General features: G+C 44.0%; 2 protein-coding genes across 3 annotated transcripts in view; one reads left to right on the top strand and one right to left on the bottom strand.

Moving 5' to 3' along the window:
• Nucleotides 1-76,441: 76,441 nt before the first annotated feature.
• CLIC5 (chloride intracellular channel 5) lies at nucleotides 76,442-135,647 on the bottom strand. 2 transcript variants are annotated; one of them, XM_065730436.1, is made up of 6 exons: nucleotides 134,107-135,647; nucleotides 99,963-100,072; nucleotides 99,509-99,634; nucleotides 98,034-98,140; nucleotides 79,812-79,993; nucleotides 76,442-77,293 (listed from the first exon to the last, which is right to left on the bottom strand). In XM_065730436.1, the coding sequence occupies exons 1-6, from the start codon at nucleotides 134,581-134,583 to the stop codon at nucleotides 77,126-77,128; spliced, it is 1,170 nt and encodes a 389-aa protein (XP_065586508.1). In that variant the 5' UTR covers nucleotides 134,584-135,647; the 3' UTR covers nucleotides 76,442-77,125. The 2 variants fall into 2 exon arrangements, with proteins under 2 accessions (XP_065586508.1, XP_065586509.1); XM_065730437.1 differs by lacking the exon at nucleotides 134,107-135,647 and adding an exon at nucleotides 121,822-121,938.
• A 5,580-nt stretch (nucleotides 135,648-141,227) lies between these two features.
• The window catches only part of ENPP4 (ectonucleotide pyrophosphatase/phosphodiesterase 4), a 3,597-nt gene continuing 645 nt past the window's right edge, over nucleotides 141,228-144,179 (top strand). The window contains exons 1-2 of the mRNA XM_065730434.1: nucleotides 141,228-142,078; nucleotides 142,848-143,018. Of these exons, the coding sequence (XP_065586506.1) occupies nucleotides 141,262-142,078; nucleotides 142,848-143,018 (988 nt within the window). The 5' untranslated portion in view covers nucleotides 141,228-141,261. The remainder of the gene's footprint in view (nucleotides 142,079-142,847; nucleotides 143,019-144,179) is intronic.

Raw genomic sequence — 144,179 nt, 5'->3', positions numbered from 1 at the left:
TCCATTTAGTGTGAATGATGTTGTGGGAGATTGTATCAAAGGGCCTACTGAAATCCAGACATCTGGATTTCACCAAATGTCATGAAATTTCACCAGATTTTAACCATTCTGGTTGGCCTGTATCATCTCTGTCTCTTCCATGTGCCTTAGCACAGCTTCCAGGAGGATCTGCTCCATGATCTTTCCTGGCACAGAGGTGAGGCTAACAGGTCAGTAGCATCCTGGATCATCCTTTCTACCCTTCTTAAAACTGGATGCAACATTGCCTTTTTTTTAATAGTCACCAGAGACTTTGCCTGACTGCCATGACTTTTCAAACAACATCAACAGTTCCTTGGTGACTATGTCAGACAATTCCCTCAGGACTCTCAGATGCAATGCTGTAAAATCAAATCAGTGGTGTGGTGTAAAAGAATCTAGCCCATATGCAGTACTCCTTTAACAACCACTGCACTCGATGCAGCTCAGATTCTGACAAGTGGTATCTTATACATGGACTCATTACAACCATGATGTGACAAACCAATATCCACTTCTCTGGCGATCTTGTTAAGAGCAGTGAAACTTGGCATGTATCTGTTTTCATTTTCGGCCTGGCTTATCTAGTTTTGAATGTTAGCAAGCCCAGAAGGAAAGAAAAATATGTAGTTAGTGTAAGTATTAACTAACCAAACTAGAAATATACATATGTGCATGCACACACAAACATAAAGCACAAATGTCCTTCAAACCACCATGTTAGTGCAACAGATAAGATTCACCACCCACTCCAACCTCTGGACATGAATAAAACCATGGGAGAACTGATGCTGAGCCAGGAGTGAGCTCTGTGCTGCGCTCTGTGCACAGACCTGGGTTGCAGCAAGAACAGTAATACCATTGCACAGAGAAGTTTTACTTGGGCAATGAGGAGCACTGCAGCATGGCTTTGTTGTGTTTACCAGTGCAATTTTCAAACAGACTTCAAAACAATGGGATGAGCTTCTGGTCAAAGGAACTGATTTCTGATAGATTTATTTCTCTCCCCTTACCAGGGGAGGAGCTGCAGAGGGAGCCAGTAACAAAGCGCTGAGGTCTGCAAGGTTTTCCCGAGATCGGGTAACAAATGTAGGAAATCGTGCAGGAGAAGACTATAAATCAGGACCCAAAGTGATGCACTGTCCACGGCAGCAGCTCTGAACCCTCAGCAAGACTTTTTTTGAGCAAGTTTTTGGAATTTTGGTGGGCTCTGACCTGCAGTTTTCACTTCCAAAATAACTTGACTTTGCTAAAGTGGTAATTTCATTTTCATGATAATGCTAAACTCAAGCCACATGTGCTTTAATTTAAAGCAGGACCTCGGCAGTGGGCTCTGCCAAGAAACAGTAGAGAAACATGCTTATTCTACTAGTTTGCTTGAGGCGTTCAGCATTTTTGAATGCCTAGGCAGAAATATAGTTTTTAAATAAGCCAATCCCAGAGAGAGAGAGGGAGAGAGAGAGAGCAGAAGAAAGAGGGAGGGAGGGAGAGTTGGAAGAAGGTTGCAGTACTTTTTTGCAGTAAGCTTTTGTTGCATTCACTGGCTAAATCTGAACCGATGAACTAGCAACAGAACAGATGTTATTTATGGCCTTCACTGGCTATTCTTTTTTGACAGTGAAGGTGTTGCCCAGACCCCTTCTCATTTTCAGATGCAAACTGGCACGTTAGATTTTGCTGTGGTACAGGATATTAGACTGCTTTACGTGTGCCCTTAGTTGCACAGCTCTTTCTTCTAATTAAAGCCAAGGGAGAGACAAACTTACAGTCCTTCTGGTGGTGCTTGTAGGATTTTTTTTAACTCTCCTGGGAGGCCCAGGAAAGCAACCTTGTCTTTTTACTTAGTGTAAGGAAAATAAGGGCATGGTAAAGCATGAGAGAAAATGAGAGGAATGAGTGGACAGAGAGGGAAGAGATTTTTCCACCTCCTTCAGAAAACTGGAGTCTCACGCTCTCGGTTTTTGGGAGAGCTTTGATTCGGGTGAAAAATCACCTTCTTCCACTAACCCAAGTGCCTGCTGACTGCTTATATCTGCCATTACAAGATCAAGATTCTCATCTGTACCACTGAAGAAGGAATGTGTTACTTTCAATGTGGAGCAAATTATACAGCCCTTGAAAGTCAGAAGTCATAGGATCAAATCCCGATTTTTCAGTGACTTCTGCTGGACCTGCAGAGGCCTGATGCTTTGCTCTAATTTCACATGTTCATATAACAGATGCAGGCTCCTGATAGAGGCATCAGTATTTCCAAAAAATATCATTGGTTGTCTGCAAGTATTGAAGATGTGTTTCATTCCATAGGCTTGTGGTCTGTTACATTAGAGGTGCTCTTGATTTATGACTCATGTAGATTCTTCTCATCTGAATTTACAGTTTAATTGTATTGGGGCCAACAACATCCACTTCTCTGTTGCACCCATACAACTGCAGCTTCACCAACTTCTGTCTATACCACCACAGTGGCTTGGCACTAATAAGATTCCACACAAAGAAATTGCATACAGAAACTTATGTTATTAGCTATTGATCAAATGTCCTCATTTTAACCTATCCCATTCTGGTCACGTGTGCCTGACACTTTCCCCCACATCATACACTTATGTGGGGCATTAATGCTTCAAGTCAGGGTTTCTTCCTCTACTTTCTTCATCCCTGTCCTCCCGTGGCCCCAGTGATGAATTCCTGAGCCTTACCTTAGCATCACCATCCCAAAACTCTACAGTGCTCTCCAGACTGGGACCCTGCCATTCCCAGCCAGGAAATCTTCCCTGTGTGCCAGCTTCACACTGCAGCATCAATTTTCTGTTTCTATTGTGTCAGCTGATGTCAAAGGCTGGGAATGGGATCAGCATGGAGGATTCATCTGGGCTGAAGCAAACGCTGTGACAGACTCCAGATGATTGCTGTGATGGAAATAATTTTCTCATGTCCACAAATAAGATTTGAGTTCTGATCTTAAAGAAAATAGAAGGTGTTTCACCAAAGAATTTCTAATTTTGAAAGGCTGAGAGTTGCCTTCCCAACAATTCTTCCCTGGCCTTGGAATGGGCAGCCCTAAGACTGGTTGTTTTACAGCAAAATATCCTCAGTAAGAAATATTTAGAAAAAAAAAAAAGAACCACAATGCCTCAAGACAGACATGATTCAATGATTTCCCAAAACTGGGATTTTAAATAAATATCACATTACATCTTTCTGGTTTTGTTTTGTTTTGTTTTCACAAGCCACCAGTAACATACATGTAGCAGCTTCCAGGAAGGATGTGCAGGTAGTGAATTATCCATCAGAAATGACCAGGGGCTGAAAGCTCCAAGCTTCCCTCTCTCCTTGAATTCCCTGGCTGGCAAACATACATGCCGCCCACACACTGTTTTAGAAGAATATTATTAAGGTTGCAAATCAATTTTTGACTCAAATATGAACCTTAAATCATTCCCCTTGTGTGTATGAATTATATAAGACTTTAATTAAAGGAACACCTAGCACATTTTCCTCCACCTCATTCAGAGCGGATGGTGATCTCCTAATTCAATACTTCGTCCTCTGCTTATTATCCAAAGTGTGACCCCAGGTCTTATTTATGGTACAAATCTCATTCTGCAGATGGAATTATTAATTTCCTTGTGGCTTCCTTTGTGGGGCTCACCACTGCAGGATCTGAGAGCTTCACATGCATTCACTCCTTGCCCTTTGCAGAGCAGTGAGTAGGGGTGTGACCATACCCATTGGTCTGTCAAGGAACCGAGGAACAGGGAGACTATGACACCAAACATGAGATTTGGGAGGACACAATATGAAATTAATGACCTGAGTTTGCACACCAAGTTCAGTCAAAGTCAAGAATGATCGTTTCTGTAAATGAGAGTGTGCTATCTTATCAGATTCCTAGAAAATGAGAAATGTTAATGCCTTGTGGGAAAAGTTTGGTTTCAGTGACAGCTTAACAGTCAGCAAGAAAAAACAGAACCCAATTCAAAGGATTTAATCAAGAGATCATTCTCTCTTTTCCTGCAGCCTTCGTTCTCCATCCTTTTCTTGTGCTTTCCAGGCTTTGAAAGCAATACTGAAAAGAATACCCCTTTGTTCAAAGCATGAGCTCCCAAGGCAGAGCCTCACTGAGCAGAATGAGGCAGAGGTTGGTGGGAGACACAGGAAGACAAGAAGCTGCCGAGGCCTTCAAATTGGCACGAGCACCACTTAGGCACAAGAACAGAAAGAAACACAAAGCACTCTCAAATCCAGCGATTCCTAACCTTTGTGTATTCTTACAGTTAACAGTTTTCCTTTTCCTGGATATTTAAGAAGATTGCTTGGAAAAGTGGACATTACTGGAAGAGGGGTGATCCTGGCAGCCATGCATCAGCAGCACTGGAGCTTCTGCACGGCCCTCACAGTTCTGCCATGTGAGCTGAAGGCATCGCTGGGCATAGCCTAGCACCTCGAACTGTGTGAACTGAGGTTTTTCAAAGCCTGAAACTTTGCCAACCCTGGGCAGGTTCTCACAGGGAACGCAAAAGTCTCATCCCACCCGCAGCAGCCAGCTGGCTGTAAAGTGGGGAGCTGCCATTAGAAATCAAAGGAAACGACCCCAGAATTCTACATTAGAAACTAACTTAGCCTTCTTGGAAGTGACAAACAGTTTCACACTTTCTTTTTTAATTTTAAAATAAAATTGGTGGTGAACTAGTAACAAAAATGGAAGATTTCAGTCCTAACACAGCATCTTGGAAAAGTCACAACTGAGAATTAGCGCGTTTTAATAGCATTTGCTGGGCAATGTTGAAAGGTATTGTGACAAAGGATGTTTATACATTCTTTCACTGGGAGCCATGATATAATCTTAGAGATACAGCAGAAGTAGTTACCTTTTGCCCGTGCTTTGTTACAGTTCACTTGAAGCAATACAGGTGAATCACAAAGTGTAATCCATTATCAGGTGGTTTAGTATCTCTGCTTGTCTTGGTAGTAGTCTGACTGCTGTGGTTAACATAGTGAGAGGAATATATGCAATATAAAACCTCAGATAATTACTACATCTATTCCCACTCTGAGATGAGACCTTAAGTCAACCATTTCCATTATGGTATCTAGATAATTGGCCTAATTTTCAGAGGTGTGGAAAGCTTACAGATCCCTCACATTTAACTAGCACAACTGGAAGATCACACCTCTCAGCTACACAAATAGGAAATGAGTTGCTGAACTGGAAACCCTGTGACTGGAAAAGTTGACCTTGGTCCTGAGGTGTTTGCTATCTAGTTTCAGCTGTACAAAAGCCAATGGGAAATGAGTACTGCAGAGAGGTGCAGCTTGTTGCTCACATACTGTTGCTTGGCCAGATAGCTCCCCATGAAACCAGGAGTAAACTTATGGTTTCTAACTGCCACTGGGATTCCTTCTAATGAGCTTTCCCACATGTCACCTGCCAGTGATCTTCACAGAGCTGGAAGGATCAGTCCATGCACCCCAGGATGTGCACCTCCCCATCCCCATGAGCTGCCTGCCAAAATCACCATACCCGTGACACCTGCCATACACAAAGCAAGCGCAGCAGGGAGATGAGGGGTGGAGGAGTGCTCGGAGGCATTCACAGGTGGAGAAGGTTAACATCTCCCTGTGGGGTCCAATTACTCCTTTCTGAATGCAGCACTTCCCCCTTCTGAGGGCTGGGGCACTGCTGCTGATGGCTGTGGGGTGGCTTTCCTCCTGAGTCCCAGTATGACAGTCACGTGCAAATGTTTAGTAGGAGATTTCTACTTGACCACTTGTGTATTAATTTCATTTGTTTTCTTCTCTCTCAGCCAAATTATTATTTGAAGTGTAAACCATGGTGCTGGCTGTAGCACTTCAAATCAGTGTTTGAAAGGGCTCAGGCTTGTTTTTATTGAAATCTCTTGATATTTTTGACAGAAATGGCGATTTGCTACAAAAATCCTTCTTTAGTATTTCAGTAAAAAGTAACTTTTAAAATCCAGATTAAACACTTCAAGTGTTCTGAGTATTTCCCCTAAGATACGCTTTGCCAACATGCTTTAAATTTGAGCAGTTAGTGTTAGTTTTTTCCCCACATTTTCGACTTGTCAGTGAAACAAAAACAACACCCTGATTTTACTCAGTGCTAGCTGGAAGATCAGTTAGACAGCTGCTCTGTCAACAATATGCATAGAATTCAGCCCCTAGGGTGTTATATCTGTGTTTCTCAAACCCTGTTTTATCATATCTTGCTATATCATTTGGAAAAGCTGTAGGTAGACCATTTAATTAATCAAGTTTACTAGATTTTTGCCCACTGGAACTGGAATAAACAAAACAAAAAAAAGTGCTAATGTCTAAACCAGAAAGGCTGCACATCTCTCTGATGATTTAAGAAAGCCAAGAAGTATGTTTGTGTTTTTTTTTTTTAAAGCAAGAACAATGAAGAGCTGACACTGCAAAAAGCCTGATAAATGAAACGATATTGTTTTCTTTTCAGTGCTTTCCACCATTGCCCACTCCAGGAAAGGAAATCTTGATTTCAGTGAATGCAACAACTCCCAGTCAAGCTCAATGATTTATTTCTTCTCCGTTGTTAAATCCCCTCAATCTGGATGCCACGTTTAATGAAGAGCCTTACCCAGACGCATGAGATAACTCATGAGAAGACTCATTTGTAATAGTTAAAAGCAGACATATGCTAGTGGTGGGATATTAAAGAAATCTGAGCATCGAACAACTCGTTTTTCACTCATCTCTATTGGATGTGCCAGTGTACACTTTTGCAAAGTGATGAAGTAAAAAAAGAACACTGCTATTTCAATACATGGTCCTAAGCAACCAATAAAATGGGCTATGTTCCCTCCCCTGAAACACTTGCAAGTTTAGCTCTGTGAAGGTTAAATAATTGGTTTAACCTGATCCCTCTATGACTCTCCCTTACCTTGTGGGAAAACTCCTGTAAGCTTATTGTAAACATAATTATGCTGTGTGGGCTTTTCATTAATCTAACAAAAAACCGCAAGATGACATGCATCAGACTTTTTTTTCCTGTTCTGGAACTTGCCTCCACTCGCAGTTGCTTATTTCTATAGTCTGAGCTTTTTTTTTTCTTTTTTTTCTTTTTCCCAAATGCACCGTGAACTAAATCTTCCTTATTTTTTAAAATTTGAAGAATTAAACTGAAGATATCCTGGGGTTAATAATATGGAATTTAAGGCAGACTCATTTCTTTAGCCATTGCATATGGACGTGAAGTCTCTTCACCTCCCTGTTCTTGTGCTTTGGTAGCAAGTCAAGTAGCGAAATATACCCTGAGGATGTGAAATACAAAGACTGGAAGACGCTTTCAATAATGATGCTCAGCCAAAGGACATAGTAATCACTGCCTTGGTGTCAGCACAACCACCTGAACTACGTATAGTTTGCAGGTTGTCGAGGCACAGATCCCTTACTGCCTATGCTACACTGATTCCCTGAGACCCAAAATGACCAATTTGGGAAGAAATAGATGATCTAAAGTCAGCTGATGTTATCCTGCAGGAAAGCAATGGGACATCTGGGAGCCATTGGCCTCTTCTTCTACTAAGGACTTCTGAGGGTACCTCCTGCTCTGTGAAGCATGTGATAAGTATCTGGTGTTTCTTCGGGGATTTTGGGTCAAGAGATTTGGAAACCAGTTGCTCATTGTGCTGGGTCTGTGGTGGGTAACATGCACTTCACTGCCATTTATAATGTGTTCATTAAATGAAGGTCAAATCCAATGCTATCCCAGTTTCCACAAATCTGCAGCCTTGCTGAACTGTCCTCATTCTCCTGGGAACTGCACAGCAGTTTCCTGACACCTGAATCTCCCCCATGACCCAACTGTACTTGTTTTAGGGCCACTGAATTGGGAACAAGGCTGGAAATCACTTTGAAATAGGAGAACAATTTCCCCTCACTATTTTCATCTATTAGGAAAAGAAGATGATAACCCTGGCGTAGTTGCCTAAAAGGATTTCTGGGGACACAGAAGAATATCACTGGAAAAGTGCTTTAAAAATTCTTATTAAAATCTCTGAAATAATGAGTTTAGGATATTTTCTCTCCAAAATGAAGGTGCAGCCAGGGCCGAACATGTGTAACGAAACTGATTTGTTTACAGAGCCATTTGCTGAGGGCAGACCTGCACTTGCATCATTTGATGAAGCTGTTCTGATCCAAATGCTGCAAGCAGATCACCCTGCATTTTCACAGGGAATTTTGGATCTGCATAGGCACAGCACTGCACTGGCAAAACCACACAGCTTTCCACCCCGAGATGCTGAGATCTGTCTGCAGGTAGCCCCACAGGTGGTGCTCCTTGGACATGGCCCCTGTGTTGGCAGTGCTTGGTGGGTTGCACAGTCCAGGTCAGCTGCTGGACTCACTAGCTGAGAATAGTAAGCATCTGAAAAATAATAGTATTAATCCTTTGCATGGGGGCTGCAGGTTGGTCTACAAATGGTTTTGAAGCAAGTTCTGTATTGTCTTCTTTGGGAAAATAGGGACAAAAAATGAGAGGCTTTGATCTGCTTACACTTTCATGTCAAGTTGGGTAGATTGGAGGGCAGGAGGCAAGAGAACATAGCAGTTCTGGGACTTGTGCCCCAAATCAGGCTGCTTAGATCTCCCATCTCTTATCAAAACCCAGAGTTAGGTTACTCTATGGTCCAGATTTGATAAGTGAGAATTATTGTGCTGCAAAACATCACACGATTAAAAATTGCTCTTGTGGATTGTTGTTTTTGTTTTTTTTGTTTTTTGTTTTTTAATAAGAAATAATGCCAAGTCAAATAGAAGTTTATTTTTTTTCCTGGCACAGCAACAGACCTTTGGATTAGGGAGAAGCAGAGATGTTTTATCTTGTCTTGAGTAAGCTTTTGATACTGTTTTAAACAGTGTTCTAATGAGTAAGGCAGTGTAATAATACATGAGAGGAAAAAACTGCTGAGAAACTACTGTGTACCATCTCAAGAAATATGTCATAAGCAGAGTTTTTCAGTAGCTCTTCTGTGGTATTATTCAATGTCCTTATGAATGAATTGGTGATAGAGGAAGCAGAGAGATTATTAAATGCACAGAGTATAAATTATGTGGGCATGCAAAAGTGAAGAATGAAAGTTTGCTCAGGGAGCAGAATGGAAATAAATTAGTTTTCACAAAATAAAGAAATGCCTGGGAAAAGCCAAAATGCTATTTGACAAGGACAGCAGTGAACGTTGTTAATAAAAGATGGCACATAATCCTTCTACTCTTCCTGGTTTCACTAAATTTAAATAAAATTACTCTGTTAATTCAAGAAATATGTGAGTCAGTGGCAGAAGATACACAAGAACTTTGACAAGAATGGTAAGAAACCTAGAAAAGTATCATCTTCAATGAAATTTTATGGAGTTGGGATGATTTCAATTTTTCTTTAGAGAAGATGGCAGGGAGATGTAATTATGGTCTTCAGATATTTCAAATTAGCAGCAAAGAGGAAAGGAGTAAACTATCCTCAAGCCAAGTGCAGGTAAAATAAAAAGTAATAGGTTTAAACTGAAGCAAGAAAGATTTAGGATAGCCTGTGGGGAAAAATGTAAACATAAATGTAATTAAGCACTGAGATGGATTGCTTAGCAAGGCCTGTCAGCCTCTGTCAGAGGAGATACTTAAGAACAGGTAAAACATGAACTCATTTTCCACAGTAGTCCTCCTTAGTTGTTAATTCCATATTCTCTGCTTTGTTGCACTTTTCTTCTAAATGTCCTCAATTCAAAGATCTCTTTTATTCAGAATTTCCTATAGCTGTGTTATAAAATCCTTATTTTTGGTGTAGTAATATATCAGATAATGCACAAAATATCAAACAGTGTAGCTGAAGCTGGTCTTTGTTTCTTAAAATGCCCACTATCCTGAATGACAATTTTGTGTGAAGATTAAAGACTTCTGTATTTCTTTCCATTTGAAGGTGTTTTTTCCATTAAAAAAAGCCCAGTTGCAGAAAAATGGGCTGGCCTTATCTTCCTGACAGCACTGTTGGTGTATTAGGATCAATTATTGTGTCCTTCAGTTTCTCTTCTTAAAAACGTGTCTTAGCAGTAGTACAGCAGAGAATTATCAAAATATGTAAAACATGTTACTTTTATAGAGCAACATGTCAATGCAGTTAGTGCCGAAGACAGAAGACCTAGGCCACTGGCCAAGACAAAGCCATTGTTTGTCTGTAGGCAAAGTACTGTAGGATTCTTGTAGACCTTGGCAGAAGCACAGAATGAAAAAGGCAATGCATTTTTATAATATTAAACAGGATGTTACGTCAGTTCTGGGTACGTCTCTGCCTTAGCTTGGTATCGGCAGCTACCCCTGCTCCTTGGATGAACTGAAAACGCTCCTTCTCCATAAGATCTCAAGTTCACAGCCTAAGTGAAATTCCTGTTTTCCTGAGGGTTGATTGCATATTTGAATGACTGATTACTCTGCAAACAAAAAGAGATGTCACAGAAAATCCTTCTCTGGACAGTTACAAAGAGTGACTCCAAGAAGCAGAGGGAATGCCAAATATAGTGCTCTGCAGATCTTTTCTGTGGTTTCCTTACATTTTGGATGCAGTATTGCTAGACTGTGCTCAGTGTTTATTTTGAAGCTAATTAACTTTGACTGTTCATTATGTATCTAAAAAGGAAAGTGTCTAATTTCCACTTTTTAATATTCCAATCTCATAGTTTTCTTAGTATATCACTAGTGAAAGCACTTTAACTAGAAAGACCATGGCACATCATATAATAATAATAATAGTAATAAAGTCAAGGGTGATATTTTCCCCACATTTTTCCATATACTGTTTCGAATTGATGATCCTCCTCTTTGGGATGAATGCCACCAGACAGCAGGATAAACCAAAATCTTCCTTGGCTGTTCTGACAGCGCGCTGCAGGAATCCCCTATATCCTTCAAGACAGAGCAGGAAATATTGAAACAACTAAAAAAAAAATACATTATTCAGATAATTCTATCTCAAAAAAACCTTACCTTGAGTAGATCCCAACAACACAAAGATGTTCAACCTTCTAAATTTCTCGTAAGGATCACTTAGATGCCCCAATTCTTCTGCTTTTTGATTGTTCAATGTATACATTTTCCATTGACTTTACCAGTTATTAGATTAGATTCTGTAAGAACATATACAGCTCTGTACGAGTTAAAACATTAAACCAATGTCCTTTGGTTCAGACCATCTCATCAAACCCTAAGGTCAGCAGTGGTAAAGTATGTAGGCTTCGTAATTCAGTAAACAGATTGTATCTCTTTTACTGATGATATAGGAGGAATTGAAGGACAATATTTCTATACAGCACTTCCTTTAGGAGGGATTTACCTGAACATGGGTATTTGTAGCTACCTATATAACACTTGCACAGACTAAACCCTAACCAGAGGCTGGGACATTGTTCACAGCAGTGATCACTGTGAAGGTTCCTGCTTCTCCAGAACAGATTTAGATGAATTGAAATCTAGAGGAACTGAAAGCTGCTCTCTAACACCTATGCTAATCATGCAAGCTTTTGTCATAGAAATAATTTTTTCCGTAGAGCTGAATCTGTTTAAGATGTAGAAAGCCCTGTAATTTATGAATAGATAGTACTTTGATTATTTTAATACTTGACAGATACAAGAAGACTTGAGAAGGAAAATGATATTCAACAGAAGTCATGGATGAAACCTGCTATAATTTTAAATGAGGAATATCATGAGAGACCCATTGCCTTTAGCTTTTATATTGCTATTAGCTTTTATATTTTATATATTGCCTCTTCAAAAGCTGTGAAACTTTTGATGTAAATTAAAAAACTTCCTCACCAAGTGTAAGAAGTAAAAGATCATTTTGAAAGCCACCTCTGCTGTAAGTCCTGCAAAAATTATATATTTGAACTGGGTAAAAGCACGGGACCAGGGACAAGCTGTAGGAGCTTTGGTTCTGCAAAGTCATGTGTTGATCTCTGTAACAATGCAGACTTGGAACACTTTATGCTGGAGAACCTCTTCTTGTTGCAATATAAATGCTCAGAAAATTAGCTGTCATTTATAATATGAACTCAGAAGAGTTTTCTAGTTTAAAAAAATTGTTGCCTTCCACTAACATATTGATTTATGAAGAACAGAACTGTTGAATACTCACTTACAACTGACAGTAAAGTCATCTAAATCATGCTTAAGGATGCTCATTCTGTTTGCCCCCAGCTCCTTCAAACCAAGATCCTTCCTGGCTATTCATCCTTTCTCCAAAACAATGCCTCCTTGAATTCTTATGCTGACATCATCTGAGGAATTCAGGATGTTCTTACAGAAATCCACGGATTAATCTTCACAATCACCCTAGGAAGTGGAGAAATATTATAACTCTGACTTGGCAGAGTGGGAAATTGAGGCATAGCAAAGCTTTTTGGCCTAAACAAACACACACACTCTCTTAGTTGTGTAGAACCTTAGCAAACAGAATCAAGATTTTCTTCATGTTCTTTCTTTCCTTTTCCTTTTCCTTTTCCTTTTCCTTTTCCTTTTCCTTTTCCTTTTCCTTTTCCTTTTCCTTTTCCTTTTCCTTTTCCTTTTCCTTTTCCTTTTCCTTTTCCTTTTCCTTTTCCTTTTCCTTTTCCTTTTCCTTTCCTTTTCCCTTTCCCTTCCCTTCCCCTCCCCTCCCATCTCCTCTTCTTTCCTTTTTCTTTCTTTTCTTTTCTTTTCTTTTCTTTTCTTTTCTTTTCTTTTCTTTTCTTTTCTTTTCTTTTCTTTTCTTTTCTTTTCTTTTCTTTTCTTTTCTTTTCTTTTCTTTTCTTTTCTTTTCTTTTCTTTTCTTTTCTTTTCTTTTCTTTTCTTTTCTTTTCTTTTCTTTTCTTTTCTTTTCTTTTCTTTTCTTTTCTTTTCTTTTCTTTTCTTTTCTTTTCTTTTCTTTTCTTTTCTTTTCTTTTCTTTTCTTTTCTTTTCTTTTCTTTTCTTTTCTTTTCTTTTCTTTTCTTTTCTTTTCTTTTCTTTTCTTTTCTTTTCTTTTCTTTTCTTTTCTTTTCTTTTCTTTTCCTTTTCTTTTCTTTTCTTTTCTTTTCCTTTTCTTTTCCTTTTCTTTTCTTTTCTTTTCTTTTCTTTTCTTTTCTTTTCTTTTCTTTTCTTTTCTTTTCTTTTCTTTTCTTTTCTTTTCTTTTCTTTTCTTTTCTTTTCTTTTCTTTTCTTTTCTTTTCTTTTCTTTTCTTTTCTTTTCTTTTCTTTTCTTTTCTTTTCTTTTCTTTTCTTTTCTTTCTTTTCTTTCTTTTCTTTTTTTCTTTTTCTATGTTCATACTTCATGTTCTAGCAGTACTACAAGGCTTTCCCTCCCCTGTGCAATACATTCTCTCTTCCATCATACATCTGTCCTTGAAAATCATACTTAGTGGAAATGAATGACAATCCTTAGTTTCAATATTTCCTTTGAGTCATTCCACAAATAGGCTTTTTTTCAAGAGTAAATAATTCAATTTTGAATCAACCTCTTTTTGTACACAAGTTATTCTTCCCATGCTCAATATTTGCAGTCAGATGCTTTGTGCTTTCCAGTTGAAACATATATCTAAGTAATTTAGGATCTGGTATCTGTTTTCTGTGCATTAGTGAGGGAAAAGCTTCCAAACATTCTTAAAAGCTTTCTTATATTTTCATCGCAGCCTGTTCAATGAGAAATCAGATTCTTACACACAGAGGATAAGCATAGCAAATTTCTAGTCTTACTAGTGTCTTCACTGCACACCTGTGTCATTTGTTCAGTTTATCCCATGTTTTCATTGTCTTTAAGGAGCCTAAATCAGGTAGGAATAGAGATTTTTTTTACATATTTTCAGCAGCATAAGTAGCAGAGAATTGCCTGACTCTTGGAGAGATCACGTGAGGAAGTAACCTGACTGCTCAAAGCCTTTAGAATCTTTAAAACCTCTTCCCAGTGTCCCAAAGTGCAATAAACCAACCTACTTCACACCTACTGGACAAAGTGCAATCAAATAGGCAGCAGTATTTGCTGCAAACTCACAGCTGAGTTCTCTAAGGAGCAGCTGTATGGAGGCAAACCTCTAAATAGACAACAAAGGCAAATTTAATGGGTTCAGCATTTGCTGTTTACTGTGATCACATTGTATTGGAAACTGGAATTCAAAATGAAGTTCTTGCCATCCTAGAGGCAATGCCTGTGAATTAGCATAATTCAGTTCGTCTGAATTAAGAAGAATAGAGTTCATGATTTAATACTCATTTGAAAGGAGTGCAAAGTGAAACAACGCAGCAAAGACAGATATACAAAAATCTACCTCCAGCATCTGGGTCTTAAAAAAAGAAAGAAATCTAGCTCAGAAGGAGAACAAGCAGAAGGAATTTGTTCTACCTTACACCTGAGGTTAACTATTGTTGTGGTGTTTGTATCTCTGAGGAGAACTCAAAGGTCCAAGCAAGGTTGTTACGGGTCTGGGTGGGTCCTGCTGGAGCCTGTTGCTGGCAGGTTATGTGCTCAGTGCCAGAGCTGGGACGTGGAGGAGGTACCACAGTGACTGAGGCACAGGCACAGTGCAGGATGAATCCAAGGCCACATCTTTCCCCACTGACAAGTGGAGGTGACATCAAAGTCTTGATGAGTGTTCAATGGGGGACTGGACTTGATGATCTCTTGAGGTCTCTTCCAACCGCTGCAATTCTGCACGATTCTTTGAAGTCTTGGTTGATCAGCCCAAGTTTCATCTGGCTCGTGTTCAACAGCTGTATTTTCCAGCAAAATACTGTCTCCTCAAAAACAGAAGCACATTACAAATGTGTCTCCTTTTTCATGACACATGCATGAAGGTTGCTTTTGTCTGTCCAGTGTCTCAGCTGAGTTGTGCAAAACCTGTGTTGAAATCTGTGCTCTGCTCAGTTCACAGCCATGATTTGAGCCTGCAATTTGCTGTTCCTCAGGAGAGCTTCCTAACTACTTGCATTTCTTGCACAATAGTGACTTTTTATATCTTTTTCACAATAGGTAATGGTTCCTGTGTGGAAATCAGTCCTCCAGCAGCCTACACAGAAAGTAAATAACACAATATTGAAGGATTTTATAAAAACATCTCCATGAACTGCAATATGGGCAGGTTCTAGTTGCTTCTCTAAGGTCCAGAAGGGAATTGAAATTTGCAGATGAAACAGCAGCACCACAGCTGGGATTCCCCTGCAGTCAGAGCACATAGGTGCAGTGTATGGATCTCATCAAAGACAGACACAATCAGCAGCCCCTTTGGTTTGTGTTCATTCATGCCCTGCCAGTTCTGTTCACTTTGATGATAAAATTCCTTCTTGCTGCAATTTTAAGGAAATGGGGAGAAAAGGCACAAAGTACTTCAGAAAATTTCACTAAGGCTTTTAGAACAATTTTCTGTTAAGGAGTTGAATATTTGAGTCCAAAGGAGATTTGCGGTGTTTCAACCAATACTAAAGGGGGAACTAAAGCAACCTGTCACTGAAAGTAAAATGTTGACTCAGGTTGACAGGTGAGCCAAAACTCATAACAGGCCTTGGGAAGAACAACAAAGGTCTCTTGCATCTGCTTCCTATCTGAAGGTAGAGGATATTAGCATTTTTCTCTACTTTTGATTAAGAAAAGAGAAGGGAGGAGTTAATACCAAAAAGATGAGTTTGAATTAAAAGATCTTGAATCTATTTGTATTTGCAGCATCTCTCACAGAGTAAAAGACACAGTGGTAAACTAACAATGTTTTACACAAAATCACAACTGTCATTCTTGAAATATTTATTAAGCCAACTTGTAAGAAATGAAAGCATTTGCTGAGGAAATGCTCTGAATACTGCTCCATTAATATTAACTGTTTGCAACAGTTAAATTAATAATGATCAAATTGGTGGACCAAATATAGTAAAGACAGAAGACTGTAATTTCTGTTAATTACAGGCAGTTCATTGTGTTGAGGAGATAACCTAGCAATATTAAACATCGAAACACCTGTGATGAGTCACAAGTTGGAGACCCTTGCAAGTAATGTGTTGTTTCTCTCCAAGTGAGACAACTAACCTTCTAGGAAAATGTTCCTGTAAGATGCCTGGTGGAAAAAAATAAAAAATAAAAGCAATTTCCACCAAATTTTAAGGCTTGGGATATCCAGCATGTCTACTGAACCCTGGTGTGAGCCATACAAAGAATTCATCACCAACCAGCGATAGCAGTGCTTCAGTCTCTGAGCTTTCCTTTCCCAAACTCCATTGGAGGTGACTGAGACTCATTTCCAAAGCCTTCAGCAGGATGTTTAATCTAATAAGTTTTGTTGTGTGGGAACTTCCGTAGACCAATGATACGATAACATCTGCCACTTAACCACAAAACGATTCAGATTAATAAATTGAGCTGCCAACTGCTATCAGAGGGAGAAATCGATGTATCAAAAACAAAAATGAAACAAAAAGAAAAAAAAAAGACAAAAAACCAAACCTTACGCTACGGAAAAAGGTTTGAGGATCATTCTGAACCAGAGACAGAGGGACCTCATGTAAGACTTCACAGAGTTGTTGGTTGGCATTACACAGTCTGTGCGGGTAATCTGAATGGTACCTCCTGGCACCAGAAAGTACTGAACTGGGGAGAGTGGGGGGGCAATTTCTGTTCTGAGTGTGTCTCTTAAAACAGCATTTCAGGAAACATCTAGACGTTGTACTGAGGGTTGTGGTTTAGTGGAGAAATATTGGTGATAGGTGGACTGGATGATCTTGGATGTGTTTTCCAGCCTTGGTGATTCCATGATTCTTGTGTCTGCTTTCACATTGTGAGTGGAAGGTTTTCACTTTTGCTCCTATTAGTGAGCATTTCGCTGTTCTAATCAAGATCCTACAAACATTGTCTTTGGGAATGGGCTAAAAATATTCATAAGATTCTGCAGGAGGAGACATTAATCAGAGCAACCCTTTTCAAAAGGACTGCATTTAATTAAATTAATTATGTTTCTTTGTATTTAATTAATTCCATGCTTCAGGGCTTTCAGTGGATGTGTTCAGAGGCCAGGAAGGTTTTTTTCCCACCTTTGATGAATAACTTGGCTGCTGATATTTGGTGTTTATTTTTTCCCAGCTTTTCTCAGAGTCATCAGAGATTGGCGGCAGTCTGACATGGGACATGAGGTCAGGTGTGCTGCTGCTTCCCACTCAATTTCTTCTTGCTCCTCTGCTCAGGTTTACAGTTGCAGGGCTGGGAAATTTTCCTTGTTAGTAGATTAGCAGTAATTTTGTGCTTTACCTTAACTCTTCAGGAACCATCAGTAGCCACTGTCCTGCAATTACACGTGCCAAAACCATTGGGGGTGACTTCAGCCTCATCCGGGCTCATCCCTTAAGACACAATAGATTTCAGCTTGCCCTGTTTTATTGAACAACAGATCTGAATTTTCTCTGTATGCTGGGAAAAATGGCTGATAATATTTGAATCCGTGCACAGAAGGGACTTCTGAGGGACGTCCTAGTCTTAGCATCTGTTACATCTCTACATGAAGAGGAGTAGATGAGCTGATGTGGGTGATGTCTTCCTGCACAACACCCCTGAGATGGCTCAGCACAAAGTCAGAACTTGAAAATACTTTATTCTTGCATTTCTTGGTAATAAAACCTTTAATAAAAGGCAGACCAAACTAGTGACAGCCAGCCACAGGTTTTAAGGGAGGTCTTACATAGACCATTAAAAATAGAGGCTAACACTTATGCAGTTGTAGGTATGTATTACAGTTTGTACGTGAGAAAATAGCAAAAACAAACAAACCTAAACAATCAGACAACAATAAAAGTGTGAATTTACCAAGTGCTTTGCCTGGCTCTCGTGCTCACTGCAGATCCCAGCTGTGGGACTGAGGTTGGAGGCAGGAATGTAAGACAGAACCTCCTGGTTGCAGACCAAACCTTTTCCTCTGTCCAAGTGATGAGACTGCAATTAAGTGAAAGAGAACTGAGCATCCCAACAACATGAAGAGGGATTTGTGGTGAAGATAATAAACTACCGTTGAGACAAAGTGCTTTGATTAGAAGGTACACAAAATCTAATTTTTTTCAGAGGACCTCAAACCCAGGCAATGAAGCACAGCACAAAATAACCTGAAGTAAAGCGCCTTATTGACAACGAGGTTTAAGTGTTTGCTTTCTACATCATTTTTTCTGATGCTTAACTATCACAGCGACCAATCCTCCACAAATCCCCAGAGGAAAAGTTAACTCCCAGGACCACCTTGAGTGTGAAGAACAAAGAGTTTGATGTGCAGAAAATCTTATAATACTTCTAGGGCTGTACAGGATGAGGCTTGGAGGCAATGAAGTCCAGAGCTGGGATCCTTAGGCTGAGCAAGTCATGTGCCTACTGCTGCCCCAATTTTTTTCCTGAAAATCCTCCTCCTTTCAGGTACTCCTGAAATGCTCTTTGGTTTGTCTCACCAAATACGCTGTCTTTTGAAATTGGGCTACGACTGCCAATGCTAGGCCAGGGCTAACTGTGGGGTACTGCATTCTGGGCCTTGACATAGGGGCTGTGTCTCTTCCTTTGCCAGAAACACTGATCAGGGGAGCAGGTAAAACTGTTGATGTCAGTCTGTCATATCAGGTATGATGTGCTGCTTTGGTGTTCCCTATCCAAAACAGACATATCTGGAACCACTTCTGCTCAGCACACCGAAAATACTGAGTGTCAAAAGCACAGAGGCGTAGCTCAAAACCAAAAACATCAGTTTTCTGGTCAAGCAGATTTTCTGTAATAAAGTTAAGGACAAAGATTTTTTTTTTTTTTGTGTCCAGGCTGAGAGTCAGAATTAAATTCTTCCCAAATTAATAAACATCACAAAACTCATCATTATTTGCTCCCACGCAAAATGTCTACCTCTGAGCTACCTCCTCTAACACAGAACAAACACAAACACTAAAGAAAACTCCTTAGGAACACAAGATCCCCTATTGCAAATGCTTATCAGCTGGGAAAAGTATGAGAAAGACCAGACAGCAGATGACAAATGCCAGTCATGCTTTTGAGTCAGCTACTGGAAGGCAGTGCTGTGTAGCAGTGGGGAATCCAACATCAGATCATACCAATGCACGCTCTGGCTGCCCATCATCAGACAGACTGCATAGAGAGCTAGGGAGAAGTTTGCCTTAGCAGCATACAGCCTCTTACCCACAGCTTCAGCATCTGCTGCTCTCAGACTGCAGGTTTGCTTTCTGTGTTTAACTTTTTTTTCCAGTACATTTTAAAGGAAAAAAAAATATATATATATAAATTCCTTCCTTTTAACAATGCTGTCTCCTTTTTTTAGATTTGCAGCTGAGGAAGGGTGTGTTCAAGGAAAAGAATGCCAGCTTCTTAGGAAAGCTTTTATTTCAAAAATTAAAAGAAGAAGAAGAAAAGGAAAAGAAAAAAAAGAAGCCCAAAACAGCGAGTCAGAAACTAAACAGTAATGTCAGTCAATCTAAAAAAAAAAAAAGATCATCAGATCTTAAGTAAAAGCTACAGATAGAATGAGCCAGACGCCAAACTGATTTTATTATGCCTCCACTTTAGCATAAATAGGCAACTGTCAAAATACAGCATCTTGTCATTTGACAAAGTGAAATTCCACTAAATTGAATCAAGTTGAACAGAGAGACGACTGTAGCTGAGACAGGCTCTCCCTCCCCTCCTGACATTATGGGTTTGCTTGGCAGAGCGCTCAGGTTTCAAATGAAAGAAATGTGTTGGAATAGAGCAAGTGATGAAAAAAATGTCCTCAACAGGAACTTCATTAATTAAAACCCAAGAGGCTGACAAGCCTTGAGCGAATGGCTTGCAGTGCTGGGGTGAGGGGTACGTACTGCTCAGAGCTACAAGCCAGGTTTATCCACCACCCGTATTATCAGGACTAGTGGAAGTTTATTCCGTAATTTAAACAGTATTCACTGTTGGAAAAGAAATGAAAAGAAACACAACATCAATAAAGCTGAACACATTGCACTTCTGTTAACCTTAGGGCAGCATACAGCTCTCATCATTTATAAAAAACGGAGGCTATCAGGCTGAGGGAGTTACCTTGGTGCCCATCGCCAGTGTATCTCAAACAGAGCAGCACCAGACTGCATTCACAGCACTTCTCCTGGGCTTGGCAACTTCTGGCATTTGAAAATCCACCTTGGATAGGACAGAGTCTTGCATGGTTTGTTCATTACTTTTGGGACTCTCTTAACTTTCTGAAGCTAGTTTTGACTTTAGGCTGGCCAAAAAGTAATGTCACTAGATGGGAATCAGTTAGGGGGGCTTTAAGGATCTTGCTTGCAATAGTGGAAAAAGATTGTAAATAACAGTTTTCTGAATAAAATAATATAAAATTATTTGAGTTGGAAGAGCTAGGAAGGTAGGAGTAAAGGCCACCACTCCCTGCAATGAACAGGGACACCTACAGCTACACCAGTGCAGTGCTCCATCCCCTGCACTGGGTGTCTCTGAGATCTCAATCAAATTTCTCTTATCTTCTGTAGGACCTAAAAAGGTTTCATCCTCAGGTCCAATTTTTAGCATTGTTCTGCACTCTCTTTAAGATGAACTTCTGAAGCATCATCAAAACACGACTGAAGATATAATAAGTATTTCACTCATTAATGACATAAAGGAGGGTAGGAGGTGGGGAGCAATGACCAAACAAGATGAGACAGAAGTCATCACATAAGATCAATAAAACAGGTGTTTGGGGTTGAAATGGCTAGGGTTGTATCCTGATGGAACCTGAAGCAAGAAGGTAAAAGAGGGAGTGGGAGAAAGTCACAATCCTGGGCATTGCATAGCTGCATGAACCACAGCATATGCCTCCCTCTGCAACCCTCATCATTTGTCATCTAATTTCAGCATGTGGTGATAACGAATTTGTTCTGTGATAATGAAGGAGGGACAACCACATTTTCAGTCAGGAAATCACTTCTGATTGGGATGAATGAAATAGAAGTTTTTCCCTGAAGAGAGAGAAGGGAGAGGGCAGGAGTTATGGCTGCCACCTGAGTGCCCCTTTGCAACAAAGAAAAATAGATGATGAACAGGCCGTGGTATGAATCTGCTGTTCCCCTGATCATGTGTGGGATTCACACGAGCTGCAGGAAGAAGAAAAAGTTCTAAAGTAAAATCAAAGCTGAAAAGGAAATTGTAAAACAAACCAGTCTGTTGCCTTTCTGTTTCAACTTTGGTTTTAAATTGGGGTATTTCACACGTAGGAGTGAGAGTATTTTCAAACAAAAAACCTCAACATCTGGAAATTTCATCTTTCATCATAGACGAGACAGACCTTCCTTCCTTTCCTTCTGCTGGTCAGTCCCAGCCAAAAGCCAGAGTCCAACATGCATGCTCAATAATGTAGAGTCCCACAGAGAAAAGCATTACACATGCAGCTTTGCTAAACAAATGGTAGTAATCAGGCTACTGAAATCAAGGGAGTAAAAGAAACAGAGCTTGACCCATTTGCTGGAGGAAAAGGAGAATGTACCCAGAGCTTGTAAAAACAAGAAGGAAAAATGCAATGAGAAAAATTTATTTCTCTAAACAGAAATTGCTGACTTGTAGCAAGCTCCCTCCAGGCCAGAGGAAATGCCCAGATGTCTCTCTCTGGGCAATAGCACTTTTCCAGACATACTAATATCATAGGCCTTTACCATCATGAACGACCATTCAGAAAGGCTTGGTACAAGAGAGCTGGTCACTCAGGCCATAGGTGAGTTTGGATACAAATCCAGATCCTGACTTACAGTCTATGCTTATCTCCAGTGGGAACAAAAGCCCTGAATATTGCAAACAGAAATTTGTCAAATTCATTAGTTATTATCACAAAATGCAACGAAAGCAGTAAAATATTCATCTGAGAATATTATCAAAGGATAGTGTACATGCCCAAAGAATGTCTTAGCCAACACAATATTAAGTTGTTCTCAAACAAAAAATATTGGATCCTATAGCCAGGATACTGTGGATACTTTGATCACAGTATTAAATGTTTTTTTCACAACTTTTCTAGCCTTAAATTCATTGAATCAATTGATTTGGTAGTACCCCCATTCCAGCTCTGAGTAGCTGCAAAGCCACTTGTTGAATGCACAGGCAGTACATGGTGACAGTGCTCTTGCAGAGTAGCTGCATTATGGAGTTAAAACTAGAAATGAGTTGCTTGAGTCCACTTTAAAAGATGATGTAGGTTTATGTATAACTTGTGTACATGATGCCATAAATGAGTTGCAAAGGGTTTCATCTGCTCCAGGAGAAGCTGTTGATGCTGTCAACCTGTGCAGATCTTTTCTCCTCACCGAAATATGCAGAGCAAGCTAACAGTGTGAGTCCTGCCAAAAGAGAAATGAAGATCTTCCCAGTCTCTCACACTGAGCCTTTGAATTCAGGGTGTCTTCAGAGAAATAATATTGAGCAACGTGAGGAGTCTGCCTTTTACTTATTCCCAGGCTCCTCTGAGGAGTAGCTGGCAGAAAAGATGGAAGGGAAACAGCAGAGAAAGGTGAAAGATAAAAGGGAAATGCTCAGCTTATTTAGCTGACTAAAGTTCACCATCTGTGTAGAGCTGTGATGAGAGCCAAGGAATTTGCATGTTACAGTGAACCATTTATGAAATACACAAATACATATATAAATATATTTATACTACATTTTCTTGTAGTTGGCAATTTTTTACTAGTAAAATACTGTAATTACACTAATGTTCATAGCTTTACATAACATGTGCCATAAGGAATCAATAAATTTCCAAAAATTCTTGACATTTTGCAGGCAGCTTTTTCAGGATCGGATATAACATATTCTTCAGCATTCACTTGAAGCTTGCATTTCACTTCAAAAATTGAAGTGTTTTGGGGGGTTTTTGGAATTATTTTTTTTATAGGACCGTGCAATGAGTATTAGTATTGTCTCAGGAAGAATGCCCATCATATATGAAATATTTGCAATTTATTATTCAAAGTTACCACTTCAATACAGCCAAATATTTCTGAAGAAGGAAGGATGAAGTCCTCTGGAATGCCAAGACATGTTGGCAATCTCATGGGTTTTAGTGAAGAAACTGGCTTCCCTATGTGGTTTTCCATATGAAAAAGGCTCTGAATTTGAAGCTCAGGAGACAAGAAACTGGAGGCTCAGCTGCTGCACTGCTGCTGTCGTCTTGCTTAGATTTGCACAGGATGAAGATCTGGACCCATACGGTCACTTCATAGCAGTGTGTGAAACACAGGTAGGAATGAGAATCTAAAAAATCTAGGAAAGAGTCTACAAGACAGCAGTAAAACTTACAGGAGAATGAGAGAATAGCTAGAAAACCTGGCCTTGGAGAAAAAAACCCGAAAGGACGGACTTTCAAAGTTAATGAACTTGCAACAAATCCTGGAAGTATCTTCCATATATTTCTATATATTTTCTGCATATTTCTATTTGTGAACCATGCCCATGAAACTTTTTCTTACTTTTGAAAACACGTGTGAATGCCTCTCCCCCTGACCCCTCGCAGGGATGGCACCCAGGAATCCATGAAAGGTGTCCTTTGGACTCCTCTGAATTTGGGATCAGCCTTATCTCAGGCCTTCAGACAGCTCCCAACCTGTCAGCCAGCAGTTTGGGGCTCTCTGCAGCCAACTGCCTCACAGCTCCTGGATGAGGCATTGGCTGCTCCCTGGCTGCTGTGTACAAAATAACTGGGGTTTAGGCATCAACATGCAGATTCTCTGCTCCGTGGAACAGTGTCTCTCCAGCTAAATTACAAGAACTGTACCTTGCCTTTAACTAGGATTTCAACAAGGCTACAAGCTGTGAATGCAGACTCGTTGTCTATATAGCTCCAAGAAATGGCAACTGCTCATCTTTAGGGCCATTAATCTAATGATAACAAAACATATACTTTCCTAAAGAGGGCTGTGTAGATAGCATAGCTGAAATTGCATTTGCGTGAGCAAACAATGCTTGGGCACTGAAACCCAGGCTCTGCCTCAGGAGTAACATTTGAAGACCAGCCACTGATGCTCTGGTTATGATAAGCATCCATCCCATCCCTGCTGCCCAAAAAGAAAAGAAGAATAAAGAAATAAATCATACACTACTTTTATGATGTAGCAAAAAACATTGGCTTCTGATGCTTCAGTCACATCTTGGACCAAACACAAATGTTATGAGGCATAAAATTATCCAGTCAAGGCATTCATTGGAAACGCACAAATATAAATACACACAGAGTGATACACGCCTCATGTGGATAAGACAATCAAACAGATTTTATATTGTGACAATAATCATTTGTGTAAATATTTCATTCATAGAGGAATTTTTGTTCTCTTCTGTTTATTTATTTATTTTTTCAATGTCATTCAAAATATTTTAGCAAGAATTAAAAAATTAAAGTAAAATCTCTGGGGATCTCTTTTCCAGTGCCATAAACTTCAAGCAAATTGAAGAATTTTCAAGGAGAATGCATGCCTTCATCTGCTCCCAGTATTCATAGCTGCATTCGTTGCACAGATAACTGTTTAAAGCAGGGATAGTCCAAATGTGTCATGTGAACATATGCTCCAAACTGGGTAAATTTTGGATGCTGTCATTTAAAAACCTGTCTATGACTGACTGGTGAGTTTCCTGAAACATTTCCAAATGATTCTTTTGCAAATATATATATATATTTATAGGTACTTAAGAAGTAATAATGAATTTGGAATAAATTAAAGGGAAATGTGAGGATCCAGAAGAAACAGTACAACTTACTGGCTATATTTTTAATGAATTATTAAACAGCTGTCTGTACGTAGCACAAATAACTTACATAAATGATTTTTCCTAGAAAAGAAGTCTCAGAACTACTTAAACTACAACTAATCCTCAAGCTGCTCAAACTTATATCTCCATGAGAACAATTCAGTTATCTGATTGGTTTCTGGTTGTTATTTTATTTCATTTTATTTTGTCAGATTGTGCAGACCACCAGGTACAGTCAATGACTACTGAAGGAAAAACTGTGACTTTGGGTGTCATGTATGTGTACTCATCTAATGATCAGGCTATTAACACTCTTAACCCCACAATCAATAGGCAGTTTCTCCAATGGCAAACTTCTATTTGAGGTGAACGAATATTAAATCAAATCTCCAATTAGCTCTGATCACGATCAGCCCATGTAATGAAGCCAAACTTCAACATACTTAAAAAAAAAAGTTGAATGAATCATTGCAATAAAAAAGAATAAGGGCAGTTTTCGTTTGCTGGCTACTTGTTGACTGAAGATCATGAAATCTCAGGCACCAAGTGAACTCTGAGCCTGCCAGGAAAAATGAAGAGTTCAGGCACATTCAGGAGTTCTTAATAACTTCTTGAACCTGAACTTTTGTTGGCTCTGGACTTCAGACTTTCTCTGGATTTGTAATTGGAGCTGTTTTCTGTGTTGAGATGTCTCGGGAACAAATGACAAACACGATGGGAGGGGTTGCTCTGCCCATCCTTGTAACCCCACTCCCTACAGGAGGGGTGTTGACCTCTAAGTAAAACAATTTGCTGTTTGTGTGTAACCAGGTTGCTCATTCATCATGCTGCTTAGTTAAAATGTGCGCATATATGCAATCTGCAGTGGAACACATGAGAGAAATGGAGGAGGAGGGATTGCTATGTCTGCCTGCTTTCTCAGAAAGCCTCCAGCCCAGCTAATAGAAAGTGTCCAGATTAGAACACCACAGCTCTTCCTGATTCATTGCCTTGGAGAGGTAAGAGCAGCTTTGGCATATGCTCCTGTTATTGTGTGCCAGCATATGGAAGAAGCCACACACAGAAGCCTAGGGCGAAAATAAAGAATCCACCACAGTAATTGCTTCTCGTTAGTGTAACTCAAATCTACAGTCTGCACAAGGTTAAATTGGTGGTACAAAACCCAAATAGGGTTTGTCATGTTGGTCCCACATAAGCACTATTGTTCTGTGGTTGGGTTTGCTCAATCTCCCCTTGCAGGTGCCTGTCCCTCTGCAGGTGGCCGAGTGTGGTGGGAGCACTCCGGTGCCAATCCTGCAGGAGCCGTCAGCGTGTCCGTGGGTATTTTTTGTTGTTGTTCTGATTTTGGGGTTGGTTTTGTTTATTTGGTTTGGTGGCATTTTCTTGGTAAATCTCAGTCTCTCCACCAGAATTTTGCATGCTCCCAAAACATTGTGGCCACATTCCAAGGAAGAGGCCAGCTGCTCCGGACGTGACAGCTGCCAGATCTGCCTACAGCAGGGACAGTCTCACTGCCAGAGCACACCTCAAAGTGTTTTAGTGGGGCTTGGGCTCTTCCAGGGCACCACAAGCCCTGCACTGCCTGGGCCTTGCCACAAAAGCAGATTTCTCAAGTGCTGCTGATGCTTTCAAAACTCCTTTACGTGCAATTCACTTGGGGAGCTCTTCAGCACTAGGTAGAATTGAAACCAACGTTATACCAATATCCAAAATACAGCTGCTGAAGCATATTGCTGAAATATTCAGAATTACCATAGCTAGCTTAAAAATAAGTGCACTGGGACAGCCACGCTGAATTTGCATTCATAACAGGCAAATGTCTGCTGTCTACGCTCATTAACAAATGTCCTTAAAAGGCACTGAAATGGTTAAAATGAGCTACCGCTGCCTCTGAAACTGTGCATAACGAAGTAAAAATGTTGTTTTCCTTTTCTGTATCAGCTTGTGTCCTGGTGAACCGCCATAAATTGTCTGGCAATACTGATTCCAAGCAGTACAGTTAAGCTCATCTCAGATAAGGAAGGCTCGTTGTTTGCAAAGATGTCATGGTTATAGTCACAGCAGTAATGTATCCTGAGATGTAGGGATCTCAGCCCGCTCGTGTGAATCCTCGTGACTGCTACAGTGGGAAAACATCAGAGTGAAAGACGGGTCAGAAGACATTGAGTTAGGAGTTAGGGATCTGCAGTCTCCTCAGCTGACCTTTGGAAATCATTGCATCAAACTCTGAGGTGAAACAAAAGCTCAGCTCAAGCCACTTGGGCACAACCTGCAGTGTGCTTCTCACATTTTATAGTATTTGCAGTAACTACATGGGGTATTCCCTTTATAGGCTTTAAGCAGATTCTAATGACAACTGGCATCCCATTTCAGTACTTAATAATAAGGCAGTTGGGATACAAATACAACCTGGGAGTGAAAGCAATATTTGAAAGCAATTAGTTTGCTAATGATGAAGACAAGAATTTCACAGATCATTTTAATTAGAAGCATATGGTAAAAAGTGAAATACAAATAATAATGACAATTGTGCTCCCACAAAATTATAAGAAGTGAGTTCCTCTTCTTTAAAGGAAGCAGTTTAAAGAAATTTGTTCACTTGATATATTCTTTTGCTTGAAACCATTAAATTTTCAGTTATACCTATTTAAGACTGTAGTCCATTTTTTCGTGAAAGAAAGGAAAGAAGAAAATCAGTTAGACAAAGCTTACTCTGACTGTGGAGTCTAGATCACTACTGCTTCCTATTCATTCTAGAGCAAATCACAAACACAGAATCATAGAATCATAGAATTGCTCAGGTTGGAAAAGACCATAAAGATCATCAAGTTCAACCGCAAGCAAACCATACTGCCCTAACTCTAACTACCCACTGCTAAATCATGGCCCTGAGCACCACATCCAGTTTTTAAACACATCCAGGGATGGTGACTCAACCACCTCCCTGCAGAGCCTATTCCAGTGCTTAACAATCCCTTCTATAAAGAAGAGTTTCCTGATATCCAACCTGAACCTCCTCTGACAAAAGATTTCATTCAAAATCCTTTCATGGACCTCAAAGATAACTCAAGTCTCATGTGTAGTGCTTTTTACTAAGGTGTATCTCCGAGTTGAACAGATTCAATTTCATAAGACAAGGCCTATGTTCTCTCTAGCATCTCCGACCACTCTCTGGTTGTGACTTGTGCCAACATGCCCCCTTCCCGCCCTCGCCTCTTGTCCTTTCCCCATGCCAGGTTCCCACATGTGGGGTGACCCCTAGCTGCTTCTTAGTTCACACTGCTGGGCACAGAGATTCATGGTAAAACAGGATGGGGCTGATTTCTCTCTTACCCAGTGCATTTTCCTCAAAGTTTGCTGATTTCCTAGTTTTTTTGTGGGTTTTTTTTTTCTATTTACAGATAACTCTACATCTTATTTTCACTCAGTCTCATATTTCATTGTTTCACCCCTTTCTTCTGCCTTTCTTCTTGAACTTTTACCATAGCAGATCTCACCAGCACAACAAAATCTGCTCCATTTCTTCAGTACCATTTCTCTCACCCCCTCCTCTATCCCACATCACTCTCATTCCATCCCCTTCATACAGCTAGGACCATTTTTGTTCCTCTTCTAAAGCTGATGACACTTCCCCACACGATGTGTTCCCTCATTCTTCTGATTATTTTTCACACTTTCTTTTCACGCTTACAGTGGTTTTCTCGTTCATACCACACCTTAAACCATTTTTCTCCCTTTGCACCACCAAAGTCATGGGTCAAACGAAGGGTGATGGCACACTCTGGCTGATGGTTGTCCCACTGAGGAGAGCTGCCTCCTTCCCTTCCCACCATGACCTGTGGCCCCTGCCTTACACCTACTGCTTTGGTACCAGATCTTTTTATCATCACATGGAGAGCCACCGGGACCCATGGACACACCAGGGTGGCCCATGTGGAAGATGATAGGCCTTGGCAGACACAGGGTAAGCCAGCATAAGTTGCAGCTTTATTAACACAGGGACTGTATTTATACGTTGCCTTGTTGGGGACTTGACCCTAGAGTTCAAGTCTCCTAGGGGCTAAGATACTATGACTAATAGTAACACTAATCCCATGAATATCAACAAGGGAATGTTTTTGATTACGATGCAGATGCTGGTGCTCACACACAGGGCTTTAAAATCTGCTTGCATTGTAATTTAAAAGAAGTAGTTGTGCTGTGGAAGGCCCTTTGACCCATCTACTGTTGCCCCCAAACTGATGTGAAATCCATCCCCCGCAGAAGAGCAGTGCAATGAGTCAATTAAACCCGCAAGACCTACAAAGGGTGAGTTATGCTCAAAGAGCACCTACACGTTATAAAAGTATATTGCTGCACAAAAGTACCTAACTGTGTAACAGTCTCTTTGAACACAATATAAATGCTACTGTGGACCACAGGGGTTAATCCATTACAACAAGGCAATTAGATTTAGTGACTGTTTGGAAGATAAAAGCAGCAAGTCATAATCAATCCTGAGAACCCAGACATGATAAATTTCTATAATTTCCTCTTACTTCATAGATCTGAGTATGACAAAGCGAGTTAGGGTGGAGTGGTTACAGTCCCATGTCAGAAATGCAAGAGGAATTTTATTTTTATTAAACAAGTTACTTGCGAAAAAGGAGTCTTTCTCTCTCTCCCTTTCTGGAAATCCCATTCCAGATGGTGATATGTTTAGCCCTCAAACCTTTTGTAGATGCCTCTTGTCAAGCTCTGACAGTCAGCTTCTAGAGAGAGATGGGAAACAATCTTGTTCCTGATTTTTCTACAGTTGGGTGACTTTGAATTGAAGGAGTCATTCCTCGTTTTCTGGCTAGATCATGCCCGTAAAGTTATGTTCTGCATACAGCTTGTTTCATCTATGGTGGCAAGTGGAAAAACATTTTCAGTCTTGTCTTCAGGTGCTATGTAGTGTTATACACAGCCATATGGCTCCTGAGCCATATTTCAGTAGTGGACAAAAGGACTTCAGCATCTGAGTGACAAACCCCCAGCAAGGCTGACCACAGAGCCAAAACCTTGGGCCAGTAAGAGAGAATCACCAAAAGGAAAGCCACCACATAATCTGTGCACACAGTGATGCTCTCTTCAGCAGTGTGACAAAGCATTTAATGGGGCTGGAAGAAAATCGTGTCTCTTTGACAACGTCCTCCAGAAACCTGTGTGTTGGCACAAATTAGACACTGATCTCACTGTGTGGTGCTACACATACACAGTAAAAGATCTTGAAAGCATACATATGTCATGGGAGGAGAGATAATGACCTTACGTTGTGCCAGAGGAGGTTCAGGATGGCTATTAGGAAAAATTTCTTCTCAGAAGGAGTGGTGATGCTTTGGAACATGTTACCTAGAGAGGTAGTGGGGTCCCCATCCCTGGAGGTGTCCCAGAACAATAGAGATGTGGCACTGAGGGACACGGTCAGTGATAGGATAGGTTGGGGATCTGAGATGTCTTCCAAACTTAATGGTTCTATGATTCTACAATTCTATGATACTATGATCAAGGCAATGCCTTCTATATGCTGATCTCTCCTCAGACTTTCCCTGGAGACTAGCTTAGGGAAATGGCAATCCCAGCTGCAAGGTACTGTCCCTCTGCACAGCACTGTGCATCCCTCTTGGCATGTGTTAGCTGGAGCCCCATAGTAGCTGGGGACAGAGATGACACACAGTGAAGCTTGTCTCACCTGGTTTTGGCTTTGCACAGATTGGCAACTAAAAATGCAGGCCATCAGTGAGAACCTCTCTGCACCTGGGAGGAAAAGATCAGAGAAAGATTAGGATCATGAATAGAGAGAGATCATCAAGGGCTAGAATATCCCTTTATGGGTTAAACAAGGGAATTAATGCCCTTCAAATGCTGCTAAACACATAGAGTTTGTTTAGAAAACATACTTAACATTTAGAGAGCTGAAGTTAGGTGAGATGAATCACAGTCATTACATCTGCAGCAAGGTAGATGTAAGACAAGTTCAGGTACTTGGAATGGTCTGGTACCCCCACCAGCTCACTAGCATTGTGCTCTGTCTTCGCATAACCAGAAGAAAGGCTTAAAGTGAGTAGGCTTGAGCAGCATCCAGGCATCGACCCCCTCACAGAGGTGTAAAATCTGAAACACTGCATAGGACTTCTCAGGACTAAACTTCAGATTTCACTGTCTGGTCAACTCTACGTTTTCCTAGAAGAATTTGACAAGTTGTCTTCTTCGATAAGCCCGCAGCTCAGCATTGCAGTAGAGCACTAACCAAAGTGGTGACACAACTCTTGGAGTAAATGGTCTGCAGCAGGCCCCACTCTGCTCTCTTTCTGCCCATCACATCCACTGAGGTGTGTCTTCTGGTGGCACTTGGGCCAGGAGAGCTGGGCTGGGGACAGCTCGCTGGCTGGGTATTAATTCAGCACCTTGAGGGACACGTTATCCCCTGTGTGCACATTATCTGTGGTGATGTGAACAGCTGACTTCAGTGCAGGCATTCCTCCTCTGCCTGCAATTTATTGGGGCTTTCAGCATTTTTTCTTATTAGTATAAGAATATGCGAGGAGGAAGAACATGGTAGCAATTAAGTGCAGCCATGAATTTTATGAACAGTTTGCTGGAAACCACATTAATGACTTCATCAAGGCTCTGTGCACACATCAGCCCAGCAGTATTTACTTTTTAAAATAAATTTAGTGTGCAGGAAAGATGCCCAGCTGACAGCCCCGAGGCCTGAAGCCCTCTCCTAACCACAGAGAAGATACAGTGAAAGCAGTGGTGGGATGTACTTCCCCACATTGCCATGCACATAGAGCCTGTTTCAGAGGGGTCACCTCTAAACTGGCAGAACTCAATAGCACATCCTTCACTGCTTATCTGGATCTGGTAGAGGTTCCAGTTCACGCCAGTATTAATAGTGTCTTTAGTGCTGCAGTAACCAGAGACTGACTCTCTTCCAAACTGCAGCAGAAAAAATGAAATTACAGCTCCCAGAGACTCACCATCATTTTGATGACATTTGGAAGAAATTGCCCATAAATATCTCTACATTTATTCTACTGTCATGTCTTTGATTCCTTTCTTAAATCTCTCTTCTCTCATGTTTTCTTTCTAAAGATGATCAAGTTAAAGAAAAAAGGTTTTTTTTTAAATATCTCAATCTCAATCCAATTCCCTGTAGAAAAGCAAGAGCTCAGTGTCTTCTGCTCCATGGTATCTGTTGACTCACTCTCACCCGCCTGGTGGCTCACGGTCAGCTCTAACCACCTGGATGATTTATGGCAGCCCTCAGCCACCAGACACCTCCTGCTGCACCAGGACACCTAAGAGGTGGGCAGTGCCAGACTGCTCTGATGAATAGCTGGCATTTGAATGCAGGAAGGTTAGATGGCTCTGGCACGGACCTTTGGCTTTTTAATGGAAGAAGCCACTTTTAATGGAATCTATGCAGAAAACACAGTGAGGTCCAGGTCTCCAGCAACAACAACAACAACAGTCTCAGACAACCCCAACCACAAAATTCATATCCAATTCAGGATTTGAACAGCCATAAATTTTGCTCCTTGTTATGAAATCCAGGTCAGATTCTCATTGCAAATGATTTCTAGGGCCAGTTTCATAACTGGACTCAGGCCATTCTCTGCTAGGAACTGTATCGCTGCACACTGAAATCTGTAAGATTCTCAAATGAAAAGTGCTGAAAAAAAGTTAATCGACAAGCCTTGCAGCAAAAAGCCATTACCTGTGCACTCTATTAATAGCACTTATGGCTGCCAAGCCCTAATTTGTCACACTTCTATATTCCAGTGGTGGTGAAATTTAGCGCACACAGTTTTTGCATGGCTATCATTTTATGTGAAGCCATTATAGATAAAAGGCAAAAACAAGTTCTCCTTTCTCTTTCCTCATGCCACTGACCACAGCCTTTCAAGCTTGACAAAGAGAATGGCAAAGAGTCTATTTCAAAGCTAGAAGGAAAGAACATTTTAACTGTCTGAATGCTGAGCCTTGAAATTCACCACTTTATATAAGATTAGCAAGTATACTTGAGAACTTCAACTACTTGATTTCTGAGCACACTTAGCCTTCTGCTTAAGTAGACTTTGCTGCATTTCAGTTTGTGTTCCCTGCCTTTTCTTCTTTCACTGGGATCTATGGAGATGAGCCTTGCTCCATCTTCTTTTCCACTCCAGTCAAGCATTTCTACACAGTGATAAGATCCTCCTGAGCCTCCTCTCTACTAGACCACACCGCCCCAGGTCTCCACATCCCATCCATGTCCAGCACTGGTCCCAGAACTCCAGTTGTGACTCATCAGTTCTGAGCAGAGGGGAAGGATCACCTCGACTGACCTCCTAGAACATTTCTCCTGAGGCAGCCAGGATTTCCACAAGGGAGCATTCTTGATTATAGTCAGTTTCATGCCCACCACCCTTGGACCCTCTTCTGCAAAGATACTTTCAAGACAGTCAATACTGGATGGATGTCATGCCACTGATCACAGCATTTCAAGCCCAACATACTCCTACCTGTAGTTCTCATATTCTTTTCTCACCTGGATTCTCTATCATATGCTCCTTTAAACATTTACACATACATGCAAGTGGCTGGCATTAAAACTGTATAGAGTTCCAGTCATTCCAGTGCTACTCATGTGTGTGAACCTGTACAGGATCCAGACATTGAGGATAACCTCCTCGGATCTAAACAAGAAATGTACATCTAACCTCAGAACGCTGAGCATCCCACAAACATAGCTGAGAATTACGGTCTTCAGGAAACTTTATGGGGAGAAAGATCAGGAATGGAAACTATGAATATTTCAGAGCGCCCTTGTTGTTTTTCTTAATGTAAATTTCACTGAGGCCAATCTCTTCAGTCCATGCTTTTTTTAAACATTTCCATACCTCTCAAAGTATCTATGGTATGTTAATAGCCAGCTTTTATGCAGCGCAAGCAAAACTACACCATCCAGAGTTATCAGAGTTCCTGCTTTGCAAAAGCTGTCACCTCACCAAGGTTTTGCACTTAGTTTTATTGAGAAACAAGGTTTCTTTCTGCATCTTTTCTGAATTAAGAAAGGAAGGGCAAAGGTGGGCAATGAAACGTGCTGTGAAACGTAGTTATACATGAGGAACCATGCATGTAATGTGTATTTTCATAGTGTTCCCAGCAGCAGCTGAACTTCCACTTCATAAGAGCTTTCACATTTCTTTTTTTTTTTTTTTTTCCTATGGAAGGGAAGATTTCCAGCACTTCAGTGTTAAGTTTCCATATCATGCTTTTGCTGGAAATGTCCGCTTTCCATACAGTACCTCTGAGTCATGCCTCAATGGGAACGCTGACTATAATCTCCTCTTGACATTAAGATGTTGCTGAGCGACTGGAGGATATTTCAAGCGCAGGAATTCATGTTCAGCCACATGTTTGGGCTGACAACCAGTCAAACCTTGCTAGAGCAATATTTTTCTATGTCGTTAGTTTTTATACCAAACAAGGTCTGTAGTAACTGGATGCCTCGATTGAGCAAAACTGTTTACAAGAAATAAATCATTCCTGGCATTAAGAAAACACAAGGCCTGTGATTCGCAAGCACAGCATCATTCAGATCTTTATTTCTCATAAACCTAACCCCTAAGCATGTGTATTCTCATACACTGTGACTTACGCTTTGAGTTGTGGTCAATGCATTTCCACAACCCCTTATTATCCGCCTTACCTAATCCTGTAGCCATATTTAGCTGCAAATGTATAAGCCATCATATCACCACTCAAAAAATATATATATATACAAAAGGGAAAAAAAAGGGTAAAAAGATTCATCTGAAGACCTGACTCAAGGTAGGCATTTTATTTGCTTAACACTAAACCTTAATTCTAATGCAAATCTCGCAGTGATGCCTGAGGACCAAATTTTGGCTCTGAGAGTTGCATTTGGCTTGTGCAAACTATGGGTGAGCTGGAGTTTCAGGTCCTCTTTCTGCTGACCTGCAGAGGATATGAGCCATTACAGCTTCTAGCCTGGCTTTCCGCTCTGCAGGTCCCAGAGTTGCACCATGATGTGTCAGGTAAGCAGAGGCACGTCCACTGCTTGGTTTGTCAGCCCGTGGGGCTGCGGATGAGCAGGGGAGATATGCAGTCCCTCGTGGCTAGGTTTTTCAGATACATATCAGAACATAAGGTGGTCTTTCCATTGCCTTTATGGAGCAGCAGCCAGCTTTTCAAGCCCTAGAAAGCATCTGCCAAAAGCAGAGTGCACCAAGCAAACCACCTGGAAGCAAAAAAGGAAATGGGCCCCAGCACCTTGCTTGCTTCCCTCTCTGGTGCAGGAACATTTAAGAAGAGTGGCGGACCAGAACTGGCTGTCTGCTTCAAAGCCACAAGATGACATCTCTGCTCTGTCCATTTTTGCATCAAAATGTCCAAACTACAGCAGCTGAATACAACTGCAAGACCATGCACATCCCCCTCCCATGTATGGAAGGATCAGACCCTTCTGGAGATGCTTCACAGAACCAGATTTTTTTTTCCTAGCTGCAAGTTTCTTATCTCAAATAAAATTGATATTCAGCTCTCTGCATGATGTATGTAGAAGTTAGTTCCTCTTTTATTACATGAGGAAAACAGAGCTTGCATTTTGATGTTTGTAATCTCATCTCTCCAGACAGCTATCTCGTGGCACCAGAGCCTACTTCTTCCTCTCTTTCTGTACAACATGTAGCTTAAGAAGATCTTGATTTTTGACTCAGACACCTCATTTCCTCACCATAGTAAAAAACAAAAGTTATTTTGAGAGCTTAATTAAGTTCCCACGCTACAGTATTTCACATTTTTTCTCATTTAGGTAGCAGCAAATGGTGCCAGAAGCAGATAGTTACTGCTCAAATATGAAGTGTCTTTCTTAAATTGTATTTGTTATTTGGTCCTCTGACTCATACACACTGCCTCTGTATTGATGCGAGTTACCAAACATCTCAGAGGTCCTCAGTCCATTTTACTTACCACAGAGTTGCCTGTTGTAATCAACAGAGATTTTTTCCTAGCTTTTAATTGAAAGAATTATGAAAACTCTCTTTCTGCAGACAAAAAAAAAACATTTATCAGCCAACTTGAAAAACATACGGGCAGAAATTTTAGTCACTACAGGGATAGTGACCATCCAGATTTTAACTGGGATACATCTGACACAAAACCTACATTCTCTACAAATTTGGTCACTTAGGTAACTTTTATCCATTTGCCAATCTTGCCCTCCTGGAAATTGCTATTTAAAGATTCAAGTTACTAGAGATGTCAAGGGATCCTACTCATAGAATCACAGCCAGGTTGGGTTGGAAGAGACCCTAAAAACCCCCTGCGCCCCCCTGTCATAATCTGGGTGCCCTCAGCTCAGGCTGCCCAGAGCCCATCCACAGCCTTGGATGGGGCACCACAGCTCTGGGCAGCAGTGCCAGGGTCTCACTGCCCTCTGAATAAAGGATTTCCACCTAACATCTAATCGTAATCTGTCTTCTTTTACTTCAAAGCCATTTCATGCTGTTCTATCACTTACAGACTGTAAAAAGTGGCTCTCCTCCTGCTTATGAGCTCCCTCATTACTGCAAGGACACAGCGAGATCTCCCCACAGCCTTCCCTTCTCCAAACTGAACACCCCCATCTCCCTCAGCCCTTCTCCACAGAGAGGTGCTCCAGCCCTCTGAGCATCCTCCTGGCCCTCCTCTGGCCCCAGTCCCACAGCCCCACATCCCTCCTGTGCTGGGGGCCCCAGGCCTGGACACAGCACTAGCAGCCTTACATGAGGCAGAGCAAAACCCCCCTCTACCTGCTGCCACACCTCTGTTGATGCAGCCCAGGGTGCAGTTATCCTTCAAGGGCACGCTGCTGGCTCACGTGCAGCTTCTCACCCACCAGGAACCCCAGAACATCTACATTTAACAAAAAAATTACATTGGGTCAGGCCCGTTTTCCTGGTGCTGGGCAAACGGCACAAATCATGTCCATTTCTTCTCTCTCATTCTCAAAGACCCCCAAAAGCCCTGCTTTGCTTATCAGGAATACCACACTGTAGCAGGACACTCCAAACCAGGTGAGGTCATGGGCATCCGTGATGACCATTCTGGAGAACACTTCTGATTATAGAGCCCTATGCCAGGCTACTAATGACTTCATTTTCTCATTTTAATAAATGCATTTTATGGATGGAATTTCAAGACAGAGCTTCATATTAGATCCACAAAGCTGTGCTTATACGTTTTACAAAATGCTGTTTAAAAGAATTGGCCATTTGATCTAATATCTGTGGTTTGGTGCATCTGACAGGCTGAGTTTGCATGCAAATTTTCAGCAGTATTTGATTTTATTAGATTTGGGGAACTTGTGCTTGGTTTGACTATTAAATAAAATAGATCCCTTAAGAAAACCATCCTTAAGGAGAGTCGTATTTTTTATACTTCATATGGACCATCCCTTATTCTGAATCTGTGCAAAGAGATGAACAATTCACTACTGAGACAATGGTGAAGAAGGCTATTCCAGACCCATAAGTACTGGAGCCAGGTTCCCCTCATAGGGCTGTTTTTCAGCTTGGTGGGCAGGTTTCAAGGCTTGGTGATGAGTACAGAAGTTATATCTCATGGGACTCATGATGGAAAACTGTACCTATCAAGTGCTTTAAGGTGCCTTTGAAGTCTCAGCTGTGAATAATCATAACATTTCCACAAAATTGACATAACTTCTATGGTGATTATACTACGTTCACCTTAACTGTGGATCCAGAAGTACAAAGCTGTGGCAGCAAGTGGCAAGCGTGCTCATGAAATTGGATAACTCACAGTGTAATTTGTAAAATTGGAGTGTATGTTTGGTCACTGGATGAAATTGGAACAGCTTAACTTTGTGTCATCAGTTCTAATAATGTTAATAACATTTTCTCCTAGATGGCCATTTTTACCAATAATCTTCAAAGTGTTTTACAAAGCTGACAAGTATAATTAAATCTAGTATATAGGATAACGGTCTGAGGCACAGTAAAGCAAAATATCATAGAGGTGGAAGAGACCCTTAAAACCCATCAGTCCCACTCCCTGCAATACAAAGGGACACCCACAGTTCCAACCTGTCCCCTGGTTATGGGTACCACCAGCAATGGGGCACCGACCACCCCTCTGGAAAGGCAACCTGTGCCCAGCACTTCTTATCGTAAATACATATATAACTGTAAACAGATATTTTTTTCTTAAATCTAAATCTCCTTTTAATTTGAAACCATTTCCCCTTGTCCTGTCACAGCAGTCCCTGCTAAAGAACCTGCCTCCTTTCTTATTCTACCCTCATTTAGATAAAGAAGGTCACTATTAAGTCTCCTTTAGCCTTCTTTCCCCAGGCTGAATGATCCTCAGCCTCACCTCATAGGAAAGGCTTTGCATGCCTTGGATCATTTTTGCAATGCTCCTCTGGATACAATTTCTCTCCTGTACTGAGGACCCCACATCTGAATCCATGCTCCAGATGAAGCCTCACCAGTACAGAGTAGAGGGGCAGGATCACCTCCCTCACCCTGCTGGCCATAATGCTTTGGATGCAGCCCAGAATACGGTTGGCTTTAGGGCTGCAAGTGCACATAGCTGGTTCACATCTAGCTTCCCATCCACCAGAACCTCCAGGTGCTTTTTCAGCAGGGCTGTGCTCTATCTTTTCACCCTGCAGCCTGTATTGTTAGTGAGGGTTGCCTCAACCCAGGTGCAAGACCTTGTATTTGGGTTTGTTGAACCTCATGAGGTTCACTTGAGCCCACTGCTCAGCCTATCCAAGACTCTCAGTGGCATCCCATCCCTTGGGCACGTCAACTACACCATACAGCTTTTGTGTCACCTGCAGACCTCTGAGGGTACACTCAAGTCCACTGCTGGTGTCACTGATGAAGATGTTGAAGAGCACTAGTTCTAGTACTGACCCCTGAGGGACACCACCTAACCACAGATCTCCATTCATACATTGAGCTGTTGACCATCTCTCTCTACATATGGCCCTGTAAGCAGCTCACATCTGTTGAACAGTCCACACATCTGTGGGGTGAATAACTCCCAAGGATGGCACTCCGCAAAGAAATAGTATAGATGATGGTATATTTTGAGCAGTTCTATATAGATAGGGTACAAATAATACAAAAGAGAAGATGGCTCACCTTCAGGATGACAAGGCTCGCAGGGGACTCCACGTGGGAGGGATCTCCAAGAAGAGATCCTTCCCTGGTGGTGGTCAGCCCTTAAATGGGGTTTGGGAGAGGTGCAGCCAGGCTCCCCCCCTTCCAATCACACAGGTATATCACCTCCACCTGTGCCCCCATGGCTGACTCGGTGCTCACCTCAGGTGACCAATCAGTGGTTCAGGCCGTGATTCAGCAGCTCCCATACAACATCAAACTATATCTTACCCATTTAGAGAGAAGAATATTATGAGTGACTGTATCAAAGGCCTTGCTGAAGTCTAGATGATGTCTTTGCTCTTTCCTTGTCCATTGACACCATTACATCTTCATATAAAGCCACTAGGTCAGTCAGACAGTCCTATCCTGTCCTATCACACTCAGCCAACACCAAGACGTTAGGTGTCAGGACTCAGTCAGAGTTTTGCACATCACTGTGTACACCAGTCTACTTTCTCTGTTGTTAGGTTCCTGATTACCTTAAATCCACATTCTGGAACAACAGATTCTGAATGCTTGCCTTTTTCTACCACAAATTCCTTTTTATACACACTTGATCACTATTTATTAAAGACATCCTGATTACTACAAGAATATTTTGCCTTTATTTAAGTATTTTTTTTATTTCTAAAGTTCTCAAAGAAAGCCATTTCCAGGTGATGCAGAGGAAGAGACAGCTGGGTGTAGCAATATCACTTGTAAGAGGTCAGTTTGTCTTTACTAAACTACCCATTGTCTAAGGAACTGTTGTTCTTTAGAGATACTCAAATAAGAGAACCCAACTCATTTGCAAAAATAAAAATAAAAATAAAAAGGGGGGGAACCCAAAACAACCTTTGACAAATAAATTAACAAAAGCAATTAGCAGGTATTAACCACTCAACCAATTCCACTGTTCCCCTCACATGGCTGTAAGTAGAAGCAGAGCCAGATATACTGCATTTAAACATTCAAAGTCTCCCTCCTCCCTTTCCCAACATGGAGACATACAAAACATTTCCAAAGCAAATTATAATAGAACCAACCACAGGAACGTCCTGCCATTTCACGGTGGCTTATGCCCAGCCAGTCTCATTGTTTTCCCTATGGAGTACAGCAGAAGAGTCCCAGCATGTTGCACTTCAACCTCAACCCTGTCAGCCCTTTCTGGCCTCAGGAATCTCAGGGTAATTTATGGCCAGCTGCCTCTGCCTCTGTGGCCATCTAGGTAATTAGCAGTGTAATGGAGGGGTCTTGCTGAAGGGTGACAGCTGTGAACTTTGGATTACCCTTGCTTGCTGACACATGAATCTCTTGGCATGCTTGCTACCCAATTTCTGAGTGGGAATGTCCTCCATCTTAGAAATGCACTACTTCTGGAAATCCAGGTGGACTATGCTGTCATTTCTTCTTCCTTTTTGACAGTCTGATTTTCTCTAGAGCCTTTAAGACCGTTCTCTTGGTATCATTAAAAGTGGCTTCCACCTCAAAATGTCTCATCTTTAACAATATCCTTCATTCAGCTCACCTGCACTGCACACCTGTTGGGGATTAGCAGAGATCAGAAAGGAAAGGCAAGAGCCAAAGAAGGTCTGAAATTGTCCTCACAATGCCTCTAGGTCCCTGAGAAATCCAATTCTCTGCTTTGCCTTCTGCCTAACCTTACAGATGCCTTCAAAACACTGCGAGCTATTTTCCCTAAATTTGCTCAGACTCCTAGCTCCTGCCACTGTTATGTGGATCCTAACCCACAATGCTCCTTTTTCATCTTCTTTTAAGTGCTTTAGGGTTAGGTATATAGCATACACCTATAAGTATATTCTACTTCCCAGGAATATGCCTACCAGAGAAGATCAAGGAAGCTGTAGCCTTCCTTTTACACCACTCGTGCTCCCTTTATCAGCACAACGAAGCTGGCAGGAGCATAAACCCTCAACTGGAGGAGAACTGTGTGAGCCTGTAGATCTGTACTGTTATTTACAGGACATTCTCCTATAGCATATTCATGGTTTTCATAGGCTTGCTTGCAGTAAAGTGAGCTGCTTCTTCCTCCCACTGTGACACTCTTTACATCTCTTCATAACTTGTCAGTTTAACCAAATTTTACAAACATTGTTCGCTTGTTCCCAAAACTGAGCCCAAGTAAAAAAAATCCATTATTGTACCATATAAAACACAACAAGACCTGAATAGGTGTTTCATTAAAAGTTTCTACTATCCCTCTTCTCTGGAGCAGAGATTTGGAATCCAGTAAGGGGCTTACCCTAATGCCAGAGACATGCCTTTTCCTGCGAAAAACCTGCAAAATTACCCAGTGAAATTATCCTATGAAATGAGCTTTTGGGAACTCTCAGGTCACACACACTCCACAGAGACTTTTACTTTTTTTTTGTTTTACTTTTTTTTTTTTTCCAAGTTTAACAGCTTTGGAGTTTCCTCCAATCCTGAGCCAAAAAAGTTTCCAGCTAATTTGCTGCTCTTGGCTGTCGAAGGTGTGTTTGGTAATGCTGGAAGATGGGAGACACGCTTCTGGTGTGCTCCCATTGCTCCTCCTGCTGGAGCTGGGCTGTATGAGGGAGGCTGGGCAGGTGGGAGGTGGGTGAGAGCAAGGCAAGGCAAAAGCCAGCCCCTTGAGCGTGGGTCAGACCAGGTCATTGCCATGGGGTCATGCATTAATGGTTTCCCCACCGTTACAAGAGTTGTCAATTGAAATAGTTTTTAAATGAAAAATGAACATTCTGCACTGTCTTTGCAGCTGAAAGGAAAGAAATAACAAGACCAGGGATATAAAAGCAAGTATCGAAAGTGGGAATCACAGCCAGATACACCTCCTGTTTCCCCTGGGTCTGTTCTCACATAATTACAGATGGTTTGAGCAGAAGGGACCCCTGAAGGCCACCAGTGGCAGCCCTTGGCTTGGCTGTGGCTGTCTGCAGGGACGGGGCACCACCACCTCTGGGCACCCTGTGCAGTGCCTCAGTGCCTCATGGTGCACAGCTCCTTCCTCACATCCAGCCTGCAGCTCCCCTCCTTCAGTCTGAAGCCACGTCCCCTCGTCCCGTCACACAGACCCTGCTCAAGAGTCCGTCCCCTTCTTCCCTACAGCCCCTTGAGGTGCTGAAGGCAGCTCTCAGCCTTCTCCTCTCCATCTGCACAGCCCCAGCACTCAGCCTGTCCTCACACGGAGCTCTTCCATCTCTGGGACCATTTTTGTGCCCCTCCTCTGGACAGGTACCACATCCCCACATGAGTCAATGTACTGCCACAACAACAGATCCTGGCTCCGTACATTTTTCATTCATCCCTAAGACTAATGAACCTGAGCACTCAAAAAGATCCAGATTGCATGGTAGAGATAGGATATGATCATTTTATTCCGGGCATTATAGTGAAACTTCTGCACATGGAAAGAATACTGAAGTTGCAGAGGCCACATAAACTTTTCCTATTTTCTCACTTGGCATTGTGACCTAATGTTTTGGAAGCACATGGGGTGTATGTGCATGCATATGTATGCAATAACTTTTTTTCCCAGCTAATTTGTGTCTGGGTTAACACAGACATCAAACTGTCTAGTGTGAAAACACACAACATTAGATTAAAATTCAGTCAGAAACTGCTATTTTTTCTACCACAAATAGGAAAACAAGGAGAGCTTCATGACTTTGGTTGCTCAATGACCTAATAGAGATTTTTCAAACCTCAGTGGTGGATTCCTGTCTCCGGGCTCCCTTGTGGTCAGGGAAGTGTGAGGAGCCACAAATGACAGCATGTTCTTGGCAGCAGTGTGCCAGCTTTGCAAGTACTACAGGACTCTGGTACTTCAGGTCCTCATTTCATAGAATGAATCATATAATGGCTTAGCCCCACATCCCTCCTGTGCTGGGGGCCCCAGGTCTGGATGCAGCACTGGCAGCCTTACATGGGGCAAATCACAGGGAGACAGTCCCCCACCTGCCCACTGCCAGCCCTCTGATGATGCAGCCCAGGGCACTGCTGGCCTTCTGGGCTGCAATGGCACACTGCTGACCCATGTTCAGCTTTTCATCCATCAAGACCCCCAAGTCCTGCAGGGAAGACAGCAATGCTGCTCTCTATGAGCTCTCCTCACAGTCTGTACTTGTATCTGTGATTCTCATCCCAAGTGCAACACCCTGCACTTGATCTTGTTATAACCTCATTAGGTTGTCATGTTCCCACTTTTTGAGTGTCTCCAGGTCCCTCTGGATGGCATCCTTCCCTTCTATTGTGTCAACTGCACCACTCAGCTTGCTGTCGTCAATAAACTTGCTGAGGATGCACTCAATCCTACTGTCTAGGCCACTGATAGAGATATTGAAGAGTACCAGTTCCAAGACAGACTCCTGAGGGACAATGCTCATCACTGACCTCCACCTGGACATAGAGCCATTGACAACAGCCCTCTGGCTATGAACACTGAACCAATTCCTTATCCATCTACTAGTCTAGGCTTCAGATCTATATCTCTCAATTTAGAGATAAGAATGTGGTGTGGGACACTGTCAAAGGCCTCACAGAAGTCCAGGTAGATGACAGCAGTTGTCCTTCCTTTGTCCATCAGTGTCACCATTCCATCATAGAAGGACACTAGAGTGGTCAGGCACATTGTGCACTTGATGAAGCCATGCTGGCTGTCTCAGATTGCCTCCTCATCTCACATATGTCTTAATATCTCTTCCAGGGCCATCTACTCCATGATCTTCCCAGGCATAGGCATGAGGCTCATCAGCCTGTAGTTCCCCTCATCTTCCTTTCTCCTTTTCTTGACTATGAGAATGATGTTTCCCTTTTTCCCATCATTGGGGATCTTGTCTGACAGTCATGATTTTTCAAATGTGATGGAGAAGAGCTTGGCAACCACATCAGCCATTTCCTTCACCACACTGGGATGCACGTCATCCTGCCCCATATACTCATATATTTTCAGTCTCATGAGGTGAACCTGGACTTGCTCCTCTCTTACACTGGGAGGAATTTTGTTCCTCTGACACTTACTTAGAAGTCTGGGGACATGAGAGGAATGGGAAGCACAACTGTCTGTGTAAACCAGCACAAAAAACCTCATTAAGTACATCTTTCTTCTCCATGTCTGAAGAAGCCAGCTCTCCCTTTTCATTTACTGGGGGCTACACTCTCCTTTCCCTGTCTTTTCAGATCAGTGTATCTGAAGAATCTCTTTTGTGTTTTTCGCATCCTTTGCCAAGTTCAATTCCCTGTGCACTTTGACTTCCCTGACTCCAACCTTGTTCATACAGACAGCATCCCTATGCTCTTTCCAGGCCATCCATCCCTAGCTTCACTGCTTACACTTTTCCTTTTTAACCTCAGCCTGACCATCAGGTCCTTGCTGATTTCCTGCCGTGTCTGCCTGATTTTTTATTCTGGGAAATGTAGAGCTCTTCACTCTCAGAAAAGCATCATTAAAATGCAGTCAGCTCTTCAGTTTGTCCTGAATGTCCATGTTCCTTCCCCCAGACACCCTCCTGCAGTAAGCAGTCCTGCTTCCTCCAAATCACTCATCCCAGAAGTGTGCCCAGCACTGACAAGTGATCAGGATGGAGACATTCCTGCAGGATACAGCCTGAGCTTGTCTATACAGAACTACAAATTCAGTCTAGAATCTACCTGGTGTATCTAACAGGCAGAGGATTTCTACAACAGCCCAGTGTGCAGCAATAGGGGGCAAATACCAGATCTCCTTCTGCTCCAAGTCCAAACCTGGTAACCTTCTACAATGTCATCACTGGCTGGGTCGATGAGGGGAAGGCAGTGGATAATGTGTACCTTGACTTCAGCATGGTGTGGCATCGTCTCCCGCAGCGTCGTGATGAAATTTAGAAAATGTGAGAGTGGAGAACTGGCTGCAAGAGCTCAGAGAGCTGTGATCAGCAGAGCAGAGTCCAGTTGGAGGCTGTAAATAGCAGTGTTCCCCAGGGTTCAGTTCTGGGTCTGGTCTTGTCAAGCATCGACAACCAGGATGAAGGGGAAGAGTTCACCCTCAGCAAGTTTGCAGTTGATACGAAGCTGGGAGGAGTGGCTGACCCACCTGAAGGCTATGCTACCGTTCAGTGAGACCTGGGCAGACTGGACAGCTGGGCTGGGAGGCATCAGATGAGGTTTAACAAGAGAAGTGCAGAGTCTTGGACCTGGGGAGCCACATGCATCAGTACAAGCTGGGGACTGACCTGCTGGAGAGGAGCTCTGTGGAGAGGGACCTGGGTGTCCTAGTGGCCTACAGTTTGGCTGTGAGCCAGCAGTGTACCCTGGTGGCCAAGGAGACCAACGGCATCCTGGGATGCGTTGAGTGTGGCCAGGAGGTCAAGGGACGTGATCTTCCCTCTCTGCTCTTCCTTGGGAAGGTCGCATTTAGAATACTGTGTCCAGTTCTAGTCTCCCAGTTAGAAAAAGATAGGCAAATGGATGAGGCCAGGCTCTTCTCAGTGGTGGGCAGTGATAGCACAAAGAGCAGTGACCAAGAATTGGAACATAGGAAGTTTTGTGCTAACATGGAGAACTTCTTTACAACAAGGGTGACAGAGCACTGGAACAGGCTGCCCAGAGAGGTGGTGGAGTCTCTTCTATGGAGATCATCAAGACCCATCTGGATGCCTATCTGCACGATCTATTGTAGGGTGCCTGCTTTAGCAAGGGGGTTGGACGCGATGATCTCTTGAGGTCCCTTCTAACTCCTGCAGTTCTGTGATTCAGGGATAAATTTATGATCCCAAAATTGGTGGTTCAACTCTTTTTTATTTTATTTTATTTTTGCAGCTACCAACTCCTTTTCTGTATCTCCATTTTTACTCTCATCTCTGCTTCATTCCATGTATACTTAACTTAAAACTCTTTATTTCCTGTTCCTTACTGCTACATGTGTGTTAATAGAGATAGGAGCGTAGAGGAAAAACTGTATGTGGTAACTAAAGACTGTGTCAATGCCAAAAGAGAATGTTTTGAATTTGAATGTCATCCTTAAATCTAGCATTTTAAGTGCTTGATTCCACAGGTGTAAAACTGGGGTTTTTCAGTTTGGTCGAGATTATTTATTTATTCTTAAACATAATCCCCTAGGTCTCAAAAAATAAATAACAAGCTAAAAATTACCACCACTACCACTGCTGACATCCACTTGAGTCAAGGGACTCAAGTCTGGGTTCTTTCGATGCAGGCTATGCACCAGCCACCATTAAAAATAAGAAAAGAATAAGAAAAGCCAGTAGTGGGAATGGACTGCCATCTTCAACTGGAGCTAAGTTGAGGTGAGAAAACTCCACCAGTCATTTTCACAGACGTTTACTGACTTCAAAGGAATAATGAACAATAGAAATGCTGGGAGCCATCCAGACCATAGAACTTGCTGCAGTGAACACAAAGCCAGGGTTGATTCCTTCTTTCCCATCTTTTCTGAGTTCTCTGTCTCTCCTATTTCTGGCACTTTACTTAATTCCATCCTTCTCACCTAGACAGTCTCGAATATAAATGTCCCACACAGCAGAAATATCAACATAGGCTTGTGAGCATTTTTAAATTCTCTGGATGGACAGACTGAAGAACACAGCAGACAGACAGATAAATCTCCTATAGACGGACAGGCACACACACAGAGACGTGTTTCTTTGACCTGCTAAAACCCCAATAACAAATTTCATATTCATACTGTGTTCAAAAGCTGCAGAAAAAAATATTTCAAGACATTTATACTAAATTCACAGAAGCTGGAGTCAGCACTTGTTCACACACATCAAAGCCCTGTATAAACATGGACACATTTGACTCTACAGTAGAGATGCTAATGACCTTTTTCTGTAGAGGTTTTCTTTTCGGTCACTCATGTGGTGGAACAGATAATTTTCAAGAAGCACAGTAAGGAAATTCAGTAAGGTCCAAGGAAGTGGGTATTGTCATCTGCTAACTGGCATGTTGTGCTTTGAAGTTAGGAGAAGCCACAGTGCTCACCACACCGCCACGGTCAATTTTTGAGTGGTAATGTCTTCCTCCAGCTGTCATTATGTCAACCACTGTAATAATGCTCTTCTCTCTCTAGCTTTGAAGGTTTTTTTCCGATCAGGGTCTAGGATTTTATCGGAAGAGTCATGGACCTTAGGGGAATGGCTGCCAAAAACTCACTGTAAAAGTTTGCAGGATCAGATTACTGTGGTGGAGAGAGGGTGAGAGTCCAAGACAACTTTAGACAAATCTGTCTAACTCAGTTTATTTGATACAGGTTGTCTGATTGCACAAAGCCTTATTTTCCTGTCAATAACAAAATATTACCGCTTAATAGCAAGGAAATTATATGGCTGTATTCAGGCTCAACAGAACAGACCTTATAGCAAAATTATCTTATCCCCCTGTGATAGTCATTTTCTATTAATATTAAGGTGTATATATAAAAACAAACAACGACAACAACAAAAAGCTTTGGTAAGAATGATGTTCTATGAAAGACTAAATTTACATCAGCCTATTTATTGCACAGAAACTGTGTACTGAAAAGGCATTACAGATTATGCTTTAATGCTTTTTATCCTTTATCTCTTTAACTACTTTATTCTCTCAGTAGCTCCCTTTCTATGGAAAGAAAGGCACTTTCAGGTCTGCTATGGTTAAGGAACGCAAATTAGCTCACTTAGATCCTCATTATCTTAGCTAAAATAAGACCCAGAACTAGCCAAAGACCCTGTGTAGCATCTATTGCTATACTACCCTTATGGTGCTGCTTACCACAGTTGAACAGAAGACTCTGAGATGACCAGAATTTATGAATCCCATGCCCAACTCCAGTGCTTGACCACAACAGCTCCCTTCTCTTTAATCAGTCACATGTGCTTTTTCACTTTTCCAAAATCTCATTGATGAGGTTTTGCATAAGTAGCGTGGTGCCAGTACTGGGTTGAAAGTAGCACTCAGATGGACTATTCCAATCCTAGCGGCTTCTGTGGGTTTGAGGTGGTATTAATGAGAGGAGGATTTGCCTTGGCATTACTTTTCCTCCAAAAGGATTTCAGCAATCTGTCAAGGGGGGTGGATAAGGAGAGAAAGGCAGTGAAAGTATGGATTTATGCAAGTCCAAGTCTTAGTCAGTATGCTCAGTTTCTTTCAGGTGATAAAATCTCATAGTCAGTCATTTCTTGAATACAGTGATTTTGAATGAACATTTTTCAGATTAAGAAATATATCAAAAACAGAAAATAATGTGTTCTCATATGTTTCAGTTGAAGTTTGCATGAAGACCATTTAAAGAGAATCTCCTTGAACTCTGATGGCAGTGTTCTGGAAAAAGTTTCACTTCCAAACCAATAGGCTCAAGGAAACATGAACTTGTAATGTCTGAGGACAATTTTTAAATCCACAGATATTGGTAATTAGCATCTAAGTACTACACAAAAAAAAGATTTTGGTGAGGTGATACCTCTTTCTAATATCCTTAGAAGCCCAGAAGAATTCCAGAAGATGACATCAAGACTGATGTGCAAGTTTTCAAGACAGAACTGTGAGATGATGCAAATAGTTAATCAAATAACTAAGAATAATCTCATGGCAAAATTAAAGGGATGCAGAAAAATGATTCAACAAGTAAAGAATTAAGAAATAGGTGTAATTAGTGCCACTCAGTAAGTTCAAATCAACCCGATTCTTGTTTGTAATAACACACTTAAACTATAGCAATATCTGCCACGATATATGACATATGTACATTCTTGTAAGGTCAATTGACTGTGCCATTATTCTCCTTCAACCATGAGCACTGCACAGTCTCAATAGCACATATGTTAAATGGATTAAGAAATGATTAGCTAGCAGATCCCAAAAATAGGAATGTCAACAGGAAATTAGTTTTGAATACAGTATATCCACTGGGATCCTGCAGGGATTGGTATAATACACCATGTCATTCAATGCTTTAATCATTGTTCTGAAAACAAGTATAAAAATTGCAGCTCATAAAATTTTCAGATTACACAAAGTTTTCTAAGTGAATAACAAATGAAGACAGAGCCACAGTAGAGTTTATTCAGTAACTTCATCTGAGTCAAACTAAAGACAGTTTAGGAGATCCAAATGTATATCTTCTTCTAGTGGGAAGTAGTACAGACTACGTACAAGATCCTCAGACCAACAGCAGATAACCTTTCTGGAAAATATGAGTAGCCATGTGAAAGTTATGTTTTGGTGAGGCAAGATTCATTTCAGGTTTTCAGTTATAGATGGCAGGGACCAAGCTTACCTGTCTGTAGGAAGAAACCTGCACAGAGCCAGTCACTCTGGACTCCCTTTATAGTCAGTAAGGAGAGAACCATTTTGAAGTCATTATATGTCTCTTCCACATACAGACAGCAAAAAAAAACAAGATGAAGTAACCCCTCAAGAGATCCTATTTCTTTACTTTGATTACAAAAGATACCAGGATGACTAACTTAGATGTAAATATCCTCAGTTTAGATTTCTGAAGTTAAAAGAGATCCTACTGCAAGTGACAACAAAGGAAATAAATTCCCTTAAAGTCAGGAGGCATTAATGCACCTCTTATTATACCTTCAGAACAGTGTAAATCAGAAATAATTCTGTATACTGCTAAATAATCTCAAATTCAACTGACAACTTATTTTGGAAGATAGTCTGAGACATGATAAAAAAGCCTGCTTTTCACAGTATATCCCAGTTTCCCAGTATACTTTTTGAATCACAGACTGTGTACCCCTTGGCTGAGGTGTGCTTAATCAGTAGCCACCTTCAAAATCTCATATTTCATTAATGTCACAATACTGCAGATTGCATATAATGGCATTTTTATGGCATTATGGTCATTAGTTTTCTCTTCAAGTCCATTCTTCAAAGTGAAATTAAACAATAATATCTATGCATTCTGATTGGTGGGGACTTCAGGGTGTCTTTATCATAAACTCAAACATAAATGTCTCTCAAGCAGATCTGCTGACATTTCCAATGATGGAGAAGGGAGAATGGCAGACTTGTTCACCCCTGTGTGTCTGGCTTGCATCCCTGACTTGACATCATTGCTCATGCCACACTCCAGCATAATCGAGCAGGTCAGTGGTTATCCCAAGCTTCACCCATTCCAGATTCCACCCTTAACCCTCCAGAATGAGTCTTTTATAGTTAAATGATTTGCTTATTAGGTAAAATAAACATGAAAATAATGGCAAGTTAAAATAAAGCAAAGTAGCATGGAGTTAAATTCAGACTGACACTGAGCAAACAGTCTGGCTGGAATCATTATACCCTTTTGGAAACAGGCACGGATATCGGAGCATGGATCCAATTATTTCAACTGGGAGGACCCTTCCTGTTCCTTGCTCCCTGAAGCTTTAATCTACAGTTTAGGTGCTACTCCAGAATTAGGGACAACTCTCATGTAGTTGTCACCTACAGAAGCTTAGGTAACTGCCAAACTGGGTTCTGAGAAAAACAAAAGAAAACTATCTAAATCTATCTGATTTATCATTTGCAAAGATCTTTAGTCATGTAAATGCTCAACAGACTTTGGCTTCTCTGAAGGCATGGAGAGACAGCCAAACCCAAGCCAGATTCACCAAGTCCAAGTGCTGGTCTTCATATCTGGAGCCAACAGACAGGCCAACGTACACAAAAGAAAAACGAGTGGAAAGTGATGTGCAAGAGCTCTTTGACGTAAAGAGGAGAGCTAGGCAGTTCTTTTTCACTTACAAATATTAACTGGGCTCCACAAGTGAATTTGTCAGACTCATCACTAGAACACTGCTCATTGGCTTTCCTGGTACTGCTCCTTACCTTGTGCAGCAGATGTGAAGTGATACACGGAATGGGAAGCAAGAGCATAGAGTAAGCTTTTGGCTCTAGTGTAAGCTTTTGGCTCTAGTAAACTTTGTGCTTTTCAAGCATTTGCTCTCACATTCAAGCTGTGCTATCATGTAAGGAAGACACCATCCAGTAGAACACAGGATACATCACTGAGCAAAGGCATTGGTGGTGCCACCCAAATACTAACATGAGAAAGTGAGGAAAAGTGTGCTTTCAGTTAAGACAGGCTTGGCCAAGTTCATCAAGAAGTCTTTCAGGCTTAGTACAATTTGCAGCAGCACTTGCAGATTTTGAAATACTGTCGTAACCATATCTAGGGGTGTGTAATCCCTACCTATCTGCAAGCACCCCACTATGCTGAACACTAGCAATTCTCAGCTGTAAAACTAGGGATGACATTCTGATTTCCTAACACAGCAGAACTCAGCACTATCTCAATAGTTGCATAAGATGAGGGAACTGTGAGAAACAAATCACAGATCAGATCTGGATAATGCTTTTGCATGCAGTGAGAATCAAGAAAAGTTTCAGGATGTTATTTCAAATACTTGGCTCTTTATTTATATTTTGGGAAAAAATATGACCATCAAATACATTTCTCCTTCAATTTCTTTGAAGAGCCTTAACGAAAATGGATTCATAGCATTTCTGCTGGTACACCCACACTACTCTTCTGAATATTGTGGATTTGTAACTGTGTTTGATGGAAAACAATTTTCATTTCTCTCTCTCTGTTAACACCTTAAATCATCAATGCACAAAGAGTATTATGTATACACTAAAATTCTCTTTCAGCCCCATGAAAACCATACATATATTTTTAATTACCAAACTGTTGACTTTGAAAATTGGGCAACAGTGATTTTAACAAAAGTCAAAGCTGATATCGCTATCTCTGCCAAATGAGAGTGATCCAATAAAAACTTGGCATAATCAAGAGGTATGAATTCTTCCAAGCATTCAGTTCAATCTTTAAAACAATCCTTTTCATCTGAAGGGCTGATAGGGCATCAGTCATCACTCCAAGGAACCATTAACAAAATAAGTAAAAGAAAAGTCAAAAGCAAGGACCTCTTACTAAAATTCATGCAAATGAGGAAAGGAATGTCTCAACTTTGTTTTTATTATTCTTACTTCTTAAATATGGCAGCCCACGTTGCCTCCTTTTGAATGTCAGCTGTGTAGGTTGAGTATTGTCTGGAAGGAAGCACGAGCTTTCTGCACAGCACTACATCCTGGCAGCATGTCATAGGGCTGTGGCCACACACAGTGAAGACCACGACTACATTATTAAAAAAACAAAGCCATAAAGCCAGCAAGATGGCATCTCAGTAGATTTTCTCCCTTATTGCTTTGGGAGATGCTAAAGATCTCTACCAGCATTCGGTAGCTCCAGGCCAAAGCCACAAGAACAAACAAAAGAAAGGTGGAAGTTTTCTTTGTCTGCTAAAAGCCTCTAGAGACTCCACCACTATGAGGGAAGGGTGTTCTCAGTACCAGGCCCACTCTCCCAGGACCTACTATCAAGAAGACATTTTAACAAAATGATCTCACTTGGTTGGACTATTTCTACTTCGGAAAGGTTGCCAATAAACCAGCAGCTAATAGAATCATAGAAACCTTAGAGTTCAAAGGGACCTCTGGAGGCCATCTAGTCCAACTCCCCTGGAATGAACAGGGGCACCACAGCTAGGCCAGGTTTCCCAGGGCCTGATCCAGCCTCACCTTGAAAGTCTCCAGAGATGGTGAATCGACCACATCACCAGGCAACCTGCTCCACTGCCTCGCCACCCTCACTGTAAAAGATTTTTTTCCTTATATTTAGCCATCTCAGTAAGCAATATGGACAAGACTGAATCAAGATTTGTTTTCTACATCCTGTACAGGTTTTGAGGCTATGTACCTAAACAACTTAATATGTTGGGGCAATTCGGGAGAACCTCAGTCAACTTCTGCACAAATATTGCCAATCGGTATCTCATACAATACAGTATTGAAACTGTTTTAGTACTAAGAATGTCTTATAATTAAACACAGAAAACATTTCTCCTGTGCCAACATATTGCAAACGAGGTGAGCAGATGCTACAGAAGTAAATGGTCATTCTCCCGCTGACCTCATAGGAATCAGAGAAAGACTATTAAGAAGCATGTCCAGAACGATTGTTTTGAAGAGACCTATGGAAAATTGCTTGTCTAGTTCTCAGGAATTCATTTCCATGGCTTTCCCTGCTGCAAGGCAGAAGGCACAAATCACAGTACCTCCTGATGTCTGCTTTACAACAAGAGATTTTGGCAACTCTGGCTCCTTGAATTTTATATACAACGCAGTCACAGTACACCGGCTACTGCTTTGTGTATTAAATTGTTGGGATGGGGAGTGGTATCAATAAACAGCTGCACAGTCAAATTAGTACTGTTTACTGTCAATTTAGCAATGAAAGTGATACTTTCTGCTCTTTGTTTATAACTCTGCACAGTTGGCCCCAGCACCAGAAAGCCTAAATGAAAATGGACAGCTCCCAATGGTAGATGCTCTCCTCGATCAAACAGAAGGGAAATTTTGTTTGTCTTACAAAATAAACGGTATCTTTTCAGGTTCATGTGCTCAGAATAACAGCCATTCAGTTGCACCAGCTGTTTTGTATTTCACAGCTAATTGTATGTCTCATTCCTCAACCGATTTGCTTGGGGAAAGGGCACTGGAGACCGCTGCACACGTGTGTGTGTGAAGAAGAGTGGGGAGATGCTTAAATCCTGGATGGAAGCTGTATGTTTGTAGGCCTATGTGGTACTCAGCTTTAGGAGATACATCCTGGCCTTCCAGAACTCTCCCTGGATTTTGGCCTTGTGTTGAAGCATGAATGGGAGACCAAATGTTGGCTTGCAACACTTTTGTAAGTACTGAAACTATGTTTTGTGTTTGTTTTTTTTCCCCCTCAAATACTCCAAATTTCTTCAGCCTTTGAGTCAAGAAAAATCTTCCGAGGTCTTCAGACAAAATACAAATTCTGAACAGAACTGAATCACTGCTTTTATTAAAATGTCTATGAAAGAGAAAACTTAATTTGTTCCAAATGATCTTCACTTTTATGCCAGTGTTTTAGGTGTGGTCTCAGCTACTTGCATCAGGAAAACATTATCTCTGCATACTGTACTTCTTGCAGTTCACTTACTCTCTTGACTTTCTTCCTACATCTCTCTGTTCAATAAAACCTCCCTTATTTTCACTAATTTTCTATTTCCCATGCTTTCAGAAAGAAATGTATAAAGGGTGTTGCAACACAACAGAATAAAAAACTTCATTCACGCCAACTGTGCCCAACCTTTGTTTATAATGGAATTCCCCCTAATTTCACAGTTTGCATTTTAGTCACTTTATGACAGGTTTTCCCAAGGCATTTTCTGTTAGTTTATCTTTCCCCATAGATTCAATAATGAATTTATTTAGGCTTGTGTGGAAAACTTTCTGAATCTGTATTTCTTATAGGAGAAAAATAAAAATTGGAGAAAGTACGAACACAGACTTCCATAGTTACCTGTTTCATGTTCTTGGTTGAATACACAGAATCTGTGTGAATGAGACTGTCACAAAGGTTGAGATGCATTAAAAACAAAAATTGATAGGAAGTTTGGAACGTTTCAAGTTGACAGATACAATTTCAAGAAAAAGAAAGAAGGAAAAAAAATAAAAAAAGAAAAAGAAATAAAGGGAAAAGAAAAAAATTAAAGTATGATTTCTCTCTTTTTTTCTTGTTAGAAAATTGCAGTGCATAATGAGAAATGATAAGTTCATTTTTGCTGGTATTTTTTTAATGCAGAAATGTTAACTTGCCATAAAGCAAGATATCAAATCAGGATCCTACCAAGTAAAATTCTCCTTGTGCTTTTTATTAATTAATTGATTTAGTTCTGCTCTAAACACCTTCTCTAATTCTATTCTTTCAGTATGGCACATCACAAATGACAAAACTTCAAAAATAAGTGAAGTGACTTCTGCTCTATTCTGGACATTTGATGGTTGGGGATGATTACAGAACAACACAGCAGCAAGAGGTGCCCAAGCAGCTTACAACATGGTTATGCTGAACTCTAGCAGAATGACTACTTTATTTTTGTCTAACAACAATGCTGTTGTGAGATGCCAGCTAACAACAGGACAACTCTAAGGCCAAAGAGAGTAAAATAAAATGGTTTTTTTTGCAAATCTTTGCCTTAACTTAAAAAAAAAAAAAAAAAAAAGACAACTAGGAATGCAGCAAGAGTGATCAAAGGCAAAAGAGCCTGCCAGGCTTTATTTGCTCTCTACTCCCTGTCTGTTCAGAACTGACATTTTTTAATATTTTTATTTCTTTTTTTTTTTTTAACAATAGTTTAGACAAATGTGTCTAGACTGATGGTAGAGCAAATGTGACATTAATTATGGATTGCTGTGCAGTGGCTCCACGGATGTGGGCAGCTGCCAGTTCCCAGGGAAACAAAACTTGCCAGGCTGCCAAACTGGAAATAGTTGCTCATCTCACCATGATCACAGCTCTGAGGGTGGCTGCTGCCAGGTGCTACAGAAGACATTGCTGGCATGTTGAAATGGACACTGGCAGAATAACCACGCCAGAAAGATACTGCTGCATTACCACAAAAGGGTATTAACAGAGTGGAGCCACCAATAGCTTCAGCCATTCTAGGAAAACTGATGCCCAGAAAGCAGGAAAGATCAAAAACCTTGTACAGTAGTGGTGAAACACTGTCCTTTCTGGGAATAGCTTCCATCCTGGGAAGACTTCCTTGTTATTCTAGTTTCATCACATAGATGGCTCAGAATCACGTGCTATCTCATAATCAACCAATGCTTCCCACATCTCAGTTGCTTCCAGTTAATGCCTCAGATATTCTAGCAAAAAATTTCATTATTAATTCTAAAGTACTTTTCTCACCCTCAGGACATCAGTTCTCACTGCACAATAGTCAACTCCCTCTCCTTGTGTCATCAGCAAATCTCATCAGTTTTTTGTACTAAAGCAACTGAAGACCATATAAAATAAGCTCATTGTTGAGAAGAAGTTAATGACAAGAGCAATTCTTGAGAAACTGATCTAGTAACCTCCTTCCAGCCAAGAACATCATTTCTTTCATCACAATCCTTCTTGCTTTCTGCTGAGATAATTCCTTACACATCTTCCAGTTAATTCTAGTTTGATCAGTGGTGGGCTACGACATACCGTGACTGTTCCTCTGTGCTCTGCTTTCATGAGGAGCCAACTGAAGAGCTTCACCCAGGAGGGATGTGGGGCTGTGGGAGTGGGGCCAGAGGAGGGTCAGAAGGATGCTCAGAGGGCTGGAGCACCTCTCTATGAGGAAAGGCTGAGGTTGTTCAACTTGGAAGAGGGAAGGCTGCAGGGAGACCTCACTGTGGCCTTCCAGCTCTTGAGAGAGCTCACAAGCAGGAGGGGGAGCCACTTTTTACATGGTCTGACAGTGATAGGACAACACGGAATGGCTTTAAACTAAATGAAGGGCGGTTTAGGTTAGATATAAGCAGGAAATCCTTTCCTCAGAGAGCAGTGAGGCCCTGGCACTGCTGCTCAGAGCTGTGGTGCCCCATCCCTTGAGGTGCCCGAGGCCATGGATTGGGGTGAAACCCAGCCCAATGTAAAGGGGGGGGGGGGGGGGGGCTTTAGGGTTCCCTCCAACTCAAGTTATTCCATGATTCTAAGATTTATTCTTACATCTTGTGGGACAGAGTAGAACAAGAAATATATTGTAAAACGGTGGCAATGTCACATAGGGTAGACCATACTGCTGAACACACCCTTCCCAGTTTATATAGGAAATCTTTATTGTGTTGGTGTCTATGACAAAAAGTAAGAAAAACATCTTTGTCTTTTAACGAGGACTCAGAAGTATAACTTTCAGAACTTACCAGTGAAACATCCTGGTTTGTCCATATTAAAAACTTCCTGGTTTTATTTTTAATTTAAAATAGTTCTGCCTGGCATAAGGGCTGAAGGCTGTAACCTTCTGGTTATCCACAGAGCTAGAATAACAAGGGCAGCAGGGCAGCTCTCCTCACCCTGCCTCAGAGCACTTTCTCCTTTCCCCCAGAGGGTCTAACTCTTCTCACTCACCCCAGGGCTGTTTTGCTGAGTCTGACACCAAAACCATGGGGATGAATTTCCTGTAGGGATGCCAGCGACTAAGCCGGAGTCAATGTGTAGCCGCAAAAAAGTCCCTTAAAACTTCAGACTCAGAGAAATGACTCAGACTGACTGAGGAAGCCAATCCACACAGAGAACTGCTCTCTGTAGCATTCAGGGTAGGGTGAAAGAGGTGGGTGAAAACTCCTGCCCTGTTATTAAAACAGCAATTTCCCTGAATTCTCCCTGAAATGAATTCTCCTTTGCCTTGAGTGACCTGCTGGTGAAAGCATGGCAGTCAGCTCTGCTGCTGCCAGAACCACATGCAATATGATGTGAGACTATCATGCTTTCACTCAGGAGGCAACACACCTCCTGAACTTGTAAGTTCCCCCTTCTTTTGAGGGGTTGAAATACAGAACTTCTGAGTGAAGGGAACACTGAGTTCCTTTGCTGCACCGAAAGATCTGAGGCATATACTTACAGCATCTATGTTAATTGCTTTAACAACCTATTTAATGGCCAAGAGGCAGTCAGCACACCTGCATGTAGTGCATTCATGTCCTCAGGCACATGAAAAAATTGGGCATATTTTAATACTTCTGCTGGTACGAGTATGTGAGGTAGGTAGAAAGCTGGACAGATGTGAAGTGATGGCTGTTGGCAATGCCACCTGCTGTGGTCTGTATCTATCACCTCTTGCCTTAGCCTGCACCTAAGTGATAGCATGCAATGACTTCCTGCCTCCTCAACTCTATCACACCCCCACTCTGAACTGATGGAAGAAAATCTTCATGAAGCCAACCAGCTGTGATCGACACAACTGGATGGTGATCCCCAACACAGAAGCAAGGTAGGTATCCAGGATCAGCTGCACCCAGGCCCATCACTGAAAATGCTAGCAGTGCTGCTTGTTCAAGTCCTGCCTCCTCATGCTGCCCTTTATTTCATGTGTGAAGATATTCTGCTTTCAAAGCAGAATATCTTTATTTCAATCAACTCCCTAATAACAGAAGGATTAAAAAAATCCCTTTTGATTCAGAAATATTTTATTTCTACAGGGAGAAAAGAGTACTTGAAAGAACTGCTCCCAACAAAGAAGAGAAACCTTTACCAATGCAATACAGGAAGCTGGAAAGACCTTGATGTTCCGTGAGAAGAAGGGGTTTCTAAAGAGCAAATCAAATTGAGGGCTCATTTTACCCCAAACACTCCAAGCATTCTAAGCCGGTAGGGTGGCCACTGTCAGGAACAGCACCAGGAGCAGCAAGCAGCAGATAACATATGGGGCAGGACAAGTGTTCCCATCATCAACATCAACTCGTGATTTTTGTTCCCTCAAAAATATACAGAGAAAACCAATTTGTAAAACCTTCCTTTGGACCACCCCGGTGTAAAGGTATGAACTTCACAGAACTCATGAATTTGATGAAAATCACACAGATGTGCCTGGAGAAATAGAAACTATCAGCATGGGATAGAGAAAAACTGGACAATATTTCAGCTTCTTAAGTCATCAAGAGCTCCTAAGAAGTATCTCCACGTTTGGACTGGCTGACACATCTGACATTGTCCACAGATAAATGTCCCAAAGTTTATTCACTTTACATTAAAACTCAGACAAAGGATAACTCCTCTTCTGCAACTGAATCTGTAAGTGATAATGTGTAGGTTATGGAAACTCACTGCTTCTCTGTTCCTGCTGTGCATCCCTGTATTAGTTTAACTCATTCAGCTTCTGCCAGTAGTCAAATCCTTAACACAACTGTACAGCAGGAGAACAGTTACTTTCTACTTCTATTTCCATGATGTATCTTTAAACACAGACTAAATTTAAGCAGCTAGGATTGTCCCATGGATGACTTGCTAAGGAAGAACATGGAGATACATTACAGACCTTATTAATGACTGTGCCTCAGTTTTCTTACCCTAGAAAGACCTTTAGCATTACCTAGAATACTAAGGACATAAGATAGTACAGTAAAACTAGCCAGTCCATTTATTTTGTATATTCTAAAACAAAAACAATCTACAATATTAGTAAATATCCAGTAAGTATAATCTTAGTTTTTACAAATGCTCCAGAAGAGCAATGTTTTGCAAAATTGAAAACAGGAGGTTCCTAAAGATAAATAAATAAATAATCTTCCTTTTCTCTTTGATTTTTAACCATCTCTTTTCAATCCTTCCTAATTTTCTAGTAATTTTCCCAGTTCAGTCCTATTTTTCTGTGTAATTTTTGTGCTAAAATAACCAAAATATAGAATCATAGAATCACCGAGGTTGGAAAAGACCTACAAAATCATCCAGTCCTACTGTTCACATGACACCTATCATCCTTATTAAACCATGTCCCTCAATGCAACCTTTTGGTTGAATTGGTAACATTTCATGGGAAGAGCTGATATTTTCCTATAAGATAAGAGATGGTCATGAAACTAAAACTTTTTTTTCTTCTTGTGGGCTGGTCTGAGGCCATTACAATGATTTATATGTTTCCACCATCCAGAGATGTTGAATATTCACATCCAAACACCAGGAGATATCATTAGTGATGAAATTTGTCCCCTCCTTGCCCCATGTATGAAAGCATTTCTGGCACAGAATGAGCATAAGCACCATCCTTGGCATCAGCAACATTTGTGTGAGACTGCCATTCATGAAATACATAAGTATTCCCCACGAAAATACAGGCCAAGATACAGCAAGCAAATAAGATGAGAGAACTTCTTAAGCTGTGAGAGGAACAAGAAAAAAGCAATATACAAAAAGATGGACCTCTAGAATGGGAAATCACAGGGAAGGATGGAAAATAAGCTGTGTGTGAGATCTCCCACCAGTCTCAAATGCCTACTCATGGACCAGGCTCAAGGCCCACTCAGGTTCTTGGAGATTCCTCACATTACCATTCCCGAATCCAAAGTCTATTTTTCTGCCTCTGGCCTTGCCCCAGGCTGTATTCTTTGATCCTTTTCTGAGCCAAGTCAGCTCATTACAGTGATAAAAGATTTATCCAACAAGGAAATGTAGAAATGCACCATTTGCTGCCATTTTACTGGGCTGGTTCAGGAGGGCTGAAACGTGAAAAAAACAACGCAGCGTAGTAGAGGTATAACACAGTAGGATTTCAGTGCTCAGTCCTAACTAGTTGTTCATTGTGGATATATACTTGCATATTTTGTTTAATGTTGACCATAAATACACAGTCTGTACCTGTAATAGTATGTTAAACACAGAAGTAGCCCTTAGCTGGCTGTCCATGTCCACTCAGCTAAACACTTTAAGCTCCCCAAGGTCCCTGAAGTTAGCTCATCCAAACTTCTACTGGGAAAGGTCCCTGGCTTCTGCTCACTCCCAGCTCACAACTGGAGGGAAGAATGACTGGGAAAAAAATCAGGCCATTTAGTAGCAGAGGAAACCAACAGGCTACATCTGAAAATGCTCCATGGTACAGTTTAATCCATCAGCATAGGTCAAGACACTGAGTCCTTAGTTAAATAATATACAAAATAAAATGAAAACAAACAAACAATAAAAGCCAGTAGGAACAACAACTTGAAGATACCACTCAACCAAAACAGTCAAAACCACTATTGCTCTCCCAAGACACCACTTTCTCCATTCATATATTGCCTTCAGAGTACCCCTAAGATGTCAACAGGACACGTACTTATTTATGCCATGGTTGAGTAACCACTATTTTGCTAACTTCCTTCCTTTCCTGAGTGTTGCTCCTGCTTCTCTGTCAGGGATGATGACCTTATCATATAAACATTTCCCAAACATTACCTGTGTAGGGACCTCAACTCGACACTTCTTCAGAGCGGAGGAAGGACAGAGAAGGGGAAAGATACAGGTTGAATTTTGTTCTTATTCACTCTAGAACAAATCCAGATACATTTCAGCTATGCTGACAAAAGCAGATTTTTCCTATGTGCTGCCCAGCAGGAATCCTATAGGCTACAGAACATTCCCCTTCTCACATGGAAGCCAACACTACTTTATGTTGATGGGGCTTTTTCTTCGCAGCCCTCATCCTGCTCTTCCCTAATGTCCAGCAAAGTCAATGAGAGGCTTTCCCTCAGCTCCAGTGGGGGATGTCTATGGCTCTTGCCTGGTTTTTCTCCTAATAAAAAAAATCACTCCTTGCTGGCAGCCATCTCTGCCACTCAACGATGGCACTGTAATGAAATTAGCCCTTTTAGAGTAGAAATAGAATTTGTCCCTTTCAAAGGAGTGGTTCAGTGAATCACAGAATGATTTGAGTTGGAAAGGACCAAAAAGATCATCTAATGATCTGCAGACACTATAGGGTGCAGGTTATATAGCAGCTTATGACTGCCCTGATCCAGCAAAGCATGCAAAGCCAGTGCTTCACACCTGTAGCCTCTCCACCTGAGGTTATTCTCACCTGGTTTCAGCCATTCTGTAGCTAGATACCTTATACAAACTGGCCTTCTGGAAAAGGATTTGGTTCCTCACATCCTGAGAGAGGCAGCCAAAGCTCTGGGAGGTGTTCAGCTCACAGCACTGATGGCAGATGCACCTCCCTTCGATGTAGCCAACAGCTGGTGTGGATGGACCTACCTGAGGTTGCCAATGGTTGGTGGGGGTAAGCCTACCTGAAGGGTTTGGGATGAACACCTGTGAGCATCTGACTTGCCAGGGTTATGCCAAGGTACTACGGGCTCTGCTTTTAGCCCTGCTAAATACTCTGCAGCCATTCCTGAGATAAATAAAAATAATCTCTGCTGCCTCCTCATCACCATCAACTAATTGATCCTCATGGTTCAAATTAAGATAAACGAGCAGACCTATGACTCAGCAGCCAGCTTTCTGTGAAGGTTTAGTATCCTTCTAAATGAAGGTTTCTGTGGTGGGATTTACCTGAATTTGTGGCTGAATTTATGGTTGAATTCATCGGAAAATCTGCCCCAGCCTGTGCATATAGAATGGGATGAAGTCCAGCTCTTTAGAAAACCTGACCTCTTGCATTTCAGCTGGTTCCTCATTTATCCTCTCTGTAGATGTTGCCTCTCGTGGTCCTACGAGGAGAGAAACAACTCAGTGCTAAGAAAAAAAAAGTAAAAAGAAAAAAGTATGACTGCACAGAGTCCACCAGCAGGCCTGGTTTCCAGCACACATCTTTGCAGGCAGTGTGGGCACGGAGGGATGGCAGCAGAAAGATGGTTTCACCTCAGGTGGGTTTGGACACACAGATCTGCTCGGAGCCATGACCTCAGTGTTGCTGCCTAGAGGGAGTGAAGTGGGTACAGCACTTGAGTGACCAAGCAGATGCTTAAAATAAGGAAAAAAAGTCATCTCCTCCACTGCCTTCCATGCCCACAGTTATGTACGCACAACTATGTCAAGGGTATCAAGAATTTTATAATGATACACCCTCAGCCATGGTTCCAGTTTAAACCGCTGTAATAAACAAAATATACAGAGCATATCGTTGGCACCAGAAGGTATAATTTTCTCTGAGCAGAAATATTGCAACAAGAAGGAAAAAAAAAGAAAAAAAAAAAGAAATAAGTAGGATTTCATCCAACTTAGGAAGAAATCTATGTAGATCTTTCCTTTCATTAAACTTCTCAACTATTATTAAAGGCAAGTGAGTAGCCAGAAATTCTTTGATGATGACATTGAATCATTTGATGATAGAGTACTTTGGGAAGGGCTGCAGATGCAGAACACTGGTAAAAAAATTGGGTCTCAGGAAGAGTTATCTTTCACGTGTCACAATACTTTCTCCTTTGGGGGAACACTTTAAAGTCTCTTTTTCAAGTGAGCTGTACATTTTCCCTTAAATACTTGGGGCTTGCAGCTATGAGAAGAGTGTTATAAGGCTTTTTTCTTCTGGAGCTGCAGAGAAGATGGAAAGAGAAAGAAGGTAGCATGGCAAGAAACCCTGGCACTGCAGTATGTGAACCATGTAGTCCTCAATAATAATGTGAATAAAAGTGTTTATTCACTTATTGCTTACAACAATCCAAAAAACCATGAGGAAAATGCAAGTTATATAGGATACCGTTCAGCACAGGATAACTCTTCATTGTTCCAAATATGTTATCTACATATCTTTATTTTCAGCTATCCCTAGCTGTTTAGATTGTACTACTGGGGACACTTTAAAGACCCGATTTGCCAAGGGCTGCTCAGAGGATGGAACTATTTCAAGGTGCTTCTCTTGCCATGCCACCTCCATCTGGTGGCATCAATCTTCTCACAGATATCATTTTTCGTTTTTTTTAACCAATTGCTCTCTTTTTAAACTCAGTGGAAATGCCTTCATTCAGTAAACCAAATGAGCTTGTCTTCAAGCACACATGAAACTCCATCACAGGTCAACAGACTGCGTAATGCCACCGACTTCAAGCCTGTAATTAGGGATAAGTATGTGACTATGAGGTTTGTTGAGTGAGAGTCAAAGAATCAGAAGACCCCATGCAAGTTGTACCTGGCCAGCTTTGGAGTTCTGCAAAAAGAGCCAGAAGGTTCTTGAGAGATCTCCTGACAAACTCAAGGAGAAATAATTTCTTCCTCCTCTTCAGCCAAGTTCATCCGTGCCTTGAGGTGCTAGCAGTGAACTGTGGTTCCCCAGTGTTCCATGCCATGGTATGCACAAAAGATGTAAGATGTTCACCCAGAGCATGTCAGAGGACAGCAGGAGAGTGAAACAGGCCAGGGGAACACAAGGTGGCAAGGACTGCTATCCAGAAATAGCCCACGGCAGTGCATTGGAAGGAACGATTCCATGTGAGCTGTCATCTTACTTAAGAATGTAATTTCACTTCCAAATTTCAAATGAGATATTTAACTTTGGTATGTTGGTTAGGAAATCAAGATTAATTACTACAGTAAGGATTTTACCATGTATCTAAACCTGCAATTTTGTACGGAAAAATACGACAAGATTACATTTTCCAATGAGAATTTCCTTTTGGTAGAAAAATGTCTTTCTTCTGGGACGTGCATTGCTGAGAAGAACCCTTAACTGAGGAGTAACATGCAGAAGATGTGTGAGCTGCACATTCACATTTACCAAAACTGATAATGTTTCTGGAGCCCCATGGCATCAGGGCAGAAAGAGTCCCAGCCCTTTGGCTGTGGTAGTGGTGTTGGCAACGAGGAGGTAAGAACTTGTTAATTAGTATTATTTATTAATTGCATTTTTGTTAATGGAGAGTAGGGTGGACCTCAACTCTGTATATGAGACAGGAGGTCAAGAGCAAATATGGGACTCAGGACAGGCAGAGGTTGGAAATGGCAGAAGGAATGAAATACCACTGACATTGTCATGGTTGTTCTGTCTCCAATGTCCTTTATGGTTCCAGAAACCAGTGGAAACAGAGACACCCAAAGACCCAGAGATGAACTTTTTAGAAAAGGGCCTCATACTTTTTCCTACGTCTCTTCATCGGCAAAGCTGGTGGGAAAAGGCCATGAGTAACCAGAATTTCTCCTTGACTCTTGCTTTCTCTCCCCAGCCCATGGTCTCTGGGTTTCTCTTGTAACCCACCAGCACTGTATTCTCTCTTTCCTCAGCCTGGGGTGATCCTTCCCCAGCCAGCTTAAATAGGGCTGTGCCTTGAAATGAACCACAAAATCCCATTAAAATGTGACTTGGTGAGGCAGAGCAAGAGTCCAAAGCTGCCTGGACAGCTGCTTTTCCCACTGCCTTTCTGACAGCCAGCTGGAATGGATAACACTGTCATTGTCCCTTCCCATGCAGAGAGCATCATGGGGATGGGTGCCTGGAGAGCAGCCCCTGTCCCAGCAGAGGGCACGAGAGCCTCCTGCAAAGTGCATCTTAGAGCAGAATTGAAGAAAAAGTTTTCCTCAGGTTTTACATCAGCAAATGTCACATCACCTAAATCCCCTGCTGTCTCTGCACCTTCCCAGCCCCTCTCCTCCCTGAAGAGGCAGAGACCTGCCTCATTCCTCTGTGCATGGCACTCACAGCTGGGGGATTTGGCTGCCAGTGGAGCCAGGCTGGTGGCTGTTGGGAACAATGGCATTGTTGCCACAGGAATAAACGTCCTGGTGGCCCGTTTGTGTTTATCTGGTATTCCCATTCTCTGCTGATTAACCCAGCCAAGAGAGGTCTTCATGTGGTAATTACAGCACAGCTCATTTGTGTGTGTTTTACAATGGTGTTGATATAATCCCACTAGAGCACCCCAACCATGTGCAAGGAGTTCCCACCAGAAATCCAAATAACGCCCCGGTGCTGCTGACAGCTTAATAACATGACAAAGTTCAGTCTCACTGGATGTCAGGGACAGGAATGTGGCTCAGGCTGCTCTGACCTGGAGCTTTCCAAACACCGTACGGTTGAGGCTGAGCATTTGACAAATAACCTTTTCTTTGCCTGCTCATATCCATCAGGCGTTACCAGGTGCCATGGAGAGGCCACATGCCACTCTTAAAATGTTAAATTGAGTGGCACGGCCATCAAAAGCTCTGGGGAGGGACATTTATCTTTATTATTATTGTTATTAATAATGCAGATATTGCTGCGCGTCGCATTCCAAGGTATTTTTGCAGCACTAAATCATCCAAATGCCCATTGACGGCCCTGATAAATCACACAATAAAGCAAAATTCAATACAGCTGTCAGCCCAGGCCCCGAGCAAATCTCAGGGAGCTCAGTTGTGAAGTTTAGGCAGGGACGGGCAGCAGCATGGCATGCACTGCAGGCATCAGGAAGGGCTGCCTCGGCCGTCTGCTGCTGCTCCTCATGTCCAGCACCGCTGAGAGAGAGCAGCAGGATGGGGATGGCTGCTCATGGTGCTATTTCTCATTGTTTTCCTCTTTTTGCTTTTTTGTTTTTGTTTTTTACTTTCTCTTTTTTTGCTGTTTCTTTACTTCTCCCTCAAACTGTTTCCCTCCAAATGCATCACTTCTTTTCCTTTGCTCCTCTCTTTCCCTCCCGTTCTGCCTCTGTCCTCCATCACTTGCCTTCCAACTCACCATCCCCTTTTTCTCTCTCCCTCTTCTTCCCCTCCCTACCCCTCCCCATCAAAAAGAAAGGAAACTGTAACCCAAAGGAAGAACAAGAATTGAACCGGTGCCAATGCAATGGGCCAAGAGGCTACATATGGAACCAGCAAATCACAGAGCCCTGAAGGATGTTAGTGATTTAAAGTTATGTATATTGAAGTCTGGATCTTAAAATGAATCCATAATGGTAGAGGTAACTAATGGGGAGACTTAACTGACAGCAAGCAGAATTTTTTCTTTAACGTCGTTATGTTCCCACAAACTCCTCTTTTCCGGTCTCCACCCTTCCCGTGCTCCCCTTTCTGATTAGTTCAATGCTGACAATGAAAAGCCAGAGCTGCTGCTTGATGAATAAAGACTGCAGCCCATGCACCATAAATAGGAGCACTCCCCAGGCTCGATGCAGAGAGGGGTATCCTATGGGCTGTCCCCGGGGCAAGGGTGATCGATGTTCCTGCCCAAATGAGTACAGCAGAATGAGTCCTGTTGTGATATGAGGAATCTCCTCCCCAGGATGAGTGGCAAGAGCCAGCTGGTCCCCCCTCATGTACCAACTGCACCAATGTTCTGTGAGCACTGCAGATATCCTGAATTAAATTGTTGCTCTGAGCCACGTATGTGGATAGATGCGTATATGTGGATAGATGGGTATATGGGCACACAAAGTATTGTGTAAAAAAACCCCTCCATTCAACATTTACCATACCTGCAAGGCCAAACGCTCCAATACAAAGACAAATATTGTCCTGCTGACCCCAATTTGCTACCTTTTGTATGTGAGCATGCTGGTGGCACCATAACATAAGCTGGCACCATGCAAAGAGGTGTTGAGCACCCCCAGCTGCACCTGAAGGCAGTGGGGACGTCACTCAAATACTTGCCTGCTCTACTTATATACATATACACCCTTCCAAACTCATCTGCACCCACTCGACTAAAGACAGTTCCTTACAAGCAGCTGGCAGGCAGCCATCCAGTTTAAGAAAGGGTACCCACAGCTCTGGGCAGCAGTGCCACGGCTGCCCTTTAGGATCTTTTCCTAATCTCTAATCTAAACCTGTCCACTTTTCATTTAAAGTCTTTGTCATGTGTTTTTGAAGCTCTTGCCAACATCACTGCTGTAGAAAACACATGATGCCAGGACTATGGTGAAGATCTGGGCTGAGTATTAAGGGATAAAGAAGGTTCATCATCACATATTGCCAAGAAAACAAATGGCATTGCAGTTTTCCTGTGCTGGGGGAACTAGATCTACTAGAACTACCCCCTCATTCCCTCTGTATTACTACTCAGGCTGCTGAAGCAGTAAAGAAGCCATCCTTTTTTCTCTTTTTCTTTGTTTTTGGCAATATGGGCTTTCCACACTACTGCACCTTCTTCCCCATGGCATGAAATTCCCCTTTGCTTTCCACACTGCCTATTTAAAACGATGCTTAAACAGATGAAAGCCCCCGGAGTGCAGGCACATTGCAGGGCTGTGTCTCCCTCCAGCTGCAGGAGAGCAGAGTGGGTCATAGCCCGGCCAGCAGCTCCCAGGAACATCCCCAGGACATAGGGAAAACCAGCCTGGGGACATCATCACACTGTGGGGTTTTCCTTTTCCTCCAACACTTCCCCGGGGAAAGCCTAGATGCCGTTAGTGGTGCCTGAATATCAGCCAGATTATGGGACATGTGGGTAGAGCTTACATTTACTTATTTATTTTAAGTGTATATTTGTTTGATGTTTTGCAAGCATCTGCTTAAGATTTCTGTGCTTATCTAACGGGAGGAAAGAGCCCATTCTTCCCAAAGCCAATTCAGTGCAAGAGAAAGTCGTAACGCCGCTGGGCCCCTTCGTTTCATCCTTCGCCAGAGGGACTCCATGATTCCTTTGCTGCTCCTCAGAGAGCCAAGAGTGGTGGCTGGCAATTAAAGGCATCTGTGGGGCTCATGAGAGGAAAGGTGTGCGTGGGAGATGAAGGATGGATGGCACCTGAACCTAAACTCTCTTGCCTGGTGCAGACTGGGCTGATCGCAGCACGTCTGACGGGATGTGCAGGGTGTTACAGCAGGTATGGAGATAACATAAAAAGAAAGCAAATGAAATGCTTGTTGGCAAAGCCCACCCCTGAGGGAAGAGGTGCCAGCAGCTCCATAGAGTTGCTAAGGAGGGACTCATTGTGTAGGAGGAGTGACCCAAGCGACTGAATGACCAAAAAATGACCAGCAGGATGGAGACACTGCTGGGGAGATGGGGGGCAGCTTCAGTTTCAGATTGTCACTCCCTCCATTTTTCAATCAGGTCTACAATTAGAGCTGTTCACACACATAAAAGCTCTTTTTTTTTGCACACAGGGCCCAATGGACCCAATGCACTCACTGCTGTAATACACCACCTACAGAAGTGTTAGGTTTGCTTACGTGATGGGAGCTGTACCTACCTATTTGTAATAAAGCAAGCACTAAAAGAACACCACTGTGGAGAACCTTTTGTGCCTGCTCAGTACAACAGACCCCAGGTTCCTGATGGCTCCTGGCATCACCCTTGGGTTCTGGTCATCCTCAGAGATGAACTCTGTGCAAAAGCAATGAGCCAAGGAGGAACATCAGACGAGCGTGGGTCTGAGGACTTGGAAATGCATTCTCATTTTCATATCACAGATCACTGAAAGAGAGATGTGGCCAAGTGAGTCCAGTCTGATGCCTAGAAAAAAATGCTGAAAAATCAACTAGGAGGAATCCAAAACGTTCCCTTCTCATTTCAGCTGCTGCATTATGAGCCCTTGTTGTCTCAGATGGATGGTGGCTGCATGCTGTTTGGTCTGAGAGGCTCAGATGTCTCCAGTGCCTCTCTGGAAGTGGTTTGCTTTGGGGAAGCTAAATTCAAAACGTTGTGCCGCAATAAAATTTGTAATACTACACATTTGTGCATCATATCACCAGACCAGCAATCTGGAGCTAAGCCATCCAGCTCTACCTCGACTGTGTCCAACCTCTCACAGCAGCAGAAGCAACATAAGAAGTAGCTTATGAAATAAAGCAAGTGAAAACATGCTCCATCTGGGCCCTGTCCCAGCCCAGGTATCTAGGAACGTCTTAACCTGGGAATTTCACCCAAACTATCATGTTTAACAACTTCTGTTTTTCATAACGTTATCATATTCTTATTTGAACCCCATATTCATTCTGATCTGCAAAGCATCTGCTGGTAAAGGGCTCCGAAGTTCAACTGCACTTCGAAAAAAGTTTTCTCCACATTTGCTTTAAACTTGCAGCCTGATAATTTCATCAGGAAACCCTAACCTACGAAATGAGACAAGAACGGCCCACTTCGCTCCATCCACTGTTTGACAGAGCCACATTATAACCCCAGCAGCTCTCAGATCTGCTGTGCTGTCTTTGGACACCGCCCTGGAGCTGTACAATCCATATGGCATCATCAACACTCAGACCTGCTCCCAGTTCTGCTGGCATAGCTGCAGCTCACTTGCCCTTGCTGCTTTTCCCTCTATTTCTACTCAATCCTATTTAAGTTCCACAGGTGAGTATAGCTACGAGCACACTTTCTCTCTGCAACCACTCCTAGAGCCAAGGGAATGTTACCAGTTAATAAAACCAACGCATAAAAATTTAAACAAAAGTCCAGGAATAACGCAATGAGAAAATAAACCACTTTTATTCAAATTACCACGTGTTAATCACTCCTGCAATATCGGACTATAAACAGCTCCAATTCAGGAAGGTGGATTTCTTCGTTTAACACATACTCATTTGAAGGCTACAAAAGAAATATTTGCTTATTTAGGCTTAAAATGAAACAATAAGCAGATACTTTTTAATTTTAAAAATTAAATCGTTTCTCCAATAATAAAATATACTACCTATGATACAAAAAGGACATTGACTTTATTCACAGGTGACAGAGTACAGCCACGCAATCGTTATGCTAAAGGTGAACTGCATCGACATTTTAATGACATTATTCCTATTATATATTTTAAGTGTTAGAGCAGCACACAAAGGCTCTAATCAGAGTCCTGCTGCACTAGGAGCTGTACTTATGGAGAGGAGATACACGGTTCTACTGCAAAGGGTACTATGACCTAAAATTATCCCTTAGGATGTGCCTCAGTGGAAGATGAGGGGTATGAGAAGGGACTGATCACCTGCCTGACCTGATGGGGACCTTCACACACACGGTCACTTTCCACAGCCAACCGCTTGCAAATAGTTGTTTACAAATAGATGACTTTGATGCTCACCAGATCCAACCTAAAAATCAGTCTTTAGGAGCCCCTGATTTTGCTTTCCTGCAGCAGATGGGCAGACCCCAACAGCAATAAGGTGTTTCTGGGGCTAACGACGTTTTGGTGGAAGAAATCCAGCCCTGAAGATGGCTCTTTGCTGATAGCTAACAACAGGAGAGTCTTTGAGTTACTTTTTGTCTGTGCCATGCCCTGAGGGTGTAATTCCACCCCTAATTTAGCTTTTCAGTGCCATAGGTATTTTCAAGCAACTCTAAGTCAGTTTGAAACCACTCATGTCCCTGCATACAGTGATTTTACTCACAAGATTGAAAACTTATCCATACACCTCTTAGGACTCCCAGACTGGTTCCTCCTCCTCCCTCAGGGGAGGGACAGCCGTATGTGCAGTGGGCTCCTCTTCCTCTCCTTCAGCCTCAGACCACTCTCACTAACCAGGATTGTGCCCTAAACGAGTCAGGATTTGGAACAGAGTGGTTTCTGAGGAAAAACAAAAACGCGTTTCTGCTCACCCTCAGATCACACTGTGAAACTTGGTTTTGATCTCCAGGCTTTGGAATTGGAAACAGTCAGATGAGGAAGATAAATCTGTCAATCGGTAGATCAGAACTCGCTAGGCAGTACAGAGCAGGACTCCTACAAAAATAAAATTTATGGGGGGAAAAAAAAAAAAGGTGGGATGATCGCTGTAAGGATTTGCACAGATGAGGACCTGTTCCCCAGAAAGCAAAGCAGGCAGCTATGGGGAGCAGCTTCACAAGCTCTGAGAACACAGCCACGTACGCAAGCAGTCAGTACTGCACTAGGAAGGAGGGTTGGGGTCAGGTTTTTTTCACCTCCATTTCCCAGCGCTGACGAAGCCCCGCTCCTGGCAGCACGATGCAGTGTGGGATGCAGGTCGGGAGCTCCTGCCTCTGCACAGCCCGTGGCACTGCTCACGTTCATCGCACAGGAACAAACCCAAGGGCTCAGCCAACAACAGTGCCATTTCAGGAGCAGTTCGCTTTGTGCTGCCTGCCATCCCAACACACTCATTCAAAACTGCTGAATTAAATAATGTGACACATTAGGATCATAGGATGTTTGGGGTTGGAAGGCACCCTTACAACCACCTAGATCCCCTGCTGTGGGCAGGGGACACCCCCCACCACACCAGGCTGCTCGAAGCTGCATCCAGCCTGGCCTTGACTGCTTCCAGGGAAGGGACCTTCCTCATAATAAAATGCCTATACATAGAATAGATGCTGTTTCTGGGAGTAGGACTCAATGATCCTTGCGGGTTCCTTCCAACTTGGGATATCCTATGGTACTGTGATTGTAAGCAAAGCATTGTACAGTCAGTAATCCCATAAAACCACCAAAACAACCAATGAAAAACTGACACATGAACCAGATCTTAAGTTTCTATTGCAAAGTGTGGATTATTCTGCTTCCCTAGTCCTAAGCAGACTCCTTAAAATGAACTGTATTCCTCCGTGCTTAAACCATTTGTGCTTAAACCATTCAGAACCAGACATCTATAAATGTTTTATGCTACAGTTTATTCCCAAAGATGGTGATAACCTCTCATTTCCCAAAAACTCTTAAAACATTCCTTAGTGAAAAAGTTGAGAAATCTGCTGTTTGGAGACTTTCCTTACCTATCATATACATCCTAACTAAAGTGATTAATTTGACGGGGGAAAGAAAAAGAGGGAAAAAAGATGAATGTGGCAGCCCATAACTATTTCCCAAATTTTTCAGATTATAGACCTAGAGAGACAGGGAATGAGCAACAGTGCAGCAGAACGGGCTGCAGCGATGCTGTGAAACACAAGCAACTCCAGGAATTGAGGGCTGCTCACTGCTGCTATGCTCCTGCACAATGCTTTCAGGGTTCCCAGTAATACCTGTCAGCAGCAGCCAAGCATTTCTGTTTTCATTTCATTTCATCTCTACCAACAATTTCTACCCTGTGGTGAGAATTGACAGCATCACGTGGGGAACCACTAAGGCATTTTTGGATTCTTATTACAATGTGAAAATATATGTTATAAGAAGTGAATCCAGCCAAGCAGGCAAGCACTCATTCAGCACTAAAGACACGAGTGGGCCCCGCTCACACACTGCTGGGCCAGGACAACAGCATCTCTCAGAGCTGCTCAGCTGCTGTGCATCCTCTGGGATATTGCCAGTGTTAGCATCTCTCTGATAAATGGTGAACGGGGGATGATGTGGGCCAAAGAGGGGAACAACAAGAGGAGGGGCTGTGTGACTGCTGCAGGCTCTGAAATGCTGCCTGGTGAGGGATGGAGGGGTTTCAGGCTTTGGAAGCCAGTGTTGGACAGGGCCCTGTGCTCCCCCAGGGCTGGAGTGCTGCTTGGGATGTGGGACAAGGAAGTAAAACAGATCAGTGCTGTCTTCTTTCCCTGCACATGACATAGGAGAGGAGAGGAGGTGTTAGGACCCCTGTATTCACTGCCCAGCACAAAGTCAATGGAGTGTGGTATTTTAGCACCCACACAGACCATAAGATTCTGACCAAGAAAATGGGACATTCTGTGACCGAGGGAACATCCCTATGTACCCAGAGGAAATTCTTCAGCAAAGCAACCTTGAACATGGTGACTTTTCCAGGTCCCAGCTGAAAATCACAGCCCAGACTGAGCAGACCATCACTTTTGGTTTAAGTACCCCCAGATGAAAAGACAGATCATTATAAAATGCTTTGAACACTGTTTTCTCCAAAAAATCATTACCTCCTTCAACTTCTCAACAAGTACAAACCTTCCAGCTCTCCTGCCTCCTCTGGAATCGATGAAAGATTGAGCAGAAAGGCAAAAATCTTACTGGAAAAAAATTCTTAATATGAAAAGCTATTCAAGAATATATCTAGAAGAATAATAAACAACTGCAAACTTCCCAGTGCCTAAAAGAATACAAGTGAAGGAGGACATAAGGCTTGGGGTTTATTTCCCTGGTTTAAAACACCAGTTTGCTTTACAAAGTGTGTGTTTGTGTGCCCATAGGGTTTTAAATCAGTGAGATTCTTAACACCTACATTTTAGCAATACTCCTAACACAGCTGGTGAGCCAAACGTGGTCACTTTGGGAAGGGGGACTCTCTTTGCTTCTCACTTTTGCTGCTGGGACAGTGGCCTTTTGGTGCCATCCCACCAGGTGGATGGGTTGCCCCAAAATGCCCTTCTCTGGGTGCCCATCCACAGGCACACAGCGCTGAATTGGCACCAAAGAATGGAAGAACAGCTACAGGTAACCTGGAGCTGACTTTCTGCAGGGACATGGGACCAGGAAAGCTGCCTGGGGGTCAAAACAAAATAAATACATACTCAAAGTTACTGCTCTGCACAGCATGGCAGGAAACAAAGATGTCTAACTTCTCTGCAATATAGACCATAATTCCTCCCTGGCAGTGGTTTTCAGCTGATGCAAACACAGGAGAAGAGCTTGTAACCCATAGCTCAATATTCCACACCACTCCTGATAAAGAAATACCTTTACAAGATTCTTTCTGGTGGAAAAAAATTGTTTGTCAGAAGCCTGATTTAAGCAGTCCTGAAACAGATGCTCCTTTGGTTTTACCTGCACAGCAAGATGACCTCTTGGCAACTGAAAAAGTCCAACAAAAAACAAGAGCAACTTGTATATGGGATCCTTTAACACTCCCATATCGCTGGTAATAGAAGAAAAATCAATATTAGCTCCAATATGAATGGAGTGTTGGATTGACTGAACAGGGAGCTTTGAAATAAATATCTGAGAAATGTTTGGATGAAATGGACATCTTTACAGACATTTGGTCTGCATTTCTGAAATGTAGATGATTAAATCCACATTGTTGGCTTCTTCCCCCTCTGCACTATGTCTTTCTTTACATCTTGCAAAAAATTTATGAACAAAGTTATTGTAAATCTGCAATGTCTGTCTTGTCACTTAGATTCTTTTCAGAAATGCTGCCTTGCCAATGTAGACATACAATCCTGTATGATTAATATTTATTACTTATAATACTAAATACAATGGAAGGTCACCAAAAATACTCTGCCTAAAGGAGTCTGGAGCCCCTTAAAATCTCGATGGTGATGGATCCTGAGTCATGAGTACGGAGCTCAAACTCAGTACATAGGACTCAAACTCAAACTTTTCCACGTAGGATTTCCAGTGTTTCCTGCTTCTGCCTATGGCTGAAGCCAAAAAGCACAGAGGTGAGCAGAAGCTACAGACCTGACAGCGTGAGCCTGGACTGCAAACCCAAAGGTCAGGCAACACTCAAACCTGTCCATGATCTTGGATCAGCCTGTAACAGTGATGAACAAAATGCAAAGTTAAGATGCAGAGTGAGATGTGGATTCTCCCAGAACGGGCACTGCAGCTGATGGAAAACCAGTCTCATTTCTTCCCTCTTTCTCATATCTACCAGCACTTTCTGTCCAGATTTTGGTGTTTTTTGTTTGTTTCTTTCTTTGTTTGTTTGCAGTGATGCCAGGAAAGTGAAAATATTTTAATTTTGTATTGCTAATGAAAGGGAAGGTAGCTTGGGGGTTTTCAGTTTTCCTCTTCCTTTCGGTATGAGCTCGTTCACTTTTAAAGGTCGCTTTTTAGAAACCAGAAGCACTCTGAGGTGTGCTGAGACCAAGTGATGGCCATTTGGCCCTCTTCCAGCAAAACCAAGGTCAGATGAAACATCTCAGAAGCACGGGACTCAGGAATGAAGGTTCAGAGATGGCTGAAATCAGGGCAGACCCTGACTGCCTCGCTCACCCTGCTCAGCTGCCGGTGAGCACTGCCTTTAAGTGCAGAGAGCACGGAGCAAGAGCTGCATCTGCCTCTGCACTTTCATTCCAAGATCACTGCCACTATGCCACCAACTGCGTGCAAACCTGGCCAGCAACAACTGCGAAAAGCTGCAGGCTGTGCTGTTCAGGCTGCTCCTGGCCAAGCTGAGCTGCCAGCCAAAATCCAGCCCCGGGGCTGTTCATCAGACAGCAGAGTTCAGCCTAACAAATGAGATCACACAGTGTGGGTAATGCCATCCCGACACAAACCAAAAGCAAAAGGTGAGCAGAAAGGACTGAGCGGATCAAAATAAATACATAAATAATCTCCTCAATCTAAAATTAAAAATAAACACACACACACACACACACACACAAAAAAAAAATCACAAGTCATTCCAAACTCATGAAGAAGTGTTTTTTAACGAGCCACATGTGCCTGGTGCAGACACTTCTAAGCTCCTGAGGCTTTGCTGGCTGCTCTCAGCACCCTCTGAGCCAGCTGATTTCGTGCAGCCTTTGCCCCCCAGTCCAGCCACTGCTAACACAGCCTCTTCCAAAGGAAGGCCTGGCAGCTCTGAGGTTTTGGAAAGCTCAAAACAAACTGATCGCTGTGTGTGAAACAATAGTCAACAACAAGCTAACTCTGTCCTGCTCCCAGCCGGGTGAGCGTGAAAAGGGGGAAAATCCCGTCAGATATTCATCACTGTCACGCGGCGGTGGCTGTGGATGCATCTCTTGGCTCTCGGGCTGCAGACAGCTCACTGCAGGGTTCCCCTGGCCTCAGCCCACTGCCCTGGGGCTCCCCTCAGTCAGGGCAGCTCTCCTCACCCCTGAGCACAAGAGCCATGCCAGCTGAGAGCTCAGCTTTCATTTGTCTTCCAGTAGTCCCAAACTGAAATCCGAGAGCCACGTTCACCATCATACATGTGAGTTTTATGCAAAAGAGCTGTCATTCTGGATTTACTAAAGTAATGTGCACATAATCACTACTTTAAAGCAAACTGTGTCAGGCAGATGTTCTGGATAGAATGAAATAATCGGTTTCAGAAAACAATCCTGAATCACTTAACCTGGGCTGGTGAACCTCGGAGGAGCGGGACTAAGGCAGCGTGCAGGATTCCTGCTAGCCTTCTCACCAGGTTTTGGGCTGGAAATGGGTCTCTCTGTCTCAGCCTGTATCCTTCTCAGAGCATGCTGTTCCCCAGGCAGGATGACGGCTGCTTGAAGGTGACCCATCTGTAGCCCAAAGTGCATCCCCACCCGGAATTTGAATGCACACAGCTTGCCCCTGCCTAGCCACACTTCCCAGGATAGCAGCAGAAAGGACCTGGCAGCCACGCAGCCAAGATGACAGTGTTCTGCAGTTTGGTTAGTTGTGCCAGTTCTGGCTGTGGGTTTGACTCAACGTGTTGCCATGTTACTGCTGTCTCTCACAACTACCAGATCCACTGGGCATTTTGGCATTAGCACTGCTCCTCCAAGAGCTGCCCACTCAATTGCTCATTCATTCTCCTTTGCTTTACACCTCTAGATCCAGCAGCATCAAGCAAACTTTATGCAAAGTAGCATCTGCCAGTCTGACATATTTGCTTGGGATTCCCCTCTTGCACCAAGTTAAAAATAAGTGTCCTACAAACTCTTGTGCCTTCTAAGACAAAAAATGCTTTCAGAAAGGTTTAAACACATAACTGTTAAGAGCAGCACTCCTCTAGGGTCAAACTGTCTCCTTTCCCCTCTCTCACAAATTTTGTTCCTCCCTCACGGATCTCAATAGCAATGGAAGAACAGAGTCCTTGAAATAACCTGCAGAAGAAGCAGTTCTATGTGTTCCTGACTGACTTGCTTGAAATTTAAGCTAACATCCTATTGTTAAAACTCCAAAGAAAACAGGTGGTGATATGCTCCAACAAAAAACAAGGAACTAATACAGCAGAGTCATTTCCAATACTGATTATGAGTAATACTAGTTGTGTCAGATCTTAGGTTCAGATTTCACAGGGACTCCACCCCCTACACTAGAGCTGGCTTCTCCTTCCTCCAGGGAGAAGCAGATTTGCCCCTGACCAGTACTCTTGAACAGAAGAAGTCATAGGGATGCCAACCAGATAGCATAATGACGAAGTATATCTTAAGGCAACAAGGAGAAGAGTCTGTACAATAGGAATCTGCCAGGGATGTCGAGCCACTGCTGAGGTCAGTTAGGACTTGCTGAGCCGCTTGGCCACATCTGCATAGGCTTGCTCAATTTCTTTATCTGCTGCACAGGTGTTGGTGAACTCATCCCTGGCGTATGCGTTCTTCAGGTACCGCCACAGCCCCGTCATCTCCGTTGGGAACTCAAAGTTGCGGTATTTCTTTGCAACAATCTAAACCAAAGGAAAAAAGAGGAATAAAAAGGAAGCACTCTGTTGGCGATACATCCCCAGATGTCATTTCAGAGAGCTTCTTACTCCTTCCTGTAGCATAATCGACAGCAATGGAGACAGATGGGTGGTTGGACATGAGAACAGGTTGTCCACAGGAACTGTGGATTCCGTCATTTGAAACATTGGGTTGGACATGGCTTTGAGTAACCTGATCTAGTGAAAGATGTCTCTGGCCATTACCTTTGAAAGTCCCTTCTGATCCAAACCATTAAATAATTCTTTTAAATGCTCGTGGACACGTGGGCTTAGAGTAGGAAAGCTGGAAAAGTGACCGTCGGTCATCCCACATCTTGCAAGGACACTATTTGGTCTAAGGGCACTTCAGTACAATTGCCTGGCAACTACCACCAAACTGTTTGTTTTAAGGTACCTGAAGTTCATAAATTTTACTATAGTTTTCTGGTGTTTTCCACCAGTCTCATGAACATTACTTCATAACACTGATATGCCGAATAAGAGATCTTATAGTTGAATTAATAATATATAGATTTAAGGGAAACGCATTAGTAACAGTTAGTATATAATATATTTTAGTACTGTCTATTATATTCAACATATTACATTATATATTTACTATATTTACTATTTTTTAACATATGTGATATATTTTATTTGGCCAACAAAGTCGGAAGACATAACTGCCTACAGCTGTTGGGAGGCTGTATCCACGTTCTCACAAAGGAAAGATCTGGTGTGGTATGGGTACCGTAACCGTGGAACCAAGATGATTTAGCAGACATTAGAAACAGGAATATTAGCATGAACTAGGGGGAGAAAATGGTTATTTCAGGACTTGTTAGACTCGGAAATTGTCTGTCAAGGGAAATTCTCAATTTCTAAAAACGTTCAGGCCCTTATTCAGCAAAATATTTAAGTGCATGCTTAATTTTAAGCACCTGTATGGTCCCATTGAAGTCAAAGGGACTAATGTGTGTTTAAAGCTAGCTGGTTGGTTAAGCATCTTGCTGGATTGGGACATTTCATTTTCCCTGTAAGAATATACCATATAGAATAATCCTGTGGTGACAGAACGAACTAGCTGATAGGAAGGGACGGATTAGCTGATTTGATGAGTGCTTCCAATCTCTAATTTTTCTGACAGTATAAAATTGTTCCTGAGCATAAATTACATACATATGTGGCACAGAGTTCCCCTTTATTTTAAAAGCACATGGTAGAGCTGTTTTCCATCTCAGCTTTCTTAGGACAGTCATGTTCTCAGAAATGACTATGATTTGTTTTTATTACCAGGATCTACTTGGTGTATGTAACGCCTTATCCTGTCTTAAACTGCATTTAATTAAGTATTCTTGCCTTCAGTGATGTTTCACACATACATGTGGAAGATAAAACCTGCTGGGCAACTCAAGCCAAGACTTTCACAATTTCCAGCACACATCTTTCATCAAGTGAAAAACTCTTAATAATCTATCCTTTTCTTACATCTGTAAAATACTTTTCAGATAATATCCTGTGGTTACGCTTGTCTGAGAAATATTTTAGTTCTCATTTGACTTCTTTCATTTTGTCACAGTGAAACAGGAACCATTTGATTTTGCATTGTCTGAATCCAAAGTCACCAATCAAGAGCCAAAGAAAGAGCTAAACTTGTGAGGATGTTATTGCAGTTCTCACCTGGTGACTTACACACTTTTATCTTTCCTATTGCATAGGAGCCTTCTAGGCTCAGTTTATGTTTTGGCTCACAGAGCCAAATTAGACGCATGACTTGGCTTTAATTCCTAGTTTTCTTGCTTGCCAAGGTCTGCCAGGTACTTGCTTTATTCTAAAGAAAAATGCAATCTGATAAATTAAATAAATGAAACATTTAGAAGTCAAGATGATGTACATCATTCACACTGTACCAGCAACCATTGTATATCTTAAATCCTGGACCTCAGCAGTGACATTGATTTGTTAACTTCTCTGCGTGAAACACCAGCTGGAACAAGTACTGCCCTGAAAGACAGACTGCCTCTTTTAAGTCACTAGTGGGTGGGAATAGAGTAACATTTTGACATCTCTCTTAAGAATAATGGGAAGTAATTAATATGAAAGATGACTTTTACCAGCAGCAGGGTAAAAAGCAAAGAGAAAGGACACCCAAATCCTAACATTGTCTTTGCCACTAACTACTGATGAGGCATTTATCCCATGTACTAAATACAAAATGGCTTAAGTTAACCTACAGGAAATACTGAGAAGAATGTGTGTCAAACCCTGTTTCTTTATCACTTAAGATACCTCTGCTGAAGAGCATGTTGGTTTGACACTTGGCTGTTAAAGCAATGAGAGGTCTTCACTCTATGCATTTCATATAACACTCGCTTATTCATGCAAAGGATTGGTTAAATACACGGGTGTTAGCCAAGCATGCAGCACCAAAACTCAGAATGTTTGAACCAGAGCACTTCCTTCTCAAATAAGGCTTCTTTGTCCACCACATGGCACCTTTTACCTTGACTACGTGGAGTTTGGGAAGAAGGTTGCAGTCAGCAAGGGTCAGGTCATCTCCATCCAGAAACTTGCGTTTGGACACCTTCTCCTCCTCAGTGCTGTTCGCATCAATCTCCTCTGGCAGAGGGGTTCTCAGATAGTCATCCAGCTTTTTCAGAGCCTTCACCAAACCTCTTTCAAGGGCTGTAGCAAAAACGGAAGAGTAAGTGGCCAGAAATAATCCTTTGGAAGCATCCACTGTCAATGGTTATTAAACAAAAGCAATGTAACAAAGTGTAAATACAAAGCTACTCAAAACAGGTGAGAGATTCAGCCAACGTTAAGATTCTTCTAATTTCAGGTCCATTTAGGTGCAGATTCTCCTTTTGAGATGTCTCAAAAGGAGTGGAGCAACTCTTTGGACTTTAACTACAAAAGACCTTGCCCCACACTGCTGCTAACTTCAAGTAACTGATGATTTAAAGTTCTACTTAGACATGATGTGAAGGAGAGAGCAAAACATCAACATGGGGCATAGACTTGGTGTTCTTATGCTTTACCTGCAGGATAGAAATATGCGATTGCAACAATGCACTCACAGAAAACTGGGTGACTGTACACAACTTTGAATGTTATTTGAACTGCAGAGCCTCCTGGGCAAGAAGGATCTTTTGCATCTCTGAAGGGTGACAAGCATGATGTGGTCCTGTCCCCAGACAAGTGCCCCACAGTGCTAAAGCAATATAAATAAGAAACAGCAAGAATTTACAATGTGAAAAAATAACAACACGGCTCACGGGCTTCAGGCCAGAATTTCAGCTGGTGAAAATTACCTGCAGTCATTTATACCTGCTGCGGATCTGGCCTGGAGTCAGCGTTCAAGGCCTAATCCTGTGAGATCTTTTATCTCCGGGTAACTTAGTGCCATTTAACTTACAGGAGACTGCTCAGTGCATCAGGTTACTCATGCAGCGTGGCACTACAAAGCCTCGGGAGATAAATATATTTATGGAGCACAGAGTGAGCTTCAAGGGGTGGCAGCGATTGCCCTGTGCAAGGCAGCAGCTCTGCTGGCTCCACTGTTGGCATGGATGGATGGGCCATGAGCACAGAGTCATGGAAAGAGCAGGAGCTGAGCTCCACAGAACATGACTTCTCTGCAGCCCTGACATCCATTAAGCCTTGTGCCAGTGGTGGAAGACTGATTGAACCACCTGATGCCTTGCTCCCACTGAAGCCTCTCGGCCAAGCACCAGGGAACCGTAGCAGCTCTGTTGTGGCCGACTCTCAGACACAGTGGCAAACCCTGGCTTATTGATTGACTGGAGGAGTGTCTGCGATCCAACTGAAAGCATCCCAGCAAACAGAGCGGGGAGGGAAAGAATTTTATTTCTGAAAGCGGAGCATCTAAAGCGACTGAAGCGCTGCCATCCATAAAACAAAAGCGTCGCCATCCCTTATTCAATCAATTTAAATTGAATTTTGACACTGACATTCTGCTGTCAGATCCTGGCAGCGGTGCCTTTAATCATCCGCAGATGTGCACCACTGCACGGCTTCTGCTGGGGAGTAACGCTACCCCGCGCGGCAACGCTCCAGAGCTTTAGCAATGCCTCCTTGGTTGGATGCACTGCACCTGTTGAATGCAGAGCTCTCTGCCTCTTGGTCAGCCCCACTCTATATTCTCTTACAATGAATTCATTTAGAGACAATGGAATCAAATTATTGCGATTTAATTCAGTTTTGTTCATTCGGGTTTTAGAAAATTGGCTTCACGCTGACTATTTTCCAGCATCCCCTTTACCCAGGAAGACCTTCAGTCCTTTGAGGGACTAATCCTGGTGGAAGTGCTCCATGAGCTGCCATGTGCCAGCTACATGTGCTTACGAAGCAGGAGCAGCAGGTGACATGCATTTATGTAAGCTTTTCTGGAACTTATTAGGGATGTGTTGTTTTCTTTTCTTACTGATACACCAAAGTGCGTCATGGTTGTCTCAAAAACAATGCCTGGAGTGGAGCCTATGTGTGACAGTGGGAAAAACATCTATCTGAATTCATACTTGGCACTTGCATGCAACTGCTTTAGGCCAGAAGTAAGCATAAGTGCAGGGTTCAACACATCTGAGACCTAACTCCAGACTCCACTGTGCCCCACGGGATCCCAAGGTCTCCCACTGAAGTCACGACAAGGTGAGAACATTTCAGTTTCTGATCTTCAGGAGATGAACCACTACTTTGGGCCCTGATTAATTAATACACTCCTGGTATTAGTAAAGCTCCCAGAACAGCCAAGAAACAGTGGAGCAGTGAATAAGGGAGAACTGCCTCTCTTCCAACTGACTGATGATGGAATTTTGAAAAGTCAGGATAATTAAAAACATAAAACTATATTTTCATATTGAGCATAGGTGTACAAGGCTGCTTTTAATTTATAAATAAGTGGGAGAAGCGAGAAAATTTTTCTGGAAAGTGAGTCTGAAGTGCCTTTTCAAGGTGATCAGACCAGGTCTCCCAGATTAAATCCCACCTGTGGAATACAGAGTAACCTGTACGGCTCTCCTGTCGGATTGTTTCACTTTCCATAAATAATTCCAGTGCATCATTGCAGGAGGCAGAAACCATGGGAAACATTGGAAATGAACCCTCTCATTTGCTCTCTTATCTGGTCAATATGTAAGAAGGTAAAACCAAGATGAGCAGAAACAAAGAAACGTTTTCAGAAAAATTTACAGCTCTGAAGGTTCTGGATGCTTGGCTGAGTGATCTGTTGTCTGGGCTCATATTACAGATCAAACCAAACAGAAGAAATACTCCATAGGATTGTGGAATGGCTTAGGTTGGAAGGGACTTTAGAGATCATCCAGTCCCACCCCCTGCTGTGGCTGGGTGCTCCCAGCTCAGGCTGCCCAGTGCTGATCTATGGCCTCAGGCACCCCCAGGGCCCCTTCTCCAAGCTGAACACCCCCATCTCCCTCAGCCCTTCTCCACAGAGAGGTGCTCCAGCCCTCTGAGCATCCTCCTGGCCCTCCTCTGGCCCCAGTCCCACAGCCCCACATCCCTCCTGTGCTGGGACCCCAGGCCTGGGCACAGCACTGGCAGCCTTACACGGGGCAGAGCACAGGGGGACAGTCCCCCACCTGCCCACTGCCAGCCATCTGTTGATGCAGCCCAGGGCACTGCTGGCCTTTGGGCTGCAAGGGCACACTGCTGACTCATATCCAGCTTTTCATCCACCAAGACCCCCAAGTCCTTCTCTGCAGTGCTGCTCTCTCTGAGTTCTTCTCACAGTCTGTACTTGTGTGATTCTCAACCCAAGCACAGCACTCTGCACTTTACCTTGTTAAATCTCATTGGATTCTCATGTGCCCACTTTGCTAGCATCTCCAGGTCCCTCTGGATGGCATCTTTCCCTTCTATTGTGTCAACTGCATCACTCAGCTTGGTGTTATCAATAAACTTGCTGAGGGTACACTCAATCCCACTGTCCATGTCACTGTAAAGATGTTGAAGAGTACCAGTCCCAGGACAGACTCCTTGGGGACACTGCTCATTACCGGCCTCCAACTGGACATAGAGACATTGACAACAACCCTCTGGCTATGACCATTCAAGCAATTATTTATCCACTAATAGCCCAGCCTTCAAATCTATATCTCTCAGTTTAGAGATAAGGATGTGGTGTCAAGAGCCTTGCAGAAGTCCAGGTAGATGACAGCAGTCATCCTCCCTTTGTCCACTGATGTCATCACAACATAGAAGGCCATCAGACTGGTCAAGTACCATCCGCTCATCGTGAAGCTGTGGTGAAGCTGTGCTGGCTGTCACAGATTGCCTCCTCAGATCACCTCTAAACCTCTGACATTATGGCTATTTTGTGCAAATCTCTATGACTTGATATGCTGTTTCTCTTGAGAACATAGGGAGCAGCCGGCACTCACTAGGGCCTTGTGAATGCCAGACACAACAGACTGAATGAAGACATTTAAAAAGATGTGAACAACTAAAAGGTGTAATTTTCCATTTGGCAATATACTACCCACAATAAATTTTAAAAGTGGTTACACAGCTAATGCCCTTTATAACTTATCCTCATGGTAACATTATTACATAACTGAACAGGTATGTTGATCAGAGCTGGAGCTCAATTGCATGTCAATTGTTGGGATTAATCTTCCCTCGAGTGCATAAATTAGATGAATTGTTTTGACCTAAACACCCTGAGCTTCCTCTGCAGTCAGTGGTGTCTTCTCTATTACACTTGGTTTGCTTGACCCTTAAGTCAGCTGTATGGAGAACTTTCCCTGAAGCATCTAATATCCTCTCACTGTGTTGGTAATGTCAGGGTGGAGTATTCAGTATTACAACACCAAGTGGGAACTATGCCTGAGAATGTGGCTCTGTGCTGCTTTGAAATTTCCACCTCCAGTTGCTTCCCCACCCTGTACACTTGCAGTATGAACTTAGAGAACCCAAACGTGGCCCAGCCCTGTATGAGGAGTCCTGTCATCAGGTTATCAGTGCACAATCTGCAAATGCCTGAACTCACACAGACTGCCTTTCTGGCCAGAGAAATCACTGAGCACAAAGGCACCATAACTAGAGATAACATTGCCTTCATACTGAGGCATTCAATATAATTTCAAATTCCAACAAGTTCTATCCATGTATATTCAAAACCCATGCTGGAATCACCTCTCTGAGCTATCACAGCTGTGTTCTGGGATATTTATGCAAAGATAACTTAAATCAATCGCAGCCTGCCGTGCCATCCCACCAACAGTGAACAAATGATATCAGTTAAAAAATCTCACAAGTACTTTGTGATATTTCGTCCCTATTCAAAACTATACTTTTATACAACTTTCCTTAAGAATTCTGAGTTAGAAGCCAAAAAAATAGCACTTTCCAACCTCAAAGCAACCACAGAACACTTAATGAATGTATTACCATCTGTCAATTGCATGGGGGTGAGGTTCAATTCAGCCAACGATACCTAATTCATAACGACACTCTGTTTTCAGCAAAAGGTTACTAGATGTTGAACAATGAGATTAACAAATCGTGACATGCACAGAAATACAAATAATGTAACAAAAGCTAATAATCAGCAAAACTGTGCTCTCAGTTACACTGACATAAAAGAGGAGTAACTCCCCATTGTCAACAAGCTATTCCATATTTACTCCAGTTCAACCAAGACCAGATTTTGGCTCTGTTATTCAACTCTTCAAGCAAAAACTTCCTTAAACTATTAGCCCGAGCCACTATTTCCCAGGGACAAAGAGAAATCATTCTGTCTTGAAGCATTTATACCACAACAGAACAAAACATTGGAAAATGTAACGCATGGCGAGACCCTGCAAGTCAAGGGCCAGATTCTAAGATTCATTAGTAGGTATTTAGGGTGAAATTCTGGCCATACTGAAGTTATGCTGTTGACTTCAGTGGGGTTAGGATTTCTCCATAAGCTTTTAAAGCCAAAATCAGTTCATCTGACCTCCTACATAATACTAGCCATAAAACTCCCAGCATTGGAGGTCGTTTCCATCTGTTTCCTATGGGTCAAATAAGGCTGAAGCAAAGTGGAAAGTAACTAGAAAGTAGTAAAAGAAAAATGGTTTGGAAAAAGCAAAACTGATTCAGACTGTCCACACCCACAGCGTTTACAGAGGTCAGACAAGGACTCTTCTTCCCCTTCCTTGAACTCAAATATTTCCTTCCTTGTTTCATGCTGGGATGAGGAGAAACAGCAAAGCAGACAAAGCACATAAACACCAATCTCTGTGGCCTGAAAGAGCCACCAACAGGCAGATCATTCCATCCTAAAATAGTACCCTAGGAAAAGCTGAACTACCACCAGAGGAGCCTCACTTTTTTTGAGAATACTCTTCTGGGAATAGGCAAACTGGCTACCTACCTTTTAAATACCTAAAACGAGGTGAGATTTCTCCTGTTCTACGTGTCTGAGTGGAACCATCTGCAGGATGAGGACTGTACTTGATATGAGGAATGTACTTGATAGAAGAAGAGATGCAAAACATGGACAACGGGTAAGAGCAATTGATTCCTTGGTTAAATTGAATTTTAAAACTATTTAAGTTAAAAGAGAACAAAAATGTTTACACTTCAAAAATAACCTTAAAGCAAAAATAGCATAAGCTTTCCAAACAAACATATAAAAAAACAAAGTGTTTAGGATATTTGGTTAAGTCATGCTTGAGATACTCAATCATCTCCGCATGACTTCTAAAATTTACCCATCACACAGGACACCTACGCTTTCCATGCCATTTTTTTTTCTCAAATAAACATCACAAAACATTTTTGTTGGATAGATACAGCCCTCTTCATGTCACTAAAGGTACGTGGCAAGAATCTAAAGCCATCAAAGTGCAGCAACACAACGGCTCTGGAGCTACCACCTGAAACCACTGAGTCTGACCTCAGCATCACACACAGAATCAGTAGAAGCCCATGTTTCTGAACTGTCAAGCCCAGAAAGCTCCACAAACAGAGATCCGTTCACAAAACTGAGCAACAGTTCCTACTCCTACCCTGACAACTAATGGCTGCTTTTCCTTTTTACTGCTTTCTTCCATTGCCCTCCGGTAAGATTTATCCTGTAACACACACAAACGAACTTGGTGAAATATGCAATGAGGGAAGAGGGGGAACAGTACATAAATATTCGCAGTCTCACACAAACAATCTGAGATTTATTTCTACTTTAAAAAAACAAGCCACCTTTCTTGATCACTTCCAGATTCACAGTTTGATATTATATGAGACTCAATACCATTTTTTGTTAGGAGAAGGAAACCAGCTAAGAAACTGCAATTTAAGGTAAGAAAATAATATCATTCTAGTAGTCTGACAGTCTGATTAAAGAGCAAGGATCCATATTTTTGCTCTGTTTTTTCTACATGCTGCTCACTTTTTCTAGACAGGCTCAACAGAGTACTGTAACTTTAATCTGAATAGATAAATCCTTCTAATGCAGCAGAGCTGCAAATGCAGTATGTGCTACTGCCCTGTATTACATACTGACCTATTCCTGATTTTGATACAACCCTTGAGAACGGAGTGCTGCCTTGAACACCTCTGTTCAGCCACTTATAAGACAGGTGTCTTGTCCCAGCTGGTTGGATGGGCTTCTTCTGCTCAGAGGGGGCAGCTCCTTCCCACTGCCAGAGACCCCTGATGGATGCTGGGTGGTTCCCTGCATACCTGCCCTCCTCACAGCATGAATTACAGGTGAAGCCTAAAGGACAGGCTCAGGCTAGACACCTAACATTCAGGAAGGTGAAGTCAGGAGAGATGAATCCTATCCTTTAAATACAATTGCACAGTTTGCCCAAGTGATGTACAATAACATTCCCTTTTTTTTAATAGTTACTCAGATACTCAGGCTTCACACCCCAAAGGGCAAGTAATTGCCAGTTTGAGCATTGCAACATCCAACTTCCAGGCATATTTCTGCCTTGTAAAATCCCAGGCTCTAAGGAGAATCTGTACTGAGAAGTAAATGATGGTTAGTCCCTATAAAAAGAGGGAGGTGTGGCTCCCATGCACCCAGCCATTCAGATACCCAGCTCCTGGCCAAAGGGAGTTTCTGGAGTGAGTCACCTCTGCTACTGAAGTGGTTTGCTCTAGATAAATTATTCAATATTCATTTGAACAGAGATCAGATCATGCTCCCACTGTAAAGGTAAATGCCCAAGCAACCACACTGAAAAGCTGCAATCTGCCTGCTTTCACTGACTTAAAGAATCAATAAATCTCTAGTTGTGTGCACAGAGGACAACCAAACATAAATATGTATATGTTTCCAAGAAACATTGGTCCATATGTTCTGTGCATTTCCACAGAGAGAAAAGGAGTTGCTAGTTGCAGCCAGTTCTCAGAGCAACTGTCAGCAGTTGGGTATCCAAAGCTATCTTAGCAAACCAGACACGTTGAAAATCTATTGAGATGCTTATGAGTAGGGCTCATCCTGTCTAACTTTAGTTATCTAAATGTTAGGTTTCTAGTCTTACCTGCTTGTCCAAGGCTCCTTTATAGATAGTAATAAAAGACATGCAACTCTAAGGGTAGTTCTTCCAGTTTTAGTTTGTATTTTAAGGTAAATATAACTTTCCTTTGGAGGCAAATTTATGCACCTTTTCTCTGATCACAGAACAGGGCAGGAAGACTGAATTCAGACTGAATGACGTGCACAGACTTAGGTGATGTGACCTATTCCTTACTCCCCCTTCCCTTCCCTTCCCTTCCCTTCCCTTCCCTTCCCTTCCCTTCCCTTCCCTTCCCTTCCCTTCCCTTCCCTTCCCTTCCCTTCCCTTCCCTTCCCTTCCCTTCCCTTCCCTTCCCTTCCCTTCCCTTCCCTTCCCTTCCCTTCCCTTCCCTTCCCTTCCCTTCCCTTCCCTTCCCTTCCCTTCCCTTCCCTTCCCTTCCCTTCCCTTCCCTTCCCTTCCCCTCTACCTACAAAACCTCAGTGATGTGGACTGATCAATTGGACCTGTCTAATTTCAACCCAGAGAGACTGAGTCCAAACCTTGATTCCTTGGATGGAACCAGCTGATCTGTAAGGGCCTCTCCAGCCCAAATCATTCTAGGATTCCCAAGAATTCCTCACCCAAACCACAGTGATCTGCAGGGGTGGGGTTACCTGGGTTTAGGAGACCCAAGTCCAAGTCTTTTCTTCCAAAGCTATTCTACTTGTCCTACAGACAAAATAGGGATGACAGATACTTCACATTGGTAAAAGCAGTAACGTGCTGGCCATGGGCATTTGTTTCAGGTCAGAGGGAAATTAACTATAACAAAAAGGTATCATCCTATTTTTGTGATATCATCTATCCAACTCCTAAATCAAACCTAGTGAAACAGGTGCAACAATAATGTTTTCAAAAAGAAAATTGAACACATAATTCTCAAGCATCTAGAAAGTTTGTTTTGATTCGATTGTAGTTTCAGGCTAAATATCAAGTCTCTTCCTTCCCTTTTCTTAGTTAGTTTTCCAGTGGAGGCAAGAAATTAATGCAATATTTGTGACTTTATCACAAAGAGTGAAACTGGAACACCCACAAATGCTGTTTTGTAAGAAGAAAACCCAGGTGTCAGAATAACACCAAAAGCAAGGCTCATTTCCAACTCTCCTAGGAGTCACAGTGACCCGAGGGCAGGAAGCAACCGAATGTAAAACCCGTGGCCTACCAGTGCCCCAGCACTTCACTTGCATTTCACAAATCATTGGACCTCCACAGCAGCATAAATGTGACACACATCTTTTCTATGTCCCTAGGGGCCTCATCCTGACCTCTACAGAGCTAGTCTAGTGCAGGTGTCCCAGACCCAACTGCAGACAAGCAGAAGCTGACTTGCATCAAAACCCTGAAAAAAAATAAAATGGTAATAATAATAAAAATTAAAGCCCTCCACAATATCAAGCCATATTGTTAGAGTGTGAGATTAGCACTCTAGTGCCTCCGCTGTTAAGATGCTGTGCATTTCCTCCGAATGTACAGTTTTGTTTTATTAGCAAAGAGCAAACCTGATGATGTGGGGACTGACAAAGCAAAATGAACTACAAATTGCATGTTTCTGCTTTAAAATAAGAGCAGAGTTAGCTTGTGGTGCGTGCTGCTGGGATAAGAGACAGTGCGGTGGGGACCCCTGGTGTTCTGTGCCTGAGCAAAGAGAACCAGTCCCATCTTTAACACCAATTCATTTCAATGCCTCACCTTGTTTTGTTTACGTGTTTTTAGTATTTTCTGCCCTTAGTGTTCAAAATATATGTTACTGAGTTATAAGAATTAAAATTAAAAATAAAAACGAAAGAAACTGAGATTTACGAATTACTTAAGTTGCAATTGTTATCCATTGTTTCTCTGCTTTTGAGATTTTTTGTTTTAAGCACTGTGAAATGACTTAAGAATCATCGTAATTATGCCTTGACTGAGAGGAGCACTAGCAAAAAAGGGTTATAATTATGTTTGGTGTATAAAATAATCCCAAGCAATAATAGGGAGGTCATACTTTCTCTGTTGCAACAGCCCTGTTGTGACAACGCACCAAGAACGTTTTTCCCAGTTCTGGAGTCCCCTGTTAAAAAAGGCTTTGGAAATTCCCAAGAGAGAGGAGCAAAAGAGAACAATAATGTAGTGCTCAAGGACTGGGAAACAAGCCTCAGAGCCTCAAGCTATCAGGCCTGAAAAGTTTATTTGTTCAGTTTATTTGTTCAGTTTCTTGGAGAGAAGGCCAAAGGCTCACGTGTGCAGCTCCTCACCCAGGGACAGAACACCTGCAAGGTGTGAGGAGCAATTCAGCCTTGATGACAAAGGTCTGGAGAGGTCCAATGACTCTGGAAGCTGGACAATTGCAGTTTCACATTGCCAAAGCAATGGCATACTTAAGGAACAAAGAAAGAGGAAGGGGAGGCACGCTTACTTCCTAGGGTAATTAAAAAGGGACCAGGAAAAGGCAAATTTTTGTCCAGACTGGCAGAAATGGCTGGATGGATAGTTTTGGAAAAAGAGCGAGGTGGGTTGCCAGTACTACCCTTAACATTGCAGAAAATCTGCAAAGACAGTAATTGCAATTAAACCACATATCTGAAGACCTGACGTGTTCGTAAAGATCACGACATCTTTTCCCCCCACTAGCAAGATGTGTTATGGGGCTTATCCATAGCTGTCTGCTCTTTCTCTGCTACAGCAGTTGGATTAGGCAGACCAGTGCCATGAAATAGTGCAGAAAGCACTGCTGACTAGATGCCTTCCTCAGTTTCAGGGCCATCTTGACTCCAGGCTGAGGTCCAGAATATATACTTCTTTCAGTTTTGATTGGCTGGGTCACCAGGGATTCTCCTTCTGAAGTGTAGAATATGGACTGGCTATTGCCATCACCTGGGCCACTCCCATTCAATACATTCTCTCCTTAGAGGGGCACTGGGCAGTAAAGACATTTCAATTCCTCCTGCTCTCTGCTTAAATGCAGAATAATTTATACTCTACCAGACTAAAGCAGTAGCATACTTGTTGAATGAGTAAAACTGACTGGGCTGTGCTTTTTACCCAAAGCTTCTTGCAGCCTCAAGCTCTGTGAAATTTTGATGATTTTTTTTTCTACAATCAGCAAAATTGGGATATTTAGAAAATATTTGTGTTTCTAATTCTCATTCAATCACCTTTTCCCAGCATTGTTTTCAAGCTAAGTGTCAATTATTTAAGATCTTCTCTAATAAAGAAAATTAGCAGCATTGATTTTCAGTTATGCCGCATTCTTCCCACTTATTTTATGAAGAAATTTGCACGCATAAAACAAAAACATAAAAATCTGCATAAAACAGATTCTGGACCAATGCTTTGCCCTTTGAAGTCTCCACATTTTGAAAATGGGCTTCAGTGTAATAGAAGGCCAGTCCCTGGGCTCTGTCCTGTGATAGCTCACTCTACCAGTGCTGAATTTAAGTCTGGGGACAACCCCCTTGGGGTGGTAGGACCATGTGGCTGCTTAAATCACAGAACCTTCTCAGTTGCCTGGGACATTCAGTGGCCATCTATTTCAACTGCCCTGCAATTTGCTCATGTAAGATTTGGGCATTCTGCTGAGTTAGGCCACAACTTCATCAGTGCTGACACGCACTTAAGATGCACCAAGTGTGTTGCAAGCAGTGGAGTCACCCACCCATGTGAAACAGCAGAGTAACAAACTTAAATCCAAATCCTAAGTAATAATGTAATTTAGGCCTCGCATCCCAGCAGCAAGGCGCTTAATTCCTCCCAGGGCTGCTGCCACCAGCTTGCTCTAATCTACTTCCAGCTGTGCTACTGCTCCTGTGTGTGAGTGAGGAGAGGGGCTGGGAAGCAGAACAAAGCATCCCAGGGAAGCCAGCAGCACTTGGAGGAGTCTTCAAACACACAGGGGAAATCACTCCTTCTTCAAGAAGAGCGTCTGCCAGCTGCTGTTCCCCCTGCAAGGATTTCAGTCTTGGCCTGCCCTGCTGCGTAGGCCCCAGTTCAGCAAAGGCCTCAGACCATGCCCTTGCGTGAGAGCATCCTTACACTCGTTGACTTGGGAACTTGGTGTCAGCTGGTTTTTAGGGCTTTGTATATTCTCTGTCTCAGACATCTATAAATATACGTGCTGCTTTTATTTTTTTCTCCCTCCATATGGCACATTATGGTTTCCAAGTGACATCAGCTTATGGACAGGGACATGTCAGGAAGTCCATCCGGAAATTTTCATGCCTTAATTAGCAAAATTAAGTTGAGAGGCCTGAGAAGGGAAGAAAAAAACAACAACAAAAAACTAAACGATGGGAAAGTTCAGAAACTTTCCCTAGTAAGGTACAGACTTCCCAGTTTAAGAAAATGGTTTGTTATCATTTTAGAAAATAGAAAACCTCTTCCTTCCAATGGTACACGACTTCAGCTCCCGGTTGTGACAGGTCAGAAGATATCAGCCCTGAAACCTGCCGCTGGCACCAGGCAGAAGATTGATGGCCTTGGGCCTCCAGCCAGCATCATTCTGATGGAGGTTTTCAAAAAGTTACTTCTCTAGCAAACTTCTTCTGCAAAATGCTGTTTCTAAGCATTTTAGAGCTGGTCTTTAATTATGGGGCAAAACAGTGACAAAGCAATTGAGGGTGGATGATGAGTGCAGCTCACTGCTCTACTTAACCAGTTAGCACACAGCTATTGCCATTTTTTTTCAGTGATCCTTGTATGTGTGTTTTTATAAAGAGACAGAGTAGAGAACAGTTTTATTAACATATCATGAGTGAGTTATATGGGTCATCCCAAATGAGTGGCAATAAAATCTTTATATCACACTCAACAACACGTATTTGGCATTTTATGTGCCACAAATGTTGCAGAAAAGCTATCTTACATATGTTCTAAGACTAGGTATTTTTTTATATTAGGTCTGGTTTTGTAAAGCTGCCAGGCACTTCAGTTACCGTGAACCCGACAGTACTCAGCTCTGAAGGAGCCATAAAAACTTGTTTAAAATGTTCTAAAATAGCTTTTTTGGTGTGTTTCAAAATGCCAGAATTGAAGATCTGTCATCCCAAGACACTCCACAGCTAGAAAGCTCCTCACAAAGCAACTCCTTTTTACCAGAATTATTTTTAAAGCTGTTTCTAGTCCTTCCTGGTTGCGTGACGGAGAAGACTTAATATTATCGCAGTGTAGGACAAATTATGGCTCATGCTGGGTTTGGACAGGTGTGGGGTTTTGTGGTGGAAAAGGGAAATTCTGTAACTAAAGAGGAAGAAGGAAAAACACGGAACGGCAATTTGAGACGCAGACACGACACACATTTATACCTATATATTTCTGTGGCACCTTGGAAAACTATGCAAAAATTGTAAAGCATTAACACTGCTCCTGAATTAGAGCCCGATCCCACATTCCTGTCAAAGGAAACTCCTCATCCATCCAGGTACATTCACACCACTTTTTAACCTTCCTGCACTAAAGCCAACAGGAGCTGTGCCAAGAGCTTTGCTGGGCAGAGGGCGAAGATTTTAGGCCCAGAAAAGGATGGAAGGACTAAAGGCTCGGGACGAGCTGTGTCATGGTTCCAGTCTGACCTCCCCCACCTAGCAAGAGGTGGGAAAGGGGGAAAGCTGCTCCCTCCCCTCTGGATGCAAACGTTGAGCAGAGCAGCCTGTGCTCGTCGGGATGACACAGGCTGACCCACAGCATCACGGACCCATGAAACCACAGCAAGGACCCGTGCACATCAGCTCCGACTCCACAAAGGATGTGCACCACAGAAATATTACTGCAGTTAACGTTCTACGTGGATTTTTGGGACCTGCTGTTTTCCTGCTGGTTAAAGGATGGCTTCTAGGTGCACTTTGATGGGTGCACCACCCCAGACCGTGGCTGAACCCCGCAGAGTCAGAGCAGCTTAACAGTGGTGAAGGCCAGCTGAAATCCCAGCCCTGCACGTGGTGCATACCTACTGCACACACACAGGCACAGTGCACGGAGAGGCATTTCCCACCTCACGCGCCGAACCGCAGCGTGATGCAGCTACTGAAAGAGGTGAACGGCATCTAATCCCGTGTAAGTTAATGATTTAAATGCTCTTGTATTTTCGGCCTCTTGATGTAAATCCAAACCAGACAAGCCGAGGCCTCTGGTCAGACGCTGGAAATTCCTGCGCGTGGGATCGTGCTGGTGGTCCCCCGGCCTCGCGCCTTCTGAAGAGCCCCACAGAGAAACCTCCTTCCGTGCCACTAATGAATGCGCCCACCCACGCTGGGCTGGTGCCTCCTAAGAACTCCATTCAAGAACAACTTTTTAAGCTCATAAATGAAATCAAAGGGCTCATTCTACGAGCCAAAGAACTTCGGATTTTAGGCGGAACGGTGAAGGGGTGGTGGCTGTGGGCTGTCCCTCTGGTTTGCAGCGTACGGCAAAGAAAAATCACAAGCGGGATACTGAATTTGTACACGGCATTCCAGTTAATTAAAAGGCATCCTCCTCCAGTGAATAGAAAAGCTGTTACTACTCTGGTTTTCATATAGAGCTAGAGTGATTAGCTCAGCATCAACAAAAGGAACCAAAGTAAACTCTCAGGGCTGTGGTTTCCATCCCTGTGCTCGGTCAAGGTCTTCAGATATTAAGCACAAAGCAACCCCAAACTCACCACTTAGTCACGCGACCCTGAGCAACCTAAACCTGCGGAAGAGCGTCGAGGAGATAATTTCAAAGAGGGCTGCCAACGCTTTGTCCCGAGGGCTCTTTGCATCAGCCATGAGGCGGATGAGCACTTCTCACTGTTCCAAGAGGCCAAGTCTGCTGGCGGGGTTGAAGGGCTGAATAACCCGGTTGCACTATCTAAGCCAGATGTGGATCTACGCCTGCGATGAGACGATCGCTCCTTCACAGAGGCCTGTTATAAAATTATCGAGTGACATGGGGGGTGGAAGGAATCAAGCCCGTTGTAATTGAAGTGACTTGAAATAATAAATGCACACACTTTCTTTAAACACAGCTTGCCACATCCTGAGGATCTGGAATCAATTCATTCCCTTTCAAGAAGCTTAAAAGTGGTGGGACTTTGATATGGCATGAGCATGTTTGCTTCTGGGCTTACAGCCCTAGCCAGCCCATTCCAAACCCTTCAACGTTTTTATATCAGAAGGCAGAAATGTGAGCAAAACAAAGATGGAAAAAAAAGCATCAGAAATTCAGGGAACTACTAAATCAAAGCTATTAAATTTGGCCTGGCTGCCAAATACCTTCAATAATGAAACGAATCGTGATCAATACCAGATCGCCATACAGACTCACCCATGAAGGTTACCACCTGCTTCTGCACCAGGTATGTAAGATAATGGTGTGCAGCTAATGAAGTATTTCATGAATCCAGCAAAAGAATGTACTGCTATTCTCCGTAACACTGAAGAATTCTAAGTCATTTTAGCTCATCCAGAAAAAACACAAAACTTCCCATGAAAACATCGTCAGAATCAATAGGGTACTCTGAACGCTTCACTTCTGACAATACTGCACTTGTAAGAGGAATGCACCTTGTCAGAAGGAAAGCTATTTTTGTCCAGGGGATGTCAGCTTTGACCGTAGAGCTTCTCACTTGATGTATTCACATATTTGCCAGCAGAGGGTATCACAATCTCAGAAACAAACGGATGTCAGTCTCATTGTGTCTGCTCACTCACACGCAAGAATTCAAACAACTAAACAAAGATATTACAGATCTCGGACTTTTTTGGAAACATTTCCACTTTCAGGGAAAAAAAAAAGTAATCATTCAGGTACTTCAACGACTGCAGCTGTAAACCCATCTGGGAGAAATACATTTGTGTACATCTTGGGTGTGCATTGGGCTCTCATTAACTCTCACATCCAGCGTTCTTCTACTGCATAAATCTCATTAATAATTCCAACCACTTCACAACACTTTTCTGCAAAGATTTAATAGCTACAGACCTTAGTGTCAGCTCATACTACATAGACCCCATGACTTTTAACCCAGTATGCCAGGACAAATGACCATATATAATTACAGCTAACTCCAGTTCTCACAGCTAGAGATCAGTGGATCCTACAAATTCCCAGCCTGATATCCCACAGATTGGTGAATTCACCTTCCTGACTTCCAAGTTCAGAGAATATCATTTAAACAACCTGATGCTTGGTGATTTAGGCACCTTGGTATCCAGCACTCTCCTATCCCCAAGCAAAAGCAACTACAATTACTATTGATGCAGTGATATGGGCTTTCCATTCTGTTTCGGCTCTATCAACGAGTGTTCTTCTGTTTTTGTCTTTTGGTCCTTTGCAACTGATGTCCCAGACACAGGTGAGGATTTTCAGGCTAACCCAAGAACCTGAGTACACAGCTGGGGCTCAACATAGAGGACAGCTATGAGGCATGTGCCACTACCTTGAGCTGAGGGCTGGTGTGTATAGGAAATGCAGGATAGCCACAAGCAGCAATCTCTGTTCTTTGTAAACCTCAGCTATCCACATGGAGATAGGGAAAGGGGCATTCTCCAAAAAAGGATCAGAGGAACTGGAAAGGATAATTCAGTGAAAATGTCCCCTGGGTAAGGGAAACATTATTCTCGCACAGCTCTTGAAAACTCAAAGTCAGTGACCCTGCTATAGCTGAGGTCTGATTCTCACATGGTGCAAGTGTCCTTTCACAGTCTCAAGCTCCCAGAGGCCCTCAAGCACTTCAGTGGTGCTACAAAGAACAGGTCAGAACTCTGCTCACCTCTGCTCTGTCCTCCAGCACTTCAGCTGTAAGAATAAAGCATTTCCTCACTTCAGAGAGGAAAGCTGAGCACCGTGATGCTCAGAGATGCCCAGGTGTCACAGCAGGAACTGCCAGCCCACACGGGAGCAGGGATCTGCACATCCCAGAGCCACTGAAAGCAACCACACCAGGGTTCTGCATATGGGCAAGGACCCGTGACAGTTTTTGAGTGCAAAGAACAGAGCAGCTGAACTGAAGACTTATGGTTGTACCACAGACCATAAGGATTCCTTCTGGATGGACAGGATATTTTATTTTCACCGTAGCATCAATTTAGGTTGACTCTTAATTTATCTTCTTTTTACAAGCCCTCCTTCAGAGATGAGATGAGCTTCCCATTGGCATTAGACACAAAAAAATCCTTATAGCATCTCTAAGAAGTGAAGTGTTACAATTCTTTTCTTTGTTAACACCAAAAAATATTAAGGAGTAGATTGTTATCTGGCATAAATCATCCCTTCCCCACCTTCATCTCATGAGCCAGCCCCAGGCAATAAAATATAGCTGCACAAATGAAAGCTGGGGCAGAGCTGGAACTGTAAAACCTACTCTTCTCTGAGTGATATGATGGCATCGTGGTATTTAGCACGCCTTAGGTCCCTGAGAAATTAGTGAAGCAAGGTGAGATGAATATCAGTGAGTGACTGCAAGTATCTGACTGGATTATCTCCAGGGATATGGCAGTGTAAATCCACTCTCTCTCACGGAGCAACAGGAACTTAGACTGGCTGAAGTTGTGACTCTCTGAGAGGAAAGGAATGTGGAGAAGAAAAGCAATTTCATTAAGAAACGAGCGTGGGATGTGTGTAAATATGCACGGCATCCAGCTTCTGTGGTTATTTCTTTTGACGCAGACGCGTGAGGAGAAGTCAGGAGCACGCAGAGTGCAATTACACTTCTCAAAGCCACTTCCATCATTCAATTACTTTCTGTTGATGGGAGCAAATTAGCTACACTACCATAACATCTCCATAGGTGGGATGAGAATCTGGTGTCAATGGCTACATCTAAGAAATTATGCAGGTCAAGAGGCATAGCTAGCTCTCTCCTTTCATTCACTAGTCACTAGTTGTCAAGCTTTTACTGCTGTCTCTAGCACCAGTGTGGGCTCAAGTCAGCAAACACTCTGAACAGTGCCTGGACAGAGTAGCACAAGGCATTGGACCCTTCTAGAATGAACTACAGGATTTCTGGTGCAGCTTGGCTGCTACAAGCAGGAGCTATGCCATGGCTCTCTGCCCTATGTTATTTACTAGTATAGATGTAGGTAATCCAAGTGTGGATGTGTAAATTGAGATAGCTGAATTTACCACCTGAGGCTGATCAGCAGCAGTACATGAAGTCATATGAATGCAGCTTACAATAAAACAACGGGAAAGTGGCAAAATTATTCCTCTTTTAAACACTGAATCTCCCTGGTGCATTTGGTCATGACCCTACTCACCAGCATTGTCCTGCTGCTTGGTATTTTTGATGTAAGCAGAAAATTTGGAGAAGATATCAATTCCAGCAGTGTTTGACTCCCGGTGCTTAGCAGCCAGCTTGGGATACCTGAAAGGAGAAATATCTTGTTACCAGCAGCATCGTGATGATTACAAATATTTCTTAATAGAAGAAAGAAAAAAAGAAAAAAAAAAAGCCCTGGTCCAGGAGCTGCAATTAACTCTATCATTTATCTCAAAACAACACCTTGGCAAGATCCTCTTTGTAGTATCTGTGTCTGCCAAGGCAGAAATTTGGATAGTTACACAGGGACGGCTTCATGACAATCACTCTGATGCTTTATGTGACCATGATCCAACATACAGTGGCCTTAAATCAGAAGGAAGCTTAGATTTCCAGAAAAGTGCAGGGGAGGTTGGCAACCAGCTGTCTCTATTATGAGTAGCAGTTGTCTCTAACTCCCTGTGCAAAAAATGCACTCCAGGATGTAACAGCAAGGCGTGCTAACACCACCCAGGCGAAGGAACATAAAGTTTTCAGTCTCTGAATTGTTATTATTTTATGGACATCCCGTGCAAAGGAATACGTTGATCTGAAAGTCAACAGCAAGTAATGACTCCTACTGATTTTGGTGGTCTTGGACGTGTGTATAGAGACCTTAAATACCTGATTGCTTGCCTCAGGAATGGCCCAGAGATGCTGGTTCAGCTGGAGGTAAAACAGTCCTTGAGGAACTGAGCCAATTTTCATTGATTCATAGATTTTAAGGTTCAAAACGCAAGCCAACAATCTTTTTTTGCACTATACTTCTATGAAGTCCAAATGCTCAACTAACTGAGACATATCTGATGAATCCAATCTGACACTTTCCTCAGTAGTTTGTTCCAGTGGTTATTCATTCATACCAAAATATCCGTGCCCTATTTCTAATCTGAATTAGTATGGTTATAACTTCCACTCGTGGGTTCTTGTCATTTCTTGATGAGACTAAGGAGCACTTCTCTGACTCCAGAGCTCCTGGTATTCTGCAGTTTCTCTTCCAACATTTCTGTTGGAAGAGCTCAGAACCTTTCAATATTTCACAGTAAGATGCTTCTCCTGGCACAGATATTTTGTGTGGCAATGTCCAATGTCCTGTATCAAGTCCAAGCTATTTTTAGCTCCATAAAATGTGGACATTGGACCCCTATGATTTTTTTTTTAGCATTGGTTTCCTTAATTCCACATACAATGTCATCCCAAAATGTGGTCACAGAAAACGTTGCAGTTGTTAGTCACTCAAGTAACTTACACACATGGAAGTCATCTCACAGAGCCAACAAGTTTCATAAATAAATACTACTCCTGTAAGTAAAGATTGTAGGAGAGAGTGCTTTTAGGGACTCCTCTTACGGACATCTTCCATTCCTAGGAAATGGAATATTGACTGAAAAATATTCCGTTCCTAGGAAATGGAATATTGACGTGAGTTCTTACTTTGGAGGTGCAAGAGCCTCTTCCAAGAATTCCTCAATCTTGTTAACATCTGTCTTGACTTCTCCATTAAAGGTTAAGAAAGGTGGGTGAGTTCCAGGAGCCAGGTTGTGCAGATCAGCTGGCTTTCTGCAGAGAGGAGAAAGGTCATGAAACCATTCATATTTATGGTCAAGTAGTTGCACAGATATTCACAGTTCATGCAAAATCATTTGCTTGCCCTTCTTTTTCTTCAGCAGTTTGTGGTGAGGATGCTTTTAAAATACTCAGAACGCTCTGTTTAATATAAAAACATTCCACAAGTGAAAAAAAGGAATAACAAACCTGAATCTCAACTATTTTGTTGTGCACCACAGACTTTCTGGGCCAGATACCAATCTGACTGAATTTACTGTGGCTTTTCTATAGGGAAAACAAGATCGTGTAACTATTTCCAATAAAACTGAGCAATTTTTACCTTTTCAGGTCAACAGTGGTGACGTTGAACACAACTCCTTTGAGCCAGAGGATCATGAAGAGACGCTGGGAGAATGGGCAGTTCCCAATGCTTTCTCCATCTATACCCGCCTGAGGGAAAGAGAGAGAGGAAAAAGAGTCCAAACACGTTCACTGCTTATCCCTCTCAAGATGGAAAATCGGATATTGGAATAGAAACAACTAGTTCAAAAATAACATACAGTGCCTGTTATTTTATGTAGATCATCTTCAGCTCAATGGCAGAGTTACTCCAGGACTCCACCTTCATCTGGAGATGGAGAATATAACCTGGTGCTTCTCCTGGGAACAGCTCTGGCCCCAGAATTTGTCACCCTTGCTTATGATGAGCAACACCCAGAAGACTGCATTTTTCTTTTCACTGTACGTTGAATGTACATTCAACTACTTTCATCCCACAGGACTGCTTGCTGCATCCTATAAAACTCAGTGCAGGTCTTCTGTCAGGTCTGTGGACTGCTCATCAACGCAGGAGACTTTTGAAACTGAATTTAAACCCAAGAACTCCTGAATTTGCTCATTCTTGTTCATGTCCAGTAAAGCAAGAGCCTCGGACACAAACAACTGGAGACAACCAGACAGAAATTTGCATCTGAACCCTTCCAAAGTTCAAGGCAGACTTCAGCCACCGCATTCAATCTGTTCCTATCTCTAGCACCTAATGAGTTGCCTACAAACCACTACAAAACTATGAAAAACTGCTAGTGTTAGCACTGAGGAAATAGCCTGTTTTTTTGCCTCTAAAAATTTATGGTCCTTAGCCTCACAAGTTCTGACTTTGAGCCATAGAGGGCTACAAATAACACTAGCAGAACTGCGCCAAGGCTGTGTCCAAGGACAACATCCCTCTACAATAATTACACTTGTGGCCAAAGCTTTCAGGACGATAATGGTTTTGATAGATTTCCGTTTTAATTTGTGGTACCATTGTGTTTGAAAGATTCTTATAATCCTAGTGAAGCAACCAACCTTCCTTTGTTGATCCATGTGGGTTGCATAACTGTACTTTATGTACACAGTGTGTGTCTGAAAACGGCTGATGAAACAGGCAGGAAAACACACGGTCTTTTCCTCTGGAGAAAACATCACAATACTCTGTTTGCTTTCACAAATTTCATCTTTTCAATATTCAAGCTGCAAGGAAGCATTTATCTATCTTAAAGAAGGAATCACTTCTAATTACTACAGTTCAGTGAAACACGGCGCAACAGGGAACACTTTGAGATGTGTCCAGTTGCTACAACTTGCACACGAAAAGTTTAGCTGAAAGACTTTCCAGTAGGCATCGGGAATCTTTCTCACATGTTCAACACAGCTTCTGATCATCCTTTGTTTAAAAACAAATTTCCCATCTACCAGAATACGGAGACAGTACGGATCCAAGTTCTGGAGAGAGCTCATGGTAAACTTTCAGGCTAGGTAAAGAGCTTTTCTCTGGGTTCAGATTCAGGTCCTATCAGTCCAACTCTAGAGATAAGTGGAACAGGAGATACAGCTCAGCTGCATTTGTACCTGGCCACATGCCTGGCACGTGGCATATGTAGGACCCTGCAAACTCTATGGGTGAAAATACAATACAAAGCTGAGCAAGGGAAGATGCCTTTTCTTTTCTGCTGGGGTGTGAGTAGACTTGTTTTGCAAAACTTAGTCAAAGAGCTGCCTCTGTTCTCCAGACTTCATGCTTTAACAAAGACAGGGCTACCACGGGAATATTGGGCACCACTGTGTTGCATGCAGTAATTACATTTATAGATTTGGCTTTGGCTGAATAAAACCTTGCCAAGAACTTGTAACATCTTATCCTCCTGAAAGGAGGCAAATGCTACAGGGAAAACAGTTATATGACACCAAATTTCCCCTTGGCTTTTTGACCACCTCATCCTACCCATATCCTCCATAATGGAGTCAGCCAAGCAGAGCCTACAAACAATGTATTATGAACCTTAAATTTGAGGAAAAACGGATTGACCACCAAATTAGAGAGCAAAACAGGGCAAACAGAAGGGCTGACTCTCATCTTACGTCCTCTGGATTTACTGTGGCTTGTAACTCCATTGAGCCTGATTCACTCCTCACCTGACTCCCTTTGAAGGGCATCAAAAGCTCCAGTTCTCCAAGTCCTGCAAATACCTCGTGAGCAAAGAGGTATCACCTAATTCTCAAAGGTCTCCCATCCTGCACGGAGGCACTGTACTGCCTGTCCTCAGTGCCCTTTTCTTGCACTGCAGGCAACAAATCTCACCATTCCAGGAAAGAGACTCAGGAAGAGTGTTTCCTTGCTCTCACCAATTACATACTCCCACAGAAATGTTAAGGATCACACAGATCTGTGTCTTTCTGCACCCTCCCAGTCCTGAAAGGCAATGCTAAAAAACCCTCCCCAGCCCAGAGAGGAGCAGAGGGGACACAGAGCGGTTGGATGGCAGTGATGGGTAATGAGGGCTGAAGGATGGAGGACAGTGGGGACAGGAGAAAGATGTGGAGTCTGGAAGGAATAAGATTCATTTGGAGATCAAAACCAAAACTAATTGTGTCACTCAAACGAGGCTTCCAACAGCACCAAATGGTCAGAATATACCCCCAGCACTTCCGAAAGAGTTGAAAACATAAATTGCTAGAGACACGTAGGGAACACAGGGAGGAAATTCCAGAAAGGAAAGATAAAGACACGGTGCGGTATGATCTCTTTTCAAAGCTCCTGGATCTGGAAGCCAGGCTCATGATTTGGGTGGAGACTGACTCATGGATTTCGATCTCATGTGACGGGCACAGCTGAAAATGCTGCCACAAATCACAAGGCAGACTGGTGACAGAGGAGGGAATAGAGTCAAAATCTCCCCAGCAACACAATTTATCCATTAAATTCAGCTCTATTTGCAGAAATTGGAGGCAAGGCTCTGCTGGTTTTGTGAATCCTCTCTCATTGCTTCCAACAGCAGTTAGCAACTCACTGCTTGGTGCTCAGAAAGAGCAAAAACTTTGTGGGTAATACCTTGAAAGGCTTATCGGCGTGCCTCCAGGTTACATGTGAATTCTGCTCCCTACCAAGAGGAGAGGAGGAGGAACAGAGAACTGCTCAGGCTGAGTCACTTTTAGCTTCACAGAAAATCAGCCTGCTGAAGGCACCCTGCTAGTGCCCAAACACAAAGCCATTATGCCTGCCCCAGCACAGGGGCTCAGAAAGGTAGGAATTAAAAGACGCCTCAATCAAGATCAAGAACTCCAGCGGTGGACGGAAAGAAAAGAGCAAATAATTGCCAAGATGGAGAAACACCATTTACCCCTGCTGCTAGTCTCAAACGAGCACAAAATCGTTCTCATGTGGCTTCCCTGGGGCACAGCAACTGTGCTCAGACATGCTCCAAAAGGAGCAAGCTGGCAATGCCAGTAATGCTGCATATAGATGGTTTAATTATTGCAGCTGGGATCAACTCAAGGCTCCGTGGGCATCAGGATCACGGGAGAAGTTTTTTAAATGTACACTGTATCTCCCAGTGCTGTGAAAGGTTTTCAGAGCTCTTTCCTCCTTTTCCCTATGGAGAAGGACCACAGCCTGGAGTGGCCCTGGGAGAGTAAAACAGATTCAAGGATTTGCTGGTTGAGACTTTCCTGGACAGAGTTCATCCTGCTGAAGTTTAACAGGAGGTGCCCAAGGGAAGGTCCCTCGTGCATGCAAAGCACATCCAGATCTAGAACCTGCCTGCTTTTCTCTCTGACCAAACCCAGAGAGTGCCTGAACCGAGGTGGGACACATGCGGACCCCAGCAGCAGAAAAGCCTGGAGCTTGTGGAGGACTGCTTTGTTCCACCCTGGAAGCATCACTTTCAGCTTCTGTTGCTTCACTGAAACCTTCATCTATCAGTTTAGCTACTGAATAGGATGCTTTCCCATTGGCATCCACCTAAAGGTAGCACTACCAAGCGATGCGAGGTCCTGCCCTGGGACTCACTGTAGTCACATCAGGAGACCCCATCAGCAGAGCAGCTGCTCAATCGAATCTGAGTCATGGCGAGGATGAAGACGGTGTTCTCCTTTGTTATTTATAAAGCACTCCTCCTTAAATACTTCTGCTATTTTTAGGGAGTCAATTCAACCTTAAAGATATTTGCGTGCACAAGTCAGGGGGGGGAGTACTGACATATTACTAAGGAACAAAATTAAGGAGGATATAGAGGGAAGAAAAAATGTCTGTCATTCTATGAGCTCGTGCCAAATCCTTCTGTAAGGCAGCAATAACACCCAGAGCCTCCAACTCTGCACAGCACGACCAGACAACGCGAACAAGGAGCTATTCTCAAATTCAAGCTACTGCTCTCCTTGAATGATATAACTGGAATAAACTTCATCACTTGTTCCAAAAATACTCCGAGTGGTACCTGCAGACAGACTGCACTGCGCACAGGCAACCACATGTTATTGTAATTAACCGTAAGGGGGGGAAGAAGCAAGGTCGCATTCCCAGTTGTTCCCAAAATATAGCGGCTTTATAGGAATATGTTGTCATTAGTAATGACTAAGCATCCAGCTTAAAAATGGCAGTGTTCGAAAGAGTTGCACACTGTAAGGTGCTGTGCTTTCTCCAGTAACAGAATGTATGTGGTTTTATGTATTTTCATTTTCTTGTCTTTTTTCATTGCATTGTGATGGCTCGGCGCTCTCTTGCACTCACAGCAAAGTACACGGATATTTTTGATGACACCAAAATGCATTTCTCTTTCAAAGGGATTTTAACAAGTCAGCAAAAGCAGGCAGGCTAATTCACCCAAACGTTTCCAGTTGAGAGTTAAGGGGAGATTTGATTTCATCATCCTTACAATCAAAATCTAGATTCACGTTCCACATGGCTGCACTCTATGTGAGAGCTGGGAAGGCGCCTGCCTTTTGACACTTACTCTCCTTACACTCTGAACCCAAAAGGGAAGTGAAAATCTTATCCGAAATACAGAGCAAGCCAGGAAATATCCTATTTATTGTGCCATTAAAAAAAAAATCTGTCTTTGTAATTATACCACAGTACATATATATACACCACAATGGCACAAATCTCCATTGTAAGGAAAAACCATTGGGTGCAACATGAGATCAGACAAGCCAAGGTAATGCTTTAGCAAGGATCTTTGTTTCTTTTTGCTTTCCTACTTTCTAGTCTCCTTTCTTTCACAAGTTCTCGTCCAACTGCAAAAGCCAGTAAGCTCTTTGGAGTACCACCAACAGAGGCAAGCAGAGAAGTGTACGCTCATAGTGCTGCACTGCTATGTCCCAGGCAAGGAGTAAATCTTACAGCACGAGTCCTGTGCATCACAGGACGCTCTTGTTGACTGTGGCTCTGGTTCAGGAAAGCATTTAAGCATGTGCTGAAATACATCCCAATTCGGAGGAAGTATACGCTTGATTTTAAGCATGTTCTTAAGTCTTGATGCTTTCAATGGGACTTAAGCACATACTTAAGTATTTTCCTGAGTGGGAGCCTATAATAACAATAATAAATTTGCTGTGCAGCATTTTAATTTCATTGGACTTTTTCCGCTATTTCATTTTGCTAGGAGAAACTCCTAGCAGCAGCCTTCCAAGAGAGGGCAAGCTACAGAAGAAACACATTCCTAAGCACACACACATGGAAACGGACCATGTGCATATATGTCAAACAAAAATAGAGCGCTTGCTAGAAAGACTGCCAGGGTAGTAACAAGACAAAAAGGAAGCGGTGAATATCTTCAGCCAGCTCCCCAAAAGCCAGCCAAAATGTTGTCCAAATCTGGCACCCATACAGATGTACATTATAGATGCACATAAGCTTGACGGGGTTTGCACTGCTGGCCAGTTTGCAGGGAGCTGGTGTGCTCCTCACCTCCCAGAATGGCTGAGCAGCACGTCAGGAGAGCTGAGGGCCTCCAAGGAGCTGCCACTGTGCTTAGCATCACGCAATGATGGAATGGCTTGGGTTGGAAGGGAACTCAATGATCACCAACCTCCAACTCTCTGCCACAGGCTGGTTGCCCCCCCAAGATCAGGTTGCCCAGGGCTCCATCCAACCATTTTCCAGCTCTCTGCTGTTTTAGGAGAGGTGCATTTGTACTCTTTGAGACATTCAGGATTTTCAGGTGAGAACTGCAGGTTGGAGGCCCTGTGGGCATTGATAGTGAAGACACGACAAATATTCTCTGCAGGTTTGGAAAGCCATTGCTTTCCAGCTTTTCATACTCATATTAATGCCAGCATTTCACCCAGGCCAGGTTCTTCCTGAGGATCTTTCCATCATGGTTTAGGATGCTTGGAACTAAGGATGGGTTGGCTCCACCTGGTCCCCTCACCTGGTACACTTCCGTCAGCCTGCACGAAGCCCTGCTTTTCCCTAGAGCCCTGCACGTGTTCTGAATGGAACAGGATTTACCCTGCAACAATCTGTGCAGCCATAGAAGCACAGATGGATGGCAGAGAACTGCAGCTCGCTGCGTGCAGGTTGTGTTACAATAACCACAGACTGCTCACGGGTGGACAATCTCAGCACGTGCAAATGATTCGTGCCATTCCATCACCTCTCCTTTCTTTTGAAGCACTACAGGCCCACAGCTTGACACACAGCATCAGAATAGCAAAGCACAGACAGGTCTGACACCCTGGGCCAATAAAGGATTTTGTTCTCAGTTATATTTTTAGATCCCTTACCTATTGACACATGCATTCAACTGAATGAGAAACTGACAGTAAATAATCAAAGGAAGGAGAAGCTACAACAAGATTTCTTATACCCAAATACACAGTGCAGTTTATTAGGGATGGATCTAACATGCTTCTTTTTCTAGATCATGTTCCAGCACACCCTGCTCCGTGCTAACCCTAACCCTGGAGCCAACATCTGACGTCCACACGATGGTGGTTAGGCACGATGCAGAACCCAAAGGCCACGCACTCCTGGCTTCCCATCAGCCCACAGCTCAAAGCTCCTTTCAGAATCACCAAGGCTATTTCATTCTCCCTCCCCTCAGAAAAACCCACAGCTTCTGTACAATAAAGCTGTGGACATTTAAAAATGTGTTTTTCAGTCTTTAGGCGATTTAGAGCAAAATATTGAAATTCTTCAAAAACCCAAACTGCCATTCTCACCACAACAGATCAGGCATAGTCCCTCTGTGCACGTGGACAAAGTGGACTGAATACATACGCCTAGAAAAAAAATAAGAATAAAAATCACCCTTTAACATCTCTTCTTGAGCCGTTCCAACCCTATGAAGCAATCGTGCTCCCACGACTCACTGGGATCATGGCAAGGCTCCTGTACACCCACAGTGGGAACGCAGGTAACTACAGAGAACTGCTTTTCTAAGACCACTGGGGACCTTCAACCATTCATTGAAAATGAGATACCCGAGCACGTGGGGGAGAAGAACTCAAAGGATGACAAATGTATAAGCTTGATGTATAGAAAGATACCAGAACATGTGAACAACGAGTAAGCTTTTGAGCAAAGGTGGTAACACAGAGCTGATAAATGAGAACACAGACTTATCCACAGCAAACACACCAAAATAATCCAGTGCTGCTCTTGGACAGGGTGCCCAGTGCAGCAGGCAGGAAGGGAGCAGTGGGATCCGGAAGGTTTCTAGCAGAGCTCCAGGTCAGGTTCGCATTGACCAAATAGGGTTTCAGGATCTGTACACAGTCTCTGCAGAGCATGTCTTTGGAGTAGTGATAATCAAGTTTTCTGTCACTCCAGAAACACACACAGCTAGGAACATCATAAAGGTCTGAGATGAGTCGTAGTTAATGCACCAGCAAAGTGAAGGAAGGAACCGAGAGAACCCTACAACACTGTGACAGCAACTGGCACAGATGGCTGGTGGCATTTCCCAGGAGAGGAGCAGACTCCAAACCCACACTGAGAAGTCGGAACAAAGTGTCTGAAGTCACTTAAATGGAATTTAGTACAGTAAAGCACAAGGTATGACAAGAGGAACAACGGGTCCTGTGCAAGCACGGGATGGGAAGCGTGAGGGAGGCTTTATGGAAGACCCAAGCAGTACAAACCAGCAGTGTGTGCACCCCCAGACAACGGCAGCAAGGTGATGTGATGGGTGCGTGGTTCCTAAGAGGAGCTTCAGGCAATGCTGCAGTCCTGTAGCGCGTAGGAGACTGTTTACAAAGAGATGATGGGCCATTGTTGCTCATTTCCGCAGGGAATAGGATTACTATTTTGCTTAATTTGCAACAATAAAGCGTTAGGGGGAAGAAAGAAATCCGGTGTGACTGTATGAATAAGGAAACACAAAGCAGGCTTTCCAAGGAGGTTGTGCAATCTGCACCAGCGGAGGCTTTGAAGGAATCGGAAGGCAAAAGAAGTTGGGAAAGCCGGTCTGGGCGCACCGCATCCCGCAGCAGAGCGGGGCGGCCTTCGGCATCGTACAGACCACAGATTTCCCTCTGCTTTGTGGCCAGCGAGGTGTGGCTGAACTGGAACTCACGCCCGGAGAGGTTTGTCGGGAGCGATGGGCATAGGGCGGTAGCGAGGTCCCCTCTCGTGGTGCGCGTCGGTGCTGCAGGGAGCCGCGCTCGTCCCACCCGCAGCCGTCGCATCTGTCTGCTCATCCCACAGCGTCCACAGGGCTAACGTTCACATTCTGGCCTTTCACCAGGGGTGAAAGACCCATGAGTGAGGGCAGAATTGTATTTTCAATTCACCGGTTTCTTTCTAAGCGATCAAAACCACAAGTGATTTTATGGGCTCTGGAGAAAGGAACTGGGATGGAGTCCTTTGGGGTACCTGCAGGCCACCAGTGCTGAACGATCAATATTTGAAACAACCTAGATCCTGAGAGCTGAGCAGGCATGTAAAAAACCTATTCCCTCAGGGAAACTAGAAAATAAAATGAGAGCTGCATCACAAAGGAGGCACAGGCAATGCGAGCTGTGGTACTGACCATATGATCATATGCTATGACCAGTGCTGCTGGTAGAGGGAAGGCACAGAGGAGGCATTTTTTTTTTGAGAAAGCTCAGTGCAGAGACCTCCACTTCCCAGTACAGAACCCTGCATGCTGCTGTTCTTGTAAGAATTCAATCTGTGCATCTCTGGAATTTGAATGTGTGTGAAAAACTCTGAGCCCAGGATGGTAATCTGGCCATAGAGGATATTCTGCAAATGCTGGTGAATTGCAGCCAAATTTCCATGCCTCTGAGCAGCACATCAGACTAACAAATAATAACAGCAGCCAGGTGCTGAAAGTTAATGCTGAATCTGAAATCAGATCTGGGGCTGAATTATTTATTGAAATTCCAGGACTTTATGTGCACTGTTAGAAGAGAGAGGCACCTGCAGCCCTGCAAATACACAGCTGAATGGAGGGCTGCCTCTGAGGAGGGCACTTACCACCAGAACAGACCATGGCCTTGACCTGCCCTCGATGGTCTCATTCTGTATCTTACTTAGCACCACATAACTACATCCCGTGGTGTCTTCTATAGATCCGAGTGGGATGGACGTGCCACCAGGAGCTCTGCAGAGCTCTTCTGCAGTGTGCAGGCTGTGGTCCTTCCTCTTATGGCATCTCCAAAGCTGTGGTGCTGCAGAATGAGGCAGCCTCATCCCACATGTGAGCTGACCACTTTTCCAGAGAGCAGCTCAAGTTGCATGGCAGAGGAGGAGAGCACTGCAAAGGAGCAGCGCATCGCAGGCACCAGCTAGAATTCGGTTTCATGTTTGCATCTCAGCATGAATTCCCAATGCAAGCCCCAGTAACCTCAGTAAAATACTTTCTGGTACAATTATATATCCACAGAATCGTGGAATCATTCAGGTTAGAAAAGACCTCTGAGAGCCCCAAGCCCAACCCCAGCCCACCCCACCTGCCCACGGCCCCCAGTGCCACATCTCTGTGGTCCTGGGACCCTCTGGGATGGGTCCCCCAGCACTCCCTGTGCAGCTGTGCCACTGCCCACTGCTCCTTCTGAGGAGAAATCATTCTTGATATCCAACAAAACTGGACCAAACTTTACTGTTGTGAGGGCACACGCAATAAATAGAAACAGATTTTCTGGTTCCTGGCTACTCATAGAGAAATCCTAACAGGTCTTCCTGCATAGGGGACATCTCTTCCCTGTGAATATTTTCTGGCTAGCCAAAACCACTGTATTTGTTCAAGTGATATCTTACATGACATACAGTCAAGCTTAGCCACTAAGAGGATGTAACCCCACAGGCAGCTTTTCTGAGGGCTATCTGCAAAGGAGGGGAACACAACGTGGCCTGAATATTTCATTAAATGAGAAACAGAGACCAAGTTCTGCATTTGTAAATGTAAATACTTGCAAGGAAAACAAGAACTTAAGGAGAACACACCTTAACAGCCAGTAAGTGTACACTGTTACTCACCTAAAAGCAAAACAATTTGTGTTTTCAAGATCAAGCACTCAAGAAAATAACAGTGATGCTGTCTAAAAGCTGCTGGGGAAGTCTGAATAAGTGCGTGTACCATCAGAAGTGTTATTTGCAAGTATTACATGGAATTGTGAAGCTAATGCCTGATGGAAGCTGCAGATAGGGAAACGCTGCCGGAGCAGTGAGCAGGTTTAGGATCATTTCTTCTCACAACACACTTTGACTTGATGCTTGAACTGAATTTCCTCTCATTTCTTTTTGCCCTCTATCCAGTATAAAAAAAAAACAAAACAACCCATAGCTAATTAGATTTAATGCAGTGCTACTTATTAAGACCTCACGTAATTCTTTCCATTCTTCCCTTTGTACAAAATCCCCACCACTGATGCCACTGCAGTTTCCCTGGCACCTCTTCACTTCTCCCTTCCCCCTGCTCTTGGGACCCCTGGCCATGCTGGCTGCTCCCAGAAGACACCAGTAACCTCCACCCATGTCTCTTGCTCCATCTCTTCCCCCACGGAAGTCCCTGAGAGTCTCTCCCAGCAGCTTCTCCTCTCTGGGTCTCTCCTCCTTCCATCTCATCTCAATGCACACATCTGCTCTGCAGGAAGACGCTCCCTAACAATTATTGCTACCAGAGCACTCAGTCTGGGGCTGATGGAGCAGGATGCTTAAAGCAAGGCCCAGCCACGTAATAGGGCCCAGTCAGCTCTAGAGAGGCACTGAATCCCACCCTGCTCCATCTCAGAAGTTTCTACAGCAGCTTTTTGTTTTATCCTGAGCCCCTTGATCCAGGGCAAGAGAGCACAGCAGTTTCCATTTCACTGTGATTTGCAGAATGCCATACGAGCAACATAACGCTAAGCATCCCACATGAAAAGTTCGTTGGAACATCCAAGTTAGCTCATTAACTGGGAAAGCAGCATATGCCAGGAGAACTGCTTCCAAATCTCTCTGAAATTGACATTTTTATGAATGTGAAAAGTTACAAATCTAGATAAGCACTACACATTTCCACTTCCATTGAATAACCAAACATCAGCACAAAGCCTCTTTCTGATAGCAGGGCACATCACGATTGCCACTAATTGTACCCACTCTCAGACGTCCTGAGTATGGTCTGTTTATTTAAACGTTCCCCATAAATCCCTGGTGCAAACTGTGAAAGATGCCCAGAGGCTAAATAGGAAAAAAACAAGTCTTGTCCATGCAAAGTGCAGGAAGATGCTGACATGAGTGTATGATAGGGCTGGGGATGTTGGCCAAGGTCAGGGACAAGAGGCAGTTCCTTCCACTGGAAAAGAAAATCACCATTCCAAGGTTACATTCCCCACACTGTGTCCCTCTCATGAACACACAGGCTGGACCTGGGTGGCTGCATGCAATCAGCACTTCTTTATTACTATTATTATTCCCGCAGCATCATCTCTTCTGACATAAATATAACAGCAACCTTCAGGCACAGGTCCAGCTCACCTGGGAAGACAGGAGGTCTTCCATGGATGCATGCCATAGAGATGCTGGTTTCATCAGTCCCAGGTGGACAAGTAGGCAATTCCAACTCCAGAACAAGTGCTCCTGCAGCCAAGCTGCCTTTTTTATGGAGTGAATAGTGAGAAGCATGACTCCCAAAGTGTTTAAAGAAAAGCACAGCCAGAGATGAACCGAACCCAAAAGCTCACATTCATGCATGCTCAGGAAAGGCTCTGGGCTCCAGAGCTCAAATCACAGAATACTCTCAGTTGGGATTCTGACCCATAAGGATCACTGGGTCCAACTCTTGAAACGGGGTAAGTGGTTTTGAACTTCATACAAGACCCAGATCTAGAACTGGATCTACAGCTAAACTGGGGATGGGAATTGGCTGACATTAAAAGCAGAACAAAAGCAAAACTCCAAAGTTAGGGTGCCTCAGCTCAAGGAAGGGCAGCTCCGTGAATTATACCATTTGTCTGAAATTGCATGTGCCAGCCAATGGTCAGAGAAGAAAGTGAAACGGATGCAAGTGCTGGAGGGAGTCTGAAACAAGGCTCTGAAACAAGGCTTCGCACAGAGCGAGCTGGAGGTCTGGGTCCTGACTTCTTATCCTGAAAAACTGAAAGATGTGGGAACACAACAACAGAAACTGCCATTCTGAGAGATCCTACAACCTGCAAGAACATTCCACGCTTCAACCCCTCTTCATCCAGATGGCTTTAAAAAAAAGCAAACAAAAAAAAACCCACTACCAATAAAATAAACAGGCCAAACAACAGCAACATTGGCTCATCACAAAACACAGGGCACTGAAAGAAAGTGATTTCCTCCCGTGATACGCATTTGTATCTGTTTGGAGTAAGCTGCCCATTCAGCAGCTAGAAGCAAAAGGAAAGCAGGAACACAACGTGCCTGTTGACCCACACAAATCGAATCACAGTCTAGAAAAACAACAGCAACAATAGCAGCAAGCCATCAGGGGACCACTTGTTTTGGACAATGCACAGGTACAGACACGCAGCAGCACCCAAAATAACAACAGCTATAGGTGGTGGGTGGCTAGGGTTAGGGTTCAGGGTGATTGCTGAGATGCTATGAGGAAGAGAAGCTTGACACAATACTATAGAGAGAGACACCTGCCCGACCTGAGGACTGATTCAGAGCTGTGTGAGGATCACAGAATCACAAAGACCCATCTTTGAAGGCCCTCCCGATTTCTGCCACCTGCATACCAAAAAATAAGCAAATGCTTGACCAGTCCTGAAGCAATCCTACGCCATTATTTCACCCTTGATTCCAAGAGATATTTTAAGACACGCAAGTGGCCTCTGAGCGTTGCTTCTATCAGAGTAGCTTTGATCAAATTTGAGCCAAATTTCAGTGACACAGAAAAGCAAACCTCTCTCCTGTGCTTGAATCAAGCCCTACTCTGGTGTGCCAATACACCCTACCTGTATTGCAGATCTTATGGCACGTTTATTCCTGTTTCAACTCTTTCTATACATTTCTTCAAAGTACATCCAGTCTTTACCTGAATCAAAAAAAAAAGTCTTCTTTGGTGGTTCATTCCAATGGTTAGTGACTTTTACAGCTATTATTAAACTCATTTCCAATTCCATTAGAAATTCCATTAGAAATATAATGAAATTCCATTATATCTGACCTTAACTAATGGTTAACAGCACTTGTTGCACTCATTACCTCTATATTTTAATGCCCAGTACAGATGCACTTAATATTGCAGTCAAATGACTTCTGGAATTTAACATGAACGAGACAGACCATCTCAAAACCAGCAATCTTTACTCTGTAAATCTCAAAATCATTTTTCTCTTTCCCAGTGTGGCAGCACGCACAAGCTTTCTGTGTCAAAATCTATTTTTTCTCTGAATGTTACACTGCTGTTGAGCTTTACTGTCACATGTCTTCAGTTTGGATCATCTGTCTGCCTGGATTAGCTCTTGATACATTGGGACTCAACTGCTCGCATGGAGCAGCACACATGCCTTAGAGATGAGTTTCCCTTTGTAAATTGTGGAGCATCCAACTCAGATGTCTTTACGAGCAGCAGAGGTTAGAAAATGCTACATGGGCTTTGGCATCTTCCCTGTTAACAGAAAGGAAAACTAAAGCAATATATAAATGAGGCAGAGTTCCTTCTCCCTCCAGGCTACGTCCCCAGTACCATGACTGGGTATTGGTGAATGGAGAATCGAGCCATGATATTCTTCTTAGTTGCAAGGAAATCACAGAATCACAGAACTGTAGGGGCTGGAAGGGACCTCCAGAGATTGAGTCCAACCCCCTGCAAAGCAGCTCCCAGCCCAGGTGGCACAGGTAGGTGTAAAGGTGGGTCCTGAACGTCTCCAGTGAAGGAGATCCACCACCTCTGTGTGCAGCTCCAGTGCTGCATCACTGCACCGTGAAGGAGAAATCAACATACATAAGAGAAGCAACAAAGAAAAAACATTTTACTGTTATTATGACTATTGCCACATATAATCTCTGCAAGTTTTACGTGTTGGAAAATCACGTTTTAAGAATTTGAAGCAAAAGAGAATCAGACCAGGTTCATATATTAAGCTTTGACCATTCTTGCTACATTTTGCATCGAGTAAGCAAAAGTAAATGCCACGATCTTCTGCCACGTGCTCTGCCTGTATACAAAACCAGGGACTGTCAACACTGAGGATTTAGAAGAGCAGACAATCACCACCCAGGCAATTTCATCCTTGTGTAACGTTATTTTTGCCAAAGCAGCTATAGCAGGGATAGGTTCAACTCCAGCTGTCCCACGGGTGCACTAATTAGCCATCGCAATACAGCTCTCCTGGAATATGTTCTAATTAGTGCTTTACCTGAGCTCTACGCATGGTGGTCAGAAATACATATAAAGGAGCAACCGTCAAGCTCATCTGGCAATCGAGTACATGGAAGGAAGTTGGAGAAGAACCAGAACTCCAGATATACATCAGCTCTCTGGTAGAAGTTGAAACAGGAGTCCCAGGAAACAGACATGAAATCACAGGAACTGAGACACTGATTCATCTGAGTGCCCACGAGAACAAACAAACAAAACAGAGAGGCTGGAAAAGAAGTCATTACAGGAGATGCAAAACCCTGAGAAGGAAAAAGGGAAGGCTGGAAGAAGTGGATGCGAAAGGAGCTTTGACTCAGCTGCTGCCTGTTCCCAAAAGCAGACAAATGCCCAGTTCTGTTTGGTCAGATTTGTTTTATGTCCAGGAAAGCAAGATGCTCAACACTTCATTGGGAGACAGCTGTATAGCAGAGACCTGATCCCATCACACATTTCTACTCTAAATGGGGGTCAGGATGCCCTTCTGGGGATAAGGGTGAAGAACATTCCCTGCTTCCCTGTGCCTCCACATCTGGTTGAGGACTACAGTCAGCATGATACAAAAGGGGAAGTGAGACCAGCACACCCTGGCAAGTTTGCCAAGGTTGCCAGGAAGGCAGAAGAGCAAAAGAGGAAATAAAAGAGTCTGGGTGGTAGGCTAGCAATACGGCCAAGGTTACGCTGCAGAGTGCACGTGGCAGGATCCTGTCAGATTTTGACTAGAAACACGGATCCGTTTGTAGCATGGAAAGTCAAAGATATCATTTTGGGGGACATTTGGGGCTGTTCTAACACGGCAAAACTTTGCAGAGTTTTTGTCTGCCCCAGAGTGGCTGGAAAGTTGCCCAGCAGAAAAGGGCCTGGGGATACAGAGCAACAGCTGCTGAACATCAGTTGGCAGAGCACCCAGGTGGCCAAGAGGGCCAACAGCCTCCTGGCTTCTATCAGAAATAATGCGACCAGCACCAAGGGCAAAGTCACAGAGAGACTTTTTACAAGGACAGGTTGTGACAGGACAAGCAAGAGTGGTTTTTAACTAAAAGATGGAAGATTTAGGTCAGATGTCAGCAGGAAATGCTTCACTTCGTGAAGCCCTGGCAGTGCTGCCCAAAGCTGTGGATACCCCATCCTTGGAGATGCCCAAGGAAGGGGTTGGAGCTGGGTGGGTTTTAAGGTCCCTTCCAACAAAAGCCATCCTGTGATTCTGAAGTCACAAAAAAGCCATGATGCTGATTAAATTCATCTAAACTACCAAATATATTTTTTTCAGATGTGTTTAAATACCACAATTATAACACAGAGATGAGTCTCACTGCAACACAGAAGTACAAACAAATGGGTGGAGCAAAGAGGAGAGGAAGGAAAGGGAAAGAGGATCTGTTTTGGACATTATCAGTGATAAACTCAGCTGTGCCAAACAAAACCCTTGAAGCTATTGTCAAAGTACATAGTCCAGCACTTCAGGCACCTGCTCTGATTTCCCACCCCAATGAACACCGATGGATTTCAGCACACAAACTCAAGGCCCTCCTTACACCAAGTGATTCCTTCCCATGGCCTTGAAGAAGTCTTTGATGGAATTAAAAAAAAAGCATTATTGAAACGTTTTATTCATTGATAAAACTTATCATCTCAATGCCAGTTAGACTGTATGACTTGACTAAATGAAGAGCAGTTTGAGAGATCTTCCACCTGGCTGCAAAATGGAAATGCCAGCGTTCATGACATCAATCATAGCTGGGATTAGCGTACTGCTGTCTTGCAGATGATGAAGAACCAGGTGTCCTACAAGCACTACGCAATGCAGTTGCCTAAATGATCACGCCGTTACTTTACACGGCCTTTGTACAGCCTCCCTCCAAAGCCTGTTTGACACAGCCAGGTGAACCGGTGCTAACATTTAACTCTGGAGCACAGCAGCACTTCCTACCGGCTCTCTTGGAAAGGATCCCTGTGTATTTTTGGGATGCTGTGTCAGCTGATCCCTGTGACATTTACCATCCGGGAAGAGCTGCAGCAGAGCCGTGTACTGCCCATAGAAGTTCCCTGGGCACACTCACTGGAGTGCCACTGGCGTCACGGGGCTGTGACACTCCCAGGAGCACGGTGGGAGCCCAGGGCAGGCAGCAAGCTGTCTGCTGCTGAGCACAGAGCACCCAGAGCATACCCGGCTACTTCCAACTCAAGTTATAGCAACTTGGAGCATCACTAGCTCCTTGCAGAGGAATTAAAGCCCTCTCTCAACTGATTTGACTACACAGCTCAAAAAAAGCAGACAGAAGGGAGGAGTTCGTAGGCAGAGTTCACCCGAAATCTCAGAAGTCCTTAGGGTGAGATTTCTCAGAAGACACGAGCTGCTCTAGGTGGCAGGAGAGTGATTGTGTCCCTGCCAAGTCCCTTCACACACTGACCTCCTGCACCGCTCGCTGTCTGTCCCCACATTCCCTCCAATGAGGCTCTTGTCTTGGCACAAGACAAAATCTGCAGGCACTCAGAGAGAAAGCAGACACACAGGCTCTGGGTTGTGTAACTCAGGCGAGAGCTTCTTTAGGGTATTGTTTTTCTTCCACACAAGGAAAAATAACCCACTTGTACTGTTAAAACACTCTCTAAGCAGCTACTTCTTAATTAATTGAACGATTTTTTTTCGGTAATACAGACTAAAACAAAATTAGACCTTGCCAAAAGAGATTTTTTTTTCTTCCTTAACTCTGTTCTTTTTATTTTATGGAAAATGCTGAATTAAAAGACCAGAGAAGCAAGCCTCAGTCCACTTAACTGTGTCCACAGTGGGTTGCTGCTACCTTGCTTGTTAAAAAGGTGTGATTCAAAAATCAGGCAGCCTGACTCTCCTGCACCCATTTTGTACACACATCGCAGAATCATACAATCACAAGGTTGGAAAGGGCCTACAAGATCATTCAGTACAACCATCCACCCATTCCCACTGCTACCACAAGCTGCTAAACCACATCTCGTAGCTCCTCATCCAGACATAAACACCGTGGGCTTCAATGGGGTTCATCCAGACTCAAAAAGAACAGAGTGAAATAGGAACTGAGCCAGAACTACACTGAAATCATTGCATGGAGCTCATGAAGGACGTGCAAACAGCATTTGGAAAATTATTTTCCCCCCACTACATATGCTGATGTCTGGAGTAGTAGTGAACCTGGTCTGGTTGGGTCACCTTGATAACGACACAAGGTTAGCACGAGAGGAGGTGGGAGATGCCAGTGAACTTTGGAAGGAACGTGAACTGTGGTGCCCAGCACCTGCACAGCAGCTCAGAAGGGATGAGAAGTGTGTGATCCTTATCAGCATAGATGTGCTCATATCAGCCTCCAGGGCAATAGCTGACGACTGGAGAGGAGTGCAAGCACGGTGTGTATCTGTTCTGTAGGGCGTGTGCTCCTCCCTTGACAAAATAAAGGCTAGGCAAGTCAAAGTAACCAAAAATACACTATTGTTCATCACCAGGTGGGCTGAACCAGTGTTTCAGTATCACTACTACTCCTTACTGTTTTTTCTTCTCTATTACTTCCTCTTTACCTAGAGTTTTGTATGGAAGCCAAAAGGTGAGTTCATAACAGCCAATAATATACTCAAACGTTTTTAAGAAATGAACTTTGTGCCTTCCAGAATGTTTCTCAAGGGCAGTCCATGACCCACGTAAACCACAGACCCTGCACTGTCCCCATGGGTTACAAGAGTCCTGACAACTTCTCTCCCTCCCAGTTTGGGAGATGAGACCAGCGTGGGCTTTATAAACCACAAAATCTGAAACTAAAATCAGTCTTCTTACCACAATGAACTAAAAAATCCCACAGAATCCTCAATAGTGGGGAATCACTGCTTGTACTGGGAATAACCTTTTTATCTATGTCTTCCTTTAAGGCTACATTACAACCATTCACCAAAATCCCTACCTGGCTTCCTCTGAAATCAACCTGCAGCAGAGATAATTAAAAATAATCATAGAATCACATCCCAAGTTGGAAGAGACCCCAAAGGATCTCAAGTCCAACCCCAAGCCCCACACAGCATCCCCAGAGCCCATCTCACATCAGAGCTCTGGCAGCCTGGGTAGCTGTGCCCTCTGGGACACAGCCTTGCCCCCGTTCCCACCCCCAGCCCCCCTGCTTCAGCTCTGTGCTGTCCCTTTGGGCCCTGACCTTTGGGCTGCATTCAATGAAGAGAAATTGCCTTAGGCCTCATAGAAATTATACAATAAAATTAAGGTGTGTGAGTAACAACATTTTAAAAATATATATATATTAATTAAAAACATTAAAAAAGGGCAAAAAATGTAAAACAAGTGGGTTGGACACCAGACCTCTACCTCTGCAGCTGACCAGCTGAGTGTGCTGGGCGTGCTTTGTGGTGGGATGGCCTCATTCAAAGGCTGACTCCAGGTTCAAGGTCTTGAGAAGCCTCCTTCCTATTTCTCTACATGGGTTCTGGGTGTGCCTGCAGCTTCTGAGCAAAAGCTGAACCTCTCTGGGATATTGACTGCAATCCCACAGCAACGCCCAGTGACTGCTGCAGCAGCACTACAACCTTGTGAGCATCAGAGATACGGGTTATCATCTGTTGTGTTGCAGAGTACTTCTACAGCAGGAAGATTTATTGAGCAGAGCGTACTTTGGACCATTTGTGTGGCTTGTTTGCCTTCTACGCTGCACTCATCCTGAGCGATGCAAACAGACAGCTGTACTTTTGAGGCCTGGTTGTATCCTTTGTTTCCCCATGTAATACAACATATCTACCCTCAAATTAACTTTCTGGATACCTATCAGTACTCAGATACTTGAAATGCAAGGAACATACATCCAAAAACACAGCAAATAAAAAGAAACCAGGAGAGCTCTCTGCTCCCTGGCACCAACCTGTGCTGCAGCAGCCAGGCTGAACAGAGCAGAGCCAGCATCCCCAGCTGCCAGCCCCATGCACCCCACTTTATCCCAACCCAGCTTTGGGGCTTTCGCTCTCAGTCAAGCAGAAACAACGAAGCAACTCATGCAGGTTAGGGTACAAAAGCACAGTGGGACGAACAGGGATGTGAACAGCGAGGTGTGAGAGCAGCCAGAGTGCCCACATCCCACACACACGGCCCTGCTCTGCTCCCAGCCCTCATTCACGCAGCTCCTGCTCGGCAGGGAGGAAACAGAGCAATTGTGTAACACTTCCCAGTCTCTCTCTCGATTTTTTTTTCTTGCTCCTTTAACCTGAGACACAAACTGCTTTTGTGAGAAGCGCTGAAAAGCAGCCCTGCTCTGCTTTATTTGTGCTCGGAGAAGACCCACTTTTCACCTAATCACAGAACGGCAGGGTTGGAAGGGACCTCTAGAGGTCATGGGGTCCCATCCCCCTGCCAAAGCAAGGAGGCACCCACTGCCTTACACCCACCCGACCTCCACGCTCCTGGCTGCACACCCGGCTGTGGGACACTGCTGTGACCCCAGGCTGGGGCTGGGGGTGCTGTGTGGGGCCGGGTCAGGCACAGGGAGCCCAGTGGGTCCCCCCCTACTCGGGCCATTCTGTGATTCTATGATCCTATCACCTTCAGCTCTACTCCTTTAAACTCTTTCTTTCTTTGTCATCCTCTGAGCTGTATGCTTTAACGTTCCAGGTACACGCATTGCTTTTCAGCTTTACAGACTTTTAATTAAATGAATGGCACTTCTCCAGAACGTCCAGAACTGCCATTTCTCAACCTAAATTGAAGACCTCCAGGAAGATAGTAATTAATTCTGCTGCTGCAGCTCAGCAAAGTGTGGGCTTTATGTGAGCCTCGCCGCGATTCCCCAGCACGCATTACCCAGGAAGTGCCGTTACTGAGAATGTTCTCTCTGGGGTTATAAATCCTCAGCTGATGGTGATGGCATGGCTCAGTTGGCTGTGCCACTAATGTGTGGACCCAGAGCTTCAGCCGTCGTGCTGGGACGTGGCCTGGAGTTAAACAGAGAGACACGGCTGGTGGGCATGGTGTGGGTGGGGTGGGGGTGGACTCGGGGATCATAGCAGTATTTTCCAACCCATATGACTCTGAGGGCAGCCCAAAAACCTGACTAAGCTATCACTGAGCCCACAATGCATCACATCAGGAGAAACAGCTTGCAGAGGGAAGGCACCAGGGCAGGTGGACTCTTGTCAGATCTCTATTCACTACAGAGAAACAATACTTCTGCTCTGCCCCGGTCAGAGAGGCTGCACCTGAGCTGGCACGTTTTGGAGGATGCATGAAAAGGCCACACATGCATGTGTGGTATGCAGCTGACATTTCAACTCGGGGCACAAAACATCCATCAGGGAGTGCAAAGCAATTAAGTATCCTCAGCTTGACAGAGGGGAGGAGCTGGAATTTGCTTTCCCAATCTGCTGGTGCACTGTTTGCATAGGGACTCACACGACTCCCACCTGCTAATCACAGCCCCATCAGAGCAGGGATGCACCTGGTTTGACACAGCCATAGTGCAGCCCCGACACAGAGGCTCTGAACACCTTCTGAGCACCCCAAAATCCGAGCTCTTTGCTCAGAGTTTGCATGAAGTTCTCCATTCATAAAGTTGCACACAACACTGATTTTAGCAGGACGTTCTTCATAGCCTGAGAGCAACAGATGGACCCAAGCTGAGATATCCTGGGATCCTGCCCTGTTGGAGGCACACTGACTTGTCTCTGTTTGCATCAGATCAGTTTTGTTCTCGGTTCCCCCTGTGTAAAATCAGAATGGGCTTCAGGACCTGAGGGCAGAAACTGATTCCTTTCCCTTTTCTTTTCTCAGGGGGAGGAAATAAGCCCTGCAGGGACTGAGGAGCGCCCACTGAGCTCAGCCCTCCACGCCAGGAGCCCTGGGTGCCCCACAGCCCCCGCTCCGTTCTCCATTCCCAAAAATGGACGTCAGGTTCCCCTTGAGAACCCCAGCACTCTGCAGGCGGCGAGCTAAGAATAACAGGGCACGCTCCGGAGGAGAGAAACGACAACAAAATAAATGAGCTCTGCCTCTCCCTCGGCAACGTGACCTAATTCCGACGCCACGAAGAAAGCAACGCGAGCGTGTTTGCGGGAGATAACAGACGGGAATGGAAGTTGGATGCCCGGCCAGCAGCTCACCTTCACGAACAGCTCGATGTCGGGCTCCTTCCCGTCCCCGTTGGCAGCGGAGGGCTCGGACATCTCTCCCGATGGGGAAAGCCGGGAGGGCTGCCGTCTTAAAACATCGTCTGCGGGGAGCGGTACCCGGAGCTGAGCGGGTAGAGATGCGGAGCGCGGGGCCGAGCTGAGCGCAACAAGTGCGGCCGCGGGAGCGCATCTGTGAGAGCGCGGCTCTCCGCCCGAAATAGCCCCGAAGCGGAGGGTGGGGTTTGGGATCGGGGAGGAGACAGCCCGTGGTACCTCCGGCCCCATCCCCGCCTCGCCCCGCAGCGCGACGGGAACGGGGTCGGGGTGCGCGGGGCGAAGGGGTGGTGGGTTTTTTTTGTGTGTTATTAATATTTCTCCTTCTTTTTCTGTTGGGTGTTTTGTCCTTCGCTGTTCAGGACCTCGGTGTTGCTGTTGTTATCGCTGTCGTTGCTGATGGCAGTGTGCGTGCTCGAGACGAGCCCCAGCGATGTACAGGATGCAGGAGCACGGCTCGTAGCCGCGCACGGGAGGAGCAGCCCGGTGCTGCTGCCGCTCCTGGGAGAGTTAAGGAGCGGGGAGTGGGAGCGGGGTCGGGCAGGGGAACGAGGAGCTGCGGGGGGACCAGCAGGAGGGTGCCCGCTGCCTCGGCTCGACCCTCGGGTGCTTTGTGGGGACAGCAGGGCGGTGGCACGCACGGGAGGATGCTTCTTTCAGGCTTCGGCTCAACCTGACGTGACTCAGAGGGCACCGGGGTGACGCCATGGGGTGACACAGACAGAAGGGCACGGACAGGGCTGAGCGGCACCTCTTGCTCGCTGCTGTCACACCCTCCAAGTGTCCCTTCGGTCACAGCTCCTCGCCCCGTCCCTGCTCCACTTTGGGACCGAAGCAGCTCCCTGGGACAGAAAAACCCACTGCTATGGAATACAGCACGCAGAGGGTTCACCTTCCCCAGCTATCACATAGAAACCTTTTGGGAGCGTTGTGCCGTGAGCAGAGGGCTGTGGTTGCTCCAGGTGCCCCCAGCTGTGAGCTCTGTGCTCAGCCCTCTGCACAGTGACCCCAGCTCCACCAGTGCTGCAGGTGAAGGCGATGGCGATTCCAGCTGTGCGTCCCTGCAGCACCCAAATGGTTAACCAGGCAGTCTCATTATGCTGCTGCAACTGTAATTACAACACAATCAACACCATAATTAGGGTAAAAGTGTGCTTGTGGCTTGTAGACCTAATTAGCTCTCATTCAAATAACTGGAAGGTTAACTATAAGAGAATTAAGTGTTATTAGCCCTTTGATTTCATATTCTTACATGTAATTCTTGGACTAGGTGCATTAATTACCAAACATTTATGGTATAATTATTCTTAGGCCCACAGGCAGACTTGCCAGGACACGGGCTGGGTGTGCTCACATGCAGTGAGGAGAAGCACTGCACTGTCGTTACATATCTCAGAGGCAGCTGAAGTGCAGTCACTGCATCTCTAAAACACAGCCCCGAGTACCACCCCGTGGTCCTCACGAGGACTTTGCTGAATGGGAGTTTTGCTTCAGCTCCTCATGCAGCAGTGCCCCTTCCCTTGGAGGACCACCACTCCCAGCCCTGCACTGAACAGGGACAGCACAGCTCCATCAGTGCTCGCTGCCCCGTCCCCTGGCCTTGGCTGTTTGCAGGGATGGGGACATTCAGCAAGAAGGTGACATTCCAGAGCAACCCAGCTCACCTCGAAGAGCTTCTGATGCTCAGCCATCTCCCTACAGAATCCCAGGAAGAGGCTCCATGCTTCAGTTCAGATTCACTGTCACTAATGCTAAGCATCATCCCAAATATTAATGACGAAACCAAATCTGAGAGGCCAGCCTGCTTGATTAGAGAGCACTTAATTAAGTGGGAGTGCATGCAAAAATACGTAGCATGGAATGAGATATCTGGAACCTGCAGCACAGGACCTGCACTACATATTGCCTCCACTCCCTGCAGGGCTGCTTGGTTTTGTGGTCCAACTGGGGAGAGCCCAGGTGCAGCAAGCAGCACGTGGCTCCTTCCAGGAGGTGCCCAGCAGAGCCCATCTTCACACCAATGCTGAGTCCTTGGCATAGATTCGGAGTTCCTGACTGAAGGTAAACACAGCAGGAGGCCGAGTGAGAGGAAATGTCCGTGTGTGTCATACTCTGGGAATCTATTCGTGCATTTTCTGTTCTGCTGTCACCCGAAGTGGACTTATCACTTACATCTGGGTGGAACCTTTCTGCCTAGAATGGTTAGCATTGTCCGCATGGCTCTGCTTTGTGTTACGAAATCAGCTCTTTCTTCCATCAAATTGAGGCTAAGACACTGATAAATAATTCGTGCACTCTCATTTTACTGCAAAGAATGAGCTGCTCGGCTTGGCCTATCGTTTTCTTGCAAGTCAGAGGCAGCACAGGCTTTGAGTTACCCACAAGAACATGACGTACTGAATTCTGAACTCTCCGTGGGCCAGGTCACAATATTTTGAGTCTTAGGAGTGATATAAATGAATACGAGTGCATCACGGCATGAATAAATGAGGACAGCTTCAGAAAAGGAGCCGTCACCTCCCCACGTAAGACCTCTATTGTAGGTGCCCCGATGCACTATCAGCTTTCACAGCCCTGATCCAACCTCACTTTCAGCAAAGATTTGTCCCCAGGGGGTGATGCAGAGGCCAAGCATCCCATGTAACACTATCGTGGAGCTCTCACCACGAGGGATGGGTGCCCGCAGTGTGCACATGGGGCTGCTGCCCGTTTCCTCCTGGTGGGGCCAGAGGACAGGGACAGCATTGCCTGGGATACAGAAGCACTGTTTGTTTGTTTGTTTTTGCCAAAACTAAAAGGGATTAATCAAATCACTTTGATTTTCTTTTGAATTACCTCTCTCTCTCAAGCTCTTGCTTGAGAAACATCCCAAAGGATTTGTCTCTGATATTTGGGGTCAGCCTGCGTTCCCCTCCCCAGCTGCACAAGGGATGTACGAAGCACTTCTTAGCCTCAAACCAGGGCTGGCTGAGCAGATGTTTCCCCAGCCCCAGGGATGCACAGCTCCTCAGCACGTGTTGGTTTGGCAGGACAAGAAGGAACGGTGATGTTGTTCCCTCTTCCACACTGTGCCATGCTCGAGGGCATAGAATCGTGGAGTCATTCAGGTTGGATGAGACCTCTGAGATCCCCAAGCACAACCTCAGCCCACCCCACCTGCCCACATCCCCCAGGGCCACATCTCCGTGGTCCTGGGACCCTCTGGGATGGGTCCCCTTTTAGCAGATGATGAAGATGCAGGAGGGCAGCCCCAGTGGTTGCTGGACGGACCGCACTGTCAGCAGGCAGGACCTTTGCAGAGTGAGCTCCAGGCCAGGAGCACCATGTGCTTTTTCTATATAATTACATTTTCACGTGGATTCAGTATCAAACCTCTCTGTAATGTTAATACGTCGTAACAGCTTCTAGAGAAAAACCCACTGCTGTTCACTGTGAGGAGGGTTTTCATTATGGATAATTATCTTAGTGCTTGCATTCAGGCAGCCAACAGCGAAGCACTCACAGGGAAGGAGCTCTTAAAATGGACAGAACCATCTCCCAGCACTGCATTCAGTGAAGAGGATTTGAAGAGACAGAGGTCTCTTTATTTGCTATCAGCCCTCAAACCACGGCTTTAATTAAAGCCAATAGATTCTTCCAAAGGGGACTGGGAGAGCTCTGCAGTGGCACTTGGGGGGGATGCAGTGGAGAGCATCACAGATTGCCCAGAACTGTGGGCTCTGTGCAGAATGGAGCAGATGAAAGAGGGAGGGGAGTTATCCTTGCCCCTTGTTTTTCCAAATAGATCCTCCTTAACATTAAGTGCTATGAAGTAGCACCAGGGAAGCGACGTACCCGCTGCTGTTGACTCACTGCTGTCGTCGAATGAAAGCTGTGTGCTTTCACTTAAAGCAGCAGCACAGCAAACAGCACAACTCTCTGCTTTAATTTCCAAGTGTTCTTCCTGCCAGTCCCCGTTTAGGTTATTCCTGTTCACTTCTTGATGTGCTTCTCGTCATAAATTACCTCTGAATTCACTAGAACGTGAAGCGGATCTACGCGACCACGATGAACTCCCCCAAAAGGGAAAGAGCAGCACACAACACCTCCAACCCCGATGAATGAATTATGCATACAGAGAAAAGGTTCAAGATGCCACGAACACACAGACCTCAGGCTGGGTTTCAGCTCCTCCCAGTAAACAAGGCCTGCAGAGCTGCTCAGAGCAGCTCCTGTGGTCGGGTCAACCGAAGCCCAGTGCAACGTGCACCGCATGTGACAGCGTCCTTCTGGTGCCTGTGGCTGCTGGCTCCATGCTGAAGCCATCCTCGGGCCCCACAGGACAGCAGGGGCAGCTTCACATCCCCGTGGCAGCGAATGTAAGCGGAGGCCGAGCCGCACGCGCCGGCGGTGTGCCGACCTCGAGCTCACGGCACTGCGCAGACCTTCCCGTTCTGCTCGGGAAATTGCCCTCATTCATTTTTCATTTCACCTTTTGGTACTTCTGGGCTACAGTTTCCATCAGGTTTGCCAGTGACCAAGCTCACTTACCTCGAGCTGTTATTAAAGGAAGGGTGGTTTGGTTTTTGTTTCCTCCAGTGCAAGGGTTCGATGTCTTGAAGCAGCCGATGTTGACTTGGTTAGATCACATTTTAATTTTTGCTTGAGAAGGCAGAAATGGAAGCAGGTCAGCTGGGCACAGACATGAATCTCTCTTCTGCAGCTCTGCTCCCACGTAATTCATATTCCCTGGTGATAACTGCCACCACGCACAGGTCGTTAGGACTTCTGAGGCCACATCTCATGTGAAAGTGTGGTGGCAACTCTGGCAGAGTTTAGCTTAAGTCTGAAGGCAAATCCCAGTGTGTGCTTCAGCTCTGAATAGCAGCAGGGTCTCATTTAAATCCATTAGAACTGAGAATATTTGGTAGCCCAAATAGAAAGAAGATGGAAGGCTTTCCAAACAAATTTAATTTTTTACCATAAATCCCAAGGTCTCCACAATGTGTGTGGAGGATATTACTTTTCTAAGGAACATGTGGGTTCCTGCTCACTGCTGTGATAAGTGGAAGCAACCCCACAGGTGACTGAACAGCCAAACCCAGAGCTGCCCCGTGGCCTCATTGCTCTGGCCTCAGTGACAATTATCATAAATCACAGGATCATAAAGACCTCTAAGATCACCAAGTCCCACTCCAGCCCATCCCACCATGCCCACTAACCACATCCCTAAGTGTCCTAAGTGCCACATCTGTCATTTTCTTGAACACCTCCAGGGATGATGACTCCTGAAAGATCACATCACTGAGAAAAATCTTGACGAGATATGGAGCCCTTCACTCATTGTTAGCAATTTCCATCCATTCTTGGCCAAGCTGCAAGTGAGAGCTTGATGCCAGACAAAACATACAGCAAGGTATTCGTGAGAAAGCCTGAGCACCCCTGGAGAGGATGGCATCAGTAAGAGGCTCTCAGGTTCTCTTTCAGATTCACATTAACACATTCCCATTGTGCTTAGAAAGGCAAAGAGCTCAGGAGGTGAAGCCAGAAAAGCAAAGAGGAGGATGGGGTGGGAGCTCCCACCAGCGCTGCTCCTGCTGGGTCTCCTGACCACCAAAGAAAATTTGAAGGCAATTACCAAACCAGCATCCTCTGCAATTGTTTGCTATGAGTGATCTCTCGATTAAAAAACAAATTAAAAGGTAATTGAATGTTGTTATGAAAGGGAAAGTGGGCAGGTGGTTATAAGTGACCTTTTCAGATAATTAAGCGTATCAAATCAGAGCTGAAGGCAAGTCAGCCAGGTCATCTGCCAGTGTTGCAGGATATGGCAAAGCTATTATATGCCAGAAAAAATAAAACAAAACCTATAATTACACTAAACAGGAATCCACCCATCCAAATTCCAGAGTACAAAGCTGCTCAAAATCAAAGAGGAGGACTCACAGTACACAGGAATGAATGCATGAGGGAGTGGTTATTGCTAGGGCTGATACTGCCACCTATTTTTAGGGCTCACTAACACTCCTCCTGATGACGCTGTGCTTTCAGTTCCACGCAGCTTCTGCCAGGAGTTAGGAGAGTTTTCCTTCTTTTTGCAGGGCACTTTGGGCACGCCATGGTTTATCTTGCAATGCATTTAGTGCTGAGGCCAAAGTTCCCATCCTGCAGCGTGGAACAGAAGGCAGCCAAAGCCAGAAAGAGAAGAGAGTGGCAAGCATGCTGCCCCGGAGCCAGCAGCAGGGCTAAGAGCAGGCCGGGAAGGACACGTCTGCTTCTCAGAGTGCTCAGAATCCCGAAGTTAGAGTATGCTCTTGGTGCATGTGTGTACATCCTGGCACACAAAGCACACGGGCATCCCTCGGGCACGCTTCCAAAGACACACCAGTGGCCACCTGCAGGAGAACCTGCCCTTGGTCTGATTTGTTATTCTAAAGGCCAGGACACGGTTCCTTCCCCTGTGAGTCACACATTCCGGCGTCCTTCCTTGACAAGTTAATTGTTAAGGGGAATTAAGCAGCAGCAAGAGCTCCTCGGAGCTCAGGAGCAGCGTCTCCTCCCCGGCCAGAGCAGCCCTGCTGCTGCCTCTGCTTTTATACCCGACTATTTTTAGCTGTTATCAGCAGCAGTGCCCGGGGCCAATCAGCGCCCGGTGCCTCCGAGGAACTCCTCTTGCTCCAAACTTCAGCCATCTCCCAGGGAGGAGCCCCATGGCCGTGAATTTGCTGCCCTGCACTTTTGCTGGGAGTTGCACAGCGTGCACCTGTGTGACAGGAGGTGGCTGACCCAGCAGAGACACTCCCTGTCCACGCTTGGTGCAAACAGCAAGAATTCGGCGTGCCCCATCCAGCCCGATGAGGTCACACTCTCAGCTCTCCCCTGAGCCTTCTCCTCCTGACCCCGGGGCCACGTTTGTCTGCCACTTGATGTCTGATCTCCTAGAAATCTCACAGCATCACCAAGTCAATAATTTAGAAAATAGCACTGAGATCATCTAGTCCATCCTCCAACCCATCCCCACCATACCCAAGGTTGTATGAAAAACACCTCCAAGATCATCCAGTCCAACCATCCACCTACCACCAATATTTCCCCACCAAACTACGCCCCTCACTACAGTGTGTCATCTTCTGTCTGAACATGGAAACCACAGGGACAGTAAGCAGTTCAGATCAGCTTTTAAGCAACTTTGCTTCTGATAGGATCATTAAGATCAGACTTCCATAATTTTCTATGGATGAATCCTCAAATCTGAGCAGTCTTCAAACTGCATCCATAGGGTATATGTCAACGTATCCCATCCACACTGAAGCAGTGTGACACTTCCAACGATCTCAGCATGGATACACTGACACTTTCGCTGTGTGTTTTATACTTTTTGTGGTCAGGACATACAAATTCCTGCCACGCTGAGCTCTCAAATGTATACACATGTATTTAAATAACTGCTGAATGAGTGCCATCCTGGTGGTCCTTACGGCCTCTGGGAGAGCTGTGATGTACAGGACAGGTTTGCTGCCAGGCCTAAATCACAGTGAGACACCAACGATCCAAACAGGCCTCCGGGTTCTCAAACTGTTTTCTCCTGATCTTATCTGGAAATGTTCCTGTTAACAGTTGTTAAAATTAAGAAGGAAAACAAAATCTACTTAAGTTTAAATTAGTTCTTCTGTTATTTAAAGAGGAACTGGCAGCACTGTTGAGGCAGTGACCTGCCACGTGCCATTTCTGGCTGACAAAGACCTTCATGCAGGGAGGGGCCGCTGAAATATCAGAGCTACAGATAAGGACCCATATTTATGGAGTAGAACTGATCCATTCTGTGGTCCACAGGTCAGTGCTCCCCTCGTGGACCTGTTTTTACTCAAATGCTTTTTAAAAATCCAAGAAAGGCATCAGTGTAGGTGGACAGAGATTAAATACACAGATATTCACATACAAGCTTCCAGTTCTGTTTTCTTCCCAAGCAATCCCTAAGCTAGTGGGATATAGCTCTAAGCATCTACACGCAGTGCAACGATCTGCCAGAGTGCAATAACACAGATAATGGAATAACTGTATCTAAATTTCAGTTAGGGATCCAGATAGAAGCCCTTTGGACCTGATAAACTCAAAACTCAGGACCAGTGATTGTGAGTACACAATGGGATGGAGGTAATCAGAGTCACAGGATCACAGAGTATCCTGAGCTAGAAAAGACCCATGAGGACCACTGAGTCCCACCCCTAGTTCTGCTCGGCACCACCCAAAATTCAAACCACATTTCCAAGAGTGTTAGGCCCTCTGCAGGCAGATGAGGAAACATTATTAAGATACTAGGGAAAAAGATATCGTTTCTGGAGGGAAAATCAGGATAAGTGAAAACTGGTGACAGGAAGCAAGACATTAATGGATTTCTGACTGACTCCACTCTGTGTTTACCTTGGGACATTTTACTTCAAACAGAATGATGTGTTTACCTAAATGATGGCAGGAATCTTAAGGAAGTAGTTAAAATAACCCCTTCATGCTCCTTGTTTCATTTGCCCACAGAAGCAGAAGCAGCTGAGCACAGGATGCAGCTGTGAGAAGGGAAGAGAAGAGGCACCTTCCTAGGAAAAGCATATGGGCAGAATGGATTTGCTTAGTTAGACCAAAACCTTCTCAGAAAGCCTGAGCCTAAACTGACCCAAAAGTGCTGCATGAAGGAACAAACGCTAGCAGAGCATGTGGGTGTGAGAACAAGGACGTGTTAGCTGCACATGGATAAATATCATTTGGAAATTAGATTAAGATGTCAAACCACAGAGCAGTGTTGCTCTGAAACAGCCTTCCAACCCAAGGAACAATGCAGGTGGACCTTGATCTGTGTATGAGTTATTTATGACACGATGAGGCTGGCAGTGACAGCCAAGGATGCAATTCCATGCCCCCACAAGGTCACCTCTAGATCCATGAACTTCCCTTCAGTTTACCAGGGGCCAGCACGAATCCTCTCTGTGTACATGCATATGTTCACCTTTCTGTGCCTCATTTGTGCACACATATAATCAGGGAAATGGTAATTTTCTCTTGGAAGGCTTGCCCTGGAGTTCATTAACACCTGTAGGTTGCTTGGAAATGGCTGCATGGAAGCTGCAACAAAAACCCAATTAACTCCTAAGAGAAAATTCTGCTTTTGGACACTGCTTGTCTGTACTGAACCCAGACCTATGCCCTAACCTGTTTCTAATTCTATCGTGATATCTTCATCAAGGTCACTAGTGCTTAGCAACACTATCAGAGATGTCCCAGCAGTAAAACATCAACTGTAGTTGTATCACTTCTGATATGAGAAAGTTCACCCATAGGTTCATCTATAAAAACCAGATGCCACGTCAGTGACTCACACTGGAGTGACAAACTTCCTCCTAATTTTTCTCCCACAGAAGGTAGTTCCATACGGGTTTGTAACATTAAGCACTTCTAAGTCTTCAAAACTTGGCACTGATAAAGAAAAATATTCGATTGTACCTTTCCAGCCACCACGCCAGTGTGTAAGAAGACACTGAAAGCATTTCTGAATGGGCCAGTGAAGTTACAGTTACAGAAGAGTGGCAATTTTCCCTCTAATAAAAGTTCTTCAGACCTAAAGAAACAACGATTTTCTTTTCATAAATTAAAATCTTAAGCTCTGATTGGACTGGCTCCTAGGAACAGAACCTAGCAAATTCAGCTGGCTGCTCTCTACTGCTCCAGTAGGATGGAAAGTATAAAGCAAACATATTTGAAAGAAACAGATATGGAGGATTCTGTTAATAAAATAAAATAAATTTAAAAGAAAGGATAAGGCTTGCCTACAGTTCAGAAGAAGAATGCTGGTTCTTACTCTTGGTGGGGAGCTCGTATCTGCTCTCTGAACAGATGAGCTGTCCAACATCCCAGCGTTTGCTCACTGCTGCACTTCAGCTGCTGCTGAGTGCAGTCACTGCAAGAAGTGAGAAATAAAGTAGCCCAAAGAAATCAGCCTGAAGCTTGTTTCCAGACTGGCTAGGATGACAAATATCTCACCTGGCAGTATCCCTAATTTGCTATCCATACTTTGTGTTTAAGCAGAAACTGGAGGTCAGGAAGGAAACCATAAAGCACCTCAATCAGAACCTGTGAAAGCCGAATGAGACTGCTGCTCAACACAACCAGAGAGGCTTTGCAGAACATCTAACCATGTCCTACAGCTCGTGCCTACACCTGACCACACAGGCGGACATCCCATCGCACCACTTAATTAGCTTAACAAAAGGAGCTTAGCAGTCAATAGCTTATAGACGCCTTAAGTCAGGTAGGGCACAACCCAGCCCTTCGTGTCTAAAGAAAACAAGGAGCAGAGGGGAAAAGCAGCTTTCCTCTCTAGTTACCAAAATAATTTACATATATATAGTCACCAGCTGCTCTGCAGGGACTGTCTATGGCTTCACTGTTGTAAAACATCGCTCTCAGCAGAGCTGCTTTTCAGGGATTTCTTCTGAAATAACCAATTACAGATTATACAAATCACTCCATCTTGGGCAGAAGTCATTTTTCACTGCTGGCAGTACTGCTACACAGACATCAGGGATAGTGTGAGCACAACAGTAATCAATCTAAAATCAATCCTCTCACACGTAACAAAAGGAACCAATAATGCTTGGAATAAAACGGGCTGGGATGACAATCTCTGTTTTCTGAACACCTATGAGATAGTCAAAAAAAAAGAAAAAAAAGAAAAAAAAGGAGGAAAATACCTGGAACAGAAGCAAGTATGTAAATCCCTTTTTAATTTTCCCAGAGTGTGACCCACAAATCTGCATTGCATTCGCTCTTACTGCGGTGCAATAACAGCTGCCAATGTGGGAGCTGCTGCTACGTGGCTGTGTGAGCCCCTGCAGTCACCACGAGGCAGACAAGGGCCCTTCTGCCAGCTGGCAAGCTCTGGGAGCAAGGCATGGGGTCCACAGAGGGCAGGAACAGCACCTTTTAGCCCTGTGAGATGGATGATTAAGCAAACTGTGGGGCCTTCCTACTAAAGCATGCGTTCTGCTCATGGCAGGCTGCCTGAAGCACCAGTCATGAGGATTTTCATACATACAAAGTCAGATAAGAGTCAGTCAAGCCATGAAGAGACGAAGAACACAGCTTTTTCTCCCAGAAGTAAGCTTATATGGCTACTAGGTTTTGGGTGCTAATAGCTAGGAGATTAGCTGGATGTCACCTATCCATGAGAGAGTCCAGAAAGCAGCCATAAAGCCATGTCTGCATCGTATGGTGCAGATCAATTGCAAATGGAACACTCTTCTCTGAGTCAGTAGGGAGAAAGCATTGGTGATAGTGTTGTTCACGCTGCATTTATAGCAGAGTAATTCTCTGATCCCCATTGAGGACCCGCATAGCTCCCTGCTCCCTGCTCCAGGGCAGCTCCTGGGCTCTGCTCTGTGCCCCCTCCCAGCAGAGCTGCTCCAGGCCCTCAGTGTCCCTCCCCAGGACTCTCCCCAGTACACCCATATCTCCGGCACTGGAAACACTGGCTCAGAATGATCAGTGTCAGTGCTGAATCTGCATCTCTGGATGTTTTCAAAGTCATAAAAGCATTGGTTAAAGATAATCCAGATAAGACTGGAAGCAGGAGGACATGTCATACCCTCGATATTCCAGTGCTTCGTTGCACTTGTAAACTTTTATAATTTGTGACACTATTTGTAGAGAAAAACATCCATTATTTCATGAAAGATATAACAGAAGGTATCACATGTTGGACCTCCAATAGTCACTCCCAGTGATGGCCGTACTAGCAGGAGCATGCTGCATCTTGGTCCGTAGACATGCCAGAGGTGGAGAGCTCTGAAAATTGTTCTAGGATCACAGAAATACCGTTGTCTAAATATTGAAAGCAATAAAAGGAAGACCTCTCTCAGAGATGAGCATATGAAGAAAAGTTATTGCCATCATTTGAACGATAGATGTCATTTTCTCTATAGCATTAATAACCATCGCGTTTGTGCTACTGGGTAGTGAAACATGGCAATAACTGAACCAGCTTAACCAAGCCAGATCAAGTAGGAGGATAAAAGAATTGTGGCATCAACCACAACACCTTCAGCATTTTGTCCCCCCACTCGAGCTGCGAGGAATCCAGGCACCTCCAGGCATGCATTCTCTTTCTGTGTTTTAGGAAGTTTACTGATGTGAAGGACACGTGGTTTGATTGGGGGTGTAAAGATAGCGTATTCTCAGAAGCACTCAAGCTCTTACCTTTACAAACATGAAGATCTCATAGTCTTCCTCAGAGTTATTATTTTCTCCTACGTTACTGCCGTGGGGGAACTTGAGGGAGGTCGGAGAGGTGGAAGTGCTCTGGCTCCGACGCAAGTGGAAACCAGGAGGACAAAACCTGCTGCTCTCAAATGTCATGTGTTTGTCTTCTTGAGCTGGGCTCATCTGATCCACATCCTGGTACAGGTGCTCATCTGCAGCACTGTGTTCAGAGGAAGAACTGCTCTCCCCATCAGCCCCGTGCTGAGAAGCCACAGAATTACTGCGGCTGCCTTCGGTGCTCTCTTGGCTAAGATCCATCATCTCTGGGAGAGTAGTGATGGAAGACGGAGAAGCTGGATCTTCCAGGACACGATCATAAAGATGATCTCCTTTGTCTTCCTCAGAGTCTGGCATCTCATAGATATTGGTGTCGTTAACGTTTTGATTAATGTAAGTAGCGGTCTGATCTTCCATGACCACTGGCTGGTGACTTTGCCTTCCTCCTGGCACCTTAAAGTCTGCAGCTGAAATGAGATGTTGAGAGATATCTGCTCCTTAGGAGGAACCAAGGTCTGTGCTACGCGTTTTGAGTGCTCTGCTACACATGACAGATCTCCAACAATCATTTACTAAGAGCTTTAAATCAACAACTACACTTCCACTGAAGGTAAAAGATAAGGTTGTCTCCCTTTAACTCCTTTTTCAATCTGGCTGCTGGCAACTCTGTCTAGGGATTATCATCAACTTTTGTTCTTCCTGGTGAAGTACAGTGGAAAAAAAGCTGAAGCACCTAACAATATTAGCAAGCTATGATAAAAAAATATTTATGATTTAACTTGTGTAGAGATAGAAAGGCAGAGTTTACTCATTTGCTCATTTTCTCAATAAACAAAAGCCTAGAGTCAAAGAAAAGGCAAAACTGTCTCAACTATACGAGCAGTCAGCAGTATTTCAGTGGTTATTTACAGCATTATCAATCAACCATGAGGGATCATTATGAAAAAAATATAAAAAAACCAAACCAAAACAAAACATAAAGTGCTATGTCCAGAAGAAAAAAGCATTGTCCTTGAGCATCAAACTTTAATACTGCATTACTCATGATTGCATTTATGTTATTAATCTCCATGTTTATCTGACATAGACCCCAGTTTCCAAAGTTGGGTTAATTCCACTTGACTTGCATGATCTAGTTAGCCACCTTCTCCACATAGCTTGTTTTCTCTAAGGAACGGAAAGACACACGCATCTCCACAGAATCCTGAGCAGATGAATGCATTCAGCTTCTTGATAAGGCAAACTGACCACTCAAAGTCACTGCCCACGGTGTCTGACATCAAAGGGCATGGACCTCTGCAAAGACATAGATCTGAATTTATCAAAACTACAAGAACTTCAAAGTTATGAGATCGTGGTGCTTAAAGATTTCTTAGCTATATGCTTACTGCCTCTTGGTTTTGTAGATTATTGTGGAAATAGATGGGATTTGTGATGTTTCATCTAAGAGGGCTTATGCAAGAAAAAAAAAAAGAAGGGGAGAAGGGGATGTTCTGACCCATCACAGTGAGATTAGGGTTCACTACAAATCCCTGTAGCTCCCCAGCAGCTGTCACAGCCAGGCTGGATTGCTAGAAGTAGCACAGAGAGGTTGGGAGGAAAGGTTGTGGTTCCAGTCATCTCCAAGTGGAACAACTGAGGAACGCGTTGTGCTTCACGCCATCGAGAAGCAGCTGCCGCATGCCTCAAGTTTATCGCTGTGGTTTATTGCCATTACTCTGACATTGAACTTGTCAGATAAAGTTAAATATCAAAGCAATACAATAACTGAGCTTATTCCACTGAGATTCACTTTCTAAGGCTCTCAGATAATCCGGAAAGTTCCAGATCACTCTCAGATTGATGTTTAATCACTGTAACTGTGAGGAAAAACACTATGGCAGAGTTTCAGTTCTCTCCTGGGGCCACCGATACTGCAGGAAGATGCAGATATCAGAGACTGTTGACATCCTTTAGCTCACGCCCGCACAGGTCCTAAACAAGAGGTTCTGAAATGTGTGCTGTGAAATGCATACCGCAGACTTCCAGCGGCTTGTACAACCACCCATCTCAATGACCGCTATCCCGGTGCTTCGTGCGTCAGTGGAACTGGCAGGACTAACCTTCCTACGCTGAGGCTCCTGCACTTGTGTTTATAGCCAGAAAGTGCTGATTCAGCTAAAAAACAAAGGTTAAATTCCAGCTGCACCGAAGGATTCTTGCTATGAGAACAAACTTAGCGGCGTTAGGGACAGAACTGTGTGACAAAAGTCTGTCTAAATGTTGCCTAATTGAGGATTGTATGGGATTCCCTTTGTGCAAAGCTCCCAGCAGGAAGACCTGAGAACCCTGCTCCAGACAAATCCCATTCCCTTATCCGAAACAGGAGTGCCCAGTGACAGTGAGTTGAGTGAAACTGTGCAGCAGGAGAAAGAGAAACCCAGGGCACAGTACTGCAGAGAGGAGCCCTGTGGGAGCTCCTGTAAGTGCCTAAATGAGAGCCACTGGAAGGTCTTCTGCCACAGAAGCTGCTCACACACAGCAGACATACTGCAGCACGGTCGGAGGAACCCTGTGGAAAACCAGAGGCCTGCTCTCAATAGTCTGGGGCTCTCCAGCTGAAGGAGTTGAACAGAACTACACCACTGAGCCCTTTAATCCAGTGTTAGCGTGCCAAGTTCAAGCTGTAACTCAAGGAAAGAGAAATAGCAAAGACAGACAGCTCCTCTAAATCATCACTGAGGCATAAAACTTCAATAAACACTTGACACACGACTGAGGTCTTCTCCACGTTTAGCACAGAGTTTATGGAAATTGGTGTTGGCTCCCCAGAAATCTGTAAACTTCCCATAGCTTTGGCTTTCAGCAGATTTTACCACTTATCACTATGCAAAAAATAAGGAAGCTCAAGGAACCTGGCAAAATCAGAGGACCTACTGGGAACTTTATAATAATTCTTTTTTTTTTAATGAATATCTCTTGCTTTCAAGAAAGCTCTTACATTTTTTCACGCTTCACAGAAGTCCACATGTATTTCTGCATCTGGTCCAGTGCAGTCTTGGTAAGTGCCTCCCACTGACTTGCAAGCCTTTCTCCTACAGAATCACAGAATAACAGGGGTTGGAAGGGACCTCTGGAGATCGTTGAGTCCAACCCCCAAGGGCACGTGGCATTCAGTATTCTGGAATGAGAAAACTTCCCTTCTTTGTCACCCTGCTGGCATGGCAAGTGACTGAGGAGGAAAGGGATAAGGCACTCTCACGCCTCCTTCAGAGCCAAGCAAAGAGCAAAGTACACTTGTACAGCAGTGCATCGAATGACCTTTAATCCACAGAGGTGCTGGCAGGATGCAGCAGCACCTGCTGGAGGGTACACAATATCACGGGTAGGATGCATCATTAAAGTGCAGAACGCAGGTGTTATGGAAAATAAAGACACTGGAGGTTGATTTAATTAGTCAGAACTGTGAGTTCTGTAATTCCAATAGTGTCACTTGTCACTCAGCATACCACTGTCCTCCAGAGAGCCATCCGATAACACGTAAAGCTTAAGCACCGAAATTCAGATAAAGGTGGAAAATATAAGCAACAAAGCTCTTTGTTTTCACGGTTATTATTATTATTTTTTTTGTACTTTAAGACTGTTTCCTTTTTCAGTCTAACATTATTCTTTTTATATCACGTAATAGCCAGAACGAGCAATGGTTCTGTCCACAGCTTTCAGTGTGCACTCACAGTAAGGTGCAAGTTACTGTCAGCCAGTGAAATTTGGTCAGTCTCATTTTTAGAAACTCTGGCTTGCTTAGCTTGTCTGTCTGTTGCTCAGCATCTAGATTAAACTGATCACTGATTCCATCTGTAGAACAGTGGTGGAATGAATGATGTCAGATGTAGGAAATGCTGTGGATGGTCTTCATTACTGCAACACCCAGTGACAGGAGCTGCAGGTATCCTTTAGGCAGCAAGCTTGGGATTCCCACAGCAGCGGGCATCAAACTCACCCCAGGAAGCCAGACTTGCTCTGCAGAGGTGCAGAGTGCTCAGAACAGAAGGCCAAACACACACAGACACTGGTTACTATTGAAGCTGCTTGCTCAGAACCACATCCCAGGGACAGCAGCTACAGTCCCTGATGAACTCTGGGATAAAGTAAAAGGAAAAGAAGTAACAAATCAGAACGCTGAAGCTTCAGCTGGAACAGGATCTGCTCACATTGCAATCCAGAGAGACAGAAATGAGCACCTCCAGTTTAAATTCTTTTAAGATGTCAAGCTGAAGACCAGCTTAGAATTTACAGCTCCTCTTCAAGATGACCCATAATATTTCCATAGCACTAGAAGCTTCAAGAGATTCCTCGCTCATCAATTCCACAAGTAATGTCAGTAACAGTCCTGCATAGAAACAAAGGACAGCTTCAGCCAGAATTGCTCAGGAAGCCAATGGCTGTCACTACAGTTTCAGTGCCTCCATCACTAAGGCCCTTTGGTCCTATTTTCTCTCCATGAAGATACTCACACGGTCCAAGCAAGGAACATACAGATCTTCCTTGATGACCCAAACAAACTGAGATGTCTTTTCTCGTTCTAAAGAATCTTTTTCCAGCTATGAAAGAGATGAGAAAATGGAACGCAACAAAACAGAGTTCTTGGATACAGCTGGACCTGACGCTGGATGATGGTAAATAGTGTTTTTTGGTGTCAGTGGGACCGCAGGGATCTTAGCATCTCCGTGGGAATGGGCTCTTTGCAATCAGCAGCACTCACTGCAAAACTCACCACTACTCCTGGCCACTCTGGATTGTGCTTTTATAGAAATGCCCTTGGTGAAAGCTGCAGCACGTGCAGAGCTTTGCAGTGTGCAGTGCAAGGACATCATCAGGCCTGCCCCGTGGGCTTGGAGAGGAAGCCTGTTTATGGTTTGCAGACATATTACAAGGAAATTGCGACTTCATTTTCCCTCCTGGCTGCACTACATACTTGGAAAGTAGCAGCAACCCAACTTTCTTGCAACTTTTTTAGTCTCAGCTTTTACTTAAGGGGTTAGCAGCATCTCAGAGGGTGAGAGGTTGTGTAGATATGTTGAAAAATTCTGAACCTTTCTTTTAGGAGTGCATACAGAGTGAGTTCACCTTCTGAAACACATGCTTCCTCTTGATATGAACTGCTGCTCTGTGCAGCCAGATATGATAAGGAAACAAAACAGAGAGAAGCATGTCAGGAGGCAGTGGCTTGGCGGCTGCCTTAGGCCATCAGGTGTGCTCACACCAAGTCAGCATGGCGGGGCCCCCAGCAGCCCGTGTCACTCAGAACTACCTGGGCTGTGTGGTCGTGAGGGCCACAGACACTTCTCCAGCAGGAAATGGAAAAAGAATACAAAATTATTTTGCACCAGATGCTCAATTCGTATGTTATAAATGACTTAGACGTTGTGTTGAAGGACAAGATTTAATGAGAATTATTGGTGACAGGTGGACAGTTGGGCTGGATGATCTTGCAGGTCTTTTCCAACCTTAGTGATGCTATGATTCTGGGATTCTATGACTTGTAGTTAAAACTACCAGGCATTGTCAGTCAACAGACATTTCTCACCCGCTGCAGGGCCTCAGCAATTATCAACGATTCAGATGTTTCAAAGGCCTTAATTGTGGTCTTCCTGCTCCTTTTGCACCGGTTTGCTCTCCAGCTGCATGGTTACGCTGGAATACCTGACAGCCTGAGAAATATTGACTTTACATTCACAGTGGCTCCAAAGAAAACATTCGTGTTTGCCTTTGGAGGCTGGCATCCTTTCAACACGCTGGCTGCAGGAAGCCCAGCAGCCAGGCTGCAGGCTGTCAGCCAGCAGGGCCCTGGGGATGGCACAGCAGGTATGGCCCCAGCACAGACACAGCCGGAGGGGATGTGGGATGGAGGGCTCTGGGGTGTTTCTACTCTCCACGTACAGCCTGTCCTTTGGGTTAAATGGGCCCCAGAAGCTGAGTCTTAACGGCCGTTAGTCACTGCGTCCTTATGTGGGTGGAATTCTGATAAAACCAGGACAGGATTGGGGTGGGGGGAGGCAGGTGGGTGAGACCAGGCTCTTCTCGGTGGTGAAAAGCAATAGGACAAGGATCAACGGCCTAAAACTTGAATATAGGATGTTCTGGGCTAATATACGGAAGAGCTTTATTGCGGTAAGGGTGACGGAGCACTGGCACAGTCTGCCCAGAGCTGTGGTGGAGTCTCCTCCTATGGAGATCATCAAGAGTTGTGTGGCTGCCGAGCTGCGCGTCGTGCTGCAGGGAGGGGCCGAAAGGAGCTGCTTTCCCCTCACACCGCGACCAACAGGAGCGCGGCTGAAATGCAATAGCGAGAGGGATTCAGGTGGCGAAACCTCTTGGCAGTTCCCAGTTTTACTTCTCTTCATGCGACTATATACATAACAAATCCACGCCTCGTGGGCACACGCTGCCCGTGGGGCCGGAGCTGCGTGAAGGAAGCGGTGGGGGAGGGGCTGTCCCGGTGACACGGAGATGTGGCACGGCGGGACACGCTCAGGGGTGCGGGGCGGTGTGCGTGGGGAGCCCGGAGCTGTTTATCCAAGTGGGACGGCTCTGCTCCGCATCTCGGGAGCACTGTGCGGTACGGCGCCAGACGGAGCGCGGCACGCAGTGTCGGAGCACACAGGACAGCCCTGAGCGGCTCGCCCCCATCCAACCCACCCGCAACACTCGCCACAGCGAGCCCACCCGCACCCGCTCCCGCCCACCCGCAGCCAATCAGAGCCCCCGCCCTCGGAAGGTCCGACCAATGGCAGCCCGACGAGGCGGAGGGGCCCGCCCCCCACACCAGCTTCCTGCGGGGCCGTTGGGGTCGCGCTGTGACCTGAGGTGGGAACGTGAGGGGAGCGGCTGCGCGCACCGCCAGGCCGGGCTGAGGACCGAGACCGAGACCGAGACCGGGACCGTCACCGTCCATTTCCTGGAGGTGAGGCAGGCGGCAGCGCAGGCTCGCGCCGGAGAGGGCCGGGGGCTGAGGGCTCCGCTGAGGCCTGCGGGGAAAAGGGGCGGGAGTGAGGGAGGGGTGACGCAGGCTCACTGTGCTGTACCTGTGCAGGTGCGGTGGGTTCGTCGCTGAGGATGCAGTTGGTGCCCGCGCTGTGCTTGTTTGCACTGCTGAGCTGCTGCTGCTGGGGCAGCCCGGCACACAGGCTGCTCCTGGTGTCCTTCGACGGCTTCAGGGCTGATTACCTGCGCACGTATCGCCTCCCGCACCTCCGGGAGCTGGTGGAGGACGGCGTGCTCGTGGAGCGAGTTCACAATGCGTTCATCACCAAGACTTTCCCGAACCACTACAGCATAGTGACGGGTTTGTACGAGGAGAGCCACGGCATCGTGGCTAACGACATGTACGACCCGGATGCCAAGAAGAAGTTCTCGCAGTTCAACGATTCCGATCCGTTCTGGTGGAACGAGGCCGTCCCCATTTGGGTGACCAACCAACAGCAGAACAACGGGAGCAGCGCTGCCGCCATGTGGCCCGGCACTGACGTGAGGATTAACAACACGACCCCGCGCTTCTTCATGAAGTACAACTTCTCAGTGACGTTTGAGGAGAGAGTGGAGAAAGTTGTAGGTTGGCTGAGCAGCTCTGAGCCTGTCGTCAATTTTGCTGCGCTGTACTGGGAAGAACCAGATGCCAGCGGGCACAAGTACGGACCTGATGACACCGAGCACATGCGCCGAGTGCTGGAGCAAGTGGATGAGCACATCGGCTTCCTTACTAGCAAACTGAAGGCATCGGGTCTGTGGGACACTCTTAATGTCATAATTACCAGTGATCACGGGATGGCCCAGTGTTCCCCCGAGAAGCTGATCGTCCTGGACGCGTGTATCGGCCGCGGTAACTACACTCTGATCGACAGGAGTCCGGTTGCTGCAGTGCTGCCTAAGAACGGTACGTGGTACGTTTGTTCTTTAAGCCTTGCTGCTGTGTTCTGTTTAGAAACGAAGCAGTCAGAGGGCTGAGGGGTTTCTTGTTAATTGCTGTGGGTGAGGAAGGTGCTCACAGTGCAGCTCATAGAGAACAGAGGTGTGCGCTCCGTGTGCCTGCTTCCTTGTGCCTGCATTCTGTATGGTTCATGAGGAGCATGAAATTAGCCCTCAGGGTTATTCACAGTGAAAAATGGAGTTGTCTGGACTCCCAGCTGGAAGTCTAAAACCAACCTGCGTTGCTGTACGGCTTTCACTTCTGCCAGCAGAGCTTCAGCTTTCCTGTGGACATAGTAACAGGTGTGACCCATGATGCAGCTGGTCTTCTCAGGTTCCTCAAGGGCAGCCAGGCTGAAGCAACTAAGCAAACAAAATGATTTATGGATTAAGGGAAGGTTTTATGCTCACTGCTCTGAATAAAATATTGGCTACTTTAGGGTGTGATTCCCTTTCCCTTGATTTCTCTGCTTGAACTTTGCACCCATTCCTCACTCCCTCAGAAGCACAGGGTGAGGTGAATTGTGGGTTCTCAGCCCCAGGCATAAAACAGTCGACCTCAGGGATGTCAAGCTCTGATGTCCACCTTGGTGCATCATTAGGGGTGTGGAACAACCACTGACTGCCTTGTAATTGTTTGGGGAGAAAAAAATGGATCCTTGGTTTAATGACAGATAATTGCAGTAAAAACGACCTCACTTCCAGTTGTTTCACATGCCTTTTTTTTTCCTTGACAGATAAAAAATACGTGTACGACTTACTGAAGCACTGTAACGATCACATGAAGGTGTATCTCAAAGAAGAAATCCCAGACAGGTTTCATTATCGCCATAATAAGAGAATTCAGCCCATCATTCTGATTGCAGACGAAGGCTGGACCATTGTACAACATGGGGCCCTTTCAAAGCGTGAGTGACATTTCCTGGGCTGAGTTTGAGGTGGCTTACACTGCTGAAGGGTTTTGGTTTCACTCCAGCAAGCCGTGGGCTGGTCGGGCCAGGATGGGGCACCGTGCAGTCCAGCTCCTGTCACCCTGCTGCCTGTGCCCACTGTTGCTACAGAGCTGCTGCTTATGATGGAAGGCATGTTTGGATCCCACTTTCCCTCAGTCACCTTCCAGATGACGTTTGAGGTGTTAAAGTGTTTTCCAGTAGAGCTCTCTTCTCGTGTTCCGATTCCATCTCACGTACCTAAAAATAGCTGATAGATGTGTATGGAGGAGTAACAGCACTGCATCAGTGCTTCATGTCACCGAGGGAATCGCTTTTCAAAGCAGTATTGCGAGCTGTGCCTTCCTAGAAGCAGGAAGGGGAGACGTGAGCCTGCCTGGCTGTCTGGTGCCCTCGCCAAGTGGCAGCACCAGCCCTGTTCCTAGCACTGTTAGCACACGCCTGCACTCCTGCTTCCCTGGAGCTCCACGGGAACATCTCTGTTCAAAACAAGCAAAGAGCAGAAGGCAAGAATCTAATCAGGAAGTGTAGGAGTACATTAAAACAAGGGACTGCACCGTATCTTTATCTTGATAGTGACTAACGTAATGGTGGAGAATGTTAGCGGGGCACTGAAGTGGTGCGGGCTGAGGCAATAGCAGTGATGTTGTGATGGGAAGCTGCTAACAGCAGTTAAGGGCATGGCTGTGGAGCTGTTAGTAAGACAGGAGCTGAGGAGTGAGACACCATCCCTCGCAGTGTGTGCTTGGCATTGCTGGAGGTCTTTGCTCCTGGGACAGATAATCAGGTGTGTTATGAGGAAACCTGACTGTGGCTGGTGATACTCCACCAGAAGTCACAGCATCTCTTAAAAACCTACCAGATGCCCACTGCCAGCGATGCTGCAGCCACGAGGTGTTGTATGCTTGCCACAGGCATCTTTATCCCTTAGGCTGTTGCTTGCTGTGGTAGGTAGGGATGTGTTTTGATACCCTTTCACCTGAACTATCATCTGATAAGCAGGATCAGATAATATACTTGAACCACAAGGGGAAGGTGCCTGGCTTTCAGGAAGTGCCCGCTTTGCAAAGGGGAGGTGTGCATCCAAAATCTGAGAAATGCAAACTTGTGTTCCAGCTA

Source organism: Cyrtonyx montezumae, unplaced genomic scaffold (genome assembly GCF_038088225.1).
Source record: "Cyrtonyx montezumae isolate F1298 unplaced genomic scaffold, pur_monq_1.0 scaffold_13, whole genome shotgun sequence".
In the NCBI taxonomy this organism is placed as follows: domain Eukaryota; kingdom Metazoa; phylum Chordata; class Aves; order Galliformes; family Odontophoridae; genus Cyrtonyx; species Cyrtonyx montezumae.
The sequence above is the reverse complement of the archived record's forward strand: the minus strand, read 5'-3'. Positions and strand labels throughout refer to the sequence as shown.

What these genes read in the sequence shown, in the direction of transcription:
- CLIC5 (XM_065730436.1), bottom strand. Translation starts at nt 134,583, where the DNA reads ATGGAAGATCAGACCGCTACTTACATTAATCAAAACGTTAACGACACC. An exon ending in CAAGCAGCAGGACAATGCTG is followed by an intron (nt 79,994 to 98,033) that starts GTGAGTAGGGTC and finishes TTTTTGCTACAG; the next exon opens with CCCTTGAAAGAGGTTTGGTG. An exon ending in CCAAACTCCACGTAGTCAAG is followed by an intron (nt 77,294 to 79,811) that starts GTAAAAGGTGCC and finishes CCTTTGGTTTAG; the next exon opens with ATTGTTGCAAAGAAATACCG.